The sequence below is a fragment of the Globicephala melas genome, chromosome 20 (assembly GCF_963455315.2).
Source record: "Globicephala melas chromosome 20, mGloMel1.2, whole genome shotgun sequence".
Taxonomy (NCBI): Eukaryota; Metazoa; Chordata; class Mammalia; order Artiodactyla; family Delphinidae; genus Globicephala; species Globicephala melas.
This window is the reverse complement of record NC_083333.1, coordinates 20,182,354-20,322,346: the sequence shown is the minus strand read 5'-3', so window position 1 is coordinate 20,322,346 and position 139,993 is coordinate 20,182,354. Positions and strand designations below refer to the sequence as shown.

Here is a 139,993-nt window from a genome sequence, read left to right as displayed (position 1 = left end):
GTGGACAGACATTGGGGTGACTTGGCTCTTGCCCCTGCGTCCCCAGCCGCTAGGAGAGCAGCTTGGGCTTCAAGGGGCTTTGACCTGGAGCAGGGCTCGGCCTTGCGTTCCCCTGACGGCTGACGGGGCCTAGCCCCTCCCCCTGCTGCCCCGTTGCTTCCTCCGCCCCCTCCCCCCTGGCCCCGGGCGGGGGACAGGTGTCTTTCAGTAGCAGCTCGAGCTGGTCTATGGGCCCACCCCGTTACAAGCGAGGAACCCAGAGTTGCTACCTGGGTAACAGGAGAAGGGATCTGCCAGGGGTGAGGGCGCTTATCTGCAAAATGGGAGAAGAGCCTGGAATCCTGTCACTAGAGGCTCTCGGGTTGAAACCCGGGGTCAGGTGTGGGCCGCTGGGGGGTGGCCGGAGGGTCAGACGGCTGACCAGCAGCCCAGGCGCCTAGTCAGCCCTCGGCCTTTGTCATCAGACCCTCCAGCTACACCCAGACTGTGCTGTACTGTTTCAGCAAACGTTTATTGTGCACCAGTGTGTGCAGGGCACTGGGGCAGGGAGGTGCACCAGACCCACCAGGACGACACCTGCACGCTGACATCCCCACCCCCGGCTGCTGCTCTTGGGATCCCTGTGAAAACTGAGTGACGTCTGCCAGGGGCGGAGGGAGCCCCGGGCGCCCCAACCCAGCCCATAGGGGAGGCTCCTAGAGGAGTGTCCAGTGAAGAATTAGCGGAGAAGAGGAGTTTGTTGGGCACCCCGGCTCGCTGTGGAGACGGGCGGGCGGGGCTCTCCCGGGGCAGATCCGACCCTGGCCCCTCTCTTCCCTGCCTTGTTCCTCCGGCAGTTCACCAGAGCTTCCTGCCCCGGCTTCCCGACTGTAACGGGGGTGGTGGCAGCACCCCTGGCTCCATCGCAGACCCGAGGGAAAGCCCGGGGCCTGAGGGGCTGGGCCTCTGAGCCGAGGTGCCGCTGGGGGCCCTGACCGCTCTTCTCTCTGCCCGGCTGCCAGGCCGCTCTGGACTTCGTAGTGGAGGAGGACCTGAGGGCCCATGTCACGTGCTGGTACATCCAGAAGTTCGTCAAGGAAAACCCCCTGCCGCAGTACCTGGAGCGCCTGCAGCCGTAGCCCCGGCCCCGCGGGGCCCGAGCCCGCCCACCGGACCCTCCCTCCGGGCCTCGCCCCGGCCTCTGCGTGCTCTCAGGAACCTTGGTCCCCACGGGGACAGACTCAGAGTTATTTTTGTAAGGACGTTTGTCTGTGGCCGTGGCCCAGCTGCCGTGGCGAACGGGGCCCGGCTGTTCCTGCTCTGCAGACACCGTGAGGGCCCGCGGTCAGGACCGGAACGCGGACAGGGGCGTCCCTCTGGTCTTTCTGGGTCCCACCTGCTGCTCCCCGCTCCGTGATGGGCAGGGGGGCTGATCTGGGACCCTGCCAACATGCCCAGGCCGGGTCGTCTCCGCAGATGAGGAGCCACGAGGAACCTTGTGTGCCAACTGCTGGGGGCGTCGGGCCAAGCGCGCGCGCACATGTCTCCTTACTCCTTGCAACACCCTTCAGCTCTGCAAGAGGCAGGCCCCCCGTGGCTGCCCTCCCCCTTCCAGCCCGAGTATCTTGGGGGTCCCCGCCCCTCGCTGTGGCTGAGCTTTCTCAGAGAGGGCCCTTCCGAGCTGGGGTAGGAGGGAGAAAACCGTCCTCCACGAACCAGCCGCACCACCCAAGAGGAAGAAGTAGTTCTGCAGAGGGATTTCCTGTGCAGCCGCCAGACATCAGAGCGTCTTTGCCTTCCTGTGAGCTCGTGGCCTGTCAGGAGTCCTGGGGCCCCTCCCGGACCAGCCTTCCTGGGAACAGCCTGGGGAGCAAGCACCCCAGCACCCTTTGTCCTGTGGGGCCAGCCTTTCTGGGGGCTGGTTAGGGCTCAGGGTACCAGCCTCCGCTGCCGCGCTCCCCACGAGGGCTGAATCCACACCTGCTCTTCTGTGGGGCTGGAGGGGAGCCCAGGAGTCCGGTCCCTCTGGGGTGAGGCGTGAGTGACGTGGCCCCTTCAGCCCTCTGGCTAGGGCTGCTTGCCCCGTTGACACCTCCCTGCCTGACCTCGGCAGGCACTGGCCTGTGTCCTCTTCCCACTCGTCCGCTCCCAGTCTTGCACCAAGCCCCGCTCCTCCACTGCAGTGGCCCGGGGCCCCCAAACACCTGTGCGCAAATGCCTTCTCACCTGGTGGCGGGAACCTCTCTGTCTGCGTGCCTGAAGGTCTGGCAGCCCCAGGGTCCCCGTCCTCAGCACCCCACCTTCCCAGGTCCCAGCCCCCAGCCCCACTCTGGCCTCCAGGAATCCCTGAGAGGGCCGAGGGCAACCATTGCACTCCCAGCTCTGTTTGCAAAGGGCTTTTGGGGGAGTCAGGGAGGCCCCTGGGCCTCTACCGTGCTGGCAGGAGGTGGGCTCGGCTTCTGGGTCCCCTCCGAGCCCGGGGGTGTCCCCTTCCTGGTGCAGCATAAGGAAAGAGTGGGTTGTAGGCCTGAGAGTGGACTGACGGGCAGCCCAGGCTCTGAGCCATTTCCCTCTCCAGCACCACCCGCTCCCTGTCCACATATCCCTCCCAAGTTCAAGCACAGACTCCGTCATGAGAACTTCTCTCCAGTAGCTCAGCGAGCTGGTGCTGACCCCTCTGCAGCCTTTGGGGCAAGGTGGCCCAGTTCCAGGGGGCGCTGTCCGTAGCCGGGTGTCCTGCAGCAGTGGCGCAGGGGACCCCAGGGCTGGGTGGCACCAGGGCCCACCAACCCCTGTCCCAGCCTGCACCTGTGTTCTAACAGCAGGTGACTGGGTGCCCAGCCGGCATGCAGACAAAACACTTAGTACTTGAACCAGGGGATGTGCGGGGTCACCAGGGCCCCTGCAGCACTGGACCCAGGGACAGCCTGTCCCCAGTTTCTGCAGGTGCGACCCGGGCCTCCTCGCCTCGGGCTGCCTTAAAGTGCCGCTGCTGCTCCGCTAGAGCCCTCGGCGGCAGCAACGGCCAACTCTCCCAGGTCGGGCCGGGTCCACTGCAGACACCTGCGCCGGAGCCCCAGCCCCCCCTGCCAGCACGCCCAACCCCATCCCGCTGTGGCTGGCTGCCCCCCCACCCCGTGCTACCCTGACTGACTGGCGTCCCAGCCTCGGCCCCCAGCCCCACCCATCCCGGGACACCTGGGGAACCCTTGCTCAGGAGGCAGGCCACGTGGGCCAGTTTGTGTGCCACTGGCAGGGCAGGGGGACACTCAGAGACCCACCCAGGCCCCCCAAGCAGATCGCCCCCGAGGCCCCGTGCCCTCCTGCCACAGCTGACTGTGGGTCTCTCTTTCTCACCCGGTCGAGACAGGTGGTCACTCACGTGCCTTTCCCACTCAGGACCTGCTGCAGGTGGCGTCTGGGCCAGGGCTGGTCTCCAGACGGATTGCATGACGTACATTTCAATAAAAGGTGTGACCCAGTGCAGCTCCAGGACTGCTTCTGGAAGGGCAGGGGCACTCCTCCCCCCCCCCCCGCCCCACCTCCCCCGCCCCTGCCTCTGCTCCACCCCCATGACAGTCGGGCTCCACCCAGGTTGGGGGGGGGCCCTCAGGTGTGAGGGAGGAGTGAGAGGGCAGACCTGGCAGGTGCTCTGTGTTCCCGCATCCTAGCTGGCGGCAGGGGAAGCAAGGCTCTGAGAGGCGCAGGTGGCGTCAGGATCTCGGGGCTTTGCCGGCCCGGCCCGTGCCTCCTCCCAGGTATGGGCCCCTCTAAGGCCACAGTCATGCCCCTGGCACTGGCTCCCCTCGCTGGGAGTGGCTGGATGGGGTGACCAGGAAGAGGCTGTCAGGTCACATCAGCTGCTGCTCTTAGCCCTGTCCCTCTCTCCCCAGGAAGCCTTCCCTTGGAGCTCCTGGCCCAGGGGGGCACAGGCCAGGGGCAAGCGGCACTCAGAACACAGACGATGGAGAGCCTCCGGCATGGTGTCTGGAGCCTGAGGACTCCTGGATGGGGCGTGTTCCTCTAGGTCCACCTGGCGGGGGTGGGGGGGAGGGGGTCACATCGCTGCCCCAACGGAGAGGAAGGGGCTGTGCGGTCACCAGGTCGCCAGCCTTCCATCGTGGCCAGCTCAGCTCCCACAGCAGCTCCGTGAGACACCAGGTATTGGGGACCAGAGGCTGGGGGCGGGGAGTTCACAAGGCTGCAGGAAGGCGAGGGGACCAGGACCCACACCCAGTTCCTGGCCCTCCACGTCTGCATCCCGTGGCGGAGACTTCACAGGGCAATACCCGGGGACACCCCCAGCACCCGCCCTGCAGCAGCCTGGGGTCTAGAAGTAAAACCCAAGTTACCGTCTACCCTGAACCAGGATGAAACGGCGGGGCAGGGACAGGACAGACCCAGTAAAGGTCCCACCGGGAGAAGGGAGGGCAGGAGCCGGCAGCCGGGGCAGGAGTCATGGGTGCTGAGTGACCCCTGCCCACCCAGCCCTCCTCGTCCTGCTTCCCAGTGGCCACCTCTCAGGAGGAGCCTGCACACTTTCTGCAGCTCTTTCCTGACCACGTGGGTGTGACTAGGCTTTCCTCTGAGCAGCAACTCAGAGTCCCCATCCCCAAAGCCGACCACATCCAGCTGTGGAACGGGCAGGATGGGGCCCAGGGGCCCCTCGTGTTCCCAGCACGGCTTCAGGGCAGGCTGGGGGTGAGTTCCAGCCATACAAACAAGGAGCCTGCGTTCTGAGGCCTGGATGGGGAGAGAGGAAAACGCACCCCCATTGGGATGCGGGGGATTGGGGGAGGGCTCTTTGCTCACAGCATGGGGCAGGGTCCCCTCAAGGCAGCCTGGCTGGCAAGGTGGTCCTGGGAGGTTCTAAGCCTGGAGTTAAACGGCAGGACAGAGCTGCAGGCACAGCGTGCAGACTTTGGGTAAAAGAAAGCAGGTTTTTTTTAAATTGAGGTATAGTTGATGTACAATATTGAATAAGTTTCAGGTGTTCAAGATAGTGATTCAGCCAGCCTGCCCAACACCTCCACAAACAATGGCCTGTATTAAATCCCTTCTGTTTGAAATACCTCGGGTGGATTTCTTTTCCTAATTAGACACTGACTAATATTGATAAAACTACCCCCATTTTACAGTTGAGAAAAGTGACATTCAGAGAGAGGAAACGACTAACCAAAAGCAAACCCAGTACCTCTCCTCTGTCAGTCTGGTCCCATTACCGGGTCACAATGCTGTCCCCAGCTCTTCCTTGCACACTCTTCATCCAGGCCCCATGCAGATGCTACCTCTTGAAAAGACCTCTAGCCAACTGTAATCTCCAAGTCATCTATTACATCATCCTGCTTAGTTTCTTGTTAGTATTTATCATGCACTGAAAACTCCTAGTTACTTAGTTGTTTATTCAGCTGGACTGGAAACTCCATGAGACCAGGAAGTGTTTGTCTTACTAAGTGCTGTGACTCTGGTGCCTGAGAGTACCTGGTACTGACTGTGCACACAATTATTTGCTGTAAGAATGAATGAACAGAGGAGTAAGGGAAGTGGCAGAGATTTCTGAGCACCAGCTAGGACCCACCTTTCCTGCTGGCTGCTTCTCTGCCAGCAATCAGGGCTCTCTGGGGGCCCACAGGAATTTCAACTCCCATCATTCAGGTTGTGCCCTCAGTGGGAGCTCAGTTACTACACGCTGCCCGTGAATCTTCCAGGTGTCTGTGCACTAGTAGTGATGAACAGGTGACATTCTGGGTGTCTCCACTCAAGTCAGCAGACTGCGGCAGATGGCCTGTTAGAAGTTAAGTGCAAGAGCAGGGAGATGGGGAGATGGTCCCAGGCCCACAGTTGCTTGAGCACTTTCCTCTGTGCACTAGATCCTGGCCTGACTCTTCCTGAGAGACACCATAGCATAGCGAAATCTCGGCAACCAGACAGCTTGGGCTCAAATCCTGGCGCATGACTTTAGCGAGTCACTCAGGTAGGGCCTCCTCATTTGCAAAATGAGAATGTGGATAAAAACAGTATCCCTTTCACAGGGCTGTTGTGAAGATTTAAGAGTTAATCACTTAAAATAATTAGAACAGGGCTTGGCCTGACTTAAACGTCCGTTGGCTGTTACCTTGTGTGGTGTTCTGAGTTCTAAGGTGTCGCCTTATGTAATACTCATACTGGTCCTCTGAGGAGAGGTGCTAATATCACACCCAGGTTACAAACTGGGAGGCTGAGAAAGAGAGGTTATAAAAGCAGCCCCCCCCCAACACACACACAAAGCAGCCCCAGGGCCAGATCCATGCTTCAAACCCAACTGTTCTAGAATCCCTAGAAACCCTCTGAATCAGCAAACTGGTCCAGAGAAAATAGACTAATCACAAGGCGAGATGGTCATCGTTCGGAGGTCACTAAGCAGGGCCGCACACTGTTACCTGGAGGCGGGACTGTGACCCAACAGGAAGAGCAGGTGCTGCTGAAGGATGGTTGGCAGGGAGAGAAAGGCATTTTAGGCACAGCATGGACCGTCTGGGGACCTCCGAATCTGCTAACCTGGCTCTGGGCAGGGAAGGGAGGCAGTTGAAGCCGGAGAGGGGAGCAACCTCCACATTACGGAGGGGCTTCTGGGTCGCGCTTAGGAGCTTGAGTTGCATCTTGTAGGTACTGAGGGCCCGTGACAGACTCTTAAGACTGTTGTAGACTGTGAACCGAAAGGAAATCCTGAGGAATCCTCAACGATGGGAGCCGCATCTACACCCGACAGCCCTCGGGCCCTGGTTCGCCCGGTTCGGCGAGACCCGGGGGCTGAGAGCAGGCGCCGTGCTTCTCCCGTCTCTGAACACGGCGCTGATTTCAGCATGAGAGTTGCTCAAATGCTTATGGGACCAATTAATATGTCTAGCAACGCTGTCGGTCGGAAGCAGGGGAGGGACTACAACTTCAGAGCTGCGAGGGGTCCCCCGGATCAGCCCCTGCTCGGAGGGGACAGCGGGCAGGAGTCACTGGGCTCCGTCCCCCCTCCCGACTCGGCAGGGTCCAGGCAGGGCTCCCGCTGGCGGGGTGAGGGGCCAGCACCCGCCTTCGAAGACGCCCGAGTGCGGGGCTGTGTCCTCGCCACCACGGCCGGACGAGGGTGCGACGTGCGCGGCGCCCTGTCTCTCCCAGGAGTCATCACACGTTAAACTCTCCCCTTTCTCCGCTTCCAGACACTCTCTGCCAACAGCCTGCCAGCAGGGACCCCCTGGCGGCGGGGGCCGCGTCTGTCTCGCCTCCCGAGAATTTGGGGGATGAGCGAGAGTGGCCCCTCGGTGACCTCGGCGGTCGAAGCTCTCGAAGCGCAGGAGGCCTAGCGGCGGCTAGTCCGGAAGTGGGCCCTCAGCTCCTCCTGTCTGGGCCCGCGTTTCCCAGGCGGCCTCGGGGTGGGCTTCCGGCGCGCAGTGTATTGTGGACCTTATAGTCCCGCGGGGCCCGATCCCCAGCCGGCGCGCCGTCCGGGGCGGCGGCCGGACTACAACTCCCTCCCGCCCGCGCGGTGTCGCGAGGCCGCCCGGCGTGAGGCGTTCGCGAGCGGGGAGTCTCCAAGATGGCCGCGTGGGGAAGGAGGCGTCTTGGCCCGGGCGGCGGCGGCGGCGCCCGAGAGAGGTGAGGCGCGGGCTGCTCTCTGCGGGTGGCTCGGGGCTGGAAGCCGGCGGGGCTCCTCAGGCTGCAGCGCCGTCCCCGCCTCCACCCCGCGGCTCGCCCCGGTCTGCCGCTGGGCGCGCGGGGTCCCGGTCCTGGCCGACGCGGCCTCCGCGGAGGGCTCAGGAAGAGGCGATGGCGGGCTGGGCACGGCCGGGCCGAGGCGGGACCCGCCTGAATGCCGCGGGCCGAGCGGCGCCGGAGACCCCGGTCGCCTGGTCGCGCGCGTGGTCCTCTCAGCCGTAGCGAGGAGTGGCTCCTGGGACGGAGGAAGCAGGGGACGCCTTCCCATCGCGGGCCGATGCGGGGCGGACGGGGTGGTTCGCACGGTCACCGAGGGGCCTCAGCCTTCCGCGCTGTGACTCCGGGCGGGGAGCCGGCCGCTTCCCCCGGGGGTGATCCTTGGGACTTTGGAGGCGTCTCCGCCAGCGCCCCTGCCGTGGAAATCCTTTGCAGCGACCTTTCCTAACGAACGGTGCGTGAGTAGGGCAGGGAGCCGGGAGCTTGTTTCTAACAAGATAGATCTCGATTTGAAAGACTCATTTCTAGAAGATAAGACTGGAGTCGTCGTTTTCGTGTTTCGTGTTGAATTTACAGTTTTTGCTTCTGAGGAACAGTTTCAGCTAGTAGAAGAAGCCACTAGAACCTGTTCAGGCCCCAGAAGTTTGGGAAAGGATGTGTATTCGTGGAGTCATCCGGTTTGCACTGTCCTGACCATTCTGTTACGAGTGGGCTGGTGCGGTAGATATAGGTCAGCAGGATCTCCGGGTTTGCTTTTGGGTTTTTTTGGTGAGGATTGTTGAACAGAAAAATTCTCTTTCTTTTCTCTTCCCCCTTTCTCCCCTCCCGCCCCGCTCTCTTTTTCTCTCGACTATTCTGCGTTATTCTCTCTCTTTGATTGCATCACATACTCATTGTGGTCGCCTTCCTGTTTGGTTAGCTGTGCTGATAGACCCCTCCAGCTTGCATTTTATTCTCGAGCTCGGAGTTATCCAGCCTTGTCCCTGCCGCACCTCCTCTTGGAGAAGCAGCAGTGAATGGCCAGCAAGTATTTTTGTTTTTCCACCTCCCACCTGGTTATTTCTTAGATCAGACCATACAAAGTTAAAGAAGAGAACTCGATGGTTTCCAGATGGCCTGAAAAACTGGCAAACATTTTCAAGATCTTTAATGCAAACATTAATCCTTTAGTAATAGGGAATAACTGGTTTAGAAGACTCAGTTGCAGAGAGAGCAGCATTCCTCCTTACTGGGTAAAAACAGCAGAAGGGGCCAAATGAGGACGCCCCAGACACCATACAGGGGCCGTGCCAGCAAAAGTTACAATTTTACTGATCTAAGAAATTGGATATTGGGTTTTTTTCCTCTTTGGTTTAAGACAAGTGTTAATTCGAAACTGAGTTTGCAAACCAGGATCCCAAAGGCTGAAACTAGTCCTTGACTGTGATCCTTAGTTTTTAAGAGAATTTAAGTTAGTTGCCAGTGGTTATAAATGGAAATAGTTCACATAAAACTCCTCTGGAAAAGCTGCGTGGTGGCTCTTTTTGGTCAGGGCAGGTGCTCATCATTCCTCACCTGCCAGCTTGACTCATTACAGTTACCTGCCTGGTCTCCTTAGGTGTTCAGGTTGCACCCTTTGGCCTGAACGGCAGGCTCTGCTTGCACATGCGTATGTCGTGTGTCAGCCAGGAATGGGGCGTCTGGTTTTGTGGTTTGGGGGGCACCATCTGTCATCCTTCCAGATAACCGGGAGTGGCTGGGGGTACCCCTTTGTTTGCCTCTGCCGTGAGGCCCTAGCTGGGCTCTTTTGGAGGAGTGTTTGCCTGGGCTGTTTCCCAGAGATCCTCCACGCTGAGTAGGGGATGGAAACCTAGCCTGGGCACACCTCCATTCCTGCTCAGTGGGTGGGAAGACTTCCGGGTGGGGCAGGCTGGATTAATTGATTGCCCACACCATAGATTGAGGCCCAAGCATACCTAGTGGCTCCTGTGACCGAAGTAGGCTGATTATGGTGTTCTGAAATGACTTTGTTCCATGGCATGTTTGTGCTGACTCAGATTTCAGCTCCACGCTGTAAGACCACTTTCCCGGGTTGCTGCACACACTTGGTTGCAATCTGCTTTATGCTGACACCCAAGGAAACGTCGTCTAATTTGGGGCATTGGCTGGAGCAGAGCAACGCTCTGGGCAGACTTTCCAGATTTCCCTGTGGCTGCAAACTCTGAAGCCTGCATTGTATTTGAAGGCCCTGCTTGGTGCCAGACCTTCCGCAGGAGTTACTGTTGTCAGCTGTGTGTTAATGATGGTCCAGTTTAGAATACATAGTGTGTGAATTCTTGCTTTACCTGGTTCTTGAGTCTAGAGCTGTGTTAATTCAGTGTCCACTAGTCACTTGCAGCAATTAAATTTAAATTAATTAAAATTAAATAAAGTGAAAAATTCAGCTCCTCAGTCACACTATTTACATTTCAAGTGCTTGGTAGCAACACATGGCTCGTGGCTAATGTATTGCACAGCGCAGATAGAGAACAGAAAGCTCAGCGCTGGTCTAGACCAAAATAGGAGAGGCGTGGAAATAGCAAAATGAGAGCTGCTTGCGCGCTGAGTTTTCTCCTCAGTCCACTAGATCTAGGGAACCCACAGTGTTTGTAATGAAGAACATCAGACCCTGAGCTGTAACCTGAATTCTTGTCCAAAACTCCGCACACTGGCAGCAAGCACAGCAAACAGATTGCCACTTGTCCTGTCGGCCTCTTTGAGACAAACTTGCCCGTCTGGGAAGGCGCGGTGCAGGTGTCTGTGTGTTCTGCCGCTTGGTGCCAACCTGGGCCAGCTCACAGAGTCGCCGCTCTGTCCCATGTGGGCTGCCTGTCCTCCTCCTGAAGGGCCCCCGAGTGTCCCTAGTTCTCTGTGACTGTTGAATGTGAGTGCAGCCTGTGAGGATGCATGGGATCTGATTCTGATCACGATGTGAGGCAGCAGCACTGTCTAAAGGCCTGGAGCGTTCAGAGGGCCGGGCTCTGGCTTTAGGGTGAAACCACTTTTTGTGGCCTTTCCCCTCCCCGGCTTATGCGGGTGTCTGCTCCAGCATCTCTAGGCAGCCAGTTCTGTGGGGTTACTTCCACATCTTCTGTGCTACGCTTTATTCCCGGGGACTGAGCCGTCCTCTTTGACAGCTTTGCTGTAATCTTTGAATTGGATGGATGTGGTTCTGGCTGGCTGGTGGAGGGTTTAGTTCCCAGAACAGGTGGACCACGAGCCACGTGGGCAGGTGGCTGACATTCCCAGGGCGATGTTCCCCTCATTCTGACCTGGTCGTTTCCTTTAGAGCTGAGGGCCTCCAGGGGATTTGGATGTTTTCTTTCTCTTGAGTTTCTTTCCTCCTGGTCTGTATGAGTCGTGCCAGTGCAGCATCTGCGCCCAGGTCCGCGGGTGTGCAGGCCTGAGGGTGTGGGTCCCGCTCAGCTGGCTGCCAGAAGGTTCTGATCCTGGAAGTTGGATGTTGTGGGTTAGGGTCTGCTGGGGTTCGTCCTCTGGGGTGAATCTCCATTTTCCTTGATTCGTTCAAGCCGTCGGGGTTCCAATGGCAGTAACTCGTGCCTCTATAGTTCAGTCCTTCAGGCCTGACTTTCTGAAGGAGGGAGGGTGGTCTTGTGTCCTGAACCGGGCCTCTCTGCACTGCCTCCTGGGCAGTCTCGGCCATTCTGCTCAGGGCTGTCCACTAGGGCAGCCATTGGTCACTTGCGGCTGTCAAGCATTGGAAATGTGGCTGGTGTGTCTGAGGAACTGAATTTTTTTTTTTTTTTGGCTGTGTTGGGTCCTCGTTTCTGTGCGAGGACTTTCTCTAGTTGTGGCAAGCGAGGGCTACTCTTCGCGGTGCGGTGCGCGGGCCTCTCACTGTCGCAGCCTCTCTCGTTGCGGAGCACAAGCTCCAGACGCGCAGGCTCAGTAGTTGTGGCTCACCAGCCTAGTTGCTCCGCGGCATGTGGGATCTTCCCGGACCAGGGCTTGAACCCGTGTCCCCTGCATTGGCAGGCGGACTCTCAACCACTGCGCCCCCAGGGAAGCCCAGGAACTGGATTTTCAATTTCACTCCATTTTACTTAAGTTTAAACAGTGCTCGGGCCTTGCGCTGGGTGGCGCCTTGCAGCTGTCACCTTGTGTGCGTGCCCGGCCCAGCCCATCTCACCCCGTCTGCACTCTGCGAGCTGGGGCCTTTGCATCGTTTGACACGACGGAAGCTGGCTCAGAGCAGCAAGGGGGTTTGTCCTTGGACACAAAGCCAGTGAGTGACTGAGAGGAACTCTTGGTGCGCCGTGGTCTTGTCCCCAAAGCAGAGCTGCCGGTCCCTGGAGCACCACGGGGAGCCTGTTCCCTGGCACGTGGCTTCCTCTGAAACAATGAGAACGTCAGGTGCCAGTTTGGAAACGTCCTCAGTATTTGGAGCTACAAGCCTGTGCCTTTCAGTCCTAACTGGCCTTTGAATCCACAGCATAGGAGTTTACTGCTTTCCTTGGCTCCCAAGGAAGTGATTTGGGGTTTGCCAGAAGTGGGTTTCCCTAGACCAGGGATGCAGGGGTGGCACCAGGCAGCATGTCACAGCTGGTCACGTGACCCTGTGCTTATTGGGTGGAAAGCAACCTGATGCATGGACCGAGTTTACTTTTCAGCCACAGGTGCTCTTAATTACTGTTAATTGTTTTTCGTCTTCTGTCAGTCCTTTCAAACGTACTTCCTCTAAGTCTGTTGGGAACCTGTCACATTCAGGCCCAGGGTGGGGTGGGGCAGAGCAGACTGCGATGAAAACAGTCACTGCCCTCAAGGAGCTTGGCATCACCTCCTCCTCTGTTTGAGCTGAGACTGTGAGCCCAGGGCCGCTCCAGGAAGGGGCCTTAAGGCAGGTGTTTGGGTCGGTTCTTCTGGTTCCAGCATGACCAGAAAAGGTGGTGGGTTGCAGGGCCAGTGCCCACTGGAGCAGGAGGGGGGCCCCCTCTCCTCGGCTGGGAGGGCCTGCCCTGTCTGGTCTCTTCCACCCCAAGGGATACAGAGCTATTGGACAGGATTTTTCTTTTTATGAAAAAATTATAATTAATTTTCCCATTACAAAAGAAACATGTTTTTTTTTTCCTTTTGAAAAATACAGAAAACTAAAATTTAAAAGTTACCTGTTGGGCCACCATCCAGAGAAACCATTATTGGCCTTTTTTTATGCAGAGCATCTTTGATGCTTCCCACCAGATACTTTGTCTTGGAATTTTAAAAATTATATGTTAAATCCATCAAAAGTATGTCTTTACCATATGAAAAGTTATAAACTTGCTACCATATGTACGACCTTGGGAACACGAGGCTAAATGAAGGAATCAGCTCCAAAGCCCACGTGCCACGTGATGCGTTCCTGCAGAACGCCCAGAAGAGGCAGATCCGCAGTCAGGAAGTAGGTTGGTGATCGCCATGGACGGAGGTCAGGGGAGAATGGGGAGTGACGGGTTACTTTTTGAGGTGAGGAAGATGTTCTAAAATGGATCGTGGTGTTGGTTGCACAACTCAGTGAAAAGTGTCGAGCCAGTGACTTGTGCAGTTTAAATGGGTGAATCTATCACAATTAAGCTGTCATTTAGGAAGCACAAGTCAAAACTACCCTGAGATGCCACCTCATACCACTAGGATAGCTACTATGGAAAAAACAAAAGTGTTGGCCAGGATATGGAGAAAAGGGAACCCTTGTGCAGTGTTGGTGGGAATGTACATTAGTACAGCCACTGTGGGAAAGTGTGGAGGTTCCTCAAAAAATTAAAAATAGAACTACCACATGATCCAGCAATCCCACTTCTAGGTATGTATCCAAAATAATTAAAAGCAGGGACTAAAACAGATATTTTTACACCCGTGTTCACAGCAGCATCGTTCACAATAGCTAGAAGGTGGAAGCAACCTACCGACCGATGGATGGATAACGAAATGTGGTCTATACACACAGGGAATATTACTCAGCGTTAAAAAGGAAGGAAATTGACACTTGCTACAACGTGGATGAACCCTGAGGACATTATGCTAAGTGAAAGAAGCCAGCCACAAAAAAAAGATACTGTGTGACTCCACTTACATGAGGTCCCTCCCTGAGCAGTCAAATTCATAGAGACAGAATGTAGAAGGGGGGGGGGTGGGTGGGAGTTGTGGTTTAATGGGGACAGAGTTTTAGTTTGTAAGACGAAAAAGTTCTGGAGATTGGTTGCCCAACAGTGTCTAAGTGTACTTAACCTTACTGAACTGGACACATAACACAAAATTTACAGATAGTAAATTTTGTGTTATGTGTATTTTACCATAATTTAGAAAACAATTAATAAACCAAGTGCTAGCATCTCCCTGGCCCACACTTCCCTCCCGAGCGCAGGCAGCAGCCACCTTCCTCCTGAGTCCTCCATCGTCTCTGTGACAGCACGTGCTTGGTTCTGCATGCTCCTGAGCCGTGTGTGTGTGTGTGTGAGAGTGTGAGTGTGTGTGTGTGAGAGAGAGAGAGAGAGAGGGAGGGAGGCGTTCACGGGTGTGGTGCACCCACTTCCCCCTCAGGGTCGGGAGGGACTGGGCGGCTGTGCCTCCACGGCTTTCCCTCCCTTGGCTGAGTCACGCTCTCTTTCTCTCTGCTCTCGAGTCTTCTGCTCTCACCAGGAGTGCTGCTTTGAACATTCTTGTGCACCCCTGACTTTTGGAGCTGTCTCCCGACTTTGTGGGTCCCATGTCTGAGGCTCCTGTAATCCCAGGTTCCTTCAAGACTGGCTTCGAGATGGCGTGGGATCCCCTGGGCCGGATTCTGTGCTGGCAAAATGAGGTTTGTTCTGTGGGCTCTTCGTGGTGGCTGCCACGTTCCCCAGGATTCCTTTGAGGACTGTCTCCTGGGTGCTGCTGGAACCGATTCTGACGAGGAGAGGAGGAGACTGACCCCAGCTGGAGGCAGGTTCACAAGCCCCCAGGGGGAGCCCGTGACGCTGACCCGCAGCAGCGCCTGCAGCAGCCCCTGTGGCCCGGCAGGCTGTGCTCTTCTGTGCAGGCCAGTTCCGTACTGTAAGCTCCATGGAACCTGCCAAATTCGAAGAGTTCTAAAGTCATTTGGTAAGAAGGGGCCCCTTTTCTTTCTGGAGCCCCTCCATTCCCCTCCTCAGAGACAGTCGTAACTCTTGGGTCTTTGTATATCAGCCCAGAGACATCTGTGCATCTAAAAGCAAACGTACACTTTCTCAGAAAGGCGCTGAAGATCACAGGCGACAAACACTGGTCTGTACTTGACTTTTTCACTTTAAAGACCTCTTTCCATTATCGATGCGCTCTGTTTTTTCAACGTGAACCCTTTTTACTATGCTCTCTTGCTGGTCACTTCACACCTGCAACAAAATGCAAAAATATAGTCGCTTAGGAAGCCCAGGACTCAAAGGATCCCAATTGGCTATTAGTTGTTGGGTTTTTTTCATCTGCTTTTGTGTACAGGGTTCAAGTTGGGGGTTGGCTGGTGGTGCTCTGAGATGGTTCACGGCAAACTTCTGACTGGGTTCTTTCCTTAATTGGGTTACTTTTGACCCAGAAACAAAGCAGGCCGCATGCAGTGGGCGCTGGGGTAGCCGGGCAGAGGCGGCCATGGCTCACTCTCGAGTCCTCAGCCACCTGGCTTGAGAAGCAGCAGTCCCTGTCAACTGCAGGACTGAATCTGGTGGTCCAGGCAGCCTTTGAAACTACATTTGCAGGGCAGAGGCTTCCCCGGCCCCCCCAGCAGGTGGGGCTGTGGGTGCTGACCGCAGGGTGGGTCCTCTGACAGAGGGGGCGCCTGCTGGTGGGTCTGGGTCTGTTTTGGACCCTGTGCTGCTTCCCTTCCCTGCACACTGTGTGGAGTCCTGGAAACCTGCTGCTTTATGTGTCACGGTCCATCCTTTCCTGAGCAGGTAAAGCAGGTTTGGCCTCTAGAGCAGAACTGGTGGTGAGCTCAGGGCGGTGTGCCCGCTGGGCTGGCTGGCTCCTGAGCCTGCTGTGTCGGAAGGCGCCGGGGAGGGTTCTCCGCGCTGTGGAAGGCTGGTCACTGGTTGGCGGTGACGGACAGGAGTGGGGTGACCGGCCCAGCATAAGACTGGGGCTCCAGGCGGCTTTGGTGGGTGAGCACGCCATCCACACACCCTCAGCTGTGCAGTCCCGACTGCCCGTGTCCACTGGTAGTTGCTCCCGTGCCATCAGGGCTGAGCCAGCAGCCTGGAGGGACTTGGGGGCACAGCCACCAACCTGTGGAGATGGGCTCGCCCAGCACACTGTGGGAGGAAGCAGGAGCCCGCCCCAGGGGTGGGCGGCAGAGGCGAGGGTGGGGCAGACGGGAAAGGAAGGCCTGGGTGAGCGCCAGGTGAGGGTGGGGTCTGCCCACTGACGTGTCCCCGAGATGCTGGGGCTTCAACTGGTGCTTCCTTGTTGGGCCTGTTTTGTCACTGCACTCAGCTAGGTTAGGGTTTGGGCAAGAATGTTCTCTAATCCCGGCCTTGACACCCGCGCCTCGCTCTGAGCGTTCCAGAGGGACTGTGTGGCCGGAAAGCTCACCTTGGACGCCGACAGGGAGGCATCGTCCCCTGGCCTCACTCTGACGGTCAGCGGGGCGGCACAGACCCTCCATTTTCCCGTGCTTCTCTCCCTGGGCCTGTCTTGGCTGATGAACTTGCCAGAGCTGCTCCTGCCGGGAGTGAGGCCCTGCCTCTTAAGTTTGCTTGTCTGCTAAGGTGCCTTGTAAGGTGCTGGATCCCACCTGGGAGCCTGTCTCCATTCTGAGTTAAAACCAAATGGGGAGGGGGACTTCCTTGGCGGTGCAGTGGCTAAGACTCCATGCTTCTGATGCAGGGGGCACGGGTTCAGTCCCTGGTTGGGGAGCTAAGATCCCACATGCCGTGCAGCACGGCTCCCCCAAAAATCCCCCTGGGAGCACAAAAGGGCGGGCACCGGTGGCCGGCTCTCCCTCGCCTGTCTTTCCTCCCAGGAGTTTACCCCAACAGTCCGGTCTCCACTGCCTTGAACGCGTAACAGCTTTCCTCTTTGAAGGAAATGCTGACCCTGGAGGTTCTGGGGTGACCTCGTTCCACAAGCCTTCCCTGGTACCTACGCGCGCGGCCCCTTGTGCAGCCGCTGACCAGGCAGCTCCGAGCCCCGCTCCCAGTGGCCGCCTGGTGTGCTCAGGGCAGGCGCCTCTCCTCTGGGGACGGCATCTCTGCAGAGCAGCAGCCTCTAACCAGCTCTTCTTTTTCCCCACCCCTTCCTCCTAAGGGTGAGCCTGTCGGCCACAGACTGTTACATTGTGCATGAGATCTACAACGGGGAGAACGCCCAAGACCAGTTTGAGTATGAGCTGGAGCAGGCCCTGGAAGCCCAGTACAAGTACATCGTGATCGAGCCCACACGCATCGGTGACGAGACAGCCCGCTGGATCACTGTGGGCAACTGCCTACACAAGACCACCGTGCTGGCGGGCACCGCCTGCCTCTTCACCCCGCTGGCGCTGCCCCTGGAGTACTCCCACTACATCTCCCTGCCTGCGGGCGTGCTGAGCCTGGCGTGCTGCACCCTCTACGGCATCTCCTGGCAGTTCGACCCCTGCTGTAAGTACCAGGTGGAGTACGACGCCTACAAACTGTCCCGACTGCCCCTGCACACACTCACCTCCTCCACCCCGGTGGTGCTGGTCCGGAAGGACGACTTGCACAGAAAGAGACTGCACAACACGATAGCGCTGGCGGCGCTGGTGTACTGTGTAAGGAAGATTTACGAGCTCTGCGCCGTATGATCGGGGCAGCGTAGGGGGAGCAGGCAGCCCGGCCCGCGAGGTGGCAGAAGGAGCCCGGGAAGGCGTCTGGCTGCACGCTGGTTATTTTAAAGAAATAACAGATCACAAGTGTACCAGGGGTTTTTTCAGCTCATCACACTAAGATGTGGATTCCCGTAACCCACGGGGGCCTGAGGTTGTGGAAGGCCGACCAGGCAGCAGGATGTGATGGAAGCAACGCTACTGAGGGGATGTGAACGCGCTTGGGGGGTCGTTAAGTATGTTGTTTAACTGTACCATCCAGAGCCAACCAGAAGCTATTGACCATTAAAATTATAAGAATTTCAACTCCAGGTGTCTGCTCTCTCCGTGACGGTCCTGGTGGGAGCATGCAGGTGGCAGGAGGGGCACCACCTGTAGTGCGAACAGGCCTCTGGACAGGCAGGCCCAGCCCCTCCCAGAGCAGCCTCATGCCTTGGTCCAAGGCAGCGCAGCTCAGTGCTGCTCAGGGGTGTGGCAGGACAGGTAGGTGGCGAGGCCTGGCAGTCACTGGGTCTCCATTGGGCTCACCTGGAGAGCTGGGGCCTGGGACCTCTTGTCCAGATTCTGATTTAGGAGAACACAAACTAACATCTGTATTTTTTTTAAAGCACTGAAGCTGTCCTGAGTTCAACCTGCTGCCCCCCTCGTGTTCCACAGAAAAGGGGGCCATGCCGGCCCGAGACTCTGCTCGGTCATCCCTAAGGGGCACTTTTCTAAGCGGCAACCAGACTGATGTTCACGTGGTTTTAAAGGCTCCCTCAGGAAGATCAGACACCAGAGAGTAACAAGGGGTGCTGGGAAGGTGTCAAAAGGGTGTATGTGGGTGATGGGGCCATCTGTTCACAGGAGGAGAGCCAGAGATTTTAGAAGAGTGAGAAACGTTGACTTAATTCCAAGGGCCTGGAAATGCTGGTCCCTCAGTTGGGTGCTGGGTGGCAAATGGTCTGGAACAAGGGTAAACTGGCAGTGATCCTAAACAGACCTATCTTGACCGTGCAGTGCCCACCACCCTCCTGAGCCTGCTGGGTGGGACTGGGAGGTGTTTCTGTAATAAATAGGCCAGATTTGGAAAGGGAGCCTGTGATCTGCCTGCAGATCAGATTCATGGGTAAGGCAGCTGGAGACGGACCAGCTGTGGCCACCTTGGGGCAGCTGAGCAGAAGCTGTCACCAGAAACAAGCCAGGTGCAGATAGGCGGCTCCAGCACACGGAACAATGGGACACGTCGAGAAGCCAGCCACATGCTGACTGTTGGCCGCGCTGAACAAGATGCTGGGGGACCCCGTGAACGGCGTGAAGGCGGCAGCAGCCTTCTCCCCAAGCCCCCAGCGCTAGGTGAGTCAAATACAAGAACTGGGTCAGATGACAGGAAGTCTTCTGATCTCAAGACCCGAATTCAAAGGAGGCGTGGTTCTGCCTGCCCTCAGGGATCACAGCTCCACAGCTCAACCCTTTACTTCATGTCCTAGAGTTTAGATCCAGCTGCATTTTACCCCTCCCCCCGGAGGAAGCCTGTCCTCCTCCAGCAGGACAGGCTGGGGGTCTGCGAGAGAGGCATGACTCCCTCCCCACCCCCGCCATGAGGCAAGAATCCAGTACAGTCCACGCAAACACACCTGTCCCTGTGGAGCAGCGGTGCTGCCGCGCCACCTGCCCGGACAGGCACTAGCAATGCTTGGGTTTCTGCTCCTTCCTGGCCCGGGAGGCCATGAGGCTGAAGAAGAGCCTGGGAGCCAGAGTGCGCAGGTAAACAGCCAGGGAAGGCGCCACATCGGCCAGGACCACATCCTTCTTTTTCTTCCCCACGGCAGCCAGCACGTCTCGGGCCACCTGCGAGGGGCTTCGGCCCTGGGCCGTGGTCTTGTCCATCACTGAAATGAAACGAGAGACTCACTGAGCTCGGGTTCATGCCGAGTGAGGTCAGTCTTCAGTATATACGACCAACACCCACACGTCAAGTGGTTTAGTTTTAAACTTATTTTCTGAAAGAAAATGAAAACGACCACAGAATCATCAGGTAGCTTTGCATAGAAGAAAAGCGACACCAGGGCCTAACCTCCGTACTTGGACCCGTCGGCCGTGACGGCGTTGAGGGAGAGGTTGGTGTGGATGTATCCGGGGCTGACGACGGTCACCTCGATGTCATGCTGCTCCACCTCGGCCCGCAGACAGTCGAAGAAGGCCTGGGTCGCGTGTTTGGAGGCCGCGTCTGCAAAGGTCGGTGGCCAGAGAGGCAGGTGAGTGAGGGGTGGGGACGCATTCGTTCCCTGAGTCAGAGGCGCCCAGCCTGGGCCCTGGACAGGCGCAGGGGTGTCAGGTCTCCTGCTCTCGTGTGGTTCAGGGAAAACAACTGTACACGATACACTGACCTACAGGTACGCTCACACACAACATGACACAGCGCACATGGTCAAACGTGAACCACTGGGGATGTATAGGAAGGGTGCCCATAGGGTGTTCTTTGTACTGTTCCTGCAAGGTTTAAGTGTGAAATTAATCTAAATTAAAAGTTTAAAAAAAAAAACAATGCCTACTGGGTAAAATATTCAAATAGTTCAGGAGGAAATAAAGTAACCAAGTGAAAGTCCTCCTCGTGCCTTCCAGTACGGTTCCCCAGAGGGAGCCAGGCTGCCGGTTTCTCAGCATTCATTTCTCACATCAACCAGGTACCTACACGGGGTGCGACACAGAAGTCATATTTGTGCGGACACGGCCTCACGCTGTGCCTGTTTCCGTGTCATTCCTGCACGTAGCTCTCTCCAGCGGGGGACAGACGGGGCAGCTGCCATGCCCCTCGTGGTCACAGGCCACACTGCAACAGTGCGTCCAGGGAGGCTCCCTGCACGTGCAGGAGCGTGTGTACAAACCCACATCTGGCCTTCTCACGTCTTTTGCCTGACGGCTTCCACAGGATGGCCTTTCATCTGGAAGAGCTGTCTGGGCCCCCTCCGCTCCCCAGCAACAGCCTCTCTGCACAGCGTCAGGTGCTCTGAGGGGACAGCGGAACCCTCCGATGGCACTCCTGGGAAACAGCATCTCCACTGACGGTTTCCGGATTTGGAGCCCACACGTTTGAGCCTGAGGAAAGCGCATCCATCAGCCACGTAACTGTAGGTCCTGTGAGCAGCCCAGCAGCGTCCAGACTCTGCAGAGCCTCTGGAGGGCGGCCTGGCCGAACGAACGCTCTGCGGGTGGGTGGCTCGAGACACGCTCCCACCAGCCGTGATTCCAGAGGCACGGCCCAGGCCGAGGCCCGAGAGGACCCCCGGTCTCCACGCCTCTCGGGCTGCATGTAGGTCCTCGGCCAGGCTGTGCTAACCTAAAGGCCGTGACTGTGGTCCCCAGGGCCCCACGCGCTCTACACACATCCTGGATCCTCCCACTCGGCCTCACAACAGCCCCGAGAAGTACCCGAAGCCACCCCCACTTCACGAGTGGGGAGACTGCTGCCCGCTGGGTTGGCCGACATGCCCAGGAGGCACCGCCTCGTCCGGCCTGGTGGTTATAAAGCACCCAGAACAACCAAGTGTGACCTACACAGTCACAGCCAAGGGGAGGACAAACCTCAGTGGAACTAAATCCAAGTGAAGTGTGGAAATAATTCAGTACAAGAACACTTTACAAAGAACTCCTTTACCCTGTATACCCTTTTCCCTATTATTGCCTCATCTGCTCTGTCACATGTGATGCCTGCATATCTATTCCTCAGGAGGCTGTCCTGTGCCAGCGAAGTGAAACAGAGAACTGGCACAGGGATAACCGCCCCAGAAACAAGCACGATACGGCGGGTGTCTCACGTTGTCTTGAGCACGGCCGCGGAGGGGGCAGTGCGGGCTCAGACGAGTCCCACGGCTGACCCAGACACACAGCCAGCACCAGGAGGACCAGGAGGATGGCTGCGCTGCGTTCGGGCTGACAGGTGGTTCCCAGTCGTCCAGCTGGGTGTGCGTGGCCGTCCTTTCACGGTGTGGAGGCAGCTTCACCCCTCCCCTCCCTTCCCGTGGCTACGTTGAGCATCTGGAGAGGGGGAGACTGTTACAGCTGAGTGTTTCCTTGCAGACGGTGGAGCAAAGAATGCAGTTCCCAGGACAGTTTGTGAAATCACCTTTCAAATCCTTTAACAAAAGTAGAATCTGCTTGCTGGTGCTCGTGATGGCGCAGTCTCAACATTCTGTCGTAGCCACTCACGCAGGGAGGTGAGAGTTGGGACGGAAGTCAAGCTGGCAGCGTTAATTTTTTGGTCCTATGTCCACTTTTTGGAACTAATCTTACTGAAACCCTCCCATGAGAGCCCAGAGATAAAAATGCTGAAGGATGCTGTACACAGCACATCACTGCTACTGGTCACCGACTGAAGGGAGGACGCAAATCCTCACGTGTCACGAAAACTACTAAGGAAATTATGCCACATCCATTCGATTAATGACTGTATATCCACTTAAAGGAACTAGGTAAATCCACATGTGCTGATGCAGAAAGACACTGTCAAATGGAATGAGCGAATCACAAAGCTACATATAACGTGCCCCAGTTTTGCACATTTGATCCCATGTAGAAGAATTCTGGAGGCACATGCGGTAAAGTGGCGGTGGGGCAGCACCTGTGGGCCGACACTCGGGGGGCACAGCATGGGGGCCACAGGTGGCACGAGGAGCAGAGCTGGGGCTGAGCCCAGGCCTCTGCTCAGGAGCACACGCTGATGACGTCCCTGCACGTTCCGTGCTGAGTGTTTCTCTAACGTCTGAATTCTGGACAGTGAACGTGTTGTTTTTATAACAGGGAGAAAACAGTAAAGGGAACGTGGGAAGGAGAAGGAAGTACTCACACGCAGATCGGAAGGGAACGCTGATTTTGCCCTGGATACTGCTGATGGCGACAACGTGGCCCTGGCGCCTTCTGATCATAGAGGGCAGGAGCGCTGTGGGGAGAGGGGAGAGGTCACTGCAGCTTATGCTGAGAGCCTGGGTGGGGGGTGGGGGACTGTTTACTGGAACTCTTAGCCCCCTGCGCCCAGGAGGGGAGGGAAGGCCTCTCCCTGGAGTGAGAACCGTGGCTGGACGTCAGAACGCCCCACTCTGTAGGTGTGCAGACACAGTGGAAAGACGTGGAGCCAACACTGTGCAGATGAGGCTGTTGCTGAGGAAAACATCTCGATGTAAGACCATAAAGCAGTGGAAGAAAATGCAAATATAAGCCCAGAAAAGCCAACACCCAGGCTGTAAGGACACCACTGACTCCAGGGTCAAAGGGATGGGACAGGCCAGGTCTAGGAAGAAGGAACCAAGGGAAATACAAAGAATGCCGACGTACCTGTGCTCGTCTTCCTTTTCACCCAAGACCATTACCTTTCGTCAGAGCAACCGGACCAAAGTAGTTTGTCTCCATGACTCTCTTGTCCACGTCCAGGCTGGTGTCCACAATGGTGCCGCGGTAGCTGATCCCGGCGTTGTTGATGAGCACATCCACATAGCCAAAGCACTGCAGGATCTCTGCAGCGGCCCCCACTATGGCCCCAGGGTCCGTGAGGTCAAAGGTCACCATGGAAGGCTTGTGAGTCTGCACCTGGGCAAGAACAACAGAAGCCAAACGTAGCTTCAGAGCGACGGGCGTGGGAGCCACAGGCCCTGCTTCTCAGTGCTGGGAGGGCCTGGCTGTGAAGGGACAGGTCACAACACTTCTCCTCTGAAGGATGTGACCTGGAGGAGCCTGCCAACCCTGCTCATACCTCACTTGGGCAGCCTTTCTCCTTAACTGACTGTAAATGCCATGGGGCAGGGGTCACGTATGATGGCAGCATGGCTCCCCTTGCCACCCTGTGCCAGCCTGGCGCTGACCTGTCCTACGTCACAGAGCTGCTATCCTCAGGCCAAATCAGTTTCATTCTTCAGTCACAAAACATTGTTTGTTTGTTTGTTTGCGGTACACGGGCCTCTCACTGCTGTGGCCTCTCCCGTTGCGGAGCACAGGCTCCAGACACACAGGCTCCAGACACGCAGGCTCAGCGACCATGGCCCAGCGGCTCCGCGGCATGTGGGATCCTCCCGGACCGGGGCACGAACCCGCGTCCCCTGCATCGGCAGGCGGACTCCCAACCACTGGGCCACAAGGGAAGCCCCACAAAACATTTTTATATGCCCCTATATGCTCAACACTGGGGACATGGCAGAAAGCAAGACAGACGTGCTTCTGTCTTCCTAAAGCACGCAGTCTTGTGGGGGAGACAGACAAATTCTGTAATTGAAGAGAATGACTAGCCAAGCAGTCTAACTCAGGGGCTGTCGCAGAATCTAAGAAGCTGAGGGAGGGGATGGAGTCAGAGGGAGCACGGAGACGGAAGTGCCTGGAGCCCTCCCTCTGCCTGGACAGCTGCACTGGCGGCAACTCTCTGGAGTGAAATGACGTCGTGACTCTGAAGTCTGTTTGAACGCTTGAAGCTTCCAGGGTAGTGCTCGGCTGGCAAAGTATAGACAATTTTGGCCAATTTCAACCATTAGCTCCATGGTGGCCCCACCCCTGTGGTGGGCAGCTGTGGGAAAGGCAACCCACATTTCTCTTGCAGCTTGAAGGAGCCAAGGTAGACAATAAGGACCTTGTCTTCCACATATCAGGACTGCATTCTGATGGTGGATGCTGTTCTGATCGCCGAGCTGCAGCATGGAAGCAGCCTGCACTCTTTTAACCACCACCTGCTGAAGTGGCTTCCAGTAGGTTTCATGGAGTTGCACTTGGCCTTCTGGTATTCAAAAATGTAGATAAATCCCCAGAAAAACATTCCTCAGGAAGCCCAGACAATGAACTGACTAAAACAACTGTCTTAAAGATGTTCAAAGTGCTAAAGGAAGATGTGGACAAAGCCAGGAAACTCATGTATAACAAAATGAGAATATCACTAGAAACAGAAATTATTAAAAAATTCTGGAGCTCAAAAGTACAATAACTGAAATGAAAAATACACTACAGGGGTCCAAAGGCAGATCTGGGCAAGGAGAAGAGAGAATCCATGAACCTGAAGAGGGGACAACTGAAATTCTCAAATCCGAGAACAAGAAAAATGAAGAAAAGTGAGCAGAGCCTAAGGGATCTGTGGGACACCACCAAGTGGACCAACACACTCCTAGTAGGAATCTGAGGAGGAGAGAGAGAGAAAGGGGCAGAGAAAACACTGGAAGAAATAACTGCTGAAAAAGTCCCAAATTTAATGAAGGACATGAATCTACACATCCAAGAAATTCAACACCAAGTAGGATAAACTCAGAGGCCCGCACTATGACACATCACCATCACAGCCAAGTGACAGAGAATCTGAAAACTGCAAGAGAAAAACTACTCCTCACATAAAAGAAATCCTTACTATCAGCTGATTTCTCATTAGAAACCTTGGAGGCCTGAAGACAGTGGGTTGATATATTCAAAGTGCTGAAAGAAGAAAAATGTCAACAAAGAATTCTATATCTGTGTTCTATAATGTCAAAAATGAGGGAGAAATTAAAGTTCCCATATAAATAAAAGCTGAGGGAGTTTGTTACCACTAGACATGCCCTGCAAGAAATGCTAAATGAGGTCCTTCAGGTTTGAAATGAAAGGAAGCTATACAGTGTAACTCAAAGCCATTTGAAGAAATAAAGATCTCCAGGAAAATAAATACATGGGGAATTATAAAAGCTAGTAGTATTGTAACTTTGGATTGTAACTCTACTCTTTATTTTCTACATAATTTGACAAATGCATTTTAAAACTTATTAATCTATGTTACTGGGCAAACAATGTATAAAGATGTAATCTATGACATGAATAGCAGAAATGGGGGAGGACAGAGTGGAGTTTCTGTGTGCTATTGACATTAAGTTGGTATAAGTTCTAATTAGATTGTTACAACTTCAGGATATTCAATGTAATCTCCATGATAATCACATAGGAAACAGCTATAAAATATACATGTAAGGAAATGAGAAGGGAATCAAAGCATTTCACTCAAAAAAAATCAACTAAACACAAGAGAGTAATGCAGGAAATGAGGGACAAAAAAGCTACAAGACATATAGAAAAAAAATAGCGAAACGGCAGAAGTCCCTCCTAAATAGTAATTACTTTAAATGTAAATAGTTTAAACCCTTTAATCAAAAGACTGATTGGCAATTAAAAAAAAAAAAACACCTAACTATATGATGTCTTTTTTTTTTTTTTTTTTTTTGCGGTACACGGGCCTCTCACTGTTGTGGCCTCTCCCGTTGCGGAGCACAGGTTCTGGACACGCAGGCTCAGCGGCCATGGCTCATGGGTCCAGGTGCTCCACGGCATGTGGGATCTTCCCGGACCGGGGCACGAACCCGGCAGGCGGACTCTCAACCACTGTGCCACTAGGGAAGCCCCTCAATAACATATCTTTAATATATCTTTGCATCTTAGGAAAACAGAGCAAACTAAACTCAAAGCTAGCAGAGGAAGGAAAGCAGATTAGAAAGAAGATAAACAAAATATAGGGGACTTCCCTGGTGGTCCAGTGGTTAAGACTCCACACTCCCAATGCAGGGGGCCCGGGTTCGATCCCTGGTCAGGGAACTAGATCCCACATGCTGCAACTAAAGATTCCACACACGGCAATAAAGATGCCGAGTGCCTCAACTAAAGACTCGGCGCAGCCAAATAAATAAATAAATAAAATATTTAAAAACAAAGATATATATAGAGAGAATAGAAAACAAAGAAAATGAATGAAATCACAAGTTGGTGTTCTGAAAAGATCAACAAAATTGAGAAACCGTTAGCTAGACCAAAGAAAAAAGAAAAGGTGCAAGTAACTAAAATTAGAACTGAAAGTGGGACCTTACATAGATAAAGAAGATTATAAAAGAATACTACGAACAACTGTATGCCAACAAATTAGATAACCTGGAAGAAATGGACAAATTCCTGGAAACACACAAATTACCTAAACTGAGTCAAGAAGAAACAAAATCTCAGCAGACATGTGACGGGTAGAAATTGAATCAGTAACCTAAAACCTCCCAACAAAAAGTATCCTGAACCAGATTCACTGGTGAATTTTATCAAATTTTAAAGAAGAATTAACACCAATACTTATACTCTTCCAAAAAACTGAAGAGGAGGGACTTCCCTTGTGGTCCAGTGGTTAAGAATCTGCCTTCCAGTGCAGGGGCCGCGGTCTGATCCCTAGTCAGGGAACTAAGATCCCACATGCCACGGAGCAACTAAGCCTGCACACTCTGGAGCCCGTGCAATGCAACAACAGATCCGCATTTACACAACTAAGGTCTGGCGCAGCCTAATAAATAAATAAATATTTAGAAAACAAAAAAACAAAACAAACCCGAAGAGGAGAAAACACTGATTCATTCTGTGAGGCCAGCATTACTCTGATACCAAGGCCAGATAAAGACACCACAAAAAAATTACAGACCAAACTCCTTTATGGATATCGATGCTAAAAGCCTCAACAGAATACTAACCAATCAAATTCAACAGCATATTAAGAGGATTATTCATCATGAACAGGCTAAATTTATCCTAGCAAGGCAAGGGTAGTTTACCGTGAGGAAATCAATCAGTGTAACCCACCACATTAATAGAACGAAGGGGGAAGGGCCACGTAAGCATCTCAATTGATGCAGAAAAGAGATCTGACATAATCCAACACCCTTTCATGATAAAAACTCTCAGAAAACCAGGAACAGAGGGGAAATTCCCCCAAGGTATTTATGAAAAACTTACAACTAACATCACGTCCAGTGGTGTAAGACTGAAAGTGTTCCACTGTGCTCCAGAACAAGACAAGGATGTCTGCTTTCACTGCAGCTATTCAGCAGAGCTTGTTCTAATCGGAGCCGTTAGACAAGAAAAAGGATAAAAGGCACCTCAACTGGAAAGGAAATGTTAAATGTCATCTTAACTTAAAATGTTAAAAGTCATTGCCAGCCTCCCGGCTACCACGGCCAAGAGGTGAACAGGTATTAGCGGAGACATGGGGGAGGAAGAAGGCACTCACAGAGGGGCCTCCCTAAACTCGCGGCACTGCGGAAGTGGTGGATTTGAGCCCAGCTGGCCGACCAGGGCTGCACCTCTTCCCCACGAAAACCACCCCTGGGCTCACCTCGGTAGCCCGGGAAGCAGCAAGTTCTCGCGTGAGCTCCTCCAGGGCCTCAGCGTTCCGGCCGCAGAGCACCAGCTTGGCACCGGCAGCGTGGAAAACTCTGGCACATTCTAGAGGAAGAAGCAAGCAGCGTGGCAGCTGGGGAGGCCCAGGCCTTCACCATCAGCTCAGCTCCCAGCTCCCCAGCCCCAGACCATAGGGCTACTTGTTCCCCAGCCATCGGCACCGGCCCGCCGTGGAAGGCTGGGGGGCAGGGTTAGGGACCCGGCACAGGGAGCTCTGCTGTCACCACTGCAGAGCCCACGTTCGGGGCTGTGACAGACGTCCACAGGCAGGAGGAAGGCAGCAGCTGGGGGACAGACTGTTAGGTACCAGGCTCAGAACTTTCCAGCATAACCTTTAGCTCTGATCCACCCTGCGAGCAGTATCCCCACTTTCATGGCGAGGAGCTCAGTGAGGCAAGGGATGTGCCCGACGGTCAGGCAGCGCCAGCTCGGGGATGCCGTCACCTCAACGCAGCAGGCACGTACCTGCCGGGGCTGCTTCTGTGGTTCTGTGGACACACAGGGGACACAGGACTCTGGTGAGAGGGGCAGAGAGGCTCCCCCGAGGCCTGAAGCCTGCAGGCTGTTCCTCCCGAGAGTACACAGGCCCGAGGGATCGTGGACACACGCAGCGGGGACAGGACGTGGGGAGGCTGACAGCCTTGTGAGGAGGTTAAAGAGCTAAAGTATGCCGAGCGCCCGCGCAGCAGGGCGGCATTAAGGGTGGCGTCAGTTTTTTTTGGCTGCGTTGGGTCTTCGTTGCTGCGCGCGGGCTTTCTGTAGTTGTGGCGAGCGGGGGCTACTCTTCATTGCGGTGCACGGGCTTCTCATGGCGGTGGCTTCTCTTGGTGCGGAGCACGGGCTCCAGTAGTTGTGGCACGCGGGCTCAGTAGCTGTGGCTCTCGGGCTTAGTTGCTCCACGGCACGTGGGATCTTCCCGGACCAGAGCCTGAATGCGTGTCCCCTGCATCGGCAGGAGGGTTCTGCGCCGCCAGGGAAGTCCAAGGGTGGCATCATTTTAAAAGGTTCCCTCCTGCTGGGGGTTCCTCTGAGTCACTACAGCATCCAGGTGACAAATGATGAAGGCCATGGCCGGGGAGTCCAGAACTATCTGGGTACCTCTCCTAGTCAATATTCTTTGGTGGCAAGAAAAGGGACTCAAGTCACCCGGGGCAAAGCAAAAAGAGGATTTATCAGGAGGATTCCAGGGTAGCTCAGGAATTCAGGGAAGGAGCTGAATGGTTCAGATGCGAAGGACAGGAGTGGTGGTGGCCCAGGGTCCTGGGCAGCAGGAATCAAGCTCTCTGAATGCTAGCAGGTCCCTTCCCCACTGCATTCCCAGCCTGGCCTCTCCACCAGATGGGGGCGGGGCTGCAGACAGCGCTGCGTTCCCGTGGACACCACTCCTCGGCCAACAAGGGTGCCCTTGGCCTGTTCCCTCCAAGCTCTGGTGTCCAAATCTTTGGGAGGGACCAGGTCAGCCCTGGTGGGGGCGGCATCACTAGGACTAGGCCAGCCAGGGTCACGTGTGACTCCCAAGGCCACGACAGGAGGGGCAGGGAGAGGGAGGAAGCAGGGCCTGAGGTCCTCTCGCCCTGCCCCCAAACACAGCCGAGCGCTTGGTGCCCCGAAGCTAACAGCCCGCGGAGAGCCGCACAGCCCTGCAGTCAAGAGGACGGACACGAGCGAGACCTCCTGTGTCCGACTCAGACCCCAGCCCTGACGGCCCTGTGACGTGGGAAGTTTCGACCTCTTGTTCCCCACTTCCCTCTTCTGCAGGTGCAGGTCAGCAGCGCTAGGACTGAGCGGGTTACAGCGGCCGGGCCAGCACCACGAGGAGAGAAAGCACTGCACAAGGGCTTCGTTGTGCTTCTAAGCTGCCCTCTTAAAATGTTCCAAAGACTGGCTGTTAGTGAGAATGGAAACGTGGGGCTTAAAGGGGCACAGTCTGTCCTCGCTAGAGGCCTAGTCTCCCTCAGGTGCCCAAGAGCAGGTGTGTGCGGCCCCAGCTGACCATGCGGCCACCCCCGGGGCCCAGACTGAGTCTCAGGGGCCGGCTGGTCAAGCGGAGTCTTGGTGCCGCGGGCTGCTAGGAGGGCAAGGCTGGCCCCAGGGGCCCACCGGAGGGTCAGGGATCCAGGAAGGGAGGAGGCTCTGGGGTCCAGACGGGGTCCTTCCCTCACCCACGCTGCGAAAGCGAAAGCGAAGCAGGGAGAATGCCAGCGTCCCTCAGGGCAGGAGGGAGGAGGCTCCCTGGCGGCAAAGCCTTCTTTCCAGACGCGGCGCCTCCTGCAGCGTCACTTGCTATCCCGGGGCCGGCGCCTCCCAGCCTGACCCCGATGGAGCCTTCTGGAAGGAGGTTCAACTCAACTAAACCAGTGCACTTCCAGGCGTGCGGTGTTGTCTTCTTTGAAGCTCACCCTGACCGAGGGCACAAACTCGGACGGAGCCACAGCCCCCGCTCTGGCCCCGGGGTCTGCCTGGGTCACGGCCCCCATCCCACCTGCCCTGCGGAGCCTCCTCGGGGGTGGGGCTGGGGGCAGGCGCTCCTGAGGCCCGTTTTCCTATCACGCCCAAAGCCCTGCTGGCTTCCTCGCCCCATTTTGTCCCGACCTGGCCACCACGATGGACATTCAGTGAAGTGTCTGAACAGCTCTGGAAACTGGCCACCCGCGTTCTACTTAAGCTTTGCTTCCCAAGGAAAGCCAAGGGAGGAAATTAGAGGTCGTGTAGAGAATGACAGAAATGCCAACAGGCTGAGAAAATTCCATTTTCATTTCTTGAAAAAGCTGATAGAGGCGGGAGGGTGGAGAGAAAAAGGAATACATTTATCTTGGGCCGCCAGCCGGTCCCCAGCCACCAGCACTACCAGCTTATAAGTCCACTAGGCTCATGGCCTCGGGACCGAGACGTGTCCCTTCACCCAGTGTCCTGCCAGTCCACAAGGACAAGCCAGGAGACAAGGCAGGAGAAACACGAGATTTGTCCAAACACTCAGCATGTCACCCAGGCCTCCAGGGTGGCCTACAGGCTGGGCAGAGCCATGAGGGTGGCCGGGGTCTCCTCCCCACGCCTCCTGGGCAGTCGCTGAGGGGTGTTTGTACTGAGACAGCCAGAGGGGGAGGGATACACGCCCTCCTGGCCCTCCGATGGAATCCAGGAGATGGTGGGAAGAGCACGGACGCACACAGACACGCGGGCTTTGTGTCTTCCATCCCCTTCCCGGCCCTGGTGTCACAGGAGGAAGCGCGGATGGAGAGAGAACAGCATCTCCGTCACGCGTGTGCGCGTCGGCGCCGCAGTGTGCCTTTCCCTCACAGCCAACCCCGACACACTTCAAGGACATTAAAAAAAAACACTTCTCTCTGTGCTGGGGCAGCGGCTGCTGACACCCTATATTTAGCAGCGGAGTAAGGCCAGAGGCCGGCTATGGCTTGGGGCCTGGAGATCTGATGGCAGACCCTGGGTCACCCCGAGAGCTCACCTGAACGCCATGCTGGTGCACGCACGGACCCCTGCTCCCCGCACTCTGCCCAGGTCCCCTGGCCGCCTGCACGCCACTCCCCGTCTGCTCCTCTGTGTTCCCGTAGCTCTCTGTGTGACCCATGCTCACGGCCCACCCTGCCCCCTCCCCCAGGGAGACAAGACAAGGGCTTAAGTCCTGGCTTCGCACTCCTGCCTAGAAGTCCCAGGGCAAGTCGCACCTTCTCTGAGCGTCAGCTATGAGGACTCAGGGAGATGAGCCCAAGCCAGCACGCACCTAGGTGCCTCCCCTGTCAGCCCACTGTGAACACCCGTCCTGAAAGGGTAACACACGGAGAGAAGTCCTTCCTCTCTGCACAGACCATGGGCTCCCAGAGGGAAGGGACCCTGCCTCACATCCGTCTGTTCCAGCACCTGGCCTAGGGGCCAGCACGTGGCCCAGGGCCACACTGGCTGTACTCTCACCGGCCAGGAGACGCAGGGGCGCCGAGTGTACCCCAACTCAGGGCGCCTCTCGGCCTCGTTCCATGGAACTGAGTGTGAGCATGGGGGGCGTGCAGAGGTGGCGCGGAGCATGTGCGGAAGCTGACACACCTGCACCTGCCCTGGTACACTGCCATGGTTGGCACAGGTGTGTGGGGTGGGCCTGGGACCCAGAAGCTCCATGTGGTCACTAGGTTAGATCTGAGCTCAACTGGAGAACCCAGCTGAGGAACAGCTGAGGCCTCACTGATCCCGTCCCCACCTGCCAAGGTGCCAGGGCACGGCTGGAGGCACGGCTCCGTAAGGGGACAGCAAGCTGGAGGTGACACCAAAGCCATAAACCTGGGATGCTCGCTGAACCCAGGGAAAGGAACGTTTTGTTTGGCCCTGAGTTAGTGTCCATTTTTGAAAGTCTCCACATACAAATGCCTGTTTCCACACCGACCGGCACTGAGGCTGCCCCACGTGCACACGCGGCCTGGCTTCCGCCTCTGGCCCTGGTGCCGTAGGTCAGGGCCGTCTCTCACTGTGCTTAAGCTCTCTGTCTCTATCTGGACCAAGGGCAGTGCCACCCTTGCTGCCCAGATGCCATCCCGCCTCATGTGTCTGCACCCACACCGCTGCCCCCCGCCCAGCACTGCCCCACCACCCACCTCGGCCCAGGCCCGACGTGGCGCCGGTAATGACCACCACGGCGTTCCGGACGTCGGCTCTCGTGCGCAGCCACTGCAGCAGCTTGCAGAGGCTGAAGACGCCCACGCAGCCCAACAGCAGGGGCACGGTGGCCGTGGAGGTGATGAAGTCCATGATCCTCGCCCTCAGCAGACTCTTTCTGGAAGAACAAACCAGATAAATCAGTGACATGGTGGGAGGACGCCAGGGACTCACCAACCCTCCTCCCCCAAGTCTGACACAGAGCCCAGATCTCTCGCGCGGACCTCAGCTCTGAGCCCGTCAGTGTCTCCCCAGGCCCCGCGCCCCGTGTGGACCGTTCAGCGTGGTGGAACCAGTCTCCTCTCTGCACGGATGCGAGCGGGCGGCGGGGCGCAGACGCGCGTCGCCCAGGCAGGCTGAGGACCAGCTCCTGAAGTGTGAAGGAGGCCCCAAGCCTCCTGCAGAAATCTGTTTTGAGGAACTTAATACCAGCCGGTATCGTATCATTTTCAACTCCTGATATTCGCGAAACTAGGAAAGTTCTTCTAAACACTTTTCTTAAAAGGAAAACGGAGCCGTACCGATCGATCCTTACACTGCTCCCCTGGACAGGCTCCTCCACGGCCACAGGCCTCCGGATGCCTGGGCGACTCACGGCAGGGGAGGCAGCCCTCTGCCAAGTGCGCGCAGACTCAGGCCGCAGAGTGGAGGCCCCGCTGCACTGTGGCCTGTGCCCACCAAGTGCCACTGGCGAGCTGCGTCAGCCGGACCAATCAGGAGCCCACGGCAGCGTGGCGAGCGCTACCATGCGGGGTCCACGCTTAGGAAACATCCGTTCCTTCTACAACTGCCCCTCCCTTCCCCATTCCCACCCTCCACGGCCCTGGGCCCAGAGCAGCAGCCAACAGGGGAGACACGGGGCTACAGGGACGCTGAGGAGGAGCTTCAGCGGAGCAGCAGCGCGCATGCCGCCTTGGGATGCCCCCGGGCCCCCAGGACGAGGATGTGAGAAGCACGGCAGCTTCTGGGGGAGGAAGGGGCTGCGACGTAAGTGCACAGCGCCCGCGAACAAGCCTGCAGCCTTCAATCATAAGCCCTCGCCCACCTCCCAAGCCCTCAACTCCGCATATTTAAAAACCTATCTGCTCCCTTCCCAAGACAGCACCCACCCTGTGGATACCATGAAGCCAAGAACACACAGATCCCAGCACGCATCCGCCTGTGCCCGGAGCTGCTTTGACTCTGAAGTCCAGGTTTGGGAGGGGCCGTCCCGATCTAAGCTAAAAGGTTCTGCTCCGGTTTGAACCGTCAACTAAGCTAGTTTAGTATTTAGCTTGATTTTTCACCTCCCTTTCCAAACACACCCGAATTCTTGATCACTATAAAAAATGAACATCCTTGTACGAACATCTGCAAAAATGACTCTTTCCTATCAACCTCCACTTAATCTACTTCTGAAAGACGCCGGCTACCGTCTGCTAAGTGGACACATTTCCCTCTTACCCTACACTGTGCCAAAGCCACAGGTGGACGCCCTGGCAATCCAAGTGGATTCTGAAGTGCCGAGCTCATTACCCGGGTACCACTGGCACCAACCCCTGCCCTCAACTAGACATTCAGGCAGGGCCGAGTCCCAGGGGAGAGGTGAGGACCCAAAGATCCTTTGTTTGGGGGCTTCCCTGGTGGTCCAGTGGTTAATAAGAGTCCGCCTTCCAAAGCAGGGGACGCGAGTTTGATCCCTGGTCAGGGAACTAAGATCCCACATGCCGTGGGGCAACTAAGCCTGCGCTCTAGAGCCCGTGCACCACAACTAGAGAGCCCATGTGCCACAACTACTGAGCCCACGCACCCTGAAGCCTGTGCACTACAACTAGAGAGAAGCCCACGTGCCGCAAGAAGATCCCGCATGCCGCATCTAAGACCCAACGCAGCCAAATTAATTAATTGATTAATTAAAAAAACAAAAACGAAGATCCTTTGTTTGGCACCTGGTAGTACTCAGAGAGGCTTAGAGCAGGCAGGAGCACCTCCGCCAGTCCGTGGGTCTGTGGGTGTGCTGCCTGGGGGCCTTCACAGGGCACAGCCCCTGAAGACAGCAGGCTGTGGGGTGCATTTCAGCCCAGCGGGACAGCTGTGCGGGAAGAGCTTTATCCCCAGGGCAATCCCAGATCCTTATACCATGTAGGTCCCAAGGTGGACCACCCTGCTTGGCTCAAATTACCCGGGGCCCAGACAATGCCCAGGAAGCCCAGGGAGGTGGAGACGCTGCTCAGGAAAAGACAACCGGCTCAGCCTCTGGGTCTGTGGGTGGACACAGGCCCACGGAGATCACAGCCCTGTGGAGTCTGCCTGTCTCAGACCCATAACCTGGGGCTAAGTCAGAACTTCACTGAAGGCTACAAGGGATCAAGCACCAATATGCAGCCCTATTGCCTCTAAAAATTCAGAGGTTTCAGAGACCACCTGGAAAACACCAACTAATGGCAATGGCAGCACAGGGGTTGCAAAGATGAGCCCTCGCCTCCTGGCCGGGTTCACAACCTGGCTCAGCTACTCATCAGCCTGGGTCAAGGCCACACCGCTGAGGCCTCGGCACCTCTGTCTGTAAAACAGGTTCGTTGGACTTCCCTGGTGGCGCAGTGGTTAAGAACCTGCCTGTCAGTGCAGGGGACACGGGTTCGAGCCCTGGTCCGGGAAGATCCCACGTGCCGCAGAACAACTAAGCCCATGCGCCACAACTACTGAGGAAATAAATAAAATAGAGATTAAAAAAAATAGAAAAAAAATCAATAAAACCCAGAGCTGGTTCTTTGAAAGGGTAAACAAAAATTAACACACCAATGGCCGGGCTCCCTAAGAAGGAAAGAGAGAAGACCCAAATAAACAAAATACGAAATGAAAGAGGAGAAATCACAACTGATACCACAGAAATACAAAAAAACCATGAAAGAATACTATGAACAATTATATGCCAATAAATTTGACAACCTAGAAGAAATGGACAACTTTCTAGAAACATACAGCCCACCAAAACTGAATCAAGAAGAAAGAGATAACTTGAACAGACCAATCGCTAAAAGTGAAATAAAATCTGTAAAAACAAATGACCAAACAAAACTCCCTACAAACAAAGTCCAGGGCCAGATGGCTTCACAGGCAAATTCTACCAAACATACAAGGAAGAACTTACACTGATCCTGCTCAAACTCTTCTAAAAGACTGAAGAGGAAGAAACACTCAAAAAGACATTCTATAAAGCCACAAGCACCCTGATACCAAAACCAGACAAAGATACTATCAAAAAAGAAAATTATAGGCCAATACCTTTGATGAATATAGATGCAAAAATCCTCAACAAGATATTAGCAAACCGGGGCTTCCCTGGTGGCGCAGTGGTTGAGAGTCCGCCTGCCGATGCAGGGGATACGGGTTCGTGCCCCGGTCCAGGAGGATCCCACATGCCGCGGAGCGGCTGGGCCCGTGAGCCACAATTACTGAGCCTGCACGTCTGGAGCCTGTGCTCCACAACAAGAGAGGCCACGATAGTGAGAGACCCGTGCACCGCGATGAAGAGTGGCCCCCACTTGCCGCAACTAGAGAAAGCCCTTACACAGAAACGAAGACCCAACACAGCCATAAATAAATAAATAAATAAATAAATAAATAAAACAATACATGTATCTATAACTGAGTCACTTTGCTGTACAGCAGAAGGTAACACAACACTGTAAACCAACTACAATTCAATAAACTTAAAAAAAATAAAAAAGAAACAAACAAAATGCGGCCAACACACCAGTCATGGAGGCCAACACAGCAAAGAGAGAGCAGACAAGGGCCACAGTGTGCTGTCCACCCCTTTCTCATACCCAGGGGAGGATCAGGATGAAGATAAGCCCACCCAGCAAGGCGCCCCACTGAGACAACCAGAGCTCCACGCACCTGTTCGAAGCCCAAGCCAGCAACCCTTGACGTGAAGAAAAGAGGGAAACCACACACCGTCTTGTACGTGCCTGGTACTCCTTGAGCACCTGACCCAACGTCGCAAGCCAGCCTTGGTCGCCTGGCCCCAGGGGCCACTCTGCCCGAGGCAAATATGGCACCAGGCTAGGGGGCCCATCCTCAGCCCACCTTCTGTAAGGACAGTGCATCTGCATTCAGTCTGGCAAGTTCTCACAGAATCAGAACATAAACTATAAACCAGTGCAGCTTTGCCCAGTAACTCAGGATCATGGTGGGAAAAGACACCCCAGAGCAAGCCACTAACTTTAGAGTCAGGTTCAACTTCAGCATAACTCCCCCGACCAGGTGAAGCTGCTAATATAGACAATCTCAACTCTTCCTGGGAGTTTTTCAAATTCTTAAAGATCTCCCACCTGTCATTCTGTTCTGCAGTACACATGGCCACACCGATGGGCCCTGGGTCCCCCAGACTCTCAGAGGTAGCTGTGCCAACTCCTTCCTGTCTCACCCTCAGCAGTTATGATGGCCAAGAGAGCTAGACAAAGAAGTAGCTCAGACCCACTGACTTGCTGTGGTGTCTGGGGGCCTTCTCTGAGCAAAAGGGACAGCTCCCAAGTGGAAGAAAGGAACTAAGTCTTGGCTGGCCACATTTCCAGATCAGGAAATAGATCTCCTATGTAAAGCAAGGTCAAAAGGGGCCTGGGTTTTTTTGAAAATGGCATATAACATGCTTATAAATTTTGCATTCTATGCCAAAATGCTTCTTAAAACTGCTAGTTTCAGATATAACTGGAAGACAAGACTGGTGGTAAAAAAAAAAGGGAGTGGGCAAACAATCTTGCTCACGATTCCCAGCATTTGGAGATGAGCTTATAGCACAGAGGGACAGTCAGCCCAGCAGTGCTGTGAGCCAGAGCCAAAAGCAGGACAGGCACGTGCAGAGAGGGGAGGCAGGCTCCGCCCACCCACACCAGCCACGCCCACTCACTCCCCACACAGGAAGTGACCAGAGAGAGGAAGTCACGGGCCCAGGTGTCTGCCTGTGTTTTCTCGCAGCACACACAACGGCGCTCCAGACCTAAGTCAAGAGAGTGTGAAGGTGGAAAAGCACCTTCACAGGTGCCTGTCACTTGGGCCAGGCAGCCGGAAAGTCTGTGGGTCTGCACTGCTCTCCTCCTTTCTACTGAGGCTTTCGGAACCTCAAACTAGAAACAAGACCGTCACCGAGAAACCAACTCAGAGCAGGCACGTCACCTCTCATGCCATCTGTTCCACTCTCAACCCTTTGGCCAAAATTCTACATTGCATTTCACAGATGGAATCTGTTCCTAAGATTCCTTTCTTCTCTCAGTTACAAAAATAAAATAAATTGAACCGTCAATAAAAACAAGTTGTTAGAATCTACTCAGAAACCACACATGGAAATTAAACCATTAAGAGCTACATCTGAAAATCAAAGGAGGGGATCTGAAAACCCTCCAAAGTGAAAAATGATAATGAGGGACTTCCCTGGTGGCGCAGTGGTTGAGAATCTGCCTGCCAATGCAGGGGACACGGGTTCGAGCCCTGGTCCAGGAAGATCCCACATGCCGCGGAGCAGCTAAGCCCGTGCGCCACAACTACTGAGCCTGCGCTCTAGAGCCCGCGAGCCACAACTACTGAGCCCGTGTGCCACAACTACTGAAGCCCACACCCCTAGAGCCCGTGCTCTGCAACAAGAGAAGCCACCGCAATGAGAAGTACGCACACCGCAACCAAGACCCAGCGCAGCCAAAGATAAAATTAATTAATTTTAAAAAAACGATAATGAGTTCAGGTCTGGAAGGATTAGTCATGAAATAAGTTGCCATGTTATGCACAAGAAAATCAGGCTAAAGGGCAGAGAGGGGTTCCAGCTGGACGGCAGGACTGAGGCCACAGGGCAAGGAGGGGCTTGGCAGCAAAAGCAGTCAGGCTCAGTTCCCACAGCCCACATCCACTCTTGTGTGTTAGCGCTGACAGCCAGCTGTTCTATTACAGGTGACGTAAGCTACAGGTCATGCTTATGACCCATATCTGAAAATACGTATCTAATTTCAGAAAGTAAAAGCAGAGTAAAGCTACTCTTTCTTGGTCTCAAGCATATGAGAGCAGCAGCTAAGGCTGAAAAGCTGACTTTTCTTTTCAGCTGACTGAAAAGAAAAGATAGCATCCTACCTCAGACAGCAGATACTTCACCAGTGGCAGTTCCCGGCACCCATGTCTACTCTGGTCTTTTGACCCAGGGCAGAGTAACCTGGACCAGAGGATACCTTCAGGTCAGCAGGCCCTCCCTGGAATGCTGGAACGAGCCATGAACGAGTGGTCTATGGGGTGTATTTTGGGATGCGGCCTTAGGGCCCCCAGTTTAAAGGCGTGCAGGCTGGCATTAGTGAAGACAGAACCAAGAGGAAGGCCTGCGAGTATTTCAGACCAGGTCCTGAGCATCCAGTCCTGGAGAAGCGAGCAATGCTCTCCAGTAAGATGCTGGGCCCCCGCCGCACAGCATGCCCAGCCTGGGAGGGTGGGATGAGAGGTGCTGAGCACAGCTCCAGACCCTGCAGCGCGGGCTCCTGACACTTGGACAGGGTGCTGGAGGCTAACCGTTTATTATGGGTCAAGGTCTTTGTCCAGTTTTTAAAAACAGCACTTATGATAGCTACCTAGACACATTGTCACAAAAAACAATTTTGGTTTCTTTTTTTTTTTAGTTTATTATTTATTATTGGCTGTGTTGGGTCTTTGTTGCTGCACACAGGCTTTCTCTAGTTGTGGCGAGCGGGGGCTACTCTTCATTGTGGTGCACGGGCTTCTCGTTGCAGTGGCTTCTCCTGTTACGGAGCACGGGCTCTAGGCACGCGGGCTTCAGTAGTTGTGGCTTGCGGGCTCTAGAGCTCAGGCTCTGTAGTTGTGGCGCAAGGGCTTAGCTGCTCCGCGGCGCGTGGGATCTTCCCGGACCAGGGCTCGAACCCGCGTCCCCTGCATCGCCAGGTGGACTCTCAACCACTGCGCCACCAGGGAAGCCCCACAGTTTTGGTTTCTAATGTGCTTTATAAAATGAATTTAGTATTACTGGAAGATGCCTGAGTGATCTTGCCCTCTTTCCCAGAGCACACAAGAGGCCCAGACCCCTCGACAGAAACCACACAAGGCGCCCACTGTGGGTGTAAAGCAGAAAAAGCACCAAGTTGGCACTGGGGAGCAGGGTTCAGGTTCACCCTGTCATGTCCCTGCTGTGTGACGCAAGCAGATTTATTCTCTGCAACTAAGTGTCTTAACTTCAAAATGGGGGTGATTATTCCAATGAGAAACCACATGGGAAGCACTCTGTAAATGCTAAGGTCCTGCCGACTCATAAGCTAACTGAAAAGAAGCAATAAAGCATTTCCAGAGAGGATTTCAGACAGGAACTGAGCAAAGGCAGCCAGGCTGTCAGCTGGGTTGTTTTGGCTGCACCACGCGGCCTGTGGGATCTTAGTTTCCTGACCAGGGGTCAAACCTGCGCCCCCTTCATTGGAAGCATGGAGTCTTAACCACTGGACCACCAGGTAAGTCCCCACACAGGCAGCGTTAATGGCGTTTCGTAAAAAGACAAAGCTCCCTACTTTACATCAACACCTCACGTGCTGAGCATCCTCTCAGCTCCAGGATGGCTCTGGCTCACCTGTTCACCTAAGGCACATGAGGTACCATTCACACCGCATGCTGGCGGGGCCGGGTCTGCAGGGCGATGGACCAAGAAGACGTGGGTGCTGACCTCATGAAGCTCAACGCCTAGACAGAGTGGCGATAAACAAAGAAACACAAAAATTAAACGACTGGAATTGTGATAAGGTTGCCTGTCTAGAGGATGAGCCTCACCTGAAGCTTTGATTCAAAGTCAAAACCACCCAAGCTGGTGTGCTGGCCACAGGGCACACAACCGGCCCAGGGCAGCCCTAGCTAGTGACTCCTCCGTTTTAGGAGAGAACACTTTCTAACCCATTCCATGAGACCAGCATTACCCTGATACCAAGAAAAAACACTGTAAGAAAACTACAGAACAATATCCCTTTTGAAGAGTGACACCAAACTCCTCAACAAAAAAAACTAACAAACTGACTTTAGCAGCATAGTAAAAGGATTATACATCCTGACCACGTGGGATTTGTTCCTGGAATGCAAGGATCCTACAACATATGAAGATGATCAACAATATACCGCATCAACTGAAGGAAAAAACCACACGATCAACTCAACTGACGCAGAAAAAGCATTTGATAAAATTTAACACCCTTTCATGATAAAAGCACTCAACAAATAGGAATACAAGGAAACTACTCAACACAGTAAGAGCCATACATTAAAAACCCACATCAAACTTCAGACTCAATGGTAAAAGAGTGAAAGCTTTTCTTCCAAGATCAGGAACAAAGCAAGGATGCCAACTTTCACCACCTCTATTCAACATAGTACTGAAAATTCTAGCCAGAGCAATTAGGAAAGAAAAAGAAATAATAGGCATCTAAATTGGAAAGGAAGAAGTAAAATCATCTGTTTGCAGGTGATATGATCTTGTATGTAGGAAACCCTTAGGACTCCACAAAAATGTGTTTAAAATGTGTTAGAATAAATTTATTCAGCAATGTAGCAGGACACAAAGTCAACACAAAAAAATCGGTTGTATCTCTATACATGCAAAAACAATTCCATTTACAATAACAACTAAAAGAATTAAATACTTAAGAAGTAACTTAACCAAGGAGGTGAAGACTTGTACAATGAAAACTGCAAAATACTACGGAAAGAAGTTAAACAAGACATAAATGAATGGAAATACATCCCATGTTCATGGAGTGGAACACTTATTACTATTAAAATGTCAATACCGATCAAAGCAACCTGCAGATTCAATTCAATCCCTATCAAAATCCCAACAATGCCTTTTGCAGAAAGAGAAAAACTCATCCTAAAATTCACATGGAATCTCAAAGGTCCCTGAATAGTCAAAAGAATCTTGGAAAAGAACAAAGAAGCTGGAAGAACCACTTCTTGATACCAAAACTTACTATAAAGCTAGAGTAATCAAAATTGTGTGGTGTTGGCACAAAGACAGGTACAGACCAATGGAATAGAGAGGCCAGAAATAAATCTTTGCATATATGGTCAAATAATTTTTGACAGAATGTCAAAACCATTCAATGGGGAAAAAACAGTCTTTCAAACAAATGATGCTAAGAAAACTGGATATCCAGTGACTTACCTGGCAGTCCAGTGATTAAGGCTGTGCTTTCAACGCATGGGGCATGGGTTTGATCACTGGTTGGGGAAATAATATCCCACATTCCGCATAGCACAGCCGAAAAATTAAAAATTTAATTTAATTTAATATTAAAAAAACTGGATATCCACTTGGAAAAGAACAAAATTGGACCCTTATACAAAAATTAACTCAAAATGGATCAAGGATCTAAATGTAAGACTTAAAACATGTTTCTTACAAGAAAACATAGGCAAAAGCTTCATGACATTGGATTTGGTAATGATTTCTTGGATAAGATTCTATAAATGCATAGGTAACAAAAGAAAAACCAGATAAATTGGTTCATGAAAAATTTTAAATGTTGTGCAGTAAAAGACACTATTCACACAGTAAAACGATAACCCACAGGGTAGCAGAAAATATTTTCAAATCATATATCTGATAAGGGAGCAATATCTAAAATAGAGAACTCCTAAAATTTAAAACAAAACAAAAACCACCTGATTCAAAAATGGGCAAAGGGGGCTTCCCTGCTGGCACAGTGGTTAAGAATCCACCTGCCAATGCAGGGGACACGGGTTTGAACCCTGGTCCGGGAAGATCCCACATGCTGCGGAGCAACTAAGCCCGTGTGCCACAACTACTGAGCCTGCACTCTAGAGCCTGCGAGCCACAACTACTGAGCCTGCGCTCTAGAGCCTGCGAGCCACAACTACTGAGCCCATGTGCTACAACTACCGAAGCCCGTGAGCCTAGAGCCCGAGCTCCACAACAACAGAAGCCACCACAATGAGAAGCCCGCGCACCACAAAGAAGAGTAGCCCCCACTTGCCACAACTAGAGAAACCCCACATGCAGCAATGAAGACCCAATAAATTAAAAAAAAAAAAGGCAAAGGACTTGAACAGACATTTCTCAAAAGAAGACATAAAAACAGCCAATAGGTATATGAAAAGATGCTCAATATCACTAGTCATTAGTGAAATGCAAATGAAAACTATAATGAGATACCACCTCACACCCATTAGAATGACTACTATCAAAAAACCAGAAAATGATAAGTGGGAGGATATGGAGAAATTAGAACCCTATGCACTGCGGGTGAGAATGTAAAGCAGTACGGCCACTGAAAAAAAAGTATGGAGGGGCTTCCCCGGTGGTGCAGTGGTTAAGAATCCACCTGCCAATGCAGGGGACATGGGTTCGAGCCCTGGTCCGGGAAGATCCCACATGCCGCGGAGCAACTAAGCCCGTGAGCCACAACTACTGAGCCTGCGCTCTAGAGCCCATGAGCCACAACTACTGAGCCCGCGTGCCACAACTACTGAAGTCCGGGTGCCTAGAGCCCGTGCTCTGCAACAAGAGAAGCCATCCAATGAGAAGCCTGTGCACCGCAATGAAGAGTAGCCCCCGCTCGTCGCAACTAGAGAAAAGCCCGCGCACAGCATCAAAGGCCCAACGCAGTCAAAAATAAATAAATAAATAAATTTTTTTTAAAAAAAGTATGGAGGTTCCTCAATAAAATTAAAAATAGAATTATCATATGATCCAGCAATTCCGCTGCTGGGTATATACTCAAAAGAATTGAATGCAGGGTCTCGAAGAGATATCTGTACACCCATGTTCACAGCAGCATTATTCACAATAGATAAAACACAGAAACAACCCAAGCGTCCACCAACCAATGAATGGATAAGCAAAATGTGATATGTACATACAATGGGATATCACTCAGCTTTAAAAAGGAAGGAAACTCTGACACATGCTACAATATGGATGAACCTTGAGGACACTATGCTAAGTGAAATAAGCAAGACACAAAAGCAAATACTGTATGAATCCACTTACATGAGATACTTAGAGTAGTCAAATTCTTAGAGACAGAAAGTAGAATGGGAGTTGCCAGGGGCTGGGAGCAGGGAGGGAAATGGGGAGTTATTTTTTAATGGGTACAGAATTTCAGTTTTGTAAGATGAAAAGAATTCTGGAGACAGATGGTGGTGATGGTGGTACAACATTATAAATGTATTTAACACTTCTGAACTATACACTTAAAAATGGTTAAGATCGGGCTTCCCTGGTGGCGCAGTGGTTGAGAGTCCGCCTGCCGATGCAGGGGACACGGGTTTGTGCCCCGGTCTGGGAAGATCCCACATGCCACAGAGCAACTGAGTCTGTGCGCCACAACTACTGAGCCCGCGCTCTGGAGCCCGTGAGCCACAACTACTGAGCCCGTGTGCCAAAACTACTGAAGTCTGCGCGCCTAGAGCCCATACTCTGCAGCAAGAGAAGCCACCGCAATGAGAAGCCCGCGCACCGCAACTAGAGAAAGCACTCAAGAAGCAACGAAGACCAAACACAGCCAAAAATTAAAAATAAATTAATTTTTTAAAAAAGATGGTAAATTCAAATTATGTATATTTTATTACCATAAAAAATTTTTAAGTGTGTCATTCATAAAGGATTAAACATTAAATGCTAATTTCAAGTAGGCTCATGGTTGAAATCAGATTATTTTAAAATTCTAACAAATCAGTTTCCTCATGAACTTGGATAAATTATTTGCCCACTGTTCTCTCTCTTAGACAATTTATTTAGGATGACGGTTCACTCTGAGTTCCAAGGGGTTTTTTTGTTATTAATTTATTTATTTACTTATTTGGCTGTGCCGGGTTTTAGTTTCAGCATTTGGGATCTTCGTTACGGCATTCGGGATCTTTAATGGCAGCATGCAAACTCTTAGCTGTGGCATATGGGATCTAGTTCCCTGACCAGGGATCGAACCCAGGCCCCCTGCATTGGGGGTGCGGGGGAGTCCCCCAAGTTATTTTTGGAACTGGGAAACATAATTGTGAAATTTAACTAGGAAATGCCCTTTACTCTGAAGCAGTTTTTAATAATGCTTCCACTTAAAACTTAGAGTGCCCTGACTTTAATGCCAGAAAACATATGGAAAGGAATCTCACGTTCTGGAGGACTAAAGGAGGAGGGGAGCATAATAACCTGAGAGGGTTTTCCAGAGCCAACTTCTAAGCTTTCATTTAAAAATAGCCTAGCCGGTGACCTATCACTTTATTTCCCAGCATCCCACCAAATAGCTCCCTAAGGACAGGGCCACGTCGCCTCAGGACATGTCCACAGTAAGCCATCAAACAATCTGTTTATTTCACCAAACACTGTTGGCAGATTTACTTTTCCCCATACATACTTCCCTCCTTATTTCTCTCTCAGAGCCTTTTCAGGATTGAAAAAAATTACTTGGCAAATTCCAGAGCCTATATTAAAAGAAAAAAAAAACCCTTAAATCGAAAACGTATTTTGTACATTCACCATGTTTATTGCTAGGGTATGTAACAGCATAAAGGCTTTTTTTTTTCCTATCTTCTAAGTGCTTTTATTATAATGGGTATTGAATTTTTTGACAGGTTTTTCAGCATCTAGAGAAATAATCATATCATTGTTCCTAATACTTAATAATGCTGTATAAGATACTAATCAATTTCCCAATATTGAACCAACCTTGCATTCATGGAACACATCCCACTTGCCCATTTTATTTTCTTTGAAACAAAAGGAAAAAAAATCACTCAAGGAGAATTAGGCAGTTCCTTAAAAAAAGACTGCTCATAAGCCATTTCCCACAAATGAAATAGAAATCTTTTAGTAATCAAGTGAGTTTTTAAAGAATGGCTTTGACTTTTACATTATGGTAAATTAATGGGCAAAGAACAGTCTTTTCAATAAATGATGCTGGAACAACTGGATATGCACAAACTGAAGAATAAAGTTGGAACCTTACAGAACACAATATATAAAAATTAACTCAAAATGATTGAAGACCTAAATGTGAGAGCTAAAATTATAAAATACTTTAAAGAATATTTAAGTGTAAATCTTCATGATCTTGGATTAAGCAATGATTTCTTAGCTATGACACTACAGCAAAAGCAACAAAAGAAAAGGATAAATTGAACATCAAAATTGAAAACTTCTGTGCTTCAAAGAAAACTATCAAAAAAGTGAAGACAACCAACAGAATGGGAGAAAATATTTGCACATCATGTATCTCATAAGGGTCAAGTGTCCAGAATATAAAAAGAACTCGTGCAACACAAGAATAAAAGATAACCCAGATAAAAAATGAGCTGCTTCTTCTCTAAACTTTCTTTTCCAAAGAAGATATACTAGGTGAAAAACTGAAAGCATTTCCTCTAAGATCAGGAACAAGACAAGGATGTCCACTCTCACCACTCTTATTCAACACAGTTTTGGAAGTCCTAGCCACGGCAATCAGAGAAGAAAAAGAAATAAAAGGAATACAAATTGGAAAAGAAGAAGTAAAACTGTCACTGTTTGCAGATGACATGATACTATACAAAGAGAATCCTAAAGATGCCACCAGAAAACTACTAGAGCTAATCAATGAATTTGGTGAAGTTGCAGGATACAAAATTAATGCACAGAAATCTCTTGCATTCCTATACACTGATGATGAAAAAAGGCTGATAACAGCAAACAAGTTCAAACTACTGGCAAGCAGTGTTCAATCACTTCAGCTGCCATCAGCGGTCTCTCCCTCCAGTAAGCAGTTTAGTGGCCAAGTCTCAGGTTACCGTGAACTTAAGAAGATGGAAGGGATAGCTCAGGTAGAATCTAAAGGAGAGTCTGTTGAATTTACTACCTCGGTGAGTGGAAAGCAGCTTCCAAGCTAAACGTACATGCCATTCAATCTCAATTTCCATCCCCACATTTATGACCTTCCAGAACAGATTAGTGGAGAGTTCATTTCTGCATTAAAATCATAACTTTACCTACCAAACATCTCATATATGAAGAACTGGTGTTAAAAACAAGAAAGTATGCTCAAAGTGGAGTCACCGACGTTGAGCCCCACATCACCAAACTTCACTTAATTAGTTTCAGCCTCTCCCAGAAATGGAATCTTAAACCAGGGAATCAGGAATCGCCTGGTCAGCACAGTGAGGTCATCTGCCTGGTGGACCCCTGCATCCCTTAAAGGGGGGTGGCCTCGCCACAACCAACCTGCTTTTTCCCAAGTAGAGCTTCCTGTTCCCGCTCCTTCTACCTGTAAAAGTCTTTCACTTTGTACAGCTCCTCGGAGCTCCTCTCTATCTGCTAGATGGGATGCTGCCCGATTCATGACTCAAAGAAAGCCAGTAACATCTTTAAAACGTACTCAGTTAGAGACTCCCCTGGTGGCACAGTGGTTAAGAATCTGCCTACCAGTGCAGGGGACACGGGTTCGAGCCCTGGTCCGGGAAGATCCCACATGCTGCGGAGCAACTAAGCCCGTGTGCCGCAACTACTGAGCCTGCGCTCTAGAGCCCGCGAGCCACAACTACTGAGTCTGCATGCCACAACTACTGAAGCCCACACGCCCTAGAGCCCATGCTCTACAACAATAGAAGCCACCGCAATGAGAAGCCCGTGCACCACAACGAAGAGCAGCCCCCGCTCACCGCAACCAGAGAAAGCCCAGGCGCAGCAACAAAGACCCAACACAGCCAAAAAGATACATATTAATTAATTAAAAAAAAATTTACTCAGTTGAATTTTATGTTTTAACAATGGGTAGGAGTGAGAAATGACATTATTGACATTAAAGAGGACAAGTCCTGGAAGGGTTAACTACCAGAGACAAGAGTTCTGACTGGAAACCAGCAGGATCTGTATCTGTATTTTTCTTTAAATCAATGTACAAGAAATTATGGGCTAGATGTGACCACCTGCAGGCATCCTAAGTATGCACAACTCCATGGAACTCACTTAACGATCATCTCCAGAACGATGCCCATACTGTGAGAGCTCCAGTCCAACGTTTTTCTGCACTGTTGAAGTCAATTTTTTAAACTGACTTTTCCCTGTTGCAAAAAGGGAAAGAGATTTTTCTCTTTTTCTTAGAGCATTTCTCTGAAAAACCTAGAGTTTGTAAGTCCTTCCTCTGTCCCTTTGGTATGTAAGCAAACCTTTTTAAAGGCTAAATAAGCTAGCTCCAGCCACAAGTAAAACCCAAGAATTTTTTTCTGAAGGGCCTGGGAGCCATCTCTCTTAAGGTAATGTCGTGGGAGTTTAGCCTAGGCACCTCGACTACCGGCTCATAGAAATTAAGGATGTTTTACTTTTCTTTCAGAGAAAGGCAACTGACTAGCACAGACGGCCACCCCAACCACCAGGTAAATTTAGGATGAAAACACATACAGCAAGTGGTGTTGCCTAGTCTTTTTACAAGAGAACAAATTACCATTAATCTTGAGATTATGTATGTAATGGGCTGTAAATGGTGGGTTGTTTTTTTTCTGTTTTTGTAGTCTCATTTGCAGATTACCTGTGTTGTATCCCAGTTTCGGTTCATGACTGAATAACAGAATTCTTTTCTTTCCGCATTTGTGGAGAGCATTTCCTAGGTTGGCAGGAGATTTTATTTGTACCTTTTCCCAACATAAATGTGGACTGGACCACCTCACAGGTCCCACCTTGACAGCTCCCTCAATAAGGAAAGGTGGGGACTTGCCTGGCGGTCCAGTGGTTAAGACTCCACGCTTCACAGGTTCGATCCCTGGTCAGGGAACTAAAATCCTACATGCCCCACAGCACAGCGCCCCCCCGCAAAAAAACATGGGAAAGGTGTTCCTCTCTGACAAGAGCTTTAGAGACTCAGCCATTCCGGTCATGTGAGTGCCAGACCTTCCTATATCCCTGCCTTTGTGACACCCCACCTGGATCATTGCAAAGACGTCTTACTCAAAACTGAACTCATGTCCTTCCTCTGAGTTCTGATCTCAGATACACAGGCCAGAAAATTAATCAGCCCTGAACCTCCCTCTTCCATCTTACCCCAGAGTGAACCTATTACCAAGCCCCACTGATCCTACCTTTTAAACGCCCTCACACCCATCGACTGCCTCCGCCGACGGAGAAGCCAGAGTGATCTTTCATATAAACACACACCTGCTGGTTCTACTCCCTGAATGAGACTCCTCAGTGGCCTCCCACCATCCTTAGGAGAAGCTCCAGATACTTGGCATGACCTGTGAGGCCTGCATGGTCTGACCCCTGCCTACCTCTCCAACCCCATCTCCCTGAGTCGCTCCCCCTCCCTCTCCGTCCTCCAGCCCCAACTGGGAGCTTAAGCTCCAGGAGGACACAGACCACGTCTATTTGCTCATGCTATGTCCCTAGCACAGTGCCTAGCACATAGTAGATGGTAAACAAACACATCTGAAGAATAATATTGGTAAAACAACTGTAGCATCTTAAATGGAAAGCAAGTAAAACATGAATTAAATTAATAACTATCCTTAAACGTTTGTATCCTAGGTAGCTAACATAGGACTTGGACCATTGGGAGACTAAAAAATCTTAAATAATTTTGCAAACCAGAGACAAATAGGGTGAAATGCAATACTGGCACTCCTGTCTATTCAGCTTTGCCACGCAAGTAACCAACACTGAGCAAGTGTCACACTGAGGTCTCTGCCCCTCCGCACATCTGTCCCCACCCAGGGCAACCAGAGGCCTAACCATGTCTGAAGAAGGAGGCTGGGAGCTGGAACACAGACACAGTTTGTGGAGATGATCATATGTCCTGGGAAGCAAATAAACCCTGGGGTGCAGCACTGCTCAGATGGGGTCCAACCTGTGTCCGCTTCTGCCTTGGAAGCACTCTCCACTGCCCGCCACATGGGTCACTCCGAAACTACCAGTCACAGCCCCTCCGACCCTCGAGGCCTCACGTGCGTCCCTCCTCTTCACTCTTCTCTTTACCCTTTTTTTTTTTTTTTGCGGTACGCGGGCCTCTCACCGTTGTGGCCTCTCCCGTTGCGGAGCACAGGCTCCGGACGCACAGGCTCAGCGGCCATGGCTCACGGACCCAGCCGCTCCGCGGCATGTGGGATCTTCCCGGAGCGGGGCACGAACCCGTGTCCCCTGCATCGGCAGGCGGACTCTCAACCACTGCACCACCAGGGAAGCCCTCTCTTTGCCCATTTTAACTCCAACTCAGTCCTTAAGGTCTCAGCTGACTACTATCTCCTCAGGAAAGGCGACCCTGTCCCTCCTCACCCGGCCTGCTGCCACTGACCCCATTATATATTCTTACAGCGCCCTCTACTGTCTCCTATGGCGGGTACCACGACCACAGCCAATATTTCGTTGGTCATTTTCTATTTTCTGTGGGTCTCCCTTGCTAGATTCATTGCTTATGAGTTGCTACTTCAACTCAAGTTGTTACCTGAAGACAGGGGCTGTGTCTGCTTTAGCCATCAGTGTATCCCCAACACCTAGCGCCTGCTGGTACAGACCAGCTGTTCAATAAATATCTGTGAAGTGAAGGAATTAATGAAATACATAGACAAGCACTAGCTTTTGGAGTGACATGGAATTGGCTCTGCCCTTACTAGTTCAGTGCTAAATTTCTTCCCATCTCTGAGTCCATTTCTTCTACTATAAATGAAGACAGGACTTCCCTGGTGGCGCAGTGGTTGAGAATCCACCTGCCAACGCAGGGGACACGGGTTCGAGACCTGGTCCGGGAAGATCCCACATGCCGCCGAGCAACTAAGTCCGTGCGCCACAACTACTGAGCCTGCGCTCTAGAGCCCGTGAGCCACAAACTACTGAGCCCGCGTACTGCAACTACTGAAGCCCACGCGTCTAGAGCCCGTGCTCCGCAACAAGAGAAGCCACCGCCATGAGAAGCCCGCGCACCACAATGAAGAGTATTCCCCTCTGGACACAACTAGAGAAAGCCCACGCACAGCAACGAAGACCCAATGCAGCCAAAAATACATAAACTTTTAAAAAATATTTTAAAAAAATAAATTCTTGAGCAAGGACCTCTTCAGAAGCAACCCCTGTACTAGAATTAGTTTGTTTTATACAGAAGCCTAGTTTTAAAAGCCTGCTTCCCTCACTTATTTGCTGTGGGTGCTCTCAGCACCCAAAACTGGGCTGGAAAATATCGTGATACCACTCACTATACTATACTCTCTCGTGCTGAGGAATAAGAGATATCTACAACAGTCATTTTGGTGGGTGCTCAAAAAAGTTAGTTCCCTGCCTATCCTTAAGAATTAGATCACTTTTGCTAATTCTATCCCTGTATAACCAAGCTGAGGATCCCTTTTTCTATCTGCCACTTTTCTAGAAACTGACTTCCTCTGTTTTGCCCATACACAGGTTGGAAGACGTGAAAAGCACTTCCTGGTAATTCCATTAAGAGAAGCGAGTATTATGTTCACTAAACACACGTGTATATGAAGCTCAAAAATTATTTCGTTAACTATTTCGTAACAAAAGTAACTCGTCAATTCTCAAATCACCATAGCAAACGAAACTAAAAAGAGGGTTGTATGGGTACCATTTGTTGAGCACCTATTCTGTGCCAAACCCTAGCTGAGTACCACCCATGCGCAATCTCACCACGCTTCTCGACAAACTCATGGGGGGGGGGGGGCGTTTTATTCCCAAAGTTACAGCTGAGGACACTGGTCCAAGCCGCACAGCTTGGGAACGGCAGAGCAAGGGCAGGAGGAGCAAGAGATGCCGTGGCCACCCCGCGGGTACGCAGCAGGCAGCACCCCGCCCTGCCTCCGAACAAAGGTACCTGCTGCGCTAACTCTGCACCGGCCAGGTGCCGCCAGCCTCGCCCGCGCACGGCGCGGAGTCGGGGAAATCGGGTCCGCCGCCTGCCTACACCCACTTGCAGCCGCGCAAACCGAGGCTCAAAGCTCAGCGAAGGCGCGGCTCCCCATGCAGAAAACGCTGAGCCCGGACTCCGGCGCCGGCGTCTCTCCGGGTCCGCAGCCTCCGCTCGGCCTCCACACCACTTCTCTCCCCTCAGCGGGCGAGACGAGCTCGAGCCGGGACCTGCCGCGCGCCTCAGCTCGGGGCGGGACCTCGCGCCCCTCGCCTCCGAGGTTCCCCCGCCCGCAGCCCTACCTGGTCGCTGCGGAGGCCATGGCGAATCAACCCCATCCTCCCGCCTCTCCGGTGACGTATTTTTCCCTCGCCCAGTCGTGAGGCTGCGCATGCGCGTTGGGCGGGCAGGCCTCAAGGCGCAGGTGGGAGGGGCTGGATGCGGAGCTCTGAATTGCGTCCTCCAGCCTAAGTACTGTCCCTCCGTCTTCGGAGGGAAATTCGGAAGGTCGCGGTTTGAGTTCCGTGCGCTCTTGGGGAAGAGGGCAGGGGACACAAAGTTGAAGAATGTGTGCTACGGCGTATAAAGCCTTAGTAATTAAAGCGGTGTGATACTGGCCCAAGGATAAATAAAAAGATCAATGCAAAAGAAGTGAGAAGCCAGAAACAGCCCCACGGGTATGTAGTCACATGTCTTCTCCCCACAAAAGAGCAACTGTGATGAAATAGAAGAGTTATTTTGAAGGAAAAGTGCTCGATCAATTGAATGTCCTTGGCGGGGTTGGGGGACGAACCGTAACCCCTACCTCACGCAAAAAAATCAATCCAAGATAGGTTGTAGACGTAAATGTGAAAGACACGACTCTGGAAAATAACAGCCAACAGCAGAATATCGGGGTTTTTTAGTTTTGTTTTGCTTGGCTGCGTCGCGCGGTTTTGGGGATCTTAGTTCCGGGACCAGGGATCCAGCCCTGCCAGAGCAGTGAAAGCGCCGAGCCCTAACCAATGGACCCCCAGGGAAGTCCCAAACAGCAGAATATCGTGACCGTGGGAGAGGAAAATACTTTTTAGCAGGACATTAAAAAGTACCGACCTTAAAGGGAAATGCTGATAAATTGGTCATCGTTAACTTTAAGACGTGGAAAGACACCATCAAGAGAGCAAAAGGCAAGCAATAGAGTGGAGAAGGTATTTGCAATACGTATATCTGAAGATGACTTTTATTTAGAATATATAAGTAATTCTTGCAAATAAATTCTGTAAAGATGTCAAGTAGTAAAAGAGGAAGCATGGAAAGAGGATGTGGAGAGAGAAACTGGGGGGAATTCTCATGGTTCAAAATTCAAGAGATGGCAAAATTGTATAAATTGAAAAACCTCCCTTCCTTTTGTTCAGGCACCCCTTTCTCCTTCACCTTGGTAACAGTGCCAGCTGTGCTTGTCTTTCCAGAGCCATCTTATGTGTGGTCAAGCAATTGTGTATATATTCTCCCCACCGTCCCTTGTTATACAAACAACATAATACTCTACACACTGCTTTTATTCACTTTAGTCGATTAACATACCATGGAAGTCCTCACAAGTATCCACAAAATCTGAAAACAAGAGCGAAATTTTAATGACAGCAGATTTTGCATTAGAAACCCAGAAGCCGGAAGAAAGTGACGCAACATTTTTCAAGTGCAACTCAAAATTCTACATCCAGCAAAAGTATCCTTCAGGAATGAAAGGGAAACAGACATTATCACATGAAGGAAAACTAAGAGAATCTGTCGCCAACAGGCCTACCCTACAAAAATGACTAAAGGAAGTGCTATAAACAGAAAGGCAATGATAAAGAAGGAATCTTAGAACGTTAGGCTCTAAGATATAGAAAGAACACTGTAAGAGTAAAAATATGGGTAAACAAAATAGACTTCTCTTAAATTTTCTAAATTATGTTGAATTGTTGAAGGAAAAATTATAACACTTCCCAATATGGTTCTCAATGTATGCAAAGGAAATATTTAAAACAATTACAAATGCGAAGGGATAAACAGACATAAAAGGAGGTGAGCTTTCTACACTTCACTTGAACTGATAAAATGTAGACAACAGTAGACAGTGATAAGTTATGTATATATAATGAAATCCCTAGGGCAACCACTTAAAAAGTTATACAAAGAGATACACTAAAAAATACTATAGATGAATCAAAATGGAATCCAAAAATGTTCAAATGACCACAGGAAGAAAAAAAGCCAACAAAACAGAACAAACAAAAACGGAAAGCAAAAATAAAATGATACACTTAAACCTTAACATATTAATAATTACAACATTAAAAGAAAGAGGTCTAAATACAAAAAAGAGATTGGCAGAGTGGATAAAAATAATATAACCAAAGTATGCTAGCTACAAGAAACTCAATTGTATAGGTAGGCTGAAAGTACAAGGATGGAAAAAGATAAACTGTGCAAAAGTTAATTAAGAGAAAGCAGGAGTCGCTATATTAATACCAGATAAAATTGACTGAAGAGCAGAGAAATATGTATATGTATAGCTGATTCACTTTGTTATAAAGCAGAAACTAACACACCATTGTCAAGCAATTATACTCCAATAAAGATGTTAAAAAAAAAAAAAAGAGCAGAGAAAATTACCAGGGACGGAAATGTACCTTACATATAGAAGAGTCAATCCCTAAGAAGACACAGCAACCCTAAATCTTTATGCACCAAACAACAGAGGTGCAAAATATGCAAAGAAAAATCTGATAGAACTAAAAGGAGAAATAGACAAATCCACAATTACAGTTGAAGACTTCAACACACCTCTCAGTACTTGATAGAACAAATAAAAAGTCAGCGAAGATTTGGAAAGGCTTAATGATACCATTAACCAACAGGATCTAATCAAGATTTGTAGAACACCTGCTAACACCAGAGACAACACATTCTTTTTAAGCACTCACAGAACATAAGTCAAGATAGACCATATCCTGGCCATAAAAACTAACCTCAACATATTTAAAATAATTGAAATTTTATAGAGTGTGTACCAACTACAATGGGATCAAACTGGGTATCAGGACTTCCCTGGTGGCCCAGTGGTTAAGACTTCGCCTTCCATTGCAGGGAGTGCGGGTTCAATCCCTGGTCAGGAAGCTAAGATCCCACATGCCCTGTGGCCAAAAAAACAAAACATAAAGCAGAAGCAATATTGTAACAAATTCAATCAGGACTTTAAAAATGGTCCACATCAAAAAAAAAAAAAAAAACGTTAAAAAAATTGGGTATCAATAAGAGAATGATAAAAAGAAAATCCAAAAACTTGGAAGCTGAACAACACACTTTTAAATAATCTATGGATCAAAAAGGTAGTCTCAAGTTAAAAATACATTGAACTGAATGAGGGACTTCCCTGGTGGTCCAGTGGTTGAGACTTCGCCTTCCAATGCAGGGGGTGAGGGTTCGACCCCTGGTTGGGGAACTAGGGTCCCACATGCCTTGCAGCCAAAGGGCCAAGACATAAAACAGAAGCAATATTGTAACAAATTCAATAAAGACTTAAAAAAAATTGTCCACATCAACAAAACACTTTAAAAAATAAATTAATTAAATAAAATAAATAAAAATACATTGAACTGAATGAAAATGAAAATAGAATACAAACTACTACACATAAAATAGATAAGCAACAAGGATATACTGTATAACAGGGAATTATATTCAATATCTTGTAATAACCTATAATGCAATATAATCTGAAAAAATATATAACTGAATCACTCTGCCATACACCTGAAACTAACACAATATTGTAAATCAACTATAATTTTTAAAAAATGGAAATACTTAGGTATAAATAAAAGATGTATAGGGGCTTCCCTGGTGGCACAGTGGTTAAGAATCCGCCTGCCAATGCAGGGGACATGGGTTCGATCCCTGGTCCGGGAAGATCCCACATGCCGCAGAGCAACTAAGCCCGTGTGCCACAACTACTGAGCCTGTGCTCAGAGCCCGCGAGCCACCACTACTGAAGCCCGCACGCCTAGAGCCCGCACTCTGCAACAAGACAAGCCACAGTGAGAAGCCCGCACACAGCAAAGAAGACCCAATGCAGCCAAAACTAAATAAATTAATTTAAAAATAATAATAAATAAAATGTATGTGGAAAGGCAAAGGAACTACAATAGCTAAAACAATTTTGAAAAAGAATAATAAAGTGGGAGGAATCACTCTACCTGATTACAAACCTTATTATAGAGTTCAAACTCTGTGATGTCGAGGGACGGACACATGGATCAAGGGGACAGAATTGAGGACCCAGAAGTAGCTCCACACAATTAAGTCCATCTGATTTTTGAAAAAGTTGAAAAAGCAATTCAGTGCAGAAAGAATAGTCTTTTTTAACAAATGGTGCTGGAGCAGCTGGATATCTATAGGCAAAACATATAATAAATAAAAAATAAAGAACATCAATCTAAACCTCACATCTTTTGAAAAAATTAATTCAAAATGAACCAAATTTAAATGTAAAACATAAAATTATAGGGTTTGGGGGTTTTTTTGGCCACAGTGCACAGCATGTGGGATATTAGTTCCCCAACCAGGGATGGAACCTGTGCCCCCTGCTGTGGAAGCGCGGAGTCTTAACCACTGGAGCGCCAGGAAGTCCCTAAAATATAAATTTATAAGACTTTTAGAAGATAGGAGAAAATTTGGTGGAACTAGGAGTTGACGAGTTCTTAGACATGACACTAAAAGTATGTTCCGTGAAAGAAAAAATTGATAATGTGGACTTAATTGATGTTAAAATCTTTTGCTCTGCAAAAAACCCTGTTAATGGGCTGCAAAAACTCATTACGGACTAGGAGAAAATATTTGAAAATCATATATCTGAAAAAGGATTCATATCTAGATTACATAAAGAACTCTCAAAACTCAACAGTAAACAAATGGACAATTCAATTTAAACACGAACAAAGAGGGGCTTCCCTGGTGGTCCAAATAAGGTTTAAAATTAAAATGATTCATTCCAAATAAGGTTTAAAATTTAAAAATAAAAAACCCCCCATGACAGATGTTGAGTTTCTTACCACCTCCAACCTCAGGCTTCTCAACCTAAAATGAAGATAATAAAGTGTGAGACCAAAAGTGTTACCCACCAGAGTTCTTGGCTTCCTTAACCAGTAGAAATTGATCAGAGGGCAGACAAGAAATTCAGGCAAGGCTTTACTGGGGCCGCTGATGCAGCGGGGGGAGGGAGAACAAACAACAGGTTGCCTTGTTTGCCAGCTCCCTGAGAGGGGGCGGGCTTGTTCCTCACATGGGGTGAAGGTAGGGGTGTGTCCAGGGGTCGGGTCAGAGGGGTGGCTTAGCTGTTTTGCCCACCCCTTAGGTGGTGTTGAGAGCAGGGCGCGTTCGCAGTACCCTGTTTTTGCTCCCTGCTCTTCAAAAGTGGCAGCTGGGTTTTTTGGTCTCTTTGTATCTTTTGTCCAGAATTTACCCCAACTGTGCATGCACTCAGTTATTTTTAGTCCTATATAGTTTCCTTGTATTTTGCTGCCGGAGGAGAGGTGTGTCCAGGTGCAAGCAGTGCAGCAAAGGGTCCCAGGTCCCTGCCTGTCTCAAAGGCAGTTGTGAAGAACCACGTAAGCTGTGATCAGTGAACTGCAGCTGTTGCTTTGATTGCTGTTGGTGGGGTGATTGTTGCAAGAATACGAAGTTGCATAAGCGGGCTTTCCTCTGATGAGGGCGGAAAAGAAAACATGTTTTCCTGGTAATGACAGAGGTTTCCTGCAGTTATAAGAACTTCTCTTCAGTGATGCGCTTTGTATGATGCTGCTTGGAACTGGGGGATGATGACTCGAGGCCCCTCCTCAGTGGCGTGCACATGTCAGACCACCCCTTCCTCCCGGAAACCTCCTGCCCAGCTCCATGTTTCGCCGAGGTTACTAAATAGTCAGAAGAACAGGGATCTGATAACAGAAGAAAGTTGTTGCTGTGTCAGCCAGAGACACAGACACACGTTCTGTTACTTGTGTTCCTAGGACATGTTCAGCCTCTTGGCAGGACGGGGAGTTTACTGCTCCTCACTGAAACTTAAGAGAAAAGTGAGTGCTGTGACTCCCAGATATAAGAAAGGTGATATTCCTTCCCTAGAAGGAAGGGTTTAAGACTTTTCAAAGTGTCCTGTAGTGTCCTGTTGCCTATTCTAACAAATAATATCTACACTGTCTTTTTTCAAATCCTCAGTCAGATGTAATATTCAAGAGGCATATCCATAAAGGCTGTGTCAGATGCAATGAACATTTTAATAAGACCGACTTTTCCACAGGGAGCACATGGCTTCCTGTCTAGGGCTAGAACGGTGCTGTCCAGGACAGTAGACACTAGCTACCCGCGGCTCTTTAAATGTAAATTAATTCAAAAAAAATTAAAAATTCAGTTCCCCAGTCCCACCAGATGCAGAACATTTCTACCACCCCAGAAGGTTCTGGAGGAATGCGCTAGATGAGTCACAGCGAGGGCACGTTACCCTTGACAAACAGCCCTTCTGCCCTCTGTTATTTCCACCAAGTATCTCTAGTCCTGGGGAAGACATCTGCGTGTCAGACAGTGAGCTGTTGTCAAATGGAAAAAACTAAACATTGGTCACCGGGAATTGAACCCGGGAGTCTGGCCCAGAGCACATCCCCGGAAACAGTCATGCCACCCGATTCCGGAAAGAAAGCGCGGCGCCAGGACGTGGCTGTCCCCACTTCGAGCCCAGGGAGTCAGCCCTCTGACTCGGTCCTGTGGACGCAGAAGCATCCCCCCGACACGCGCGCACACGCACAGACACGCACACACACACGCCTCAGGTGTGTGCAAAAAGTGTGGGAGGCCTCCTAAGAAGCCAATCCAATTTTACGTTCATGAGGAACAATTTGGGTTTTGTTTGAATCAGAATAAATCAATTTGACAGTTGCTGCATCTGAATCTTGGCTTCATGAGACATGGTCCGACTTGCTTCTCTCTCCTATATTCAGTCCCAGGACTTCCACTTTCTGAGCCTCTGGGTGTATTTAATAAATGGAAAAAAATCCCCAAATGGGATTACAGTACTTATGGAACATCTGTAAGTTTTCCATTTAAGAAATCACGTAATTTAACACGCAAATACAGGAGCGGGCCCTGTATTCTTCCACCAGGCACTAGGAGGCGTCTGTACTGAGACTCCCGGGGCAAGCTGCTAGTCTGTCCCTTTCTTCCAGTCTTAGCAGCTCCCCTTGCCAAGTGCCTCTCACTAGAATTGTGCATAAGTAATTCTGGCTACGCAGAGTAGACTCTTTCCATTCTCTATATTCTTCTAAAGAAACCCCTTCCTAAAGCAATTCCATTTCCCCTTCGCTGTTTATAGAGGACATTTAAGGAGGCCAAGGAAAAAGAGAGCTGCTCACTTCAATATTTCTCTATTGCTTTAGCACAGACTTCCCCAAAAAAGAGACTTTATATTTCTAAGCATGTCTGTATTCCTGAGATGGTCACATCCCTCTTTGAGGCAGGGAAATTCTGTCTCTCAGACAAAAAAAAGCTTTGATCTCAAGGTTTCTCCCAGGAAGGCAGCAAGGTGTCAGGGCTCAAAAAAGCTGCAGCCTCTGCCATTTCGCATCTTAGAGGCTTTCAGCCACTGAGAAGGTATTTTGGGTTTTTGAAAACACTTATGACTCTCACACACTCTGTTTAAGTATCTCCAAAAACCTATTTTGTACCCTTGCTGCCCACAGACGCCCCATCAGCCATGGCACAGCAGGGTCCATGACATTTCTGTGTCAGTTAAACCATCTGATCTATGAGATAAAATGGGAGGTGAGGGAGGGGTGGAAAAGCACACAGTGTGAGCCCAGGAGCCTGGGGCTCAGCTCTGTGGAGCCCAGGAGTCCAGGCCTGGCCTTAGGACATCGTGAGCTCTCCGAGGAGTACTGACAGGCGCTCTCCTGGATCATGGTGTCACCTGTAGAGAAACGCACCGCATTTCCTTACTTCCCATTTCCTTTGTATTCATTCAACCAATGCTTATGCAGCACTTACTGTATGCAGGGTACTGTGGGAGCACAAGGAAAATACGGGCACAGCTCTGGCCCACAAGACACACATGACCTGGGGAGAGAGAAGACATGTCCACATGTAGCTGGGGCAGGAGGAAATGGCATGCAGTGTAGGGGAGTTTCAGTCACACTGCTGTGGGAATCCAGGAAATGGAGCTAGGAAGTGCATCCAAGAAGGCTGCATGGAATAGGAGACATCCTTGTGGGACTTGGAAGGATGGGAGAATTCGGACACGTCCATTTCACCCTTGGGACATTAGCAAGGGCACAGAGGAACAGACGGAATGGTCAGTTCTTTTATTTGGCTACTGTGAGGATGAGACATGAGATGTGGGGAAGTAGATCGGGTCGGACTGGACTCTTTTCAGTTGGCAGTGGAAGCCCAAGTGGGTTTATAGCACTGAAACCGAGCAGGACCCTGCGGGGACTTCCTGGGGACATGTCCCCCATGTCTCCTGCTTCTTGTTTGTAGAAAAGCTTTAGCATCCTAGGCCTTCCCCAAGTCCCTAAAAGAAAAATTTAATCAGAGAAGTTAAAAAAAAAAAAAACGGGACTTCCCTGGAGGTCCAGCAGTTAGGACTCTGTGCTTTCACTGCAGGGGGCGTGGGTTCGATCCCTGGTTGGGGAAGTAAGAACCTGCATGCTGTGCAGTGTGGCCAAAGGGGGTGGGAAATATATATATATACACACACACACAGAAACAAAACAATCAAGCAAGACAAAATAATAATAGTTTAGCCATAAAACAAAGTCAAGGACATTTATTTCCCTCTCAAGGGCTGTAGACAAGCTCCTGAGCCATATCCTTGAACTGTTTTGCCTGTACTGAAACCGCCACCAGGTGGAAGAAGTTAATTGCATACTGACCACCAGCATGTAGACCCCAGCATAGTTGGAACCAGAAGGTTGATAATGTTAATTTCCAAAACATCACCCTGTCACCTCACCACCAACCAATCAGAAAAATGTCCACGAGCTGATCACATACCCTACAACCCTCACCCCAACACTGTCCTTTAGAGGGACAAAATGGTGAGTCACAATATATCTTACTGACTTCCATATAAAGTTAACAAAGCAGAGTGAGGGGCTTCCCTGGTGGCACAGTGGTTAAGAATCCGCTTGCCAATGAAGGGGACACAGGTTTGAGCCCTGGTCCGGGAAGATCCCACATGCCGCAGAGCAACTAAGCCCGTGAGCCACAACTATTGAGTCTGCACTCTAGAGCCCGCGAGCCACAACTACTGAGCCTGCATGCTGCAACTACTGAAACCCGTGCTCCGCAATAAGAGAAGCCACCGCAATGAGAAGCCCGCGCACCGCAAGGAAGAGTAGCCCCTGCTCGCTGCAACTAGAGAAAGCCCACGTGCAGCAACAAAGACCCAATGCAGCCAAAAATAAAAATAAATTAAATTAAATTTAAAAAATCAAGTTAAAAAAAAAGAATAGCAAGAGTAAGGAGATGTTAGGGAGGAAAAACTTAAAAAAAAAAGGCTGGTGCATCAGTGTGAGGTAAAGTCAGTCTTGGTAACCACTTCATTGGGCTGTTAGGAGGGCATTTATATCATGGAACAGTGCTTGGTACTTAGTAAGTATTAAATAAATATTAGTTGTTGCCATTACTATTCATATCACCGCCCTCCTTAAAGCCTGACAAAACCAAGCTTCCAGTCTTCATGCTGCCACGAAAGCCCTGAGCATCATTGAGGCCCCTCATGGGCAACGTGGAAGTTAGTGCCTGTTTCCCAGGGCTGCTGTGACAATTACACAAAGGTGTGGATGGGAAAGTGGTTGTTAAGAAGCATGAGGGGTTATTACTATCTTGAGTGTTTTCCAAAAGAAAGTTAAATACAGGAAAGCCCAATTAGTTTCAAAGAAGAAAAATTCTATACACTCTTCACTTTCATTTCACTATTTTTTTTTTTTAGGTATAAAAATTATATTTATTTCAACCAAGGAAAGGAATCACAAGTTACGAATTTTTTTTTTTTCTTTTGCGGTACGCGGGCCTCTCACTGCTGTGGCCTCTTCCGCCGCGGAGCACAGGCTCCGGACGCGCAGGCCCAGCGGCCATGGCCCACGGGCCCAGCCGCTCCGCGGCATGCGGGATCCTCCCGGACCGGGGCACGAACCCACGTCCCCCGCATCGGCAGGCGGACCCCCAACCACTGCGCCACCAGGGAAGCCCGCAAGTTACGAATTTTAAAAGCTGACCAACATCACAAAATCTGTAACTGCCTGACACACGTCTGTAATACTTTTTTTTTTGAATTTTTGAATTTTATTTTATTTATTTTTTTATATAGCAGGTTCTTTTCATTATTAAGATCCATATTCAGTCTTTGCTCCATTTCTGCCAGCAAAAAGGCACTTTGCAGGTATGTTCTTTGCGCGAGATGCTGAATAAGAGGCCATTTCAGAGCCAGGCCTTAAAAACTACAAGTCTTAAAAACTAACAGGGACTTCCCTGATGGTCCAGTGGTAAAGAATCCGCCTTACAATGCAGGGGACACAGGTTCGATTCCTGGTCAGGGAACTAAGATCCCACATGCCTCGGGGCAACTCAGCCCACGCACCACAACTACTGAGCTCGGGTGCCGTGGAGACTGCGTGCCACAACTAGAGAGAGAAAACCTGCACACCACAACTAAAGAGAAGCCCACGTGCTGCAATGAAGAGCCCGCGACGCGATGAAAGACCCAGCATGCCTCAACGAAGATCCCACATACCGCAACTAAGACCTGACGCAGCCAAAATAAATAAATAAATAAAAATTAACAAAGGGAGTTTCAGAAAGAATTGAAGATCTAAGGGTTAGAGAGAATGTTGTGCATCATAAAATATTTAAAATAACCTACCCTAAATAATCTAAACTATTTAAACAATTTGTTACAATCACAAACAATTTAAAATAATCCAATTTGATAGGATGGTAAGTTGAGAGTGGTCACAAGATCTTATCTTCTGATGCAAAATTGGGACTGGTGTGAATATAACAGTTTCCAACTTCTGTCCGTGATTAAAATAAATTTTTTCTTGCATGTGTTACTCGAACACAGAAGCTTTAGAAATTGTTTCCACATTCCACAACCTACAGGAAGGACATTATTTCTAGAGGGTTATCTTAGTTGATAGTTTGTTGCTCTGGAGGGCGTCTTGTAACTGAGTCTCTGTATTCTTAATAGATACTTCCAAGATTTATCTGTTACATCTGACCACAAGGATCACTGGCCTCCTTCTCTTTTCCCAAATGCATGATGGAAAATGTCCAACTTTCCTGGGTTTATTATTTAACAATGAGCTTTAGAGTTTAAATGAAGAGTGTGAACTCTGCTGATTAAGAAGTTGTGATCATTCAACCTGCTCAGGACAGAAGCTGACACTTGTTGCATCTAGAAAAACTTTTTCCCTAAGACATAACAGTTTTAGTGTTTTATGTAGTGGGCATTACCAATTTCAAACTGAAACCAAATAATACTCTTGGAATTACTTTATTAACAATTCTGGTTGGAAAGTTGTAACATGATTTGGCGAAATTTTAACATTTCAGGATATTAATCACCACACTTTTCTTATCTAAAATAGCCGGGGAGGGACTTCCCTGGTGGCACAGCACTTACGAATCCGCCTGCCCTTGCAGGGGACACGGGTTCGATCCCTGGTCCGGGAATATCCCACATGCCACAGAGCAACTAAGCCCATGCGCCACAATTATTGAGCCCATGCGCCACAATTACTGAGTCCGCGTGCCACAATTACTGAGCCCGCATGCCTAGAGCCCGTGCTCCGCAACAAGAGAAGCCACTGCAACGAGAAGCCTGTGCACCACAATGAAGAGTAGCCCCCGCTCGCCACAACTAGAGAAAGCCTGTGTGCAGCAACAAAGACCCAACGCAGCCATAAATAAACAAAATAATAAGGAGGGACTTCCCTGGTGGTCCAGCGGTTAAGACTCCGCGCTCCCAGTGCAGGGGGCCTGGGTTTGATCCCTGGTCAGGGAACTAGATCCCACATGCCTCAGCTAAGTGCCCGCGTGCTGCAACAAAGACCCCATGTGCCACAACTAAGACCCAGCACGGCCAAATAAATAAATAAATATTTTAAAAAATAATAAGGAAAATAACATGCTAGTGAGGATGTGGAGAAACTGGAACACTCATACACTGCTGGTGGGAAAGTAAGATGGTTCAGCTGCTGTGGAAAACAGTCTGGAGGCTCCTCAAAAGGTTAAACATAAAGTTACCACGGACCCAACAATTCCATCCCTAGGTATATTCCCAAGAGAACTGAAAACAGCCTCACAAAAGTTCATAGGCTTGGGCTTCCCTGGTGGCGCAGTGGTTGAGAGTCCGCCTGCCGATGCGGGGGACACGGGTTCGTGCCCCGGTCTGGGAAGATCCCACATGCCGCCGAGCGGCTGGGCCCGTGAGCCATGGCCGCTGGGCCTGTGCATCCGGAGCCTGTGCTCCGCAACGGGAGAGGCCACGTCAGTGAGAGGCCCGCGTATCGCAAAAAAAATAAAAAAATTTATAGGCTAGAACAAATAATTCTAAAATTTGTATGGAACTGCAAAAGATCCTGAATAGCCAAAAAAAAAAACCCCACCAAAAAAACCCAAAAAAATCTTGAGAAAGAAGAACAAAGCTGGAAACTGGAGGCAGCACGGCGTGACTCCAAACTGTATCCCAGAGCTAGGGTGATTAACAGTGTGGTATTGGTATATAAACAGACACCTAGATCAGTGGGACAGAATTAAGAGCCCAGAAGTAAACCCTCTCAGACATGGTCAATTAACCTACGACAGAGGAGCCAAGAATATACGATGGGGAAAGGACGGTCTCTTCCAAAAATGGTGTTGGGGGCAATCCCTGGCCGTCCAGTGGTTAGGGCTCCGAGCTTCCACTGCAAGGGGCGTGGGTTCAGTTCCCGGTCGGGGAACTAAGATTCCGCATACCACATGGCACGGCCCAGGAAAAAAAAAAAAAAAACAGGGTGGGGAAAACTGGACAGCTACATGCAAAAGAATGAAACTGGACTACTTTCTTACGTCACACACAAAAAGACTTGAACTTAAGAGCTGAAATCACGTTTCAGCTAAGCCACACCATTTCCACATCAAGCAACGTGGGTATTGAATCTTACATTTAAAAAAACAGAAACTTTTTTTTTTAATTTAACCATTTCTTGGGCAGCAGCTTAAATCTCCACTCATTTCTTTTCGTTCCAGTTGGGCTGCTGGAATTTGCCCCCCACACGAGTGATTCAGGGGTCAACTTGCACGTGGTTTATCCACGGACTCTGGGGCTCCCCTTCCCTGACTCTGTCCTCGCTTTTCAGTGGCTTTAGTTTTTCTGTGCTCTGTTCTCTAATTCTTCAGTCCAGAAAGACTGTGCGTTTTCTATCAGAGCTTCAACCTCCCTGTTTGGGCTCCTGCTAGCGTGGTCTGTCCTCAGTCTATAAGCCATAAAAAACAGGTCTCTTCCTCGGGGCAGGTCCCTTCGTCCAAGCGTCTACTTCCTCACAATTGGGCTCATTCTCCAATGCCTTCAGGTATTTGTGTTTGTATTCTGACAAGAGTTCATAGCTGTTATCTGAGAGAGGATTATAGGATATACTTGACCATGTTGAAAGCACAATTCCATGGATGTTTACATTAAAAAAAATTTGAAAACTAAACAAAACAAACAAAAAACAGACATAGAGAATAACATTTTAGGCCATGTTAGTCCCATGGATAGTGGGAAATGCCTTTTGAGGCAAATACCTGACCATATCACTTTTTTTTTTTTTTTTTTTTTTTTTTTGCGGTACGTGGGCCTCTCACTGTTGTGGCCTCTCCCGTTGCGGAGCACAGGCTCCGAACGCGCAGGCTCAGCGGGCATGGCTCACGGGCCCAGCCGCTCCGCGGCATGTGGGATTCTCCCGGACCGGGGCACGAACCCGTGTCCCTTGCATCGGCAGGCGGACTCCCAACCACTGCGCCACCAGGGAAGCCCCATATCACTTATTTTTAAACTGGCCAGCTCTTGCCCATCCTTCTACTCTTAGGTCAGGCATAGGAAACATTTCCGGATCCCCTCCACTGCAACCGCCTGGGCAGGGTTAGGGTGAGAGGTGTCTTGGAGGGTTTTCATGTTACCTGGACTTTCCTCTATCTCTGCAATTTCATACTTCAGTCATCCCTCAGTATCCTCAAGGGACTGGTTCCAGGACGCTCTGTAGATACCCAAACCTGCAGATACTCGAGTCCCTTATATAAAGTGGTAGATAACCTACCCACATCCTCCTGTATACCTAAATCACCTCTAGATTACTTATAATACCTGTTACAATGTAAATGCTGTGTAAATAGTTGTAAGTACAACGTAAAAGCTATGTAAGCTGTGGCCAGCGCACAGTTTGCTTTTTGGAAATTTCTGGCATTTTTTTCCAAATATTTTCCATCCGAGATTGCTTGAATCCTTGGATGTGGTACCTATGGATACACAGCAATGGCTGTACTGAAACTGCCTGCTAGTGTTCCTATTTATCCCACTACACTGTGGGATTCTTAAAGTAGGATATTGTCAATCATTTCAATGCCCAGCAACTTCCAGATCAATTGCTAATGTTTCTTTTTTTTTCTTTTGCTGCGCTGCTCTGCGGCATGCGGGATCTTAGTTCCCCAACTAGTGATTGAACCCAAGTCCCCTGCAGTGGAAGCGTGGAGTCTTAACCACTGGACTGTCAGGGAAGTCCCTGTTTCTCAAGCCCTTAATTAAACAACAGGCACGTACTAACGGCTTGGCATGCATTACCATTTATTCTGTGCTGTAACCCTTTAATGTAAGCACTGAGTTGGTGTCACCCCAATTTTAACAGATAAGCAATCTGCCTCATGTTACCCAGGCAGAAAGTGGTGGAGCCAGAACTGAAGGTTAAGAGTCTGACTTGTTTTCTGGGTGGATGCATGAATGGAACTTCCGGACCCGTTTTCTAGATGCTGTGGAACTTGAGCAAGTCCCCTTTCCCCGCCTTAGAACATTTTGTCATTTCAAGTTTTAGTGATTTTTTAAGTATGAAATACTACGATTAATTCTTATTATAAAATAATTCAAATGCCATAGATGAAGTTCTCCCTCACCAGACATTAACTATGATTGATTTGTTTGTTTCTCCCAGCCCTTTAATAGATACTCACATACAGTATTATTTTTCGGTAAATGTCACCATACTATCTGTATTTTTCGGCAACTTGTTTTATTCATGTATGTCTTATAGACTTTCCATATTAGTACTTAGAAACCTAGGTCATTTTTTTACAGCAGCACAGCATTCCCTAGAATGCCTAGTTAATAGTTTACTCAATCATTTGCCTATTAATGGTCATTTAGGGTGTTTTCAGCTTTTTTCCCATTAGAAAAAAAATGCCGTAGTAAACAGTTTCATCCATGACTCTTCTCGGAACTGCTTTTCAAGGATATATCGTGTTTTAATTTATTTATGTATGAGGCTGATTACAGGGCATTTCAAATCATTATTTATAATCCAAGTAGAGAGCACAGAAATTCTCCCAAGGTTGGATGACCATACTGATAAAAAATGTGATCAATAGATATTAGGGGCCTGAATTCTAAGGGCGTTCTTTTTTTTTTCTTAATATTTATTTATTTATTTGGTTGCGCCGGGTCTTAGTTGCAGCAGGCGGGATCCATAGCTGCACATGCGAACCCTTGGTTGCGGCATACAAGTGCGATCTAGTTCCCTGACCAAGGATGGAACCTGGGCCCCCTGCATTGGGAGTGCAGAGTCTTATCCACTGCGCCACCAGGGAAGTCCCTAAGGGCACATTCTTGAAACCGAATCATATTTACAAGAACAGTAAAACTAAAATACTCGTGACATTGAATATTAATAGAGGTGAATCACATATAATTTGTAACTCCTAACTATTTCTGAGTTTACTTTTTATTAAACGGATACACCTTTCTTTAACATATCCATAATGTGCCTTACTTCACCTGTGTTTTATTCTGAGAATGATCTTATTAGATTCTCCTATAAAAGTTTGTTTGGGTTAATTAATTAGATAAACATTTATTTTTGAGAACCTGCATATAACTAGTACTACTCTGGGCACTGGGCGATACTGACGTTAATAAAACACAAAAATCATTACCGTCATGGAGTTTTCATGCTACGTTGGGAATAGTTAATTAAAAAACAGGGCAGGGAAGTCTGGTGGTCCAGTGGTTAAGACTCCTCCCTCCCTATGCAGGGGGCCCGGGTTCCATCCCTCGTCAGGGGACTGGAGCCCACATGCATGCCACAACTGAGTCCACATGCCAACTAAAGATCACGCATAGGGCAACAAAGATCCCACGTGCCGCAACTAAGACCCGGTGTAGCCAAATAAATAAACAAATATTAAAAGAACAAGTAAATAAATTCTTTGGGTAAGGAGATGAAGGATTTAGGGGGCTCGTGAGGTCCAGTAGGGTGGAGGAGAAGGCCTCGCTGGGCAGGCGGCGTCTGATAAAGCCACGGGCTGGGGTCGGGCAGGCTTCAGGCGGAGGGGCTGCAAGCACCAAGGCCCTAGGCCAGCGTGCCGGCCAGTGTCCCGACCACAGAAGCTTCACCCCACACCCCTCCAGCCGGGCCCTGAGCTCTAACTGCCGCGACAATATCTTTATTTCTCCGTCTTTTAGCTGCGGAGGTGGGCCGGCGCGGGACGCAGTGAAAAGCCCTCGAGAAGCTGGCACCTGTCTTCACGGACCTCCCGCACCTGCGGGGTCCGCCAGCAGGTGCACAGCCCACCCGGAGGACGCGGGACTCGAGCTCCCGGAGCCGTGAATGTGCGGCTAGCGAGCCGGACGGCGACGCCTCGCCGAAACCTGATACAGCGCGCGAGTCTGTGGTTCCCTGCTTCCTATCGGGAAGTCCAGAGTCCACGTGCGGCAAGCCTGACCGGATTCACCGGACTGCGACCCGGTGGGGACCAGCGACCGCCGCCCCCCCAACCCCGCCAGCTCCGCCCCTGCGGCAGCGCCCGCCGGCGCAAACAGGTCCAGTCCCGCCTCGCCTCCTCGGAGGGCGGGACGTCACGCGGCCGCCGCTGACCAATGGCGGGGGCGAAGGGGCGGAGCCTCTCCAGCTCCACCCATCGCCTGCGCGAGCCCATGGGGGAGGGGGCGGCGGGCGAGCCGCCGGCGGCTGGCGCATGCGCGGCGCGCCCCGGCGGCGATGACGTAGCGCTGTTGCGGCCTCGGCTACCCGCGAGCGCAGCGCGGGCGGCGCCCGCCACCCCGGTCGCGAGACTCCGCTTTGTTCCGGGCCTGTCCCTTGGCCGTGCCGCCCGCAGCCCCGCGTCGCGCTGGCGTCGTCCTCGTCTCCGCCGGCGCCCCGGCGCGAGCCGGACGGCGAGGCCATGGACGCGGAGCTGGTGGTGACGCCTCCGGGCTGTGCGCACCTGGGCAGCTTCAAGGTGGACAACTGGAAGCAGAACCTGCGCGCCATTTATCAGTGCTTCGTGTGGAGCGGCTCGGCGGAGGCCCGCAAGCGCAAGGTGCACCCCCTGCAGCGCGGCTCTGCTTTGGGGGGGGGGGGACTCGCGCTTCGCCGTCCCCTCCCCCACCTCCTGCACGCCGGGCGGGGGCGGGGTGGGCGCGGCCGTGCGTGCGGGGGGGCGGTCTCTCCCGGAGCTGCCGGGTAGGAGGGGGAGGGTCCCCGACGCTGCAGCGCGGGGCGTGTCTTAGGGACCCTCCGGGCGGGGTGGGGCCGGGGATGGAGGCGCTGAGAGGGGGAGGACGCAGCTGCCGAGGCCTGTGCCGCCCACGCTGTGCAAAGCCTCCGCTGCCCTGGCTGGTGCCTGGGGGTTGCTGGGTCGGAGGCTCGGGGTCACCGGGATGCGGGTACAGCCGCCGAGCGCCCAGAGTTCGCAGGGACGCCCGCCCCGCCCTCTGAGTGCGGGCCGACCCCCGGGCCCAGGTTCCGCAGGGACGCGCGCCACCCATTTCAGCGCGGAGCACCCCCGGGCCCAGGGTCTGCAGGGACGTTCCGGGACGCGCCAGCTTCCCCCAGGTGTGCACGGGCGCAGGTGCAGAGTCATAGAAACCAGCCGGCTCTGCCGCTTAGAGTCGCGTGTTTCTCAGCGCGGCGGGGATTGGGGAGGGGGTCCCCTGTGGCTGCGCAGGAGCGGGTTTAAAGGAAGGACTGTCTAAAGGCAGGTAGGACTGGGGCGCCTCCCTGAGGTACTGAGGGAACGGTACACAGTGTCCTGTTTTTCGGGCGTAGGTACCATCTAAGCGATTAGGCTTATTAGTGACTTGGAAATCAGAAAATGACATTATTTATCTTACCTGAAGAAACTGTTTTTACCGTGTAACGCGATTTTACAGTTCGCAGCCTGAGGGCAGGCGCTGTGTTAGGCAGTGTCCACCTTGAGTAGCATTTTTTATGGGAAAACTAACATCTGCTGAGCATGTAGAGAATGTTAAGCACCAGTTTTCTTTATTTTTATCAGTATTGGTGTTGGGAAGCACTGCCTGTTAGGATGAACTTAAATCGGAGATGAAACAGATTTCTACGAGGATGGGAGTGAGATTCTTGCTGGTGGAATTTTGTGCCCTTAAAATGAAATCGCCTAGTTGATAACTGTTTTTCAGGAGATAATCGTGTTACTGCTCCATATTGTTTGTTGGTCAGTATGCATGTGACCCATCTCCACATTGGGTTGAGGCGGGAGCCCCTGCCCTTTTTACTCTTTCTCTCCTTGTCAACCCCCACCCCTGTAAGTTTTAACTTGAGTCAAGTTTAACCCATCATTAACTTTGCCGAATTTCCTGAGGAAAGGATCACTTTTTCTTTTTTGCTCATATGTGGCTTGGATTAATCTTCAAATGTCAGTTACTTAGTTTGAAAGCTGATGAACCACGTCTGTGTTACTCACTAGTAAGAACTTGAACTATAGACAGACAAGTGGTGTGAGAACCTGTTTCCGAACTCGGGTCTGTCATGCTGCAGTGCTTTATGGTCGTATCCCAGCAGTGAACCCTTATGTCCTCCATCTGTCATTCCCTGAACGTGCATTTCTACAACCCTAGTGGCCCAGCCAAAGAGGATTTGGTTTGAGGAATGGTGAACAGTGAGTAAGGCACGTTTGGCAGTTTGCAGAGGTTTCTCAGCAGATGTGCAGGCTTAGTAGTTTGGTTTTAACACCAGGAAGTTGTCTATAAAATATTTCAACCTAAGTTAAGCTTCTTTGAGGTTGCTCAAAGAAGCTGCAGTGAGGTCTCAACTACAGTGAAATTACAGGGGTTAAAACTCTGTCTCCTCTAAGTAGAGGTGGTTTATGATTTTTATATCCAAACTTTGATTTTTCTTTTCATGGACAGAGTGAGAAGAGCGTGATCAGATTTGATAATTTTCTGAACGGAAAAATGTTCCCCGATTGAGGACTCAGAGCTACTGGATGTCTCTGGCATGTGTCTTACCACTTGAGGGTTTGTGTGTGAAAATGGAAACGGGAAATGAAGACATCAGGAATTTTCAGTTCTTCTGTTTTTTATAACTTAACCCAGTCTGTGTTCTATTTTGAATATAAAGACACTTTGAGGGACAGGTAATGTTGTTTTAAATAATCCCTTCTGTCTTCTTGAACGGTTTCTGTGATTCTAAAATTTTCCAGCAGTTTGTCCTCAAAAATACGGAGCACTTCTTGTAGCCGTGGTAAATATTTTTACCAAAGTACGTCACCACAAAGTTGAGAAGCTTTGGCACTTTCAGACGATTACTGATTTTGGTTTAATTTGGACAGTAATCTGGAGGACAGGAAACCGTCTTGAAGGTTTCTTGGCACAGAATTTGGGGACTAAGGCAACCCTTTGGGTAGAAAATCTATGAGAGGTTTTTTGTTTGAGAAAAGGGGCTGGAGAGAAGGGACTGTTTCTAGATGCTCTCAGGCACAGAAGTCAGACCTTGCCTGCTCCAGCATTTTTTCTGTTTCTGCCTTTGTGGGCTTAATGCTACTATTTAAAGAACTATGGACCGGGCACCCTGTGGAAGAAAGTGGGCTGATTCCATATTTTTTTAGATCTCCCATTTTCTCTTCAGTCCAGAGTCAACTAACCCTTTTTTTCTTTTTTACTGAAGTATAGTTTATTTACAACACTGTGCCAATCTCTGCTGTACAGCAAAGTGACTCAGTTTACACATATAGACATTCTTTATTTAAATATTTTTTTCTGTTATGGTTTACCCCACGAGACTGGATATAGTTCCCTTTGCTCTACAGTAGGACCTTGTTGTTTATCCATTCTAAATGTAATAGTTTGCATCTACCAACCCCACACTCCCAGTCCATCCCTCTTCCTTCCCACCTCGGCAACCACAAGTCTGTTCTCTATGTCTGTGAGTCTGTTTCTGTTTGGTGTATAGGTTCGTATGTGCCATATTTTAGATTCCACATATAAGTGATGTTATATGGTATTTTTCTTTTTCTGACTTCACTTAGTATGATAATCTCTAGGTCATCCATGTTGCTGCAAATGATATTATTTCGTTCTTTTTTGTGGCTGAGTAGTATTCCATTGTATATACGTACCGCATTTTCTTTATCGGTTCATCCGTTGATGGACATTTAGGTTGTTTTGCCTTGGCTATTGTGAATAGTGCTGCTATGAACATACAGGTGCATGTATCTCTTTTTTTCCTTTTTTTTTTTTTTTCGGTACGTGGGCCTTTCACTGTTGTGGAGCACAGGCTCTGGACGCGCAGGCTCAGCGGCCATGGCTCATGGGCCCAGCCGCTCTGCGGCATGTGGGATCTTCCCGGACCGGGGCACAAACCCGTGTCCCCTGCATTGGCAGGCGGACTCTCAACCACTGCGCCACCAGGGAAGCCCTTGCATGTATCTTTTTTTTAACATCTTTTTTGGAGTATAATTGCTCTATGATGGTGTGTTAGTTTCTGCTTTATAACAAAGGGAATCAGTTATACATATACATATGTTCCCATATCTCTTCCCTCTTGCATCTCCCGCCCTCCCACCCTCCCTGTCCCACCCCTCTAGGTGGTCACAAATCACTGAGCTGATGTCCCTGTGCTATGCGGCTGCTTCCCACTAGCTATCTACCTTACGTTTGGTAGTGTATATATGTCCATGCCACTCTCTCACTTTGTCACAGCTTACCCTTCCTGCTCCCCATATCCTCAAGTCCATTCTCTAGTAGGTCTGTGTCTTTATTCCCGTCTGGCCCCTAGGTTCTTCATGACCTTTTTTTTTCTTTTTTTCTTAAATTCCATGTATATGTGTTAGCATACGGTATTTGTTTTTCTCTTTCTGACTTACTTCACTCTGTATGACAGACTCTAGGTCCATCCACCTCACTACAAATAACTCAATTTCGTTTCTTTTTATGGCTGAGTAATATTCCATTTTGTATATGTGCCACATCTTCTTTATCCATTCATCTGTTGATGGACACTTAGGTTGCTTCCACGTCCTGGCTATTGTAAATAGAGCTGCAATGAACATTTTGGTACATGACTCTTTTTGAATTATGGTTTTCTCAGGGTGTATGCCCAGTAGTGGGATTGCTGGGTTGTATGGTAATTCTATTTTTAGTTTTTTAAGGAACCTCCATACTGTTCTCCATAGTGGCTGTATCAATTTACATTCCCACCAGCAGTGCAAGAGTGTTCCCTTTTCTCCACATCCTCTCCAGCATTTATTGTTTCTAGATTTTTTGATGATGGCCATTCTCACTGGTGTGAGATGATATCTCATTGTAGTTTTGATTTGCATTTCTCTAATGATTAATGATGTTGAGCATTCTTTCATGTGTTTGTTGGCAATCTGTATATCTTCTTTGGAGAAATGTCTATTTAGGTCTTCTGCCCATTTTTGGATTGGGTTTTTGTTTTTTTGTTATTGCGCTGCATGAGCTGCTTGTAAATTTTGGAGATAAATCCTTTGTCAGTTGCTTCATTTGCAAATATTTTCTCCCATTCTGAGGGTTGTCTTTTGGTCTTGTTTATGGTTTCCTTTGCTGTGTGAAAGCTTTTAAGTTTCATTAGGTCCCATTTGTTTATTTTTGTTTTTATTTCCATTTCTCTAGGAGGTGGGTCAGAAAGGATCTTGCTGTGATTTATGTCATAGAGTGTTCTGCCTATGTTTTCCTCTAAGAGTTTGATAGTGCCTGGCCTTACATTTAGGTCTTTAATCCATTTTGAGTTTATTTTTGTGTATGGTGTTAGGGAGTGTTCTAATTTCATCCTTTTACATGTAGCTGTCCAGTTTTCCCATCACCACTTATTGAAGAGGCTGTCTTTTCTCCACTTCTTGCCTCCTTTATCGAAGATAAGGTGACCATATGTGCGTGGGTTTATCTCTGGGCTTTCTATCCTGTTCCATTGATCTATATTTCTGTTTTTGTGCCAGTACCATACTGTATTGATTACTGTAGCTTTGTAGTATAGTCTGAAGTCAGGGAGCCTGGTTCCTCCAACTCTGTTTTTTGTTCTCAAGATTGCTTTGGCTATTCGGGGTCTTTTGTGTTTCCATACAAATTGTGAAATTTTTTGTTCTAGTTTCGTGAAAAATGCCAGTGGTAGCTTGATAGGGATTGCATTGAATCTGTAGATTGCTTTGGGTAGTAGAGTCATTTTCACAATGTTGATTCTTCCAGTCCAAGAACATAGTATATCTCTCCATCTATTTGTATCATCTTTAATTGCTTTCATCAGTGTCTTATCATTTTCTGCATACAGGTCTTTTGTCTCCTTAGGTAGGTTTATTCCTAGATATTTTATTCTTTTTGTTGCAGTGGTAAATGGGAGTGTTTTCTTAATTTCACTTTCAGATTTTTCATCATTAGTGTATAGGAATGCCAGATTTCTGTGCATTAATGTTGTATCCTGCTACTTTACCAAATTCATTGATTAGCTCTAGCAGTTTTCTGGTAGCATCTTTAGGATTCTCTGTGTATTGTATATTTTCTTTTTTTTTTTTTTGGCGGTACGCGGGCCTCTCACTGTTGTGGCCTCTCCCGTTGCGGAGCACAGGCTCCGGACGCGCAGGCCCAGAGGCCATGGCTCACGGGCCCAGCCGCTCCGTGGCATGTGGGCTCTTCCCAGACCGGGGCACGAACCCGTGTCTCCTGCATCGGCAGGTGGACTCTCAACCACTGCACCACCAGGGAAGCCCTATAGCATCCTTTTAAATTGTAGTTTTGTCCGGGTATAGCCCAGGAGTGGGATTGCTAGATGGTATGGTAATTCTATTTTTAATTTTCTAAGGAACCATCGTACTGTTTTCCACAGTGGCTGCACCAACTTACATTCCCACCGGCAGTGTAAGAGAGTTCCCTCTGCTCCACATCCTTTCCAGCATTTGTTATTTGTTTTTTATTCATTTGGCTGCACTGGGTCTTAGTTGTGGCCCGTGAACTCTTAGTTGCGGCATGTGGGATCTAGTTCCCTGACCAGGGATCAAACCCGGGCCCCCTGCACTGGGAGCGTGGAGTCTTAGCCACTGGACCACCAGGGAAGTCCCCAGCATTTATTATTTGTAGAGGTTTTTAAAAAAATATTTATTTAATTTATTTTTTTGGCTGTGTCGGGTCTTCGTTGCGGCACGCGGGCTTCTCTCTGTAGTTGAGTTGTGGCAGGGGCTCCAGGGTGCGTAGGCTCTGTAGTTTGCAGCCCACGGGCTCTCTCGTTGAGGAGCGTGAGCTCAGTAGTTGTGGCGCGTGGGCTTAGTTGTCCCATGGCACGTGGGGTCTTAGTTCCCTGACCAGGGATCGAACCCGTGTCCCCTGCATGGATTCTTTACCACTGGACCACCAGGGAGTACCCTTGTAGAGTTTTTAATGATGGCCGTTCTGACTGGTTTGAGGTGGTACCTCACTGTAGTTTTGATTTGTGTTTCTCTAACAATTAGTGATGTTGAGCATCTTTTCACGTGCCTCCTGGCCATCTGTATGTCTTCTTTGGAGAGACGTCTCTTAAGGTCTTCTACCTAGCTTTTGACTGGGTTGGTTGTTTTTCTGTTGTTGAGTCAGAGCCAACTAACTCTTAAGCCCAGGTTTCTATCTTGAGGAATTGAAATCATAATTTTTAAAGGCCATTTAAATAGTAGGTGTCAAATAGCAAGATACTAAATACCTGCCTTAAAATTTACAGTATTTGTAGATGTCCAGTGACAGTTCCTACACATAAGATAATTGTAGCCTAAACATACGTGAAGGAATGTGTAAATAATTCTAGATGCTGAGATGTTGGTTTTACTGAGAAAGATTAAAATTCATGAATCCACATAGTTTTAAAAAGTAATTGCAGAAGTGATGGTATGAATATGTTCTCAGTGTTTAAAAAGAGAACAGTTCAGGACTTCCCTGGTGGTCCAGTGGTTAAGACTCCACACTGCCAACGCAGGGGACACGTGTTCCATTCCTGGTTGGGGAAGATCCTGCATGCGGAGTGGTACTGCCAAAAAAAAAAAAACAGGGCTTCCCTGGTGGCGCAGTCGTTGGGAGTCCGCCTGCCAATGCAGGGGACGCGGGTTCGTGCCCCGGTCCGGGAAGATCCCACATGCCGCGGGGCGGCTGGGCCCGTGAGCCATGGCCGCTGGGCCTGCGCATCCGGAGCCTGTGCTCCGCAACGGGAGAGGCCACAACAGTGAGAGGCCCGCGTACCGCCAAAAAAAAAAAAAAAAAAACAGAGAACACTTCAAAGCCATATACAGCAAAGTTATACATTTTTGTTTTTGTAAATATACATGCTGTGTATACTGTTTCCTTTTTTCATTTGTTCCTAATGCATACAGATCTCACTCTGTTGAACTGTGCAATTAATATTCCATTGGCTGGAAATGGCATTGTGTATTTTGCTCTCCCCCCACCCCCCAGGCTTTCAGTTTGGAGGATTTACTAGAATTTGTAAAACTTAAGCCTGGGAATCAGTTTTAAGAAGGAATAATCTTGGGCAAGACCCTTTTAACTGCATGAGTCTTGGTTTGCTGAGGGATTGAAATGTGATTTGTTTACTTGATACAAACCTGAGATGCATTTAAAAAGTGCAGTTTTATGTAAGGGAAACAGAGTAGAGAAATTTTAAAAAAGTGTAAAATATAAAAGTCTAAGATAACATACTTTCATAGAGTACAAGTGGAATGCCCTAACTTCCATTTTGTATCATTACAAAGGGACAGTATAGCTTGTTAGCCTATGAACACTTGCCTAAGAGGAGGGAAGCTTTTGTAGTCAGTATTTCATTTTATTTTATTTTCAATTTATTTTATTGAAGTCTAATTGATTTACAATGTGTTGATTTCTGCTGTGCAACAAAGTTACATTCACACATGTATACATTCTTTTTCATATTTTTTTCATTATGGTTTATCACAGGATATTGAATATAGTTCCCTGTGATACACAGTAGGACCTTGTTTATCCATCCTATATATGCTAGCTTGGATCTGCTAATCCCAAACTCCCACTCCATCCCTCCCTCCCCCTTGGCAACTACAAGTCTGTTCTCTATGTCTGTGAGTCTGTATTGTAGATAAGTTCATTGTGTCGTCTTTTAAATTCCATATATAAGTGATATCATATTTGTCTTTCTGTTTCTGGGTAGTCAGTATTTTAGAAGCATGGTTCAAGCCTTTGGTTGTGGTGTGGAAAGGGAGGTCATTTCAGGTGGAAAATGGCCTTATTTATCTTGAGTCAGTGTTACTTTACTATGTGTTTTTTTTTTAATTAATTTAATTTATTTAGTTTTGGCTGTGTTGGGTCTTTGTTGCTGCGCGCAGGCTTTCTCTAGTTGTGGTGAGCGGGGGCTACTCTTCATTGCGGTGCACGAGCTTCTCATTGCGGTGGCTTCTCGTTGCAGAGCACGGGCTCCTAGGCGCATGGGCTTCAGTAGTTGTGGCTTGCAGGCTCTCGAGTGCAGGCTCAGTAGTTGTGGGACACGGGCTTAGTTGTTCTATGGCATGTGGGATCTTCTGGGACCAGGGATCGAACCTGTGTCCCCTGCATTGGCAGGCAGATTCCTAACCACTGCGCCACCAGGGAAGTCCCCACTATGTGTTTTAGAAGAAGATTTATTCTAGGGTTCTTACAGGTCATCTCTTTTTATCAATGTTGCTTCAGTTCTAGAGTCTGAGATCTGTCTCCTGAGGTCTGAATGAATCCCTTATGTTTGAAATTTTTAGTAGAAGTGATCTTTGGAGAGTAACAGTTCAGCTGTCACTGGCTTAGACAAAATACCTGAAGTGACCGGACACAGCATCTGGTAGGTGGTAGACCGAGAGCTGTGAAAAGTCCAGCGTTACTGGCTCCACCAGTGACTAAATTAGTATTTTTTGACTCTGCCAGGCGCTTAACGTGATGGTGATGAGAATGCTGCAGAGAGCTGTCTCCTGTCCGTCGTTTTTTTTTTTAGTTCATTTTTTAGATATGTCCTTTTTTTAAAGTAAACTTTTTTCCTTTTCAAAACTTCTTGCTTTGCAGAATTGACTTTTGCTTTATTTATTGATGAATTGGATCTTCCCAGTCATCACAACAAAGCATTGCAGCATTCATACTAAGTAGGGGACAGGCCATTCCAAGTAGAAGATCTAAAATGAAAACAGTTTTTCTTTTGAGGTAATTGTAGATTGACCAGCTGTTGTGAAAAATAGCAGAGAACCGGGCTTCCCTGGTGGCGCAGTGGTTGAGAATCTGCCTGCCAATGCAGGGGGCACGGCTTCGAGCCCTGGTCTGGGAAGATCCCGCATGCCGCGGAGCAGCTAAGCCCGTGTGCCACAACTACTGAGCCTGTGCGTCTGGAGCCTGTGCTCCGCAGCAAGAGAGGCCGCGATAGTGAGAGGCCCGCGCACCGCGGTGAAGAGCGGCCCCCACTCGCCGCAACTAGAGAAAGCCCTCGCACAGAAACGAAGATCCAACACAGCCAAAAATAAATAAATAAATATTGAAATATATATATATAGCAGAGGACCTTTACCTGGTTTCCCCTGATGGTAACATCTAGCGAAACTAATACACTGTTACAGCCACGAGTCAATATCGATACAATCAGCCCACTTATTCCTATTTCCCCAGTTTTTACTTGCGCTCATCTGTGTGTGTATTTAGTTCTATGCAAATTAATAACAGAGTAGTTTTAGAGTTACAGAAAAGTTATCAAAAATAATACAGAGGGACTTCCCTGGTGGCGCAGTGGATATGTCTCTGCACTCCCAATGCAGGGGGCCTGGGTTCCATCCCTGGTCAGGGAACTAGATCCCACATGTATGCCGCAACTGAGAGTTCGCATGCCGCAACTAAGCAGCCTGCTGCCGCAACTAAAACCCCGCGCAACCAAATAAATAAATAAATAAATATTTTAAAAAAATACAGAGAGGTCCTGTTATCAATCCCCCATCTCCTTGATTGTTAACTTTTTACATTTCTCTGGTACGTTTTGTCCCAGCTAATGGCCAAGGTTGATACATTATTATTAACTAAGGTCATACTTTATTCAGATTTGATTAGTTTTTCCCTGATCCGTCCCAGAACCCCCTCTGGGATCCCACCTGAGATTTGGTCTGAGTCTCTTCAGGCTCCTGTGCGTGTGAGAGTTTCTCAGACTTGCCTTGTTTTTGACGCCCTTAGCGGTTTTGAGGAGGTTTGAGGAGTATCGCTCAGGTGTTTTGTAGGACGTCCCTCGATGTGGGTTTGTCTGTTTCCCTCATGGTTCCTGGCTGTGGTTCCAGGTTTGAAGAGGAAGCCCAGGCCTTTATTTATTAAGGTCTGCACTTGGTGCAGCAGGTGAGGTGAGAAGCGTCTGCCACTGCGAGCTTCACAGAACACCTCACGCCCTCGACCCCGCGCTTCACCTGCTCAGCTCTCTCCCAGCCTTTCGTCCCTGCGTGGGGTCCCCTCGTGGCTGTACCGATCTGTCTCGGTCGCCTCACCCCTGGTCTGCACATGGCATCTGCTGAAGAGCTTGTGGCTTTGCCGGGATCATTTGCCGGGTCTGGATTTGCTGGTTGCAGGCTTGGGGCACAAATTCATCTTTGGTTCTGTTTCCTGCAAATTGGTGGCCGATTCAGAGGCTGCATCAGACCTGAGTTGAGCCCTCAGGCGAGATCTGAAGCAGTGCTGTGTCTTTCCTGAAGGTCCTGCTGCCTGAGTGCCCAGACCTGAGGAGGCAGGTGTCAAGCAGATGTTGAGAAGCTGAGGTTTCCAGAGACAGGTGACCTGCCTCACAGACGCCTGTTCTTGCCTCATCTTAACCCGGCAGCACCTGTAGAGGAGGGTGTGTCCGTCACTTTCATCACCTGTTAGCAGTTCTGGGGAGGACAGTGGGAGCAACAGGTTAAATGAGGTTCTGGGATAATCCGATGGCTTCTTGTAGGTACTTGTGATGGACAGTTGGGAGGTGATGGGGCAGGGGCGGGGTTGCTTCTGCCAGGTGTGTGCCCTTCGACCTTGGGCGGCTCCACGGCTCTTGGGCTCACCTGTTTTTCATTTAAGATTATCCTACTTTGTATTTACATAGCATTTTGCGTTTTATAAAGCATCTCTCACGTAATTTCGTTTTGGAACTCACGGTGCAGTTTAGGTGGCCTTGGCAGTTAAGTCTCCTGCCCTGTACAAGGTCACTGATTAAATGCCAGGTCTGGGCCTTGAAATTAGGTCAGTCTGAGTCTGAAGTTCATGCTCCAGCTAAATTATTTGGGCATGTTTTCCAACGCGACCGAGTAATTCTCCAGTCTCAGCCGACACCAGCTGGGCGTCACACAAATCTGACTGTCTGACTCGTTGACCTGGAGTTGGCGACCAATCCTGTAGGTTGAGGGCTCAGTCCCGCAGGATGCACCCACTTCAGACACCAGTCACAAGGCTGTTCTCCCCTTCTCGGGCTCACAAGGCTCAGGGAAACATTTACGTACGTTTACCTATTTATTATAAAGGTTATTATGAAGAATACAGGTGAGCAGCTAGATGAAGAGATCCGTAGGCTGAGGTCTGGGGGGTGCTGAGCAAAGGGGCTTCTGTCCCAGTGAAGTTGGGGTGCATCACCCCCCAGCACAGTGATGCACTCACCTACCCAGAAGCCCTCTGAACCATCATTTAGGGTTTTTATGGAAGCTTCATTATATAGTCACGATTAATGGTGGTGCAGTGGTTAAGAATTCGCCTGCCAATGCAGGAGACACGGGTTCAAGCCCTGGTCTGGGAAGATCCCACATGCCGCAGAGCAACTAAGCCCGTGCGCCACAACTACTGAGCCTGCGCTCTAGAGCCCGCGAGCCACAGCTACTGAGCCCATGTGCTGCAACTGAAACCTGCGTGCGTAGAGCCCGTGCTCCGCAACAAGAGAAGCTACCGCAATGAGAAGCCCGCGCACCGCAATGAAGAGTAGCCCCTGCTCACCACAACTAGAGAAAGTCTGCGCACAGCAGCGAAGACCCAACGCAGCCAAAATAAATTTATTTATTTAAAAAATAGGCAGTGATTAAATCATTACACAGGTGTGATTGATTAAATCATAGGTTGTTGATGGAGGTTGGGGGATGGAGCTAACGTCAGAAATGAAAAGATAATGTGAAAAAGAAGTTCATATTAGTCTATAGGTAGAGCAATTCTGTGTTGGTAACAAAGAAGTAGCAGTGTGATTGCTTCATGGTAGCTGAGTGTAATCAGATCAGTGCAGTAGCTTGTACAGTAGTGATTGCATGATTGTAAAATGTCTGCGGTACGCAGCTTTGCAGTCGTGTTCATAATGCCGTATTGGAAACATTCTTAAATTAAAGTTACCTGTGACGATAGACTGATACGCAGTATCTCCGACTGCGAGGAGAGCGGGAGCAAGGGGCGCATGCTGTATGGTAATTCTTTGAAAGCAAAGTTTTAAAACAGTAAGAAATGAATATTTTACATTAAACATCCCTTACCTTATGCCTATGTGAGGATAGGCTGTCCACTTCACTACAAGTCTTGCATATAGTGTTCTACACACATATTTTTTGTATGTTTCTTGAAAATCCACACATAAGTGGACCCGTGTAGTTCAAGCTTGTGTGGTTCAAGGGTCAGCTGTACATCTATCTGGATTCGTAAGCTTTTCCTTTTGAGGATGTTAAGTTTGGTTAAGGCCGTGTTGGCCGGAGTTCTCTGTTGCCAAACATAACCTTTTCCCGTTTAATTAACAGGAGTCGTCTCTGGGGTGATACTTTGAAACTATCCAGCACCCCAGTATACATACATACGTGCATATGTATACACACACGTGAATACTTTGATGTATTTTTTTTCTTTATTGAGGTGAAATTCACACAAAAATCAACCACTTTAAAATACCAGTGAGTTCCCAGCGTTGTACAATCACCAGCTGCCTCTGTTAAGCTTCAAACCATGTCGCCTGCTCTCCACGCTCCCTCCAGCCCCCGGCAGCCTCCGATCTCTGGTCTCTCTCTGGATTTGCCTATGCTTTGACATTTCACATAAACGGAGTCACACAGTATGTGACTTCTGGCGTCTCACCTTTCTCACTTGGCGTGTTGCGAAGGTTCACCCACGTGGTAGCGTGAATTAGTACTTTGTCTTATTTTATGGCTGGGTAGTACTCCGTTGCGTGGGTACACCATATTTTGTGTATCCATTGATCCATTAATGGAGATCTGGGCTGTTTCCACCTTTTAACTATTGTGAACGACCCAGTATTTTTTCACCCCCCCCCCTTTTTTTTTTTACGTGAATCAGTTATTACTATGCTGATTATAAAATGAAGGCTTTGTAGTCTTTTCTACTGCGGTAGGTGGAATCCTCCTATGAAGAAGACTGCGCAGCGTGTGTGTGCAGTGTCGGTTTCAGAGTGGACCTGGGGGATTCTTTTTTTGTACAGTGCATATAACCCATTCTTTCCGCTACTCATTTCTGTGCTCAGATAGGGCCAGAATTGCCCAGCGGGAATTCCCAAGCTGTCTCCCCTCCCTCCTCATGCCCATCATGCTGGAGTCGCTGGCTCGTGGGAGCCGCCGTTCACGGAAGCATCAGCTAAGCCTGGCGTTTCCGCCTGGGGCAGGTGGCGCGTCCTTGGTGGTTATGGAAAATAGGTTTGTGCTTGGGACTGCCTGTCAGTGGAGCCCTAGTTATAAAATCGGATTCACGGCCTTAAAATGAGTCCTGAGCATGGGCTTTATTTATGTGGAAAAGGTTTAGTCAGATTGTGTGTGTGTGTTTAATCTGGGGCTTTCTTTTCCCTCATCTGTTTCAGGATGTGGCCAGTTTCTTTGTTTCTGGTTGTAGCCCATCTGCCTCTGTTTAATTTCTGTAGTTCTTCTTTTGTGCAGCTAAAATTCTTGAAGCCTTTCTTCTTTAGGCAGGTGTTTCTTTTGTGAAGTTCTGCAAGAGGGCAGGTGACACAGGTTTACATTTGAAATTCAGGGCCTAATTTTGATCTGTTTTTAAAGCTTTTGTGTGTTTTAAGGGGAAAACATGATGTGTTAAAATTATACACTTATCCTGATTTGTCTGTATTTTCAGGGTAATGCTAGTCCTGAATTCTTTCTCAAATTATATAAACAGAATTGGATTTCTTTTTAAGTTCGTAGAGGAATTTTAATAAAATTACCATCACACATTTAATATATCCTGAGTGATAAAAATAAGGAATACCTCTTAATCTTTACATCTGTAGCTGTAGTGAGCAGTAAACAGCTTCCAGGAATCTGTTCCTAACAGTATTTATATAAAAGAAAAATTTCATGGGTACTGGGAAGCATCATTTGTTACACATCAAGTAACTATTATGTAATTTAAAAATTTCCCTGTGTTAAAAAATAAGTAAATAAAAAATAAAAACGTCCTTGTGTTACTGAGGACAGTTAGCGAATTCCTTAGATTGCTCATTGGAAGAATAAACAGGTGACACAACTACTGTTTCTAGCGTTGCAGCATTTTAGACAAGTCTTTTCAGTGACCCTCACACTCCTGTGGGATTGTCCCAGAGCAGGGCTTCCTGCTGGGAGGGGGCAGGCGCCCCCTGCGACCCAGGGTGGAGACCAGGGATGTCTCTGGACATCTTGCCATCCACAGGAACACCCTGCGCCACCGGAGCACACACACGGGTCCCCTGTGCCGAGGCCTGCATTGGGGCTTGACCATATGGGGTTTGCAGAGGTAACCTCTTGCTGGTGTCAAAACAAGGTAAGTAACTAGCCATTGAAAGCGACTCTTTTTTTTTTTTTTTAAATTAGTCAATTAATTTTTGGCTATGTTGGGTCTTCGTTGCTGCGCGTGGGCTTTCTCTGGTTGCAGCGAGCGGGGGCTACTCTTTGTTTCGGTGCGCAGGCTTCTCATTGCAGTGGCTTCTCTTGTTGCGGAGCGCGGGCTCTAGGCACACGGGCTTCAGTAGTTGTAGCACATGGGCTCAGTAGTTGTGGCGTGTGGGCTCTAGAGCGCAGGCTCAGTAGTTGTGGCGCACCGGCTTAGCTGCTCCGCGGCATGTGAGATCTTCCCGGACCAGGGCTCGAACCCGTGTCCCTTGCATTGGCAGGAGGATTCTTAACCACTGTGCCACCAGGGGAGTCCCGAGAGCGGCTCTTAGTCAAGAAGAAATATGGTGGTAATGATCAGAGTTGCATTTGGGTCCAGAGATAAATTGTACGTGGAGGTGAAAGATCAGCCTGGGCGTGAGGTTTTCCTGAGGCTGTGCTTCCAGGACAGGGCCTGTTGGCCTGTGGCTGCCCGTGAGGATTTGTGTTTCTCAAGCTGAGCACCTGGCGTCGAGGAACTTGGTGGTCTGGCCGCCCTGTGTGCCTGTTGCCAGCCAGTCTGCTCTGTCCTCAGACCCGTGCTCCAGCCTCGGGGCTCTCGTCTTGAGGGAGCATCCACATGCCCTCCCCCAGCTCCCCTGCACCACTTCCTGCTCTTCTACGAAGTCTCTGTGCAGCTTCCCCTGGTGGAAAAACTGTGACTCGAGTTTCACGTGAAGAGAGGTTTGCGCCTCGTCCTCAGGCCATGCCCTCCACGCCTGCCATCGAGGGTGGACGGTCAGCCTGGCCCCCGGGCGGCCCCTGCCTGGGTCTTGTGTGTGCAGAGTGAGGCTCGGAGGGGCTGCTTCTGGGCTCCGTGGGGGAGCGTGGCCTGCGGGGTCAGGAGGTCCTAGCCCACGTGCCGCTGTGTGACCACCAGCAGACGCATGTCAGAAGGGCTCGCGGCCTTCCTCGGGGCTGGCCGTGAGGACCAAAGGGCGTAATCGCTCCAGTACCCGGCGCCCGTGTCCGTGTCACGTTTGTGCTGCTGTCCTTTGTTTCTGGGCCTTTTCTGTTTTAACCTTACCTCCCAGGCCCTGTTCATCTTCCACCTCCCTTCACCCCAAGCTCCCTGCACTCCAGTCAGAGCGAGAGGGTTGTGTCGTGCGGTGTCATCGCAGGGGCTGGGAGTTCAAGTTGGTGGCCTGCAGGGGTTCACAGTTGGCGCGGGTGTAATTGTCGTGCCGGGCATTCCTGGGTGGTTCGGGGGGACGAGAATTGTCTACCATGGTGCTCTTAATTGCTGAGGTTAGAACTTTAGGTTTCCGTGGTCTGGTTCTCGGACACACGCCGTTCTTTTTCTTGTTTCTGTGTATTGCTTTGATTCATATTCATCTGGATTGACAGATTATAGGTTTGCTGTGGTCTTGGAACCTGGAATATGAAACTGGAAGTGAAGTGCAGGTTAAAGGTGACCTGGGCTTGGGGGCCCCGTTGGATGCGGAAGGACCTTGACAGCTCCTGGAGCTCCAGGCGCTTTGTCTGAGCGTCTTTGAGTTGGAGAAGGGGCCGAGGTCTCTTACACGGAGCCACTCCTGAGCTAAATGACCTACGTGCCTTTTGGGGGGCAACTGACAGGATTAACGAAATGACCTTTTAGGCAGTGAGACCTTGAGAGGAAATCCGGGCTTTCCCTTCCTCCCGAGCTGCGCCCGTTGGGATCACCCTGCCCTGGTGTTTCCGAGAACCCCTGGTTTCTAACTCTCTCTTCTGCATTTCAGGCGAAGTCGTGCGTGTGTCACGTGTGCGGCGTCCACCTGAACCGGCTGCACTCGTGCCTCCACTGCGTCTTCTTTGGCTGTTTCACGAAGAAGCACATTCATGAGCACGCCAAGTCGAAAAGGCACAACCTGGGTAAGGCCGCACGACGCCTCCTGGGCTTTGGGGTCACCTCCCCGACTCTCGTTCTGTGAATTTGACCTTCCACTCTCTCGGGAGTCCACCTTTGTCTGAAATAGCTTGTGCTCTCCTCGTGGAACTCCAGGGGGAGAGGAAAGAGAGACACTGAACCCACGAGAGGGGCACGTGCCCAGCGTGCCTGAGGTCACACAAAGTCGTGTAACCCTGAACGGTGACTTTCTTTAACGGAGCATCAGAGACTCATCTTCCTCTCTGAAAAGCACGGTTAGGTATTAGATCAGGCAGAAATTTGCACAGGTCTTAAATGCAGCCTTAGGTTATCGGTGTCAGCGTGGGGTTGGGGGGCACTCGGTGAACTTAGTGATTTCTGTAACGGGTTTGCAGTGTCGTCAGTGTTTGCAGAGAGGCTGCCGTTGAGGGGAGCTCACGTTTCACGTTCAGACACTAGTGCCTTCCAGAGGCGACGCGAAGCTGCGTTTTGCTCTTGGCTTGATTTTCTGACGGTTGTCACTAAATGTTTCCCTCGTTGAGGATTGTGTTTTCTGTCAAACGATGCTGAGGTTAGGATATCTGTAAGAAAATCACTTTCAGAAGGTCCAGACCACAGACCCTTTTCTAGAACGTAACTTGGTGTGACCTAGCCTTCCAGTGAAAGATCGTCTCAGGCCTTTTAAGTAGTAGGAATGGCTCGTTCAAACGCGGTCATCTCCGGAGGTCGTGCCTCATTTCATTTGCAGCTGAGAACTTGCAGCCAGTGCTGGGGCTCAGCCTGTCACCAGGAGCTAAGTGGCCTTTTTGGAAGGAGAGCTGGCGGCCCTGGAGGTGCTTCACAGCTGTGGGTGAGCGGCTGCCTGGCAGGGCGGGGGTCAGCAATCCCGTCCCCCTTCCCCACGAGGGACCAGAGGGAAGGTCTGATGGGGCAGGACGGGTGTGGTGGGATTCTGTGGTGGTGAGTTAATGTAGATCTTTGTGCTTAATACCATCTGATTCTGGGACCAGACCCGCTTAGGCTCCTCTCACACCGGGGCTGTGATACTGTGTGGTTAAAAGGGTCATGGAAAATGGGAAGCACCTTTGCACTGCAAAGGGCTGCGAGTCTTATTGTTACCTAGCATCATCTACAAAAGTCACTCGAGAAATTTGTGTGCTTATTAATTTTATCAACCTGATTGATAAACTCTGCCTCTACTTTGGCCAGAATGAATTAAGTTTTAGAAGGTTTTCTTCAAGAGACAAAACCACAAAATGGGAGAGCCCAGGAGTTTATTGCAGGTTGTGTGTGTGAGCGTGTGTGTGCGTGTGTGTGAACAAAGCCAAAGCTTAGCTTTCTGTGTCCACATGGCAGGGGAGGGCACGGGAGAGGAGCCCCGGTAGGGAAGGGATCGCCCGCCCCGGCCCTGCGTCTCGAGCTGCTCCCTGTTACCCCTAGAGCCCCTCAGAGCGGCGGCTTGACGTTTGAGGGCCAAGGGGCCGTGATTCTTGGGCCGAGTCCTGCCTCTGGGAGCCCCGCGGAATAACCCTGGGGCCTGACGTGGACGCTTAGAAGGATTTCTCCCAGGGCTTGCGGCTTCTAAGCGGAGGGGCGTGAGAGGCCAACGGGGAGTCTCGTCTGAGTATTTGCTTTTTTGCGAGTGTTCAGTTAAAACCAGCACGTCGGTAGCTATGGGGTCTTTGCTGGCGGCCTGTGGGAGGACGAAGCTTCTGCTCCTCTGTCCGACCTGCCCTGTGACCCTGCCTGGTGTGACGTGGCGGAAGTGGCCCCCAGAAGGAAGGGCCCGTCCTGACCCGCTGCCGGCCGGTTTGCTGTGCGGGATGGTGTTGGGGTCCAGGTCACTGAGTAAGATTTGGTTTCGTGCTCCTTAGTTTCGTACAGGTTTTTGTTTGATGTCGAGTCACGGGGGCCCGTGGATGTTACCTGCGTGAGCCACAGAGGCTGTGAAAGGAGTGCTTTTAGCTTTGTGTCTGCCTCTAGGAAGCGTTATTTTAGTTTTCCCAGAGGGTGTGAGGATGTATGTGGGCATAAGAGGGCGTATCGGCTCCCCTCTGAGCGGGTGACGTTTCCCTCCATCTCAGGATCCTCCTGTGGCTGGAGGGAGGGGGACACGCGCCTGCCTGGTGCCTGTCGGCCGGGGGTTCCCGGGTGAGTGGGTTGACGGCCTCCTCTCTTCCTGGGAGCGTCTCGCCCGCATCCAGGCAGCTGGGTTCCTGGGCAGCTGGCCCTTTGTTTCCATGGGTTCTGCACCTGCAGATCCAGCCAAGCTCAGATCGAAAAACAAATTCCAGAAAGTTCCAAAAAGCAAAACTTGAATTTGTCTGGTCCAGGCAGCTACTTACGTGGCATTCATGCTGTATTAGGTAAAGCAGCCTGGAGGTGATTTAAAGTGTGTAGGAGGATGTAGGTTCTGTGCAGATACCACACCATTTCCTACAAGGGGCTCGAGCATCCTTGGATCCAGGTGTCCGCGGGGGTCCTGGAACCAGCCCCACCGTGGGTACCACGGGACCACTGACTGTCTGCTCAGCCTTTAGTCCTGATGCAGTCAAGCCTTTGTCCTTGGTTATCTTGACTGTGAGATAATTTTCTGGAGGAACTGCCGTGACTGTAGGTGTTGCGTTGGGTTTTTGAATTCCATACTGAGATGAAATTCAGAGAACACACAATTAACCATTTCAACCAGTACAGTTCAGTGCATTTAGTCACTTGCCATGTGGTGTGTGGAAATACCATCTCTCTTTATTTTCAAAACTTCTTCGTCTCCTCGAAGAATACACAATACATGTCTCTGTTACGTAATCCTCTCCGGGCCCTGGCATCTGCTGATCTGTCTTCAGTTGTGGATTCGTCTGTCTTGAATATTTCATATAAAAGGAATCATACAACACACAGCCTTTTGTGTCTGTTTCTACCTCTCGGCAGGTTTTCAAGGTGCATGAAGTGTCAGTTCATTTCTTTGTGGTTGAATAGCATTCCTTTGTGTTGATATTCCAGAGTTTGTTTATCCAGTCATCCACTGGTAGACATTTGGGTTCCCACCTTTGGCGTTTATGAATAATGCTGCTATAAACATGCATGTGTGAGTTTCTTTGTGGACATACGTTTTCATTTCTTTTGGATACCAGAAGACCTTGGAGATAACTGTGGGTTCAGTTCCAGACCACCTCAATAAAGCAGATATCTCAATAAAGCGAGGCACACACATGTTTTGGTTTCCCACTGAATATAAAAATAATGTTTACACTGTACCGTAGTTTAAGTGTGCCGTAACAGCATTTCTCTTTGGTTGTTCATGCTTTTTCGGTGTCAGACTAAGAATCCATTGGCAAACCTGAGGTCGGGACGCTTATCCGTTTGTGTCTGAGTTTTTATACTTTTAGCTGTGATGTAGGTTGCTGACCGTGTGGAGTGAAGTTTTGTGTGGGGCTGGGGTCAGGCAAGCTGCCTCCTCGTTTCATCCCGGGGCCCCAGCGCCCGTTGTCGGCCCCCGCCCCTCCTGGCGGTCCTAGCCCCACACAGCGGGTGGGAGGCAGACTCATCTGGGGACATGGGGCCTCCCTCTGCCCTCGCCGTGCGGCTGGCCTGTTTCTCGCTGAACCCCGCTGCTTCCCTGAAAGTGTCCCTCCTTCCCACCGTAAGCCCGCCTCTGCCAGCTTGCTCTGGTCCCCGGGGCAGGAGTGACACTGCCCAGGAGTGGGCAGAACGCAGGGCAGCTGGCCCCGGCCTCCAGAGCAGCCTCGACGTGGACTTGCAGAGACTTGGTCGGAATTTTGTAGGTTTTTAGGGAGGGGCAGGGGTAGGCCTGGGATTCTCTGAAATTGCTACTTTGAGTCTTGATAGATCTGCTTTCGATCCACCACAGTATCATTGACCTGTGTCTTTGTACCTTAACACATGAAATATGGGGGTTTCCCTGGTGGCACAGTGGTTAAGAATCCGCCTGCCAATGCAGGGGACACGGGTTCGAGCCCTGGTTCAGGAAGATCCCACATGCCACAGAGCACCTAAGCCTGTGCGCCACAACTACTGAGCCTGCGCTCTAGAGCCCGTGAGCCACAACTACTGAGCCTGCGTGCTGCAACTAATGAAGCCCAAGCGTGTAGAGCCCGTGCTCCGCAACAAGAGGAGCCACCGCAACGAGAAGCCCGCGCACCGCAACGAAGAGTAGCTCCCGCTCACCGCAACGAAAGAAAGCCCACAGCAGCAGCAAAGACCCAACACAGCCAAAAAATAGTAATAATTTTTTAAAAAAAGACATGAAATATGATAAAAGCTGTGATTTGTTAAGACATTACCATTTACCAGGAGGTGCATGCCGCTTAGTTGTTTATATGAACTTAGTGACCATGCAGACCTGTGTCAGTGCTGTTGCTGTCCCTGTTATACCACAGGGGACGTGGGTGAGCTCAGAGGTGCGCAGGTGGCGGGGCCGGGTTTGTGCTCCGAGCTGTGTCCCGTCGCCTGGCAGACGTCTGCTGTCCCTTGGTGAGTCTGAGTCAAGGGGATTCTCTCTTTTTTTTTGGAATTTTATTTTGTTTATTTTTTATATAGCAGGTTCTCAGTAGTTACCTATTTTGTACATACTAGTGTATATACGTCAATCCCAATCTCCCAGTTCATCCCCCCGCCCCCTGCCACTTTCCCCTCTTGGTGTCCATACGTTTGTTCTCTACATCTGTGTCTCTATTTCTGCCCTGCAGACAGGTTCATCTGAACCATTTTTCTAGAGTCCACACATATACGTGTTAATATACAGTACTTGTTTTGCTCTTTCACACTTCACTCTGTGTGACAGTCTCTGGGTCCACCATGTCTCTACAAATGACCCAAGCTTGTTCCTTTTTATGGCTGAGTAATATTCCATTGTATACATATGCCACATCTTCTTTATCCGTTTGTCTGTTGATGGGCTTTTAGGTTGCTTCCATGTCCTGGCTGTTGTAAACAGTGCTGCAGTGAACATTGGGGTGCATTTGTCCATAGTTCAACCTTTTTTTTTTTTTAATTATTTATTTTTGGCTGCATTGGGTCTTTGTTGCTGCATGCCGGTTTTCTCTAGTTGTGGCAAGTGGGGGTACTCTTCGTTGTGGTATGCAGGCTTCTCATTTCTCATTGCGGTGGCTTCTCTTGTTGCGGAGCACAGGCTCAGGCGTGAGGGCTTCAGTAGTTGTGGCACGTGGGCTCAGTAGTTGTGGCGCACGGGCTTAGTTGCTCCGTGGCATGTGGGATCTTCCCGGACCAGGGCTCGAACCCGTGTCCCCTGCGTTGGCAGGAGGATTCTTTACCACTGCGCCAGCAGGGAAGTCCCCTAGTTCAACCATTTTGAACTATGGTTTTCTCTGGGTATATTCCCAGTAGTGGTATTGCTGGGTCATGTGGTAATTCTATTTTTAGTTTTTTAAGGCACCTCCATACTGTTCTCCATGGTGGCTGCATCAATTTACATTCCCACCAACAGTGTAAGAGGGTTCCCTCTTCTCCACACCCTCTCCAGCATTCCTTGTTTGTAGATTTTCTGATGATGGCCATTCTGACTGGTGTGAGGTGATACCTCATTGTAGTTCTGATCTTCATTTCTCTAATAATTAGTGATGTTGAGCATCTTTTCATGTGCGTCTTGGCCATCTGTATGTCTTCTTAGGAGAAACGTCTATTTAGGTCTTCTGCCCATTTTTGGATGGGGTTGTTTGTTTTTTTAATATTGAGCTGCATGAACTGTTTATGTATTTTGGAGGTTAATCCTTTGTCCGTTGATTCGTTTGCAAATATTTTTGCCCATTCTGAGGGTAAGGGGAATTCTTTTTAATTGTTGAATTGAGGAGTTCCTTCCAGGTGCTTTGAGGACTTTTCTCTTGTTTATCTTCGTGAGGAAGTAACTAAGGGCTGGGTTTCATGCCTGTTTTCGTGGAGGATGCAGTTTAGGAAGTGCAGGATCCGCTCACCGGGAGCTCTGGGCACGCCCTCCAGGCTGTCTGCTTGGGGCCGTGCTGCCCATCCGGACGCCACGAGTCCTCGTGGGCTGATATGAATGCGAGTTCCCCTTGTTTCAGAGGATAGGCGGAGGGTCCTGGTACCTGGGGGTCGGGTCCTTCGTAAAATACGGTCGTGGCGCCTCTTTCTCCCTCAGGTTCCTCAGCCCTTGGCGGGAGCTTCCAAAAAAAATTCACGTGCCTCCTCTGCTTAGGGTACACCATCTGGAGTGGGGGGACAACCTTTTGTAATAATGGGATTCTCTGCTTTGAGAAACGGTGCAGTGAAACGCCTAAAAAACTTGCTTGTTTAATTTGTGTCCTGAAGCATTACCTTTCGACTTTTAATTAAATTTTGTCTTTTCCCTCTTTTCTCTTTTCAGCCATAGAGCTTATGTATGGAGGTATCTACTGCTTTTTGTGTCAGGACTACATTTATGACAAAGACATAGAAATCATTGCCAAAGAGGAACAGCGGAAAGCTTGGAAAATGCAAGGTTTGGTTTTCCTGAGATCTGCATGCCTGCTTGTGTCTTAGCCCTGCGTTCCCTGCCCCCTTGTCTGTCAGGGCGTGGCGGGGGTGGGGAGGGAGGGGGGTGGTTCTGTTGAAGGGGAGGAGCCCCTACACCTGCCTGCTCCCTCCTGCAGGCTCACGGTGGGGGGGGGGCAGGGGAGGCAGGCGCGGTGCCCACAGCCTGCGGCTGCGGCAGCTGTCAGGGCTTAGCCGGGGTTGAGAGAGACACCTCAACCTAGCCTCTCCGGTCGCCGGGCATTTTTACAGACACGGGGCTGAACCAGGCACAGTGTCCGCAGGGATTTTGTGCTGCCTCGTCCCTGGTAGCTGCCCAGAAAGCAGCCCCTCGGTAACTGCAGGATGTGTATGCTGACGGCTTCCAGGAGGGTAGACTATTTTCTCATTAAATTACTGTTGCATCTCTTAAAACTCTTAACTGGAAAAAAAAACCTCTTAACTGGTTAGGTTATGCTAAACCTGTGTCAGCACAGAATTAAACTTCCCAGAGGAAAAATGCAACAAGCTACCGCTGAGGCCCCTTAGTTCAGGAGCGCGCTCTCCGTCCTGTGCGGTGCCTCTGTAGCCGGAAAGGGAGAACTCCAGGCTTTCCTTCTTGTGTAGGAACAACCCAGCTCTTCCCTGATGAGTGTTTCTCTCCTGTGAGTCTCCTTTACTTGCACAGAACCCTTCACACCCAGCACTTCTGGTCACCAAGTGTTTTTTTGGGGGGGTCAGTTCCCTGCCAAGAAATTCCCTGTGGCGCCGGCTGGGTATCTTATGGATCAACTCAGTTCTGACACAGTCGGCCTGGAGGTGTCAGGCCCCATGGGATCCCCTCCCCAACTTCAGATGCTGGAGTCTCAAGTCCAGGGTCTCATCTGTGCTCCTGACTGTCCAGCTGTAGATCGGAGGCTCCCAGGACCCCCCTGGACTGGAGCGTTTGCTAGAGCAGCTCACAGAACTCAGAGAGACACTTAGGTTCACTAGGTCATTAAAGGATGTGACATAGGACATAGATGAGCAGCCAGATGGAGAGAGAGAGGCACGGGGCAGGGCTGGGGAGGGTCCCCGTGGAGTTGGGGTGCATCACCCACTCGGTGTGGAATGTTCACCCACCTGGTTCGCTCCCCGAACCCCGTGCTACTGGGATGTTATGGGGGCTTCTTCCTGGAGGCCTGATGGATCATTAACCCCATTTCCAGCCCCCTCCCCTCTGTGGAGGAGTTGGGGCCGGCCGTGCGGGTGCTGCAAATTCCAAGCTTCCCTGGTCTTTCTGGTGGCCAGTGCCCATGCAGGAGCCCGCCCGGAGTCATCAGGACAAGAGGTTCCTCTAGTGCCCTTCCCGCTAAGGCGCCCTTATTACCAGGGCGCGGGGCTCATGCGGGGGACGGGGCGGGGGCGGCACATGTGTCCCACTGACTGCGCGGTGGCCGTGGAGCCATGCCGCCACTCCCGTCCCTTCGCTGGCACGTAGTCAGCGGCACACGTGAACGTTATGCAGCTCTTTTCTTTTTTGTTCAGCTGCCTGTTTTTGGTTTCCCTGATAGTTTTTTCTTTCTTGTTCTCATTTCCAGCACACGGTCATGGGTCGCAACAGTAATAGGTGTAGAAAGCCCCACTGGCCTGTGACCGTCTCTCCACAGAGAACATACAACCCAGCGTGTGGTTTACCGTGTTTTGCCTTAACTGTGCTCCTCTGTAGACGTGCCATGTTAGAGAACGGAGCACAAGCCAGGCTGTCGGTCATCGGAGCCGAGGAGCCCACCTTCTCTGGAGAACAGTCTCTTTAGTCCACTTCCTGTTCTCTTCCACCTCCAAACCTTAGTAACGTTGCAGGTGAGGCTAGGGCTGAGGATGTTATTTCTTCGTGCAGAACAGTCAAACCGCAGGGCTGAGAAATGCACGTCCCAGGAAGAAGTAGGATTCTTCTAAAATCATTCCACAGTTCCATCTGTCAGCAGGACGGTGCGTCCTTCAGAGCGTGTTGAGTTCTAGGTGCGTGGAGCCAGTGGAGTAGGCTGTGCACTGGGGTGCAGGTGGCCCTGCCGCCGTCCTTGGTTTAGGTCTCTGGTGGGTACGGCCGTCCCTTCATGCCCGTCGCCACCCAGTGCTCCCTGTGGGCCCTGGTGCCGTGGTCCCTCTGCTCAGGGCGTAATTAAGGCTGAGGAGACGGCTGGTGCTGGGGCAGCTGTCCCCCAAGGTCCCGCTCTCCTCTCCTCCTCTGGGAATGTGATGTGGTTCATTCACGGCACGCTCTCTGAGAGAAGCTCCTTCCATTGTCTGGAACAGGGTCTTAGAAGGACCCTACGTTGCCCGCCTTTGAATCTGATAAACCCTGTGCTGCCACCACGCTGGTTCGTAGACACGACCAGAGTGTAGCTAACGGCACCTTCCACCCGCTTAGGCGTCGGGGAGAAGTTTTCAACGTGGGAGCCGACCAAACGGGAGCTCGAGCTGCTGAAACACAACCCCAAGCGACGGAAGATCACGTCCAACTGCACCATAGGTGGGCGGGCACGGCCGGGTGGAGGGTGCATTCTCCGGGGAGGTGCAGCGTGGCTGTCAGCTTGTCGCAGAGGCTCCTCCCTGCCCTGCCCCGTTGTTACTGGGAGCCTTTGGGCGGTGAGGGCTGGTGGGGGTGGGCGCGAGCACGCCTCGGGACGTTTCCCACGGGTGGGGCACAGACGTTAGAAGTAGGTTCCACCCCGCGCTCTGCCTGCCAGGTCTCCGCGGCCTCATCAACCTCGGGAACACGTGCTTCATGAACTGCATCGTGCAGGCGCTGACGCACACGCCGCTGCTGCGCGACTTCTTCCTGTCCGACCGGCACCGCTGCGAGATGCAGAGCCCTGGCTCCTGCCTGGTCTGCGAGATGTCCTCCCTCTTCCAGGAGGTGCGCCTGGGCCGGGAGGGGGCCGGGCCGTCACGGGGTGGGCTCTGAACATCCACAGACATGCCGACTGTGGAATCGCACGTCCTTCCCAAGAGGGATCGTTGGGTGAGGCACTTGGTCATCTGCAGAGGCTCGTGGCTGCCTCACAGGGGTGCACGTGGCAGGTGCCAGCCCCTCCCCGTCACCTGCCGCTTTCCGGCTTTGTCCACAGGACGGGCGGGTCTCCTGTTACCGGCCCTGCTGACTGTGTGTGTCACCAGAGGCCTCTGTCTTTGGGCCCCTGCCGTGGACATCAGGTTCTGTCCCGACGGGCTCGCAGGCTGGACCCCCCCTTCTCAGAGCGGGAGTGCAGCCCAGCCGCTCCCTTGGGTGCTGCGGGGAGCCAGGGGTTCTTTAGGCGTCGACCCTGGGCCAGCAGACTCGGCCGGGTCTGGTTTTGTCCGCCTTTGATCACATCCTCTCGTTTTCCCTGTTGGGCCCCGGCTGCCTGAACCCATCTGGCTGCGGAGCTGGAATGATTCACGGTCTGGCCCTTTTCAGAAGTTTCCCGACTCCTAGCCTGGCTTAGCGAGTCCCCACATACCTACAGCCTAGCCTGACGGCGGCTCCTGGGGTCACAGGAGTGAGCAAGCTGAATGATATCGTTGGGCCAAAACGGGGACACGGGTGCCTTGGAGAACGGGCTGATGGGGGGGCCTCACTAGGGCACTGTTGGTGGTGAGTTCATCTCTGTCAGGTTGGTTTTTAGGTTCAGGTTTATGGGGGTACGCGTTTCACACGGCACAAGTCACCTTTTAGTGTATGTGTGTGTGTTTGACAAAAGTTTGTCACCGTTCATCGTTTTGGCTTATTTCTAGAAAACAGGTGGTGGGAATGGAGAAAACTCTGAGCAGACTCAGAGTCTGTGAAAACACAGTTTGCCTGAAAAGGAAAGGAAATGCCTTGTTTGGGCCGCGCTCGCCAGCGGAGGCTCCAGGCGGCTGTCAGACGTGCACGTCTGCGTCTGTGTTCGAGGGAGGCACGCGCTCCTGACGAGGGTGCTTCTCCTTCTCTCCAAGCAGTTCTACTCGGGGCACCGGTCCCCCCACATCCCATACAAGCTGCTGCACCTGGTGTGGACGCACGCCCGGCACCTGGCGGGCTACGAGCAGCAGGACGCGCACGAGTTCCTCATCGCGGCCCTGGACGTCTTGCACCGGCACTGCAAAGGTGAGCACTGCACAGGTGAGCACTGCACAGGTGGGCGCTGCACAGGTGGGCACTGCACAGGTGGGCGCTACACAGGTGAGCACTGCACAGGTGGGCGCTGCACAGGTGAGCGCTACACAGGTGAGCATTGCACAGGTGGGCACTGCACAGGTAGGCGCTGCAGAGGTGGGCGCTGCAGAGGTGAGGGCGGGGGCTGTTTCTCAGGGCCTGTTACTGGGCCTGCCAGGTGGATGGCAGGGAACTGTTCACAGGGAGGAGCAAGGGGGAGAAACTGAAAGCACACGGCGCGTCCCTCCCGCGCCCCTGTGGAAACCCGGGCCCTCCTGCTGCACCAGCTCTGCCCCTTGGGTCAGCGGCTTGGCAGTGGGCTGGCTGCCTTGGGGGCCCAGGGTCCCAGAGCCACCGTCTCTTGCCAGGTGATGATAATGGGAAAAAGGCCAACAACCCTAACCACTGCAACTGCATCATAGACCAGATCTTCACAGGGGGGCTGCAGTCCGACGTCACCTGCCAAGTGTGCCAGTAAGTGCGGCCTCTGCAGCCCCGGTGCTGCCGGCCAAGCGTCGCGGGGCCTTGTCGCTGCGCTGCCCCCGGGCCGTGGTGCTCACCCGTCCCCCCTGCTTGCTCCTAGTGGGGTCTCCACCACCATCGATCCCTTCTGGGACATCAGCCTGGACCTGCCCGGCTCTTCCACCCCCTTCTGGCCACTGAGCCCTGGGAGCGAGGGCAGCGTGGTGAACGGAGAGAGCCACGCGTCGGGAACCACGACCCTCACGGACTGCCTGCGGAGGTGAGGCGTCCGCGCCTTGTGGGGAGGGGGCCCTTCCTCGTGGCTGCTCGGGGAAAGTCCTGGTAAAGCCAGGCCCCCCAGGGCCCCACGTTCCCGCACGAAAGCTGAGGGAAGATGGGATGGCCAGCAGACGAGCTGTTTCTGTCCCTGAGTGCCCCCCACCGCGGCAGAGGCTGGAGGTCCGCGGCCTTTAGTGACTAACGGACAGAGTCACACCCAGCAGGGCCGCCCTCCTGCTGTGGCTCGTGGCCTTTTCTGACGGTGATGAAAACGTTTTTAATTAAACTTTTTATTTTGAGATAATTGTAGTTTTGCATGCAGTTGTAAGATACAATCTGGAGAGATCCTGTGTACTCTTTCCCCAGTTTTCCCCAGTGGTAACATCTTGTAAAATTACAGCACAATGTCACAGTCAGCAGGATCTCAACATCCCTGCAGTCAAGATGCAGGATGCTTGCACCCCCGCAGGGTCCCTCACAACCACACGTCCTGCACCTCCTACCCTTGTTGCCTCCTTAACTCCTGGCAGCCGCAAATCTGTTCTCCATTTCTAGAAATTCCACATTTCAAGGATGCTATATCCGTGGAATCATACATCATGTAACCTTTCAAGGATTGACTTTTTTCACTCATCCTAATTCTCTGGAGATTCATCCAGGTTGTGTGCATCACCAGTTGTCTCCTTTTTATTGCTTACTAGTATTCCATGGTGTACACGGCTTAACCACTCATTCGCTGAAGGACATCTGCATTGCTTCCGGGCTTTTTTTTGGCCTTTACAGATAAAAGTGCAGTAGCCACTCATGTACAGTTTTTGTGTGAGTGCTGGTTGTCACTTTTCAGGGACAGATTTGATTGCTGGGTCTTAACAGTAGTTAGAAAATTATTTTGAGTTCACCAGACTTTCATTTTCCAAAAAAGTTGAGGATAAATATTTTTTGAAGTGCTCGAGAAGAGAAAGGAAGGAATAGCTTTTTCATTGTGAAGTTATAAATGTCCCTAACTGTGTGTGTGTTTTTAGGAAGGACGTGAACCCCCTGAAAGTGATAAAATAACTTTTCTCTTTTTCCTCTCTTATTGCTGCCATCTTTTTTTCCCTAAAAATCCATGTTTTCACTGCGTTGCAGGTTTACCAGACCAGAGCACTTAGGAAGCAGTGCCAAGATCAAGTGTAGCGGTTGCCATAGCTACCAGGAGTCCACAAAGCAGCTCACCATGAAGAAGCTGCCCATCGTGGCCTGCTTCCATCTCAAAGTGAGTTCCCTGAGCACGCGGGGCCTGAGGGTGGGTGGGTGTGCAGAGTCCGTCCGTGCTTGTGGAGCAGAGAGGGTGGTGCCTGTAAACTGCTCTGCTCGTGTCTGTCGCCGGGAGGTTTGCCCGTGAATCAGAAAGTAATTGCTTCATAAGGAAAATAGGGTGAGTTACTCTGGGTGGGGGGTGGTTAGGGATTTACTGCTCCTCTCCTCCAAGTTCTTCTATCCTCACCCCAAGTTTTCCGATTTTCTTTTACTTGAAAGCAAGGACCCTTAGCATTAAGGTCTAGTCTGGGGGTCAGCACGTTCCTGTGAAGGGCCAGTAGCAAATATGAATCATGTGTATGATGTATTATGAGAGAATATGCAGCAGAGACGGTGTGTTCGCTGGTCTTGGGTATTTGCGATCTGATTTTACATGTAAAGCATACAGTCTCTGTTGCTCGTTCTTTTACTTCATGACCCTTTAAAGATGTAAGACAGAAACCAAATCCCCAGGCCTACCTGTTTCTCCCACCGGGCACCGTGCTAGGTCCACACCTGCTGTTGGGCGCATCATTTCAGGGCTGGGCTGAGCCCGGTGGGTTATGTCGCCCTGTGGACTCTGAGCTCTAGCTGTGGCCAAGGGCGGTTCGGAAAATGCAGGAAAGGCCCACTTAGGGAGCCACAGAGACTGTGCTGTCGGAGGAGCCCTACAGCCTTCCCACCCCCACTTCTGCAGCGATTCGAACACTCGGCCAAACTTCGGCGCAAGATCACCACCTACGTGTCCTTCCCCCTGGAGCTGGACATGACCCCCTTCATGGCCTCCAGGTTCGTCCTCCGTGTCTGTGGTCGGGTGGGCGTGGCACCAGGTCCCTGATGAGGCCCTAGTGGGCCCTGATGTCACTTCGTCCGTGACACCTCACTGTCCTGATCTCACCCCAGGACCGTCCCTGTGTGAGGGAGGCTGTCCTCCTACCAGCTGGCTCAGGGCAGCATTTCAGGCGTTTCAGCCACAGGCACTGAGATTGGATACAAATCAACACAGTGGTTTTGTGGTTGTAGGTTTCATTTATCTTGTTTTGGAGTCTTTGTATCAGGGACTGCTTGAAATTTACCCTTGCAAAAATAGGAGGACGCTTCCTGGTAGGAGGGCTGCCTTAGTGAATAATAACCACAGGCGGGGCGGCTTAAAGCAACAGAGGCCTGAGTCCAGTGCTGGCGGGGCCTCAGGACGATCTGGGGAGGCTGCCTGCCCGCCCGCCTGGGGGTTGGCAGGGAGACGTGGGTCTGGGCCGGCTCTGAGCCTCGATCTCGGCAGTCCACTTCCCAGCCTGGGCCTCGGTTTCCCCACCGTAACTCGGGGGTCATCTCTGCCTGAGATGGAGCTGTTGGGAGAAGCGGACCCGTGGAAGCCGCACCAGCACGGCGTCCGGTGTCGCGCGTCCCCGGTGCCCACGATACCATGTGAACCGCGGGTTGTTAGTGAACTGTTTTAATCGAGCCTGAGTTTGCGCCGTTTGTTACAGCAAAGAGAACAGGATGAACGGACAGTACCAGCAGCCGGTGGACAGTCTCAGTAACGATAACAAGTGAGTGGCAGCTCGAGCGCGAGTGGGGCCGGGGGCTTCGCGGGAGGCCCACCTGCGTCTCCCAGGAGGTGCTGCATGTGAGGGGCAGCGGCCGGGCTTGCTTGCTCTTGGCCACTGGCCTGCTTCCTGTAGTGTTGCCACCGACCCTCTGTTGGGGAGGGACCTCCCCACCCCACCCCACCCCCCCAGCCGCATCGCGGTGAGGCCCCTCTCCCCGTCCCTCCTGTTGGTGGTGGCGGGGAGGGTAGAACAGCAACAGCGCCTCCCAGGCGGGCCCGTTCTCCTCTCCCCTGTGCTGCTGTCGCCTGTCAGCATTTGCTCCTGGGCGGCTACCTGGCGGGGACAGTGGTCCCTGGTGGGGACAGGGTCGTGACCTCCGTCTCCCGCCACCGTCCCCAAACCAGGTACTCCTTGTTTGCGGTGGTCAACCACCAGGGGACCCTGGAGAGTGGCCACTACACCAGCTTCATCCGGCAGCACAAGGACCAGTGGTTCAAGTGTGACGATGCCATCATCACCAAGGCTGGCATTGCAGACGTGCTGGACAGTGAGGGGTGCGTCCCGTGGGGCCCCGGGGCCGCGTCGCCCCTCTGCGCCTCGTTCGCTCCTTCCTGCTCATCGTTGCCCCCCTCGGTCTCCAGACCATCCGCGGGGCTCCTGCCCCACCCCAGCTGCCCTGAGCTCCAGCAGGCGTCTGGGCTTGGAGCCGCGAGCAGTGGGGCAGCCCTGAGAGGCTCTGTGGTGGCCGTGAGGAGGCCGGGCGGGTGGGCTGGGGCAGGGACCCGGGGCCAGCGTCCTTTTGAGAGGGACCGTGTACAGGGCCGGGGGGCGGCCACAGCCAGGGCCCAGCAGGTGGACGGAGGCCGGGCTGGTCTTGGACTGGGGGCCCTGCCGCCTCCCTGCCGTCTCTTCTCTGCGGTGACAGGCTGAGCGCGGCTGTCCTCGTCAGGGTGGTTTTGCTCCGACGCCTCGGGAGGTGGAAGTAAGCGTGCTCTGTCCTCTCTCCTCCTCAGGTACCTGCTCTTCTATCACAAACAGTTCCTGGAGTACGAGTAGCCGTCGGCGCACCGGCAAGTCCCCCGAAGTCATCCGGGTGCCCGGGGTCACGCTGTGTGGACACTTGGCAAGAGGTGGGCTGGGGGGGGGGGGGCAGAGGAGACGTGCGCCGGAGTGTCTCCTGTGTCCCCCGCGAGCCGGGGCAGGCGCAGCCCCCGCGCCAGCCGTTCCACGCTGGGGCCCAGAAAGCAGGAGGTGGAGGAGATGCAGGCCTCGCGGGTCTTTCTCTTGGTGAGTTTGGTGTCCGTGCGCAGCGCGGACTCGGGCGTGAGCCCCGGAGCCTGTGGAGCTGAAGACCCTGTGGGGCCTCCGAGCACGTCTGTCCTGCATGTGGAAGCAGATCCCCGTTTTCTAGAGATAGGCGTTTGCGTATCTTCCCCCTTTCTCTCTCTTTCCACGATGGTGAATCTCTTAAACGTAATGATGGTAACGTGAATGAATTATTGAGTTCAGGCTGAAATTTAGATCGTTTTCCTTTTATCCTGGAGAGTGGATCTTGCTTTTTCATCGGTGCTGTTTTTGTTGCCCCCCCGCCCACCCCCCCGCAGGCACCTTGGACCTGGCCAGAGCTGCCTGGCTCAGTGGAGGAGAATCAGGCTGCGCTGGGAACGGTGTCTGTCGTATTAATCTTTTAGTACCTGAAGCGTTTCCAGTGGTTTCACTGTTTCCCTCCCGTGTTTCCTTCCTGGCCACCTGTCCCGCGAGCTCTCCTGGTCGCTGCTGGGCGGCGGGTGTGTCGGATGATGCGGCGGCCTCCAGGGGGGCTGCATCCTGGCTCTGGGTGCCTCTGCCTTGCGTTCCGGTAGCTTCTGTTGCCGCAGGACAGACGGCCGGGACTGAGCTGGTGGGAGGGGCTGACGGGGGAGGTGCAGCATCATTGTTCCTTGTGAGCCGCCTCGCACACATCTGTCTGTTCACACCCAAACCTAGATTGCCCGTCTCTGAGAGATTCCAGCCCAGAGACGGGGGGCGAGCCAGTGTCCCCTGAACATGAGGCTTCTTTCCTGCAGAGGAACACGTTCACCTGCGGCAGGGTCAGCGGACTCTCCGCAGAGGGCCAGGTAGTAGATGTTTCTGACTTTGTGGGCCCTGTGGTCTCTGCTGCAGGTCACGTGGATGAGCGTAGCTGTGTTCCAGTAGAACTTTACATGATCACGGAAAGTTGAATTTCATATGCTTTAGCCACGTCACAAAATTTCAGCCGTTTTCACTGTTTAAAAACGTGTGATAGCGGGCTTCCGTGGTGGCGCAGTGGTTGAGAGTCCGCCTGCCGATGCAGGGGACACGGGTTCGTGCCTCGGTCCGGGAAGATCCCACATGCTGCGGAGCGGCTGCGCCCGTGAGCCATGGCCGCTGAGCCTGCGCGTCCGGAGCCTGTGCTCCGCAACGGGAGAGGCCACAACAGCGAGAGGCCCGCATACCGCCAAAAAAAAAAAAAAAAAAAAAGTGTGACGGGTTCTCAGCCGACAGACCATGAACCAGGTTCAGCTCGTCGGCTGCTCGGGTCTGGGCGCGGCGTGGCTCCTGCCCCCCCCCCCCCGTGGAAGGTGCTGGGGTCCTGCGGCGGGGGCGTCGTACCTGGCAGAGTCCTCAGCGACACAGCTCAGGCGCCTGCCCCGCGTGGCCCGACTGCTCTGAGGGCCCTGGAGCCCTGGGCCTTCATGCAGAGTGGCGACAGAGGAGATGGTACTGGCCGCGGGGTTCTGGCAGGTCGCCTGTGGTCTGGTGAGCCCTGCGGCCCTCCCCTGCCGCCCACTCACGTCCAGGGCTCAGCTGCTCCAAGGATGGGAAGATTCAGGAGACAGTGAGGCCGTTTCTCTTTTCTGGGTGTTCTTTTGAATTTTTATGTCGAAGTTAACCCTCTGTTCCCTCTGGCCTGGTGTTCTGAGCACTTATCTTTCTGCTGCTGAGATTCCCCTGTGGCTGGAAGAACTACCTGGGGGGCGCGGTGAGGCTCCGGCTGCCTGCACGCGCGCCTGCCCCCCGTCCCGCGCGCTGAGGTCCTGCTTTGACGTCACCTCATCAGGAACAAAGAACTGCGTGATGGGTTGGGGAATTTATTTTCTTTCAGCTCCCGATGCAGCTACTAAATACGGGAAAATGGTTTCCTGTTTCAAACCACCACCCGTGTTGATGTCCAGACCGCTGAGGAATCCCTGGGCGACCCTTCCTCCCCGGCTAGTGTGTTTAAAGTGACTTGTGTTTGTGAGACGTTGGCTGCCGTGTCAGCGCTTTACAGTGAGACAGTGGGCTCTCCCTGGGTGTCCTGAGCGGGAGGCTGGGCCCGGGCCCTCTCCAGGCCGCCTCGGGCCTCCCGTCGGCGCCAGAACGTCCAGGACGCTCCTGCTGCATCACGTACACTCGTGCCGTTGTAGTTCTGCTCGGTGTGGATGCTTTCGTCGTATAAAATTGCCGTTCTTTTGACAATTCAAGTGACTTGTTTCGTCGTTTACTATAACTTTGAAAACAGAAATCGTAAGAACGAGATTCCAATGATTGTGCTGTGGATTTTATTACCGGGATGTTTCCGCGTCCCTTTCACCTGTCGTTTTGAGGGACTGTTTGGCTCTTCTCTCTAATGGCTTGTAGTCTTTTCCTGTGTCGTAATAAAGCTACATTTTATTCTGAAAACTGGCCCGTCTTCCCTTACTAGCACGCGAGTCCCGTCTGTGACACCAGCCCCTTCTCGGTTTGTTCCAGCCCAGACCTGCCCTGGGCCGGGAAGTCCATGCCCCCTGCGTCCCCTCCTCCCGGGGGCAGGATGGTGACAAATCTGGGACTCAGGACACCGTGGGCTGTCAGACTTTGACGAACTTAAAAGCCACCCGAGGGGCTTCTTTAAACGCAGGAACCCCTGCTGGAGTTTGATTACAGGACCTGGGATGCGGTGCCGCGATACGGGTGTGCGGCTCCCCGGGCGCTGAGAAGGCGGAGGGTGCGGTCGGAGAGCAGCCCCCGTCCTGGTCAGTGCGGTTCCAACTCTGCCCACCCCCCGGTCCACCCTTCATTTCTGAAGCGTGCTGTTTTTGGATGCCTCTGTCACACATTCCTTCACTTCACGTACGCGGAAACTTCAGGAAGTACCAGCGAGTGCCCCTGGGTTCCAGAGCAGCCGTCCTGCCCGGGGGTCTCTCCACATGCAGGAGGACCATTGCTGCGTGCCTGCAGGCAGCTCCCCCGGGGCTCCGAGGCCTTCCCAGCAGAGTTCTCCAGGCCTGGGAGGAAGACACGCGGTGGGGCTCTTGATATAAAGCTGTGGAGCCCACCCAACCCTAACCCCTCCACCCCAGGACCCGCGGAGCCCGCCCAGCCCCAACCCCTCCACCCCAGGACCCGCGGAGCCCGCCCAGCCCCAACCCCTCCACCCCAGGACCCGTGGAGCCCGCCCAGCCCCAACCCCTCCACCCCAGGACCCGTGGAGCCCGCCCAGCCCCAACCCCTCCACCCCAGGACCCGCGGAGCCCGCCCAGCCCCAACCCCTCCACCCCAGGACCCGCGGAGCCCGCCCAGCCCCAACCCCTCCACCCTAGGACCCGCGGAGCCCGCCCAGCCCCAACCCCTCCACCCCAGGACCCGCGGAGCCCGCCCAGCCCCAACCCCTCCACCCCAGGACCCGCGGAGCCCGCCCAGCCCCAACCCCTCCACCCCAGGACCCGCGGAGCCCGCCCAGCCCTAACCCCTCCACCCCAGGACCCGCGGAGCCCGCCCAGCCCTAACCCTCCACCCCAGGACCCGCACGCTCCGGTCGCAGGCCCTGGTTGAAAGCGTTAAGCTGTCCTGGCAGACAGACTCGTGCCTGCGTCTCAGTGGGCAGCCACGTGCACACAAGGCCCCTGCTCTGTGTCCCGTGGGGCTGGCGGAGCGTCGTTGCGGGGGGTGGTGCCGACAGGCAGGGCAGGCAGATCCGCGTCCAGGAGACGGGTTCGATCCCGTGAGGACGCGTCTCTGGCCTCCGTGTAGTGAGCCTGCCGGCAGGTGGCCAGCTGCTCCTGGGCCTCGGTGCCGGTCCAATCGCCAAGTGGGCGCCCGGCAGGGCCAGCTGGTGAGCCAGGGTCAGGGCCTGACATCGAGCCTGTTGAGACAGCTCCGTCCCCATCTCGATGGCCCCTTTGTTCATGGAGTGGGGCGGGGGTTCTCAGCGAGCCGTCTGCTCCCACAACTGGCCGTTTTGTCCACCTGGCGGTGAGTGCCCTCTGTTGGGCTTCTCCTTGGTGAGCACAGTCTGTGCCCGTTTGGAGAGGTCTGTCCCCAACCGGATCTTCTGTCGCCAGTCCTTAAATTCCGTTGCTTCCAAATCTTTGACCGTCCAGCCGAGCTGAACTTTGAAGACAAAGTTACAGTAAACGATGGTCCTCGGGTCCCTGGTCACAAGGGTACTTGCCGTTGTGCAGCGGGCGTGATTGTGCACGTCCCACTCTTGCTGTACTTTGTGCGCAAGTGTCCGTCGCTGCACACCCAGAGGTGGGCCAAGCGGTCGACAGCACTCACTGTGTTCAGGGCACTCGTGCCACGCAGTCACCGATGTCCGTGGTTAGGTGCTCGGCCCGCGTAGCGGAGGCTCTTTCTGCGGAGGACCAGCGCCCACGGAGGAGGACAGGTTTGACGTGCTTGGAAGGTCTGTGCTGGTGTCCTCTGGTCCCTGCTGGAGGCTTGTGACACGTCCTCATTCGCCGCAGATGTTGAGTTACTAGGTCTCTCGTATCCTCAGGCTCAGTGGTTGTGCAGCATTTTCGAACTCGTTCGGGTCCCTCTTTAACTGGGAGCCACATGCTGCCTGTGTAGACGGATGGAATTAACACACCCAAAATGGTCTGTGCTGCCTCTCAACCCAGCAGGGCTGCTGTTCTCGGGAGGGTGTGGGAGATGCAGTGCCCTGGCTTCTTGCTTCAGAGCACGGAATCCACAGGAATGCCATTGAGTTGGGGACCCCTGAGTTTGGGGCGCATTATTTCTTGTGATGGATTGATTGATTTTAATTTTTTAAAATTATCTTTATTTTTTAACTTTTATTGGAGTACAGTTAATGTACAATGTTGTTTTCGTTTCAGGGGTACAGCAAAGGGAATCAGTTACACACGTGCATGTATCCACTCCTGTTTAGATTCTTTTCCTACATAGCTCATTACAGAGTACTGAGTAGAGTTCCCTGTGCTCTACGGCAGGTCCTTATTAGTTATGTTTTATATATAGTAGTGTGTATGTGTCAATCCCAGTCTCCCAGTTTATTATCCCCCTCCTTTCCCCCTGGTAACTATAAGTTTGTTTTTACCTCTGTTTTGTAAATAAGTTCATTTGTACCATTTTTACTCTTAATCTTGTGGCTTATTTAGTTCACTGTTATTAAATTGCTCATCAGATCCAGTCAGCGACACGTCACCACCGTGGTGCATGGGAGTGATGTTCTATGCAGCACGCGATGGTCTGCGTGTCTGGACGCAGCAGCAGAAGCAGGGTCGGTGTAGCCCTGAGGCTCCATCGGGAGCAGTACGGTGGGGCTTCTGCTCCGGGGAGGGAGGGGTGGGGGAGGGCAAGCGGGACGGGACCCCAGGGGAGGAAACATTGAGCGACAGGGGCGTCTACTGCCGAGGAAGGGCAGGAAGGCGTGCAGCTGCCAGGGAGCAGCCCCTCCCTGAGAGCGTGACCCCACGGGGCCAGGTGAAGCCATTGGGGCCCGGGGGTGATCACAGCAACGACAGAACCCAGCCAGCTCAGCCTGTGACTCGGCCCCTCACTGACGGCCTGGAGGAGAAAGGCCGGCCAATTCCAGGCATAAAAACTTGGTATGTCAGTCTCTGCCGTCCCACGCAGGTCTGGCGTTTGGTAAAAAAAAAAAAAAAAATCACAAGACACACAAAACAGCAAGTAGAAACACTCACTGCCAAGAGACAGAGCAATAGAACCGGACTCAGGATGATCTGAATGTCGGAACCGGCAGGCGGAGATTCTGGATAACTAGGGTTAATGTGTCGACGGCTCTCAGGGAAAGTGTGTGGAACAGACGGGAGCCTTCAGCGGGATGGGGGTTGTGTGAGGAGGGGCCCCGTGGATGGAGGTGCTGGGAGCCAAGATCGTGGTGACAGGAAGGATGGCCCTGACAGGCCCGTCCGTGACCTCACAGCTGAGGGAAGAGGCATTGGGGCCACCCAAACTGGAACAAAGAGAAGAATGGGGGGAAACCGAAAGAATAGGGCACCTGGGATGTGGGGCGGTACCAAACAGTTTGAAGGGATAATGGCCAGTAATTTTATCATGAAAAACATCAAGCTACAGAACCCCAAGCTGGATAAATAACAAAACAGACCTACCCACCACAGGAAACTCCGGGACACGCCACACTGAAACCTTTAAAAAGTAAGATAAAGAAAGATTTGAAGGCACACGTTGCAAAGAAACAAAGGTAGGAATCACAGCAGCTGTCTTGTCAGAAACTGTGGGAGCCGGAGAGAGTAGGGCGATGTCTCTGAGATGCTGGAAAGAAAAAGCTGGCAGCCCAGAGTCTTCCCAGAAAAATCTCTCAGAAATGGAAAGGCTTTGGAAGCAGACAGAATTCATCATCCGCAGGCTCGCACAAGAGGTGCTGAAGGAGGCTCTTCAGACAGAAGTGAGAGATACCAGACAGACCTAGGTGCACACCCAGAAAATGAGGATTGTTAGACGTGAAGGTAGATCTGCAAAGCATTGTGTTTGTTATTTTTAATCATTCTATACGCTACTGAGTTTCTAAAGCAAAAACAGTAGCGACGGATCGTGGGCTTCCAGGACAGCAGCACCGAAGACGGGGCAGGAGTGAGGCGATGCTGTTCGCAGACAGCTCTTCAGAAAACCGTAGAGAGACACAAAAGAGGCCAGTGTCCAGAGAAACAGTAGATTGTGGTTGCCAGGGGGTGGGAAAGGGGGAGATGCTGGCCAAAGGGCACAGACTCCCAGGGGTGAGACTGACACGTCCTGATACTGTGTCCTGTGCTTGAGAGTTGCAGAGAGAGGAGATCTTACATGTTCTCACCACACAGGTGATGGTGGGCTGGAGTGGAGGGGTTCCTGATGCCACGTGGGGAGCGTATTACAATGTACAGATGCATCACCTGGCAACTCACAAAGTTACGTGTCATTTATGTCTCAGTAAAGCTGGAGGTAAAGGCCCGAGCTGCGGTGCAGCAGGGCGGGGAGGGTGAGCTGTGGTGCCCGGTCTGAGCCGCATCGGCGGAGCCCAGTCCGACCCGCCGCCTCCCCTGGCGCTGGCTGCTTGGGCACAAGCGCGGCAGGGCTGGGTGAGCGCTGAGTCGTCGCCGAGAGTCTCTGCCATCTGGTCCTTTTCAGAGGAGCTTGCTGAGCCCTGGGCAGGGTGCACAGGGCGGATTCGGGGCTGGCGTCGTGGGGGCTGTGGCAGGTGGCGGGAATCAGTGTATTTTGGAAGTAGGACCAGCAGAACACAATGTGGATAAAATGGATGGTATTTAGAGTTTCAGATTTTCTTTGCAGCAGAGGATCCTGGTCTTTAAAAAAAAAACAAAACAGGGCTTCCCTGGTGGCGCAGTGGTTGAGAGTCCGCCTGCCGATGCAGGGGACGTGGGTTCGTGCCCCGGTCCGGGAAGATCCCACATGCCGCGGAGCGGCTGGGCCCGTGAGCCGTGGCCGCTGGGCCTGCGCGTCCGGAGCCTGTGCTCCGCAGCGGGAGAGGCCACAACAGTGAGAGGCCCACGTACTGCAAAAAAAAAAAAAAAACCAAAACCTGCCACGTCAACTTACACTAAAGACCAATTGAAAAACTGACAAAAAAAAAAAACCCAGAGGTTATTTTTGTGGAAAGCCGTAGTCAGGCACACATTTCCCTGTGTTTTCGGCAGCCTTCACCCCCCCACGGTCCAGAAGCGTCCCCCAGGGCCCCTGGGGCTCAGATGAGCAGAATTTGAAAACAGCTGGAGGAGTCTGCACACGTTTCGGACGAGGCTTTGCATCCCAAGCGCTTCTGTGCAGCTCAGAGATGTGCTGGGACGTCGCCAGGGTCTGGCAGGCAGCTACCCCAGGTACAGGGTCCGTGCTGCCAAGAGATGCTGCCGTGGGCTTGGTGACCGGTGGACACGGCACCAAGATGTCCCCATTGCCGCCTCGGGCCCACTGAACACCGGGTCAGACGCTTGTCTCCGGCGGGTGCTTGTGAGAAGCTAACTTGGCTTCAGACCGCGTTGAAGCGAGACTGGACTTGGGAGGACCTGTGCTCTGGGCTGAATGTGTGCCCCCAGATTCATGGGTTGAGGTCCTAACCCCGAGAACCTTTAAGCATGACCCTATCTGGAGATTTGCAGACATGATCAAGTGAAAATGAGGTCATTAGGGCGACCAGTGTCCTTATAAAAAGGGAAGATTTGGACAGACAGACACGCATCAAGGGAAGACGGCCATCTGCAGCCCTGGGGGCGAGGCCGGGGCAGTTCTCCCGTCACGGCCGCAGCAGGACCAGCCCTGTGACACCTGGGTGGGCTCCGGCCTCCAGACGGGGGACAGGAGGTTGCGGTGTTGATGCCGCACAGCGTGTGGGGCTTTGTCCAGCAGCCTGCGAAGGTGACAGGGCCCGCTAGCCAGTGGATGAAGGAAAGATGGAGCCTCAGGCTTCTTGTGTACACCTCCCAGAGTGTGTTGTGTGAACCTTTGGTGGTTCCGGATGAATGATTTGCATAATCTTGTGTTTATCTGTGTAGCTGCTGCTTATAGCAGTTACGTATTTTCAGGCTTAAATGCTCCTAACATATAGGTTTCACTGCAAATACAGGTATAAAATATATGTAGTATCAAAAATTTGTGCATGTGGGACTTCCCTGGCGGTCCAGTGGCCAAGACTGCGCTTCCATTGCAGGGGGTGCGGGTTCGATCCCTGGTCAGGGAGCTAAGATCCCACAAGCCGCGTGGTGTAGCCAAGAAAACAAATTGTGAAAGTTCAGATACAGTGTTACTGGTCAGAATCGGAAAAATGTAGCGTGTAGGTCTGGAAGGAAAGGTCGGCTGATGTAAAGAAAAATACTAAACAGTAGCAGGTTGGTGTCCAAATGAGAGCACTCCTGAGGATGCAGGGACGTGGTCCTGGGCTCTGAGAGCAGCCTGACGCCTGGGCTCAGCCCACCTGCCCTCTGTCCGCCCCGCGCCCCGTGACACACGTGGGAGCAGCGCATGCGTGCACACATGTGACTGTACATGCGCACGCACAGTCACACTGCTTCACGCCTTTCTGAGGAGACACGGGAGGAAATTGGTTTTCTGAGATCGACGCAGGTGGGCCCAGCCCTGATGGTGGGCCCAGCCCTGATGGTGGGCCCAGCCCTGATGGTGGGCCCAACCCTGATGGTGGGCCCAGCCCTGATGGTGGGCCCAGCCCTGATGGTGGCCCCCCATCAGCCGGCTGCTTTCTCCTCTTAGGCGACAGGGGACAGCAGAGCCTGCTTCTCGGTCCACACACCCGCTCAGATCCTTGGAAAGCAGGCCTGGAGCCCAGGGGCAGCGGGAGAGGTGGGATGGGGCAGTCGCCACGGGGAGACGCGACCCAGACCAGCCGCAGTGAGGAGTGGGCAGTGCGGGAGGTTTTATTTCTGCCAAGGGTCCCCGGGGCTGGGTCCAGCAGGCGTGGGTGCTTTTACTGCAGGTGCGTGTAGGTGCCGGTGACCTACAGTGGAGACCTGGGGTCAATACGGTGGCCCTGGCCCTTCTGCCAGCTGTTCCTCCACTCCCCTCCCCCTTCCCTGTCCTTTCCCCTTGCTCTATTCCTCTCTCCCCAGTCTCCCCCACCGTCATTTCTCTCTCCCATCACCATTCCCCCAGCCCCCCCAGGTTCATGTGGCCAGGCCTCCTTCTTGGGCGGGCGTGCACACGACCTCAATGCCGCAGAGGCCACCGTTCGGGGCGCGCACGCAGGGCTGTCCGGCTGCGCTCTGGCCGTGGCGCGCCCACCTCCCGGCACGCTCAGGCTCCCTGCACTCCGCGAAGCAGAAGCTGCACGTCTCCGTCGGCTCGGGCGTTGCCCCTGCAGCGCTGCCCGCTTCCATCCAGTGATCTGCTGAGGGGGAGAGGGCGTTGGCCTCGGCCTGGACCCCTCCTCCCCCACCCTGCACCCCCAGGGGACCACCTCTGGTGTTAGCCGCCCTGTCCTGGCAAGTGGGGCAAGCCCCAGGGCCCAACACCCACCCTTCCTCAGGGCCCTGTCTCTTCTTGCCTTGATGTTTGACCTGATTTCACCAGGACAGATAGGAAACTGTAGGAACTGGCGCCAGGCTGCTCCCCGGGAGGACCGGCAACCGCTCTCCACTTAGAAACGGGGGCAGAGCCAGGACAGAGGGATGTCCAGGACCCCACTGCGTGCTCACCCTTGGAGGACTTGGCCCGCGTCCGACATGGCCCTGGGGGTGGCTGGCAGGAGACCTGGTCCCCCCTCCTCTTCAGGAAACAGGCCACGGCCAGCAGGAAGCAGCAGATTACGGCGCAGAGGCAGAGCCCCAGCGTGCTGTAGACCAGGGCCAGCTGGTCGGCGCTCAGCTTTAGCCCTGGGGGGGCTGCAAGACAGCGGGGGACCCGGAGTCAGGAGGGGCCCCTCCCTGAAGCACCCCCCCCCGGCCAGCAGCCCCTCGTCCTCGCTTCCTCCCCGTGAGCCCCAAACAAGCCATGCGGTCACCCCCACGCCCCCTCGGAGGGCCGGGGACCCCGGAGCTGCACGCCCTTTGTCGTTCTGTCTCGCTGTGGGGTGTAGCTTGGGACAGTACCAGAGGTGGACGGGCGAGCAGGTGGACAGTTGTCCAGGGAGGGTGTTGGACCAGGGAGTACGTGCTTGGAGAGAGACGGTGGTGTTGCTCCTGAGCCTGAGGGGCAGGTGTACACCAGGGGGCGCTGGCCCCGCTCAGGGCCCCGAGACAAAGCCCTGCCCTCGATATCTGTCCCGGGCCCTGGGATCGGGCGCCCCCAGCCCGGGAGGAAGGGCTGCTGGCCGCCTGCTGGCCTTGCTGCACGCAACACTTTCTCTAGTGTGTCCCTGACCCTCGCGCTTCTGTGAAGGAGGGGCGCTCGCCCTCTTTACAGGTTGCGGTGTAGTCCACGTGCTGCCAGGCTCACGGCCGTGAAGATGGGGGGGTGGTTAGTGTGTTCTCAGGCTTGTGCAGCTGCTGCCTGCGCACCTGAAGTGTGTCCGGCACCGCATGACGCCCCCCGTCCGCCCCGGGCCCCGGCCACCACCACGCTGTCTCTGTCGCCTGTCCTGGACACTTCATACCGATGGAACTGTGCAGCACGGGACCTTCACGTCTGGCCTCTCGGCGTGTTTCCAAGGCTCAGGCGTGTGGCACGTGTGTTGGGTCTGAGTAGCGTTCCACTGTGTGGATGCACCACACCTTGTTTGTCCACGACGAGCAGGCATTTCGGTTGTTTCCACCCTTTGGCGGCTGTGAAGGCTTGCGTGCGGGTTTCCGTGTGCACGTGTGTGTGCAGCTCTCGTGGACGCGTCCCACGAGCGTAGTTGCCGGGTCAGGTGGCGCCTCCTTGCTGAGCTGTTTGAGGATCCTGCAGGCTGTTCCCGCTGTGGCCACACCGCCTTACAGTCTGTATTTCAGATGACAAAACTGAGCCTCAGATCTGGTCACAGTTGCAGAGCTGCACCTGGGGGCAGGTCTGATGGGCTCCACGCCGGGGCTCCAGGCCGGCCGCGCACAGATGGCAAGGTGGACACTGTCCCTCTTCCTTACGCAGCCTCCTTAGGGGCAGAATTTTATGAAGTGACAGCTGGCTGGTGCTACCCTGACGTTCACAGAGCTCTGGGTGGGCTGTTGGCGCCACCCCCGGCCGGCGACGTCCGTGTGTCCCAGCTCCCGGGCCCCCATCTGCTCACCGGCTCCTGTGCGTCCCTGGGATAAAATAAAGCCGTCGGCCTGGCCGGATTAGCGGAGGAGAGGCTGGCAGCCTTCGCGTGGGAGGTGAAATTCCCAGCTACCAGACGCTGCTAAGTACACAGTGCAGTGCTGGGTGGATTTCAGGTGTTTTCAGCTGAACTCTAACTACCTCGAGGCTGGCTGCTGGCATTTGGAGACGGTCCTCGATTCCTGCCCTTCAAGTCGGGCTGGGCCGGGCCCCCCTGCACCCAGCAGTGCGCAGTACAGGGGACGCAGGGCCTGGCCGGTGCCATGACGAGGCCTGGCAGCCTCTGCTCTGCTCTCCCGGGCGCCCTGAGCCACCACGTGAGGAGGGTGATTTGGGGCTTCCTGAGGGAAACGGAACCAGTTCCTGCCTGGTGACCCGCTCGTAGAGCGTGCTTCGCAGAGGCCCTGGATCTGGAGGAGAGGTGCAGTTAAAACTGCGGAAGATGTCACCTTCCGCCTCTGTCCCAGGCTGGCGACACAGGCACATCTGGGTGGGGTGGTCTCCTCTGAGGGCCACGTGCAACCACCTGCCAACACGGACACGCCCTTTCAGGCTTGTGGACTCACTGCCTTCACTTCTAGGCACGTGGATGCAGGCATTTGCTGGGCTTTGTTTACAGTGAGAGCCGGAGACCAGCTCCCTGGTGGGTCCTGAGATGGGCTGAGCCTCAGGGGCAGGAAGTGAACAGGGAGAGAGAGGTGGGCGCTCGGGATTCTCCCTGGTGTGAAATGTGCTTAGACGAGAGCATGTGGGAACCGACAAACCCAGGCCGCAGCAGGTGTTGCTCCTGGGGAGAGACTTTCCCCAAACCTGGCTTTTTAATACCTTCTTTCTTCCGTCGCGTTCCCCGTGTGTCGTCCGTTCGCGGGAACGGCAAGGAGCATGCTGGCTGCCTCGCTTGTTAAAGCCTAGTCAGAGGCTGGCCAGGTGCGGGGACGGGGTCCCCAGCCACTGCTGTGCTTCCTCTGCTCTGTTCAGTCAGCAGCTGTTCCGGTGTGCAAGCTCGGTCGCTGACCTCTGTCGGCCCTCAGTGACCTGGCCCCGGAGCGGAGCGACCTCGCCCAGTGCCTCCCTGTCTGCTGACCCCGGTGGGTGCAGGGGCTTCAGTCGGGAATGGATGTGAGCTCTGTCCTTGTCAGAGAGCCAGGCCTGCGGCGCAGTTCTGAGCACTGCCACCAGGGGGCACCGCGGATGGTTTATTTCCAAGCGGGTTTTCCATTAGATTTGTTCCGTGCTTGTACTGTTTTCAGAGTCAATCTCGCCTGGAAACAGGATTTCCCCGACTGCTGCTGCTGGGCTGGAGCTCGGGCTGGCCGGGCGGGCAGTGCTGTGACCTGTCCTGAGGGGCCTTGGTGTAGCCGGAGCAGGGCAGGTTTTGAGCCTGGGCCCTGCGGCCACCCTTGCTCACGGTCAGGCCTGTCTCCTGGTGAAACGGGGTGGACGCTCCGGCCTCCGCGCTGTTGGTAGCAGCTCGACCCAGTGGAACGTTCCGCCAGCATCCCCACGGCCCCAGCCCAGCGAGCAGGCAGGTCAGGGGAGGGGTGAGGTGGGCTCCAGAGGCTTTCTGCCCCCCTCCCCTGGCCTCAGCCCTGGGGATGAAGAGGGGGCCTGGGGCAGCCACCACGGTGACATCTCTTGCAGCCGTCGGGGGCGGATGGGGGGTGGCGTGTGTGGGGAGAAAACACTCCTCACCCTGAGATGAAAAGCCAGAGACGAGACCAACCCCCAGGCCGCCGTGCAGGATGTGCTCCCAAGGCGGGCATCGCCCTCCCACAAGGGGTCTGGTAACCTGCACGTGGGACCTTATGACCTGATCTGGGGAAAAAGCCTTTGCAGATGTAATCAAGTTAAGGATTGGGAGCATCAAGGCCCAGGGTCGCTGAGGCCCTGCGAGAGCCCTGTGAGGGGCTGCCTGTCCCCAGTGGGGACAGGGAGATACAGAGTCTGGAGACGTCCCAGGTCACCCATGCTCACGCCACCTGGAGCTCTGAACCCGGGACCCAGGAGGCCCTTGAATAGGACCTGGGGGCTCCGTGGGCTCGGATAAGAAAAGCAAACCTTAATTTTCACTAAAGCTTAGCCTTTGCTCCCACTGTTTGTAGCAGTTGCAGCCCCAGTGGTCCTAGCAGTGGCTGTACCCTGTCCACAGAGAATCCGTGTGTTTCCGCTCCCAGCCCCTCCCAGCACCTGCACATGCTGTGCCCTCTGCCTGGAACACCTTTCTCCACGTCGTCTCTTAGATGTATGCTTTCCTTTTAAATGAGCAGTTACTACGTGCTGATCCTGACACTCAGTGCAGCAACCCCGTGAAGGCAGGTGATCTCAGTCTTACGGAAACACTTAACCTCAGAGAGGTTAAGTGACTTGCTCAAGGTCACACAGTTGGTGGGAGATGGAACCAGGGGTCTGGCCCCCAGTCTGCCTTGAGGGCCTCTCCTCGGGGAAACCTTCTCGCCCCATTGCACCCTGGCTGGGGGATGTCGCCACGCACTGAGGTTACTCAGTCATTTGTCTTGTCTCTCCCATCAGACTGTAACTTCCATGGGGTCAGCGACAGGGTCTGCCTGACTCTTGCACCCGTCCCCCCAGGCACAGCTGAGCCCTCCACAGTTACCGTCAAATGAAGGAACGGCCATTCCGAGAGACGTGGAGGGACCAAGGGTGGGGGCTGGCAGGGCGGGGAGTGAGTGGGGGGACAGGTCAGCCCCGCTGCCACGGGCAGTGTTCTGCACGCCCTGCCCTTAACACCCAGGGTGTGGGCCCGGCACTTCTGTTCACAGTCCCCACCAAACCCAGCTCTCGCCCCACCTGCACGCAGGTATCAGGACACAGCGGGACACACGTAAGCCCCAGACCTCCAGAGGGACACGCGGCAGGGGGCAGGTATGGCGAGGCGTCACCCAGCCCTCCGAGGCTTGGGAGGCCGCACCATGGAATGACTGGGACAGCGGTCAGGTCAGACGTGGTCACGCTGACCCCACTGGCTCCTGGAATGTCTGTCCACACTTCCTGGGGGATTCGTACCTGGAGGGTCCACCCCAGGCCCTCTGGGGAGGGGCCTTGGCTGGTGGTCACAGACAGGAAGGGCTAACGGTGTCACACTGGCAAGAGGTCCCCCTAAGTGGGCGACGGCACCACAGAACACTGCTCTGGGGATTGGCTCTTGCAGAGCAGACAAACTTTGGGACCCGCAGGCCGGGCCCGAGTCCCCGCTCAGCTGTGCACTGACTCTCCAGGTTTTGAGACTCAATTTCTCTGTCTGTAAAGGGGAATCTGTGGCATCGGAGGTGGACGGGGTTCTGGGTTTGGCTGGAAGAGTCAAATACGTCACTGCAGGGAAGGCGCAGGGGTCACCAGACCTTGGAGAGCAGCCCCCTTTGTGGTCCCGTTCGTCACCCCCTCCACCCGTATCCACGCCCTCTGTGTGTGAATCTGCATTTCCTCTCACAAGAGGCTGTGCTGGATAAAAACAGGCCACAAACCCCCCACAGCTACAAATCCTTCGCCTCTCCTCCAGCCGAGAGTGGGGTCTGTCTCCCCCACCTTGAATCTGGCTGGCTTTGCATCTGGAGGGATAGGATGCAGCAGATGATGGGTGCCAGCTCTTGGCTGAGAGGTTCAGAGGCCCGTGTGTCACCTCTGATGCTGCTGCCCATCCGCTGGTCCCAGGGGAGGATGAGAGACTCAGGAGCAGAGCCCCTCCAGCTGACTCCAGCCAAGCCCTACGCTATGAGGAATAACACGCCATGGAATCTGGGGGCTGTTTGTTACGTGGCAGCAGCTTACTGACAGGAGAGCAGAGCAGAATAAGAGACAACAGTCTAACCGAGAAGAACCAGGCTGGGCACTTCGTTATCAGGACACATGAAGCCTGTTCTCATGGAAGTGACGTCATGAGGAAAGTCACAGAAAAGGAGGAAAACCAGCCAGCACCTGGCAGACCAAGAGCACCATAAATATCAAGTGTTTGCGGGTCCACATCCCCACCCAAGCCCCGTCCTCTCTGACGCCACAGAGCAGAGTAGCTGAGCCAAGAGGTATTTTCTGGGAGGATTAATTAGGTCATTTCCAGTGCTCGGCACTTAGTAAGTGCCTAGTTCAAGGGACCCCTCTCACATATCTAAGGAGGCCCATCTCCACCGTGAGCTTTTTTGATAGTACTTTTCTTTCTCATTCTTGGGAAGTCTCCATTGCCTCTAAATGGAGTGGGGGTCTTGCTCACAGGTTAGCTGTGCTATCCACTCGCTGCCCTGTGTTCTGAGAATTCATTCAGCCACCATTATGAGACTCCCAACTGTCAGGTCTTTTTTCTTCTTTTGCTTCCTTCTTGCCCACAGACTTCTGTAAACTTTGCTTAATTTTTTTTTTCTATCCTGTGATGATCCCCCCACCCCCCCTGGTTTCTGGCCATTTGCCTGCACTGGACTTCCTGCTTTGCAGCCTCTCCTTATTGAGGCCTGATGCCTGCCTTCCACCCACTCTGACCCTTGGACACCGTGCAGGCCAACCTTAGATGGCTTACCTGGACCCACATCCGAGCCTCTGTGCTCTGGTCCCTGGTACCTCCCTAGGTTGTCTGCCCGGGTCGAGGCCTCTCCGGTCCGCTGTCTCCTGACCTCTGGTGGGAGGTTCACTTGACTCCTGAACTTGTTCTCACAGAAGTGTGTGCATTGCTTGGGGTGACGTCCACAGATGGAGGCACAGCTGATACAGTCCCCCAGGAGCTGGTCATAGTACTTGCCTTGCTCTTTGCGGCAGCTGAGTGACTCTGGGAGACAGAGATGCATGATGCTGCTGGGTGACAGACACAGGCAGAAACTGGGGGTCTGGCCTCAAAGGGTATCAAAGTTAAAAAAAAATCCTAGTGCAGTTCCCCAAAAGCAATTCCAGAGTAATCCAAGTCCTCTTCCAGTATGCAAATGTAAGACTATACGTTGTCCTCTAAGTACTGTTTTAGCTGCATCACACACATTTTGACATGTAGTATTTTTTCTGTACCTAGTTTAGAATGTTCTTATTTTTCACTATTATTTCTCCTTTGACCTATAATTTAAAAGAGTATTTTTTAGTACTAACTGTATAAGGGTTTTCTAGTTATCTTTTAAGTTATTACATTGTCACATAACTTCTTTACTTGGGTTTTTCAAACCTCATAAGGGAGAAACATATTTCATATAAACATAAGGAATGGAGAACAAAGCCAGAATCTGCCTTAGCAAGTTGGGGAAGGGGATTGGAAGGAAGGTGAGAAAGCTCAGATTAATAGTGTTTTTTCTGTCTTAATAATAAATGAGAATTTCGGGAGCTTAACCAGGCATCAGTGCCAAGGGGCAGAAGCCAAGCAAACTGAAGCCCATTCACACTTGCTGGAGAGAGCAGTTTTGAGTGCCACACAGAAACGTATACTTTCACAGGGTAGGTTTCCCTTGTCTCTAAGGTTCATTCATATGAAAATGTGACTCGCATGCAGGTTTTCAGAGCGCATTTTGGAGGCAGCACAAGACAGAGGCCAAGAACCCAGACCTTGAAGCCACGCGGGCTTGGGGAAGCTCTGGTCCGCCGCTTCACGTGGTGGGCTTGGCCCCTCCATACCTCGGTCTCCTGTTTTCCAGGAGAGGAATGGTTATAACAATGGTGATCTCTTACGGTTGTTACGGGGATTTGAAGTCCCCGGCACAGTGCCTGACACATAATGAATAATGCTCAGGGTTTAAATAGAATATTCACTTGTGCCTCTGCGATGCAAACACGCCAACGCGTACATCCTTCCCAGAGTAGAAGACAAAACCAGGAAGGCCTGCATTTGGGACCTCAGGGGAGACTCGGGTGATCCTGTCAGGACCAGTGACCACCCCTTGCCCTTACTCTGCTGTGGCCCCTGGACCCTCCTGACCCCGACACTCACAAGGTGGAGTTAGCCTGATGGCAGCAGTGTTCCCGGGCTTGCCGTGACCTCCTCTCGTCCTTGGGAACCCCCATGTGGCTGTGCAGGTGACAGAGCTCCTCAGACCACCAGCCCTCACTGCCTGACCTCACAGCCTCCCCTCTGGGCCTCGATATTCCCTGTTGTATTTTCCCGCCTCCACGCCTTTGTCCACGCTGGTCCCTCCAGGGGTGCCGTCCCCCCATCTGACTTCTGCATCTGTGGACTCTTAACAATCCATCGCAGGGGGCGCTTCCTACCAGGAAACTTCCTCGCTCCCCAACCCATCAGCCGGACGTGGTCTCTCCCAGCTGTGGCGTTTTACGGTAGTTCACCTTTTTACCATGAAGTGGAGTCATTTCTCCCACTAGATAGTAACCTCCTTGAAGGGTCTGTCAGATTCCTCTTTCCAGGGGTTTGTGGGTCAGCACTGAATGTCCACCTCATTAATGGATATTGGCTCAGAGCCATGGTGTTGCAGACTCAGAAAGTTGTTGTTCAAATCCTAACTCTTCCACTATTGTGCTGTGTGATCTTGGGCAAGTCACTCAGCCTCTCTGAGCCCCACTCAGCCAGTATTTATGAAGCACTTACTATGTGTCAGGCACTGTGCTAGGCTTAAGAAAGGAATTGAGCTCTCAGTCGGGTGGTTGAGACACATGAACACACAGGAAAGAACGTGTGGTATAAGCTGTGATAAGTTCCATCAGGGAAAGAACAAGTTATGAAACAGCAAGCAAAAGACAATTAGAGAAAACTGGATATGGCCTGAGTGCAGATGATATTAAGGAATTATTGCTGGGGGTGATAAAATATGGAGGTTATATTTTAAAGGCCCTTATGTTTTAGGGATTCGTGATCCAGTATTTACACATAAAATAATACGAGTTCTTGGACTGGCTTTAAAATACACAAGTAAAAAAATTGGAGACTGACATTTCTAAAGCTGCTGATGGGTAGACAGGTTTATCATGCTGTCCTCTCTCTCTGTCATAATTTCTATAATAAAAAGTTTCAGAAGAAAGAGCAGAGAATGATGAAGGAGGGCCCACTTTCCATCCGGCAGTCAGAGGGGACCTCTTGATTTGGGGCTGAGACCTGAAGGCCGGGTAGGAGGGAGCCCAGGGGAGAAGGTGGGGAAATGCATCCCTGTGCAAAGGCCCTGAGGCAGGAAGGAACAGAGCATGCTTGGGAAGCTGCAAGGGGGGTAGGAGGGTCGAAAGGTAGAAGGTGCCACACTGTCCGTCTCCGTCCACCCCTCCTCAGGCCCCAAGTGCAGCCCAGGGGGACCTCCGGGGGCAGGAGGGGCATCCAGCCCAGGCTCGGGCCCCAGAACTCACTGCAGAAGGCCGCACAGGTGCGTGGATTCTGATTGCTGCAGATGGTTTTGCAGGAGACACAGGTGTTCAGCAGCGGGTCCCAGTACTGCTCTTCGGGGCAGGGCTGCATGGCCACCCCCAGCCGCAGGTCCTGTGGGGCTGAGAGGCAGGGAACGTGAGGGCAGCTGGCACCACTGGAGGCCGGAGCCCAGGTGGCCTCTCCCGCTCACGTTCCCTAGGGGGAACAGACAGGGTTGGTTTCTGCCCCAGTTATACATGCTGGGCAATCCGGGGCTGACACCCTGAGCCTCAGTTTCCCGTCTGGGGCACGGCAGTTCTGAGGCCCCTCTGGCATCAGTGGAGCCCTGCTCGGCCCTGTTCTCCACCCTCATGAACGTGCACACGCCTCCTGCCACGGGGTCTTTGCACGTGCTGGTCCCTTTGCACCCCATGCTCTTCATGCTTCACGACTGGTCATTTCCTCCTGACCCCTCAGATCTCTGTTGCAACTTCGTTTTTTCAGGGAAGCCTTTCTGACACTCTCCCACCCCGGATTGGGACTTGTTCCTTCTTCTGCACTTGTCACTGTTGTCACTTGACTTTCGTGATGCAGTTATTTGATAGTGTCTCCCCATTAACTGGGAGCATCACGCAGGCATAGATGCTGATTGATTTGTTTGCTGCTGGGTCCTCAGAACCTAGATAGTGCCCAGGACATAGTAGGTGCTCATTAAATGAATGAATTAGAAAAGCAGACCTAGCCAGTGCCTAGCAAACAGCAAGCACTCAATAAATGTCCGTTTCCTTCCCTTGCTCTTTTGCTGAGATGTGAGACACACACAATGACAAATCTCAACAGTACAGCTTGACAAGTCTTTGCACGTGTACACGCCTGTGTCACGACCACCGCGTCAAGGTGGTGAACATTTCTTGCTCCCTGATGACTCCCACGGGCCCCTCCCACCCAACATCCACCCCCAGAGGTGACTTCTGTTCTGAGTTGAACGCCACAGGGCCAGAGGCTGCTGCTACTGCCTGTTCCTGAACTTTCATTGTCTGGATTCTTTGGCTCTGCAAGGTATCTGGGACTCATTCCAGATGGTTGTGTGTTGCTGAGTCTTCTGTAATTTTCTGCCTCATTTCATGGCATTTTCCTCCCCAACAACTTCTTTTAAACATTTTTTGAGGCACTTGTTTATTCTTTAATGGGAGTCCACTGAGGAAAGACCAGCGGCTCCCCCTCGACCTGGCAGCTTAACCACCTGGGTTTATCCTCCTTCCCTCTTGGAACCAAACTGAAAGGGCAGGAAAGGATAGTTGTCCTCGAAGGTGGAATGGAAGAAGTGACTGCAGCAGGGGACAGGCGTCAGCAACGTTTTGGAAGACGGAAGGCAGAGGGCCTGGGGTGACAGGCTTCAGTTGAAGATCTCTCTCGGTTGAAGCTCACGGGGAGGAAGCGGAATTGCGTCACTGAATGCTAGGAACCTCCTGGAACTGGGGCACTAGGACCTCTGGCCGTGGGGGATGGGAGGGCAGAGCAGTGAAATAGGGTTGGATGGAGACTTACGTAAAGAGGGCTTGACCCCAGGCAGGCGACGGCCCCTCACCCACCCGAGCAGGAGGTTGGGGTCTCCTCAGACACAACTGAGGAGGGGTGGCAGTGAGGTCCACTATCCCCCCAGCCATACCTCAGGAGTGCGGTGGCCAGGTTTGTAAAAGATGTGTCCTTCCCCATCCTGCAACTGGCAGGAAGCCAGCAGACTCTGCTCTGGAAAAGCTGACCCAAAGGAAAAGCCCTGGAGGCACTTACTGGGAGATTCTTTCAAGAAAGTGACCATGCTGCTGCCTGACCACTAGAGCAAAGCTTCTGTGTGAAAACGCCGTCCATTTACCCAGAACTTCCAATCAGCCATTAGTGCCTCAGTGTGAATTGTGAACTGCAGCCAAGGGTCACCTGATACTGGAGCACCACCTCTGCATGAAAGAGACCTTGGACGATGCAAGCAGAAGAAATCCACCCAGTGCCAATAGAGACAACGCAGGGAACAGAAGAAAACTACAACATGACGGCAAGACATCCTTAGAAAGAGAAGAGAACTTTTATATCCACGAGAAAGAATGGTGTGCTAATTTATTTTTTTTTTCCGGCTTGTGGGATCTTAGTTCCCCAACCAGGGATCAAACCCGGGCCCTCCGCAGTGGTTGAGAATCTGCCTGCCAATGCAGGGGACACGGGTTCGAGCCCTGGTCTGGGAAGATCCCACATGCCGCGGAGCGACTGGGCCCGTGAGCCACAACTACTGAGCCTGCGCATCTGGAACCTGTGCTCCGCAACAAGAGAGGCCGCGACAGTGAGAGGCCCGCGCACCGCGCTGAAGAGTGGCCCCCGCTCACCACAACTAGAGAAAGCCCTCGCACAGAAGCGAAGACCCAACACAGCCAAACATAAATAAATAAATAAATAATTTATTTAAAAAAAAAAAAAAAAACCCGGGCCCTCAGCAGTGAAAGTGCGGAGTCCCAGTCACTGGACCACCAGGGAATTCTCAGTGATGTGCTACTTTTTAAATTTTTTTTGCGGTACGCGGGCCTCTCACTGCTGTGGCCTCTCCCGTTGTGGAGCACAGGTTCCAGACGCGCAGGCTCAGCGGCCATGGCTGACGGGCCCAGCCGCTCCGCGGCATGTGGGATCTTCCCGGACCGGGGCACGAACCCGCGTCCCCTGCATCGGCAGGCGGACTCCCAACCACTGCGCCACCAGGGAAGCCCAGTGATGTGCTACTTTTAAAGAATTGTATGCATAGAACAAATGAGAATGACTAGAAATTTTAAAATATAGTAGCCAGAATAAAAATATCTGTTGAAGGGTTATAAGATGTAATTGAAGAAATATCCCAGAAAATCGGAAAAGATGTGGAAAATATGGAATTATATCAGGACGTCTGGAGGTTGACTGATGGGAGTTCCAGAGAAAACAGATTTGAAAGACAGCCTCCAGATTCAAAGAGCCAATCAGGTGTCCTGCACAATAAATTCTCTCAAACCACAAGACCCACCATCGTGAAATTCAGGAGCAACAGAGACCTGGAGGAGACTCGAAAGCCTCCTTGAGAACGAGCAGCTCACCTACAGGGAGGGCTGTGTGAGTTAGGAACTCTATGGACATTTCAAATCAAAGCGGGGGCGTGAGCGATGCCAGGGAAGATGGCCAGGAGGAAGCCCCAGCGACCTGCTTCTGCCCTAGCGGCCATCAAGCTGGCAGCCTTGGCCAAAGTAATGATATTGGAGCTCTGGGGTTGTCTGTGGGACAGTTGGGCAAAGAGGCTGGTAGATTTGGGGAGTTTTGGTGCCTTTCAGCCTATCGTGGGGTGGTGGCTGTTCATGTCCCTGGGGCAACTTGCTGGGACCTGGATGGGCAGTAAGGACCTTGTCCTCTGAATGTTGGGATTGTGGGTTCTAATTGCTGGTTGCCGCTTTTGATCACTGAGGAGCCAGCACAGAGGGTGGTGGGCATTGTTTCAACCTCCCTGGTTGAAGTGGCTCCCAGGGGATTGGAAGAGATCTCCTGCCCCCCATTTGGGGAGTCACACATTTAGGAAAGTCTTTGTCAGGTCGCTGGCTGACTGCAGAGACGAAGGACCAGAAACTTTGGTGACCGCACACAAGGAATACATACTTTGCAAAAATAGTTTGGAAGAGTCACAAACAGACTCCAGCTCTCAGCAACAAAAACTTCAGCAGTCCCTGAGGAGTGAGAGAGTTAAATTTCCAGACTTACCACAATGTAATGGTCAAAATGTTCAGTTCTCAAAAAACTTAACAAAACGTACAGAGAAACAGGAAAATACGGCACATTCACAGAAAAAAGCCTTTGACAGAAACCATCCCTGAGGAAGCCTAGACATTGGAAGTATCAGTCGAAGATGTTAAGTCAACTGTCTTAAATACGTTCCATGAGCTACAGGAAACCACAGACAAAGAACTAAAGGAGATCGGGAAAATGATGTAAGAACAAAATGAGGATATGAATAAAGAAATAGAGGTTGTAAAAAAGGAACCAAAACTTGGAGGCAATCCAGATACCCTTTAGTAGGTGAACTGATAAATAAACTGTGTCATCCAGACAATGGGACCTCAAACCGTGAAAAGACATGGAGGGATCTTAAATGCATGTGACTGAGAAAAGCCACGCTAAAAGGCTCCACGCTGTATGATCCCAGCTCTGTGACATTCTGGAAACAGAAGAAAGATCAGTGGTTGTCAGGGGTTGAGGGGGAGGGAGAGATAAAGGTGGAGCACAGGGGATTATACAGAGCAGTGAAACTGGATGCAAGTCATGATACATTTGTCAAATCCCATGGAAAGTACAAGACCAAGAGTGAACCCCAGTGTAAACTGTGGAGTTTGGACAATAATGATGTATTAATGTAGTTACTCAATTGTAGTGCATGTGCCACTTTGGTGCAGGATATGGATAGGGAGGCTGTGCATGTTTGGGGACAGGGGGTATATGGGAATTCTCTGTAATTTCCATTCCATTTTTCTGTGAACCTCAAACCACTCTAAATAATCTATTAAAAAATGGAAACAAACTGAAATTCTGGAATTGAGAAGTCCAGTAACTGAAATGAAAAGACTCCCTAGAGGGGTTCAGTAGCAGATCCGAGCAGCCAGAAGGAAAGGACCAGTGAGCCTGGAGATAAGACTATTGAAATTATTTAGGATAGGAATCAGAAATTTAAAAGAATGAGAAAAAATAAACAGAACCTGAGGGACTCGTGGGAGCCCATCAAATGTAACACCGTATGTACATAGGAATTTCAAAGAGAAGAGAGAGAGAAAATATTTGAAGAAATAATGGCTGGAGACTTCCCAAATCTTAGGAAAGACATGAATATACATGTCTGAGAATGTCCATGAATAAGCAGGATAAATTCAAAGACGCCCACATTGAGACACACTGTAATAAAATTGTGGAAACCCAAAGATGAGAGAATTGTGAACGCAGCAACAAAGAAACAATTGTCATATACAGGGGATCCTCATAAAATGAATAGCTGGTTTCTCCTTAGAAATCATGGAGGCTGGAAGTGAGCTGTTACATTTAAAGTCCAAAAAAAAAAAAAAAAAAACTATCAACCAAGAATTGCGTATCTGGCAAAACTACCTTTCAGGAATGAAGGAGAAGTTAAGACATTTCCAGATAAGCAAAAGCTGAGCGAGTTTGTTACCAGTAGACCTGTCCTACAAGAAATGCTAAAGGGAGTTGTCCTTCATGCCGAAATGAAAGTGCACTAGACAGTAACTTGAAGTCATAAGAAAAAAGAAGGAGCATTGGTAAAGGAAATCTATGACAATATCAATATCAATAGGAAGGGACAGAGATATAGAACAGTGTTTGTACACTACTGAAACTAGGTATTATTGAAACTAAGTTGTTAGAGGTTTAAGACATTAGTTGTAATCCTCAGGGTAATCACTTAAAAAATAACTAAAAACATACAGAAACTGAAAGAAAAAGGGAATAAAAATGGCACAGTACAAGTAATCAACTAAATACAAAAGAAAAGTCAGTAGTGGAGGAACTGAGGGACAGAAAACGTAAGACATATAGAAAACAGAGATAAATGGCAGAAGTAACTCCTTTATCAGTAATCATATTAATGTCAATGGACTAAACTCTGCTATTACAAAAGGCAGAGACTGGGAGATTGGATTAAAAAAACAGTATTCATCTATATCCTGTTCATAAGAGACTTACTTTACATAAAAGGACACGAGCTTGAAAGTAAAACAATGGACAAATATCGTCCATGCAAATAATAACCAAAAGAGAACTGAGGGGGCTATATTATTATAAGACAAAGTAGTTTAATCAAAAGAGGTTACAAGAGACAAAGATAAGATATATTGATTAAAAGTTTGATACAGCAAGAAGATTTAACAGTTATAAACACATATGTGTGTTACAACAGAGTGCAAACATATGAAACAAAAGTTGACGGAATTGAAGGGAGAAATAGTTCTGTGACAATATTTGGATATTTCGATTCCCCACTTTCAGTAGTGGGTAGGAGAACTGGACAAAAGATCAATGAGGACAAGATGACTTGAGCAACTCTGTAAAGCAACCATATAACAGACATATACACGACACTGCACTCAGCGACACAGACTACACATTCTTCTAAAGTGTCCATGGAACATACTCCTGGACAGACTATATATCAGGTCACAAAACAAGTCTTAATAGGTTCTAAAAGATTAAAGTAATTCAAAGAATCTTTTCTGATCAAAGTGGAATGAAACTAAAAGCCAATAACAGAAGGAAAATTGGAAGGTTCACAAATATGTGGAACTTCAACAACACACTTTTTTTTTTTTTTTTTTAATTTATTTGGCTGTGCCGGGTCTTCGTTGCAGCACACTGGATCTTCATTGCAGCATGCAGCATCTAGTTCCCAGACCAGGGATTGAACCTGGGCCCCTTGCATTGGGAGCAAAGAGTCCTAACTGCTGGACCACCAGGGAATTCCCCCCAAAACACTCTTAAACAACCAATGGGTCAAAGAAGAAGTCACAAGAGATATTAGAAAATATCTTGAGATAAATGAATATGAAAACACAATGTACCAGAAGTTATGGGATACAGTAAATGTAATGCTGAGAGGGAAATTTATAGATATAAATGGGTACACTAAAAAAAGAAGAATCTTTCAGACCTTGACCTATCTGTATACCATGAGGAACTAGAAAAAGAAAAGCAAACTAAACCCAAAGCAAGCATAAGGAAAGATTAGAGCGGAGACAAAAAAGAGAATAGAAAAGCTGCAATATGGACTTCCCTGGTGGTCCAGTGGTTAAGAGTCCACCTTCCAATGCAGGGGACGCAGGTTCAATCCCTGGTTTGGGAACTAAGATCCCACGTGCCGTGGGGCAACTAAGCCTGCGTGCCACAGCTACTGAGCCCGCACACTCTGGAGCCCGCATACCGCAACAAAGAGCCCACGTGCCGTGGCCAAGATCCTGCATGCTGCAACTAAGACCTGATGCAGCCAAATAAAGATAGAATTGATTAAAATAATAATAATAAATTTAAAAGAAAAACTGTAATAGAGAAAATCAACAAAGCCAAAAGTTGGGTTTTTGAACATATTTACAAAACCAACAGACCCTTAGCTGGATTGATTAAGAAAAAGAGACGAAACTCAAATTACTAAAATCAGAAATGAAAGTGGGGCATTGATACATATCTTATAGGTTATAAGAGAGTACTGTGAACAATTGTGCACCAACAAATCAGGTAATCTAAATGGACAGTTCCTGGAAACATACAATCTACAAAAACTGATACATGAAGAAAGAATATCTGAATAGACCTGTAACAGGTAAGGAGATTGAAGCAGTAATAAGAAACCTCCCAACAAAAAGCCCAGGACCAGGGCTTCCCTGGAGGCGCAGTGGTTAAGAATCCACCTGCCAATGCAGGGGACGCGGGTTTGAGCCCTGGTCTGGGAAGATCCCACATGCTGTGGAGCAACTAAGCCCGTGCACCACAACTACTGAGCCTGCGCTCTAGAGCCTGTGAGCCACAACTACTGAGCCTGTGTGCCACAACTACTGAAGCCCGTGTGCCTAGAGCCCGTGCCACAGCAGTGGCTTCAATGAGAAGCCACGGCGATGAGAAGCCCGCACGCTGCAATGAAGAGAAGCCCCTGCTCTCCACAACTAGAGAAAGCCCGTGCACAGCAATGAAGACCGAACGCTGCCAAAAATAAATAAATACAGTTTTTTTTAAAAAAAAGAATGTGATCATTAAAAAAAAAAAAAAAGCTCAGGACCAGATGGCTTCACTGGTGAATTCTACCAAACATTTAAAGAAGAATTAAAACTAATCCTCAGACTTTTTCAAAAACGTTGAAGAGGGAGCACTTCCTAACTCTGTGAGGTCAGCATAACACTGGTGCTGAAGCCTAATAAAGACATCATAAGAAAAGAAAATTTCAGACCAATATGCCCTGTGAATATAGATGGGAAAATTCTCAACAAAATACTAGCCAATCAAATCCAACAGCATATTAAACGGATTATACATTATAACCTAGTGGGATTCATTTCCAGAATGCAATAATAGTTCAACACATGAAAATCAATAGATGTGGGCTTCCCTGGTGGCACGGTGGTTGAGAGTCCGCCTGCCGATGCAGGGGACACAGGTTTGTGCCCCGGTCCGGGAGGATCCCACATGCCGCGGAGCGGCTGGGCCCGTGAGCCGTGGCCGCTGAACCTGTGCGTCCGGAGGCTGTGCTCCGCAACGGGAGAGGTCACAACAGTGAGAGGACCACGTACCGCCAAAAAAAAAAAAAAAATTTAAAAAAAGAAAATCAATAGATGTAATACACTTCAAGAATGAAGGAAAAAACTACATGATCATTTTGAGGCAGAAAAAGCATTTAACAAAATTCAGCACCTTTTCATGATAAAAACATTCAGTAAAGTAGGAATAGAAGACAACCTCCTCTACATGATAACAACCATGTATGAAAAACCCACAGTTGACATCACACTCAGTGGTGAAAGACTGAAAGCATCTCTCCTATGACTAGTAACAAAACAAGAATGCCCACTCTTACTATTTCAGTTCAACATAGTACTGGAAGAGCAATTAGGCAGGAAAAAGAAATAAATGTATTCAAATTGGAGAGGAGAAAGTAAAATTATCTGTTCATAGGTGACATGATCTTATATGTAAAATCTCTAAAAATTTCACACACTAAACACTGTTAAATATTCAGCAAAGTTGCAGATACAAAAGCAACACAAAAAATCAGTTGCATTTTTCATATACTTGCAATGAACGATCCTAAAAGGAAATTAAGAAAACAAATCCATGTTCAGAGACAAAAATGAATAAAATACTTAGGAATGAATTTAACCAAGGTGGTGAAAGAAGTATACCCTGAAAACTACAAAACGTTGCTGAAATCAGAGAAGATCTAAATAAAAGACATCCCATGTTCATGGATTGAAAGACGCTGTTAAGATGTCAATACAATCCCTAACAAAATCCCAGTGACGTTTTTACACAAATAGAAAAACCCGTCTTAAAAATTCATTTGACCCTGAATAGTCAAAACAATCTTGAAGAAGAACAACAAAGTTGGAGGACTCATACCCTGATTTCAAAACTTACTACAGGGCTTCCCTGGTGGCGCAGTGGTTGAGAGCCCGCCTGCCGATACAGGGGACGCGGGTTCGTGCCCCGGTCCGGGAGGATCCCACATGCCGCGGAGCGGCTGGGCCCGTGAGCCATGGCCGCTGAGCCTGCGCGTCCGGAGCCTGTTGCTCCGCAACAGGACAGGCCACAACAGTGAGAGGCCCGCGTACCGCAAAAAAAAAAAAAAAATTCAAAGCTAAAGTAAACAGTGTGATAATGGAATAAAGACAGATACTCAGAGCAGTGGAATAGAATAGAACCCAGAAATAAGCTCTCCATCTATGGTCAGTTGATTTTCAACTGATGGAGGAGGGGGGAAAGCAGGGTCTGTCTCAGTCAAGAGGGAAAGATAGAAGTTCTCAGAATGATGGTGAAGGGAGTCCCTGGGACATGGCCTGGAGGGCAAGGGGGAGCCCTGTCTCAACTAAAGTAGGAGAAAAGCGGAAGGAACATCTCCAGTAGAAACAGGGAACCGTATATAAGCGAGTCTGCTTGACCAGTTGACAGGCTGGATCTGCCCCAGAGCTGGGGGTGAGTTCCTGAGACATACAGAGAAAACCAAGGAGTTTCAACTCCAGGGAGGTCACATGGCTCAGCTGTGAACAAAGTTTACATCGTCATGTTGAAGTGAACTACAATCAGGGAATAACTCTGACTTTGTGTCTACAATAGTCACTCACTTGTGAGAGGGGACACCCCTAGACCACTGTCAGTGAACAGGGCAATGACAGGACTTATAAGACAGGAAGGAAGGAGGGAGAAAAACTGCAGAGGGTTTTGCACAGGGGGCAGATGGATTAGCTGGCAGCAAAGAGGGTGATCTCTCCTTGAGCACGTGGTGGGCTAGGGGGTCTGAGAGAGTTTCAGCAGCTTCCACATTCTGGGTGACAGGTCAGAGAATTACAGTGATCATTTACAGTCTCTCTTTTATGAACCGGGAAGGAGGAGGAAGAGAGAAAGGTGGGGATGACCGTTTCTTCCCATTGTAATTTCTGCCTCCTGTTGACTCATTCTGAAAACCGATTTCCCATGGTTCAGTGACAAAATGTGTGTGAGCACAGCCGTGCCTGTGGAGGAAGCACAGCTCTGAGTCACCAGCCAGCCAGCTTAGGAAAGGCTGGCAGCACAGCCTCGGGTTTTCTTTTCTGTAAACGGGGACTATGGGTGCTCCTTTGCAGAGCAGGTTTCCTCGAGGACGTGCACATGACACGCATGGAACTGGCCCGAGGTGCGGTTGCCAAGTGGTAGTTATTTGGATAAAGTGGTTTAAAATATAATGGATTAATTATAATCATTTCATAATCAGCAAATCTGCACTCCAGGCCTGGGAACTGCCCCCAGAACCTCAGCTTGTGGCTGAAGCACTATAACTTCCGAAAGACACTTGTCCCTGTACGCTGCCGTGTCACCTGACCTCTCCTCTGAGATGTCTCAGGTGTGCCTTCCTGGATGGCCATGTGGCCTGAGCACCTTCTACCTGGTAGTGTTTCTTATTTTGTAATTTGACATCTGAGGGTGTAGCCATCTACCTCCTTACACTGTCTCATCTCCGAGCCCAGTGCTTCTGTAATACCAGACACACAGTAGGTCCTCGGCCAATGGTCACAAATAACCAAATACTTTATACAGAGCTGTCCTCAGTGAAGACATGTGGAGTGGTAAGCCACCCTCGTGCTTGTGCTGTGTTAACATTGCATAATGTCTGAGTTTTGTTCTGCCCCCTCCCCTGCCTGCATCTCCTCCCTTCAAGTAGGACCCAGGGCAGAGGTGTCCTGAGGTTGGGGGGTGGGGTGGGAAGAGCAGAAACCCTGGCTTTTGCTTTCAGAACTTAGAGGAAAGGATTTTTGGCACAAAATGATTGGGCCAGAAAACAGCACAGAAAATAATTTCTCCTAGATTGAAAAAAACAGCCCGAAGATTTAAGTGTGAAATAGAATAAAATTTTAAAAACTTCTAGAGAAGAAACCAGTCGATAACTTCTTTATAATCTTGGAGTATGAAAGGCCTTTCTAACTGTGACCCCAAATCCAAACTCTATAAAATACAAAATTGATAAAATAGACTACACAAAACAAACAACTTCTGCATGGCAAAAAGCAGCTTAAGGAGGAAAGTCCGAAGACAAAAATGGGAACAAAACACTTGCAACTTGTATCTAAAGAGTAAGCAGACGGGCTTCCCTGGTGGCGCAGTGGTTAAGAATCCGCCTGCCAGTGCAGGGGACACGGGTTCGAGCCCCGGCCCGGGAGGATCCCACATGCCGCAGAACAACTAAGCCCGTGCCCCGCAACTCCTGAGCCTGTGCTCTAGAGCCCATGAGCCACAACTACTGAACCCAAGTGCCGCAACTACTGAAGCCCGCGCGCCTAGAGCCCGTGCTGTGCAACAAGAGAAGCCACCGCAATGAGAAGCCTGCGCACCTGCAATGAAGAGTAGCCCCCGCTCGCCACAACTAGTGAAAGCCTACGTGCAGCAACGAAGACCCAACACAGCCAGAAATAAATAAAATAAATAAATAATACAAAAGGAGAAACACATGTATAACAAAAGAGTAAGCAGAAAGGAAAAGGCCAGCCACCCGACAGAAAATTGGGCAAAGGTAATGAACAGACAGTTCACAGACAGGGACGAACAGCATAAATTTGTCTGGTCTCATTCCTAAGAAACAAGCAAATTTGAACTACGCTGAGACCATCTTCTCCCTAATAGATTGCTAAAAATCCAGAAGTTTACTAACACCTCCTGTTGGCAAGGTCACAAGGAGAGTGGCACTCATTCACTCTGGAAGGAGAGGAATAGGGATAACCCTCGAGGGGGGAGACTTGGCAACATTAGTCAAAATGACTGATGTTTTTACCTGCTGATATAGTGATTAATCTCTGGGATTTATTTCAGAGTGCAAAATGATAATTCATTGCAGCAATGTTTGTAATAGCAGAAGATTGGAAGTAGCACAAATGTCCATCAGTAGGGGATTGACTGAGTATATACACTGGACTATTATGCAGTTATAGAAAAGGGGTGAGGAAGCTCTCCGTATGTTGCTTTAGAAAGAACTCCAAGATATATTAAGTGGAAAAACAAACACAAGGAGCTTCCATGGTAGCACAGTGGTTAAGACTCCACGCTCCCAATGCAGGGGGCCCAGGTTCGATCCCTGGTCAGGGAACTAGAGACCACGTGCATGCTGCAACTAAGAGTTCACCTGCCATAACTAAGGAGCCCGCCTGCCACAACTAAGACCCGGCGCAACCAAATAAATAAATAATTTTTTTAAATAATAAAAAAATAAAAACAAAACAAGGTCCATAACAGCATGGCTCACAGTCTCCCTTTTTTTTTGCAAAAAAGGAGAAAGTTCTAATCTAGATTTATAGGTATTAGTATATACATAAAGAAACACTGTAAGGAAACATACAAAACCAAAAACAGTGTTTTAAATAAAATACTGAAGAATAAATTGAACAAAACAAGTACAAAACTTGCACATTGAAAACTACAAAACATTCCTGAAAGAAGACCTAAATAAATGGAAAGATATTCCATATTCATGGATGGAAAGACTTAATATTGTTAAGATAGCGGTGCTCCCCAAATAATTCTGCAGTTTCAGTGCAATCCCAATCAAATTCCCAGCTGGCTTTTCTGCAAAATTTGAAAAGCTGATCCTAAAATCATATGGAAATGCAAGAGACCCAGAAGAGCTGAAACACTTTTGAAAGAGAACAAAGTTGTAGGACTTGCACTTCCCAATTTCAAAACTTACTACAAACCAACAGTGAATAAGACAGTGTAGTACTGGCATAAGGACAGACGTGAGTCAGTAGAGTAGACTTTAGAGTCAAAAACTAAAGCCTAACATTTATGGTCAATTGATTTTCAACAAAGATACCGAGAAGATTCAACGGGAAAAAGGATAGTCTTTTCGACAAATAGTGCTGAGACAACTGGGTAAGCCACCTTCAAAAGAATGAATGTGGACCCCTAACTTACACCATACACAGAAAGTAACTCACAGTGGGTCATAGACCTAAATGTAACCAGACAAGTTTTAGAAGAAAACAGGAGTAAATCTTCATGATTTGGGGTTAGGCAGTGAGACCGAATGCACAAGTGATTCAAAAGAAGCTTGAGAGACTGGACTTCATAAAAATTTTAAACTTTCGTGTTTCACAGAACACCATCAAGAGAATAAAATGATATTCCACAGACTTGGAGGAAATATTTCCAAATCATATATCCGATAAGGGATTTGTATCCAGAATATATAAAGAACGTTTACAACTGAATAATGAAAAGACAAATAACACAGTTTAAAAATGGGTTAGGGGGCTTCCCTGGTGGCGCAGTGGTTGAGAGTCCGCCTGCCGATGCAGGGGACACGGGTTCGTGCCCCAGTCCGGGAGGATCCCACGTGCCGCGGAGCGGCTGGGCCCGTGAGCCATGACCGCTGAGCCTGCGCGTCCGGAGCCTGTGCTCCGCAACGGGAGAGGCCACGGCAGGGAGAGGCCCGCGTACCGCAAACAAACAAACAAACAAACAAAGAACAGTGCAGCTGCTTTGGAAAACAGTCTGGCAGCTCCTCAGAACGTTAAACACAGAACTACCATGTGGCCCAGCAATTCCACTCCTAAGAGAAATGAAAACATGTCCACCCAGATATTTGTACACGAATAGTCACAGCAGCACTGTTCATAGTAGCCAAAAAGTAGAAACAACCCAAATGTCCGTCAACTGATGAATGGATGAGTAAAATGTGGTCCATCCATACAACGGAATGTTATTTGGCCACAAAAAGGTATAAAGTACTGACACCCTACCACATGGCTGAACCTCAAAAACATGCTCCTGGAAGAAGCTAGTCATCAGACAGCACATTCCATTTTTATAAAATGTCCAAAGTAGGCAAATCTGTAGAGAGAGAAAGTAGGTCAGGGCCAGCCTAGGGCTGGGGGTGGGGAGGTATGAGGAGTGACAGGGGTTTTTTGGGGGTGACGATAATGTTCTAAGATTAGATTATAGTGATGGTTGCACAGCTCTTAAGCAGGTGAACTTTGTGGCACGTAAAGCATCTGAACAGAGCCGTTTATTCTAGAGGGGGCAGGAAAGCTGGGCGGACAGATGACCAGGAGGACAGGAAGGCTGTGTGATGTACCTTTTTATACTTTGTGGGCTTCCAGCCTGTGACTACCATCTATTCACAAAGCAAACTTATAAAGCAAGAGGCTGGGAATCCCCTGGCGGTCCAGTGGTTAGGGCTCGGTGCTTTCACTGCCGGGGCCCCAAGTCGATCCCTGGTCGCGGAACTAAGATCCCACAAGCCACACGGCACAGCCAAAAAATATATATAAATAAAGAAAGAAAAGCAAGAGGACCTAAATGAGGAGTTCGGGATTGGCAGGTACACACTACTATATATAAAATAAACAACAAGCTCCTACTGTAGAGCACGGGGATCTGTATCCAATATCCTGTGATAAACCGTAATGGAAAAGAACAGGAAAAGAATATATAGGTGTATAACTGAGTCACTTTACATCAGAAACTAACACAGCATTGTGAATCAACTGTACTTCAATTAAAAGAAGATAAGCAGAGGACCACACAAAACTGAAGAGACCCCTGAGCCTTCTCCCATTTGGGGAGAGGAGGGTGGAAGCTTTCACCACCCCACCCACAGGGAAGCGATGGCCAGTGGACAGCAGGTTGGATCGGACGAGGGCAGCCTAGGAAGCCTCAAAGACCCATTCCTGGTCAGAGGGCACCGAGCCACTGGACCTGACAGGGACACAAGAGCCCACTCGGCCAGATGGCAGACTCCCAGCTGACCAGATGTCTGCACTGTCCCTGCCCGCCCCTCCTCCAACACCACCGGAACCTACATAAAGTCCCAGAGCCATCATCCAGCCCCAAAGGAGGGCAGGAAAAGCCCCAAATTGACACTGGCCAGCAGAACAAAAGCCGTGTTGACCATGGGGAGAAGGGGAGAGCTCTTGCAGGCCTGGGTTTGTGGGCCGGGCTCATGGCCCGGGCTCTCCCACATCCCGGCTGTCTGCCCGTCTCCCTCACATGCCTGGCTCTGTAGGCGCTGGACCAAGAAAGGCCTCTGTGGTCCAATTAGTTTGAAAAACATTGGGCTAAAGAAAGCCAGTTTTGTTTTGTTGTTTTTAAGTGCAGCCCTTCTCAGCGCCTTTGCTTGTGGCCCTTCAGGAGGGGCTCAGGCAGGTTCAAGGCCTTTCTGTGTCTTTCTCAGGGACTTCTGCTGGGGGAGAGGCTCTCCTTCATTTTACGACCGAGGAAATGGAGCCCAGAGAGGTGAAGGGGCTCCTCCAAGGTCACACAGCGAGTCGGTGGACAAGGGGAGGCAGGCCCGACTCTGCTGCTCCTGGCGGCCTCTGTCAGTGCCAGGTCCCAGTTCTGACAGGTTCCCGACTCGTGGGCCTGGGCCTGGGCGGTTCCATCCTGTGTCAAGGCGACCTCTCGTTCCTTCCTGGTCCAACTCTCTCAGAAATCTTAAACATCCGAGCCCTTAGCTGGGAACACATCTGGGGATGCGGTTGCTTGACACAAAGGATTCCCATCCAAAGGATTCACAGAGGAGATGTGCTCCCTGCCAGGCGTGTGGTGGACAGAGCAGCCGTGGCCCCTCCAACCCGGCCGTGGGTCCTGTCTGCACAGTGAGGGGCGTGGACCCTTCCACCTGCGTTAGCACCCACGCTTCCAGACTGGGGCCTTTGAACAAACCTTCAAAACCTGCCCTGATAAAAATTCTATAGGATAAATGATCCGGTTTCTTTGATTAAAAAAACATTTAAAAACAGCAAGGGAAAACATGAGACAGAGTGGAAATGTTCTAGTTTAAAACATATAGCCAAAACGATGGTGTTTGGATCCTGATTGGAACAAATCATCTGGAAAAGACATTGACAAGACAGTCGGGGAAGTCTGAACATGGGCGCTTTGGTGACACAAAGGGATCATTCTTTGCAGAAGTTGTCATGGCGTGAGAGTTTTGGGGGGTTTTGTCTTTTAAGGAGTTTTTCTTTTTAAGGGAGACATACAGAGGTATTTACAGATCAAAAACGCACTGTTTGGACTTGTCTCTAAAGTGATCCAGTGGGGTGTGGGTAATCCTGGAAGTGTGGACAGTGGTCGACATCTGTAGGAGGGCCTGTTAGACACTCCTGATGTTTAAAACACGTCCTGGCCCGTCTGGCTGTGGGTCCTGGGGCCAGCTTGGGGTGGGAGGGAGAGGGACTTCCTGCCTGTGAGGCCGACCCTCCAACCTTGCGGCTGCTCTCGGGAACGCAAGGCCAGACCCCCAGGGCCCCAGACCCAGGGCTCTCCACGTGCACAGGCGCGGGAGGCCCCGGGGCAGCCCGAACTTGCCCGTCTGCTGTGGGCCGCTTCCCCTGCGTCCCCAATGCCATGCAGAGACCCAGGCGGAGCCCCTTGCGCCCACCCCCACCTCCCCGGCTACTCACATGGCTCCTCCTGGCCCTCCCAGCTCCGGCCACCTCGCCTGCTCCGGCCCAGGCCACTCATTACTCAGGACGTTTATTATTAGCCTAGATTTGATTAGTGCCCGGGCTGCACTTCCTGGGTTTCCCCCCCAGCTGTAGGATGTAAATCAGCGGCTCCCCTCCCTCTGCGCTTGCGCCCTCTGTCTCGGGAGCTGAGGGGTGTGGGCCCAGCCCGATGCTCCAGGAGCCCCACCACCACCACGCTGTCCGCTGAGCCCCCAGGGTGCACTGACCATGGGCCTGGTCTCCTGCCCCATCACACACCCCAGGCTGCAGCCAGGGTGGCCTAGCCTCCAGGCATTGCTCAGGGCCCTTCCCCCTTTACAGCCCTTTCCTGTTTCACTGCCCCGTCAGCTCCTCTGCTCCTTCCTTCAGGCTCCGCTGAGGTGTCAGTTTCTCTGGGAAGCCGTTCCTGACTGCCCGAGGCCGGGTGAGGTGCCCGTTCTCTGCTTTCTGAGCCCCGGCCTTACCCCCATCAGAGCCCTTGAGCGGCTGAACTGGAGTCTCGGCTCAGCCACGTACCGGCAGGAAGCCTTGGTGACAATTTACTTAACGTCTTGGTGCCTCTGTTTCCTCTTCTGTGAAGTGGGTATGAAGGTCCAGGTGGAGATGAGAACGGGATGTGTGCTCAGTTCAGGCCTCAGAGCACTTTCCTGGCGCAGCGAGTTCTCAGGGCTCGGTGTCCAGACGAGCACTGCTGCCCTCGTCAGTGGTCACTTTATTCCCGCCTTCCCAGCCTCCGCGGGGACAGGGCTGGAGGACGGCACGTTCAGGAGTCACAGGAAGCCCGTGGAGTTTGAGGGGGACTCAGGGTGGAGGGAGAGACCAGGCGGCCCAGGAAGATGTAGGGCAGGGCTGCTGTGAGTGGTGGGTCGCGTGGCAGAAGAAATACGAATGACTGGATGACCTAAAAAGCACCCAGTCTCATCAATAATCAGAAAAGCTGGTTTTCATCCACCCGGTCGGCAACGTCTTAAAGCGCGGTAATACCGAGAGGAGGAGATCGGGGGAAGCCTGAGCTTGGGCCTGCGGGAGGGAGCGTGTTGGTACCTCTGTGTGGAAGGGGACCTGCCAGGGTCCCGTAAGATGGAGAACCTACGCCTGATCCCTGACCCCAGAAGCTCTCCTCCAGGGGCCACAGACGCACGAGTGTGGAGCAATGGAAACAGAGCCAGTGCCCCCCCCCCCTCCGGCAGCGATGGCCGAGCACGTGAAGCTCGAGGGCCATAACCAGGAATACTACGCAGCCGTCAAACAGAGTGAGGCAGGTCTGTACGCAGTGACGTGGAGAGATTGTCAAGACCGATGGTTGAGTGAAGAAAAGTAGTTTGTGGCATGGTTCTTGCAGTAAGGGGCCTTTCCGTGAGACAAAGACGAACAGGCCTCCTTGCCTACGATTGTGTGCGCACAGGCGTGGCAGAGCTATGAAGAGGACGGGCACGATGACAGTGATCCTGCTGGGTAGGGCAGGAGGGGACCAGGTTGGGGATGGGGTCCGAGGGGCTTCAGCCCTGTTTGTAACGTTTTTATTTTTACACGGAGGTACATATTCCTTGTGTCAGTGAAAAGTAACAAGCCCACGGCTGGGCTGTGTGGGGAATTTGTGAGCCGGGGCAACCACAGATGCTGTCGCCTGTTGGAGAGGGCCAAGCCCAGCGTCCCTGTGGGATGACCTCACCGCGTCCCTCCGCCCCTTCTGCTTGCACACCCCCGGGGCCGGGGCTCTCACCGCCTCACAGAGCAGCTGGCTCCCAGGGGGTGAGCCGACTGTGCCTCAGTTTCCACAGTCACACGCGGTCTCGCCCGGTGAGACCGCCCTTTGGAGTTTTAACACCGGCGCAGTTACCCATGAAATGAAAACCAAACAAAATCCAGCCTGGCTTTGGGCGGCGAGAATGGAATGATGGGGTCCCCAGCGTCTCACTGCTAATCACAGCTTGTTAACGCTTTTGCTTAAACGCTGTTTACAATTAATGGATCGTATCGACTTTCTGTGTTCTTTAATTAGAGGTGTAACACAGTAAGAGGCAGTATTCTCAGTGGGCAGGCCAGTGACGCTTACCTGTGCGCAAACCCAGGCAGCACTCCCCAGATCAAGACCTAGAGCATTTGCAGCCCCCAGAAGCAGCACACCCCACCCCACCCAGCATAACCAGTATTCTGACGTCTGTCACCACAGATGCATTTTGGCCGTTCCTGAACAGGGAACATACGAACAACATGGTCCACTTCTTTTTTTCTGGCCTCTTTGTTCCAAGTTAGATTTTAGGACACCAGACAGAACAAGCTGGGGGACCTTTGGGGGTCTCTGGGGGCCTCATTTTCTCCTGCCCAAACGATGATCGTGGAGCTCAAACAGAACCGCAGCCCGTGGGACCTCTCCCCCACCGTGCCGCAGGGATTGTCCCGTGGGACCCCCCGTGCTGGGCTCCCTCAGAACAGGTGCCGAGGCTTCTGAGCCTCATTCTGAAACCAGCCCTTTCTCAGCCGTCTCGCGGGAGGCTCGGGATCTAATTTTAAGCTCCACAGTCAAGGGGACAGAAGAGTTTTGGGACCTGGAGCAGAGACTCTGTTACCTCAAGGTTGGGAGCTGGCTCTGTTACATGTGTCCTTAAAAAGGTGGAATGAGCGCGCAGTGAAGAGAAGTTCAGGCACTGTGCGAGGAAATGCAGCACAGAGGACCTCTCCCTCCCAGCGGGAGGCTTGGCTGCGGGCCGTGAGCTGATCTGGGCGCCCGCGTGTACGTGCCGCCACGTGATGGGGTTTGCCTTATCACCCCCCCCCCATTTTTTTCTTACAGATGAATAAACACACTGTTAACAGGCTCCTTTTTCCACTTAATATATCCTATCAATCAAGTCCTTATCTTTTTAAATGAGCTCTTCAGTGGTCACCAGGCAAAACGAAACTGCATTGCAGACGCTATTCTAAACATTCCCCGCCTTCATTTCGTACACGATTTACCTTCTCCGTGTCTCATGCAATGGCTTGAATTCCTTAAGTGGAGTTACTTGGCCAAATGAACGTTCCGGTGGGACTGCTCCACTGTCCGCATGTGCCTGTGAGGTTTGGGCCCAGAGCTCCCTGCCCCCAGACCTTGTGTGTGCCTCCCTGGGGCCTGGTGTCCGCTGCCCCCGTGAGGCCACGTGGCTGAGTCTTCTCTGAGAGAGTTCCAGAGGCAAGACAAAAGCAAGAGTCCAAAAAAGGACATTTCTTAGAAATGCAGCGAAAGCCCTGATTTTCATGATGCCAATTTACATATACGACTCAGATGTGCTGAATTTCCTACGTGGCTTTGATTTGTACTAATTTCTCAGAAATGCTAGAGACCGGTACTTTAGCAAAACCCACTTCAAAGAAGGAAAAAACCCACTTCAAAGCGGCTTCTTCACAGTGAATTCCCAACCTTTTGTGGGAAGACCTATTTCCCATTAAAAAAATTTTTCCCCTCAAAACTTTTTATTATGAAAACTTCAAACCTCAGAGAAGAGTTAAAAGAAAGGTGAAATGAATACCCCCGGGAGCTCCAGCGGGTTGACCGGT

At 51.3% G+C, this 139,993-nt stretch overlaps 5 protein-coding genes across 15 annotated transcripts in view; 3 read left to right on the top strand and 2 right to left on the bottom strand.

The window, feature by feature from the left end:
- The window catches only part of NATD1 (N-acetyltransferase domain containing 1), a 12,132-nt gene extending 6,644 nt beyond the window's left edge, over window positions 1–5,488 (top strand). The window contains exons 3-4 of the mRNA XM_030861127.3: window positions 1,002–3,450; window positions 3,873–5,488. Of these exons, the coding sequence (XP_030716987.1) occupies window positions 1,002–1,118 (117 nt within the window). The 3' untranslated portion in view covers window positions 1,119–3,450; window positions 3,873–5,488. The remainder of the gene's footprint in view (window positions 1–1,001; window positions 3,451–3,872) is intronic.
- A 2,002-nt stretch (window positions 5,489–7,490) lies between these two features.
- On the top strand, window positions 7,491–17,770 carry TMEM11 (transmembrane protein 11). 3 transcript variants are annotated; one of them, XM_060291055.1, is made up of 3 exons: window positions 7,545–7,605; window positions 13,541–14,473; window positions 16,927–17,770. In XM_060291055.1, the coding sequence occupies exons 2-3, from the start codon at window positions 14,469–14,471 to the stop codon at window positions 17,441–17,443; spliced, it is 522 nt and encodes a 173-aa protein (XP_060147038.1). In that variant the 5' UTR covers window positions 7,545–7,605; window positions 13,541–14,468; the 3' UTR covers window positions 17,444–17,770. The 3 variants fall into 3 exon arrangements, with proteins under 3 accessions (XP_030716984.1, XP_060147038.1, XP_030716985.1); XM_030861124.2 differs by lacking the exon at window positions 13,541–14,473 and having other exon boundaries at window positions 7,491–7,605; XM_030861125.3 differs by lacking the exon at window positions 7,545–7,605 and having other exon boundaries at window positions 12,959–14,473.
- On the bottom strand, window positions 12,664–51,477 carry DHRS7B (dehydrogenase/reductase 7B). 5 transcript variants are annotated; one of them, XM_060291051.2, is made up of 8 exons: window positions 51,420–51,477; window positions 32,236–32,414; window positions 27,573–27,682; window positions 22,810–23,026; window positions 22,290–22,382; window positions 19,529–19,673; window positions 19,081–19,335; window positions 12,664–15,023 (listed from the first exon to the last, which is right to left on the bottom strand). In XM_060291051.2, the coding sequence occupies exons 1-8, from the start codon at window positions 51,437–51,439 to the stop codon at window positions 14,996–14,998; spliced, it is 1,047 nt and encodes a 348-aa protein (XP_060147034.1). In that variant the 5' UTR covers window positions 51,440–51,477; the 3' UTR covers window positions 12,664–14,995. The 5 variants fall into 5 exon arrangements, with proteins under 5 accessions (XP_060147034.1, XP_060147036.1, XP_060147037.1 ...); XM_060291053.2 differs by having other exon boundaries at window positions 12,680–15,023; window positions 19,521–19,673; XM_060291054.1 differs by lacking the exon at window positions 12,664–15,023 and adding an exon at window positions 17,391–17,520 and having other exon boundaries at window positions 19,521–19,673.
- Window positions 51,478–68,421: 16,944 nt separating this feature from the next.
- USP22 (ubiquitin specific peptidase 22) lies at window positions 68,422–103,210 on the top strand. Of its 4 annotated transcripts, none has more exons than XM_030861113.2 (13): window positions 68,422–68,733; window positions 85,191–85,323; window positions 91,677–91,790; window positions 94,212–94,313; window positions 94,531–94,700; window positions 95,762–95,909; window positions 96,326–96,431; window positions 96,541–96,699; window positions 97,827–97,953; window positions 98,674–98,765; window positions 99,464–99,526; window positions 99,931–100,080; window positions 100,540–103,210. In XM_030861113.2, the coding sequence occupies exons 1-13, from the start codon at window positions 68,596–68,598 to the stop codon at window positions 100,580–100,582; spliced, it is 1,545 nt and encodes a 514-aa protein (XP_030716973.1). In that variant the 5' UTR covers window positions 68,422–68,595; the 3' UTR covers window positions 100,583–103,210. The 4 variants fall into 4 exon arrangements, with proteins under 4 accessions (XP_030716973.1, XP_060146342.1, XP_060146341.1 ...); XM_060290359.2 differs by having other exon boundaries at window positions 68,439–68,733; window positions 95,759–95,909; XM_060290357.2 differs by lacking the exon at window positions 68,422–68,733 and adding an exon at window positions 68,988–69,248 and having other exon boundaries at window positions 95,759–95,909.
- Window positions 103,211–110,400: 7,190 nt separating this feature from the next.
- Window positions 110,401–139,535, bottom strand: TNFRSF13B (TNF receptor superfamily member 13B). Of its 2 annotated transcripts, none has more exons than XM_060291056.1 (5): window positions 139,415–139,535; window positions 119,732–119,869; window positions 116,991–117,236; window positions 110,932–111,117; window positions 110,401–110,624 (listed from the first exon to the last, which is right to left on the bottom strand). In XM_060291056.1, exons 1-5 carry the CDS (start codon window positions 139,428–139,430, stop codon window positions 110,401–110,403), a joined length of 810 nt encoding a protein of 269 aa, XP_060147039.1. In that variant the 5' UTR covers window positions 139,431–139,535. The 2 variants fall into 2 exon arrangements, with proteins under 2 accessions (XP_060147039.1, XP_030716989.1); XM_030861129.2 differs by lacking the exon at window positions 139,415–139,535 and adding an exon at window positions 136,412–136,537.
- Window positions 139,536–139,993: the final 458 nt, after the last annotated feature.

Excerpts from the sequence above, each read along its gene's own strand:
- DHRS7B (XM_060291050.1), bottom strand. The coding sequence starts at position 51,439 with ATGGCCTCCGCAGCGACCAG. Across the intron at positions 23,027-27,572 it reads CTGCTTCCCGGGCTACCGAG|GTGCAGACTCACAAGCCTTC; the intron begins GTGAGCCCAGGG and ends GTTCTTGCCCAG. Across the intron at positions 22,383-22,809 it reads TCCGGTTGCTCTGACGAAAG|CGCTCCTGCCCTCTATGATC; the intron begins GTAATGGTCTTG and ends CTCTCCCCACAG.
- TNFRSF13B (XM_030861129.2), bottom strand. The coding sequence starts at position 136,472 with ATGAGTGGCCTGGGCCGGAGCAGGCGAGGTGGCCGGAGCTGGGAGGGC. Across the intron at positions 119,870-136,411 it reads GGAGGGCCAGGAGGAGCCAT|CCCCACAGGACCTGCGGCTG; the intron begins GTGAGTAGCCGG and ends CCTGCCTCTCAG. Across the intron at positions 117,237-119,731 it reads CACCTGTGCGGCCTTCTGCA|AGTCACTCAGCTGCCGCAAA; the intron begins GTGAGTTCTGGG and ends TCTGTCTCCCAG.
- USP22 (XM_060290359.2), top strand. The coding sequence starts at position 68,596 with ATGGACGCGGAGCTGGTGGTGACGCCTCCGGGCTGTGCGCACCTGGGC. Across the intron at positions 91,791-94,211 it reads GAAAGCTTGGAAAATGCAAG|GCGTCGGGGAGAAGTTTTCA; the intron begins GTTTGGTTTTCC and ends CCACCCGCTTAG. Across the intron at positions 95,910-96,325 it reads CTTGCACCGGCACTGCAAAG|GTGATGATAATGGGAAAAAG; the intron begins GTGAGCACTGCA and ends GTCTCTTGCCAG.
- TMEM11 (XM_030861124.2), top strand. The coding sequence starts at position 7,547 with ATGGCCGCGTGGGGAAGGAGGCGTCTTGGCCCGGGCGGCGGCGGCGGC. Across the intron at positions 7,606-16,926 it reads GGCGGCGGCGCCCGAGAGAG|GGTGAGCCTGTCGGCCACAG; the intron begins GTGAGGCGCGGG and ends CTTCCTCCTAAG.